Raw genomic sequence first — 134341 nt, 5'->3', positions numbered from 1 at the left:
ACCCCCTTGACTTCCTCTCTCTAATTTCCGAGATTAAGCTCACCAAACCTTCTCCCAGCCCTGAAAAGTCTCAACTGTGAAAACTTGGCTGGGAAAGGACTTGGATACAAAGGGACTCTGTGTAGCCTTCCTTGGATCTTTGAAAAACAGCGACAACACTGCTGAACCAAACACCCTGAAACTAAGGACGCTTTCTGATAAGCTATTGAGATTCACTGGTCATTTCTGCTGTGCTGGACAGGAGCCCCGATGGAACGGGCCTTTCAGAAGCCAATAAAGACCCATGGCATGGAACTCCTGGGACTTCCTCCATCCACATCTTAAGGAGGGGCCCTGTCCCCTGTCTTCCTGCCTGAATATGATGCCTCTCTGGCGTGAAAGCTGGGAATGAAGTGCAGGAGAGAACGTATGTGTGTGTGTGTGTGTGTGTGTGTGTGTGTGTGTGTGTGTGTGTGTGTGTACGTGACTGCTTCTTATAAACGCATAGAAATGAAACCTCAAGATAAATACATCTGGCTGGTACGATGGCTCGCGCCTGTAATCCCAGCACTTTGGGAGGCCGAGGCAGGCAGATCACTTGAGGTCAGGAGTCTGAGGCCAGCCTGGCCAACATGATGAAATCTTATCTCTACTAAAAATATAAAACTTAGCTGGGCGTGGTGGCAGGCCCCCTGTAATCCCAGCTACTTGGAGGCTGAGGCAGGAGAATTGCTTGAGCCAGGGAGGCAGAGGTTGCAGTGAGCCAAGATCACACCACTGCACTCCAGCCTGGGCAACAGAGCAAGACTCCGTCTCAAAAAAGAAAAAAGAAAAATAAATCTGCTGAAAAGTAGAATGCCATGTGTAGTGGGTTGTTCCCTAAACATTCGTGTTCACTCAGAACATCATATATGACCTTACTTGGCAGTAGGCTGTTTGCAGAAATAATCAGTTAATGCTTGAGATGAGAACACACTGGATTAGGGTGAATTCTACATCCAATGACTGGTGTCCTTATAAAAAAGAGGAAAGGACACAGAGAGACAAAGTCCACATGAAGACAGCGGTGGGCAGAGATTGGAGTTATCTGCCGCAAGCCAAGGTACGCCTGAGGTCTCCAGAAGCTAAAGGCTTCTAGAAGCTTCTAGAGTTCCTCTAGACACTGAGGCAAGAAAGAGGCAAGAGGTGGTTTTAGCTAAAGGTGTGGCTTCCAGCCTCAGCCTGCTCATACAGGAGGCTCTGGGCACTGCAATATTGCCTTCTTTGAGGCTGGGGCTTTTATACGCCTTTATCAGTCAGTCACAGGCTGTGAGCCTCCCTGTCACAATCCCAGATGTAAGTAGAAGTCCTGCATGGGACTTTAGAGAAGCCCCTTAAAGGAATTGACTAGGTCTATCTCCTTGTTCTTTCCCCTCTCCTCCTCCCTGCAGCATGGATGCAGATCTGAGGACTGAAGCTCTAGCAGCCACCTTGGATCATAAGGTCACCTGGAGATAGAGGCCAAAAAGATAGGAGGACCTGGACTACCTAACTCGGCTTCTTTGACATGAGAATAAACCCTTGTCCAGCCGGGCGTGGTGGCTCACGCCTGTAATCCCAGAACTTTGGGAGGCCAAGGTGGGTGGATCACCTGCCTAGTTAGAAGCTTGAGACCAGCCTAGCCAACATGGTGAAACTCTGTCTCTAATAAAAATACAAAAATTATCTGGGTGTGGTGGCAGGCACCTGTAATCCCAGCTTCTAGGGAGGCTGAGGCAGGAAAATCACTTGAACCGGGGAGGTGGAGATTGCAGTGAGCCGAGTTCGCACCATTGCACTCCAGCCTGGGTGACAAAGCAAGACTCCATCTCAAAAAAAAAAAAAAAAAAAAAAAAGGCTGGGCACAGTAGCTCACACCTGTAATCCCAGCACTTTGTGAGGCTGAGGATCATGAGGTCAGGAGATCGAGACCATCCTGGCTAACACCGTGAAACCCTGTCTCTACTAAAAATACAAAAAATTAGCCAGGCGCGGTGGCGGGCGCCTGTAGTCCCAGCTACTTGGGAGGCTGAGGCAGGAGAATGGCGTGAACCCGGGAGGTGGAGCTTGCAGTGAGCTGAGATCGTGCCACTGCACTCCAGCCTGGGCGAAAGAGCGAGACTTCGTCTCAAAAAAAAAAGAATAAACCCTTGTCTGTTTAAGTCACTTGTATTTTGTGTTTTCTGTTACGTGCAACCCAGTATAGGCTTGGTTTTTTTTTTTTTTTAAGGCCAAAAAAGGTGTGATTTGTAACTAAAATTATATACACTGTATACTCTCCAAATGATTACTTTCCTCCCTTAAAAAGGGAAGAATTATACCACTACACAGTATATCCATGTAACAAAACTGCACTTGTGCCCCCTAAATCTATAAAATTAGAAAAAGAAATATAATATGAAACACATATGTAATTTCAATTTTTTCAGAAGCCACATTTTTAAAAATACAGGTAAAAATTTTTTAAGATACCAATAATGGAAGAATTAGAACTTGGATAATAACGACATTATTTTTTGAAAATTCTACCAATGTGTCTGGTGTTTTAAATACAGAAACCACTTCATCCATGTATAAATTCACAGGAGCTGTGAGTGCACTCATCTCAATGAGGCAGTAGGATCAGAGAAGGTTGCCTTGTGGGGCGGTGGTAAAGAATGTTGGCTCTCAAGTCACCTTGTCTTCATTCTTTGCTTGTTTTTTGTGCTTTTTTTTGTCTTGGTTCTAATCGCAGCTCCACCACTCCTTAGCTTAGGCAAGTTACTTATTCTTTCTGTGCCTCAGTTTCTTACTCTGTAACTAATAAGGATGATAACCATAGTAGCTACCCTTTTAAGGTACTGTTGGGAGGATTAAGGGTAATAATTCATATAAAGTACTTCCCACAGAGCCCGGAACATAATAAGCAATTAATAAAGTGTAGTCATTATAATGGCTCAGGATTACAGTTGAGCCAGAATTTGAACTGAAATCTATCCAAGTCTGAGACTGCTGCTCCTTTTGCAGCCTCAGTAGATGCACCATAATGACCCTTTCTATATGGGATGGAGTGTGCTGCCTGCTCCGTCTCTTCTGTTCCACCTCTCATCGCTGCTTGCTTGGTTAACACCTACCCGTCTCCCAGGAGAGGGAAGACTTCTCGGAGCCCCAAGATTGGGTTAGATGCCCCTGGGCTGTGCTCCTGCAGAATCCTGAATGTACACTCCTGGTATGAATTATCACTCCACATTATAATTGCCTAATTGCTGGCTTGCGCTCCCCTCTACACTGTAAGCCCTTTGACAGCAATGTTGTGTATTTTTCTTATATCAACAGTACTGGCTAGTGGCTCACAGTAATCCCAGTACTTTGGGAGGCCAAGGCAGGGAGATTGCTTAAGCCCAGGAGTTCGAGACCAGCCTGGGCAACAAAGTGAGACGTCACTCATCTCTACCAAAAATGAAAAAAAAAAAAAATTAGCTGGGTGTGGTGATGTGTGCCTGTGGTCCCAGCTACATGGGAGGCTGAAGTGGCAAGGTCACTTGAGCCTAGGAGGTTGAGGCTGCAGTGAGCCGTGTTCATGCCACTCCAGCCTGTGAACCAGAGCAAGATCCTGTCTCAGAAAAAAAAAAATTACTGGCACATAATATTTACTATCTATGTACTGATTAAATTACTACTATAATCGGATTTTTTAAATCTGAGAATACTTGAGCTGGAAGGGACCACTTAGACATCTAGTGCTTCTACCAAGGCCACCTGGTGGGATTTGGGAAATGCGTGGAGGTGTTTTTGGCTTTCACAAGAACTGGGGGACAGTTCTGGTATTTGGAGGGCAGCTGGGTGCTGAGTGACCTGTAATGGTTAGGACAGTTCCATCTAACATCCCACATACTTTTATTGTCTGCACAAACATTTACGTAGATCAAAAAGCTGTTATAATTACTTCAGCCTAGACTCTAACTTTGATTTACACTGTACAAAAGCAAATTATTTTTGTACAGTTTTAATATATCTGAATATTTCAGGAATGCAACTACTGTGTATATGAAGGGGAAATGACACTGTGTTTTATCCAGAATGCTCACTATCATGGAAAAATCACGTAGGCAATGGCACCAGGGCCCATGGTATCTGAATTCCCAGTACAATCTGCCTGTATCGTCTGCATCTGTAGCCACTACATTCATGATCATTTTGTCTGTCAGCAATTTTTGCATCATAAGCCATTCCAAAGCAAAACAACAATCATTCTCTCCCATGCATCGGTGGGTTTGCTGGGGGTTGGCTGGTTTTGGCTGGGCTCAGCTGGGCAGTCCTGCCTCAAGTGTGGTTAGCTGGGCTTGGCCCCTTGCTTGTGATGGGTCCAGGTCTGTTCTAAGTGTCTCATTGTGGGGCCCAGGCAGATGGGGCCGCAGATTCCTGGGAGAGGCTCTTCTCATGACAGTGGCAGAGGCACAAGAAAGCGAGCTTCTCTGCACCACACATTTCAAGCTTGCTTTCAGTCTTGTCTGCTGTTAGCCCAAGCGGCCAAAGCAGGCCCCATCGCCAAGCCCGAAGTCAACAGGTGGAAAAGTAAAAGCACACGCCTGCCGTGGAGGCGGAGGGAAGAGAGTAAATATGTTTGAGCAAAAATCTAACCTACCTCGGTGATTTGACCTGATTATCTTAATTTAGCCCTGATCTCAAAATGTCGTATACAGGCCGGGCGCAGTGGCTCATGCCTGTAATCCCAGCATTTTGGGAGGCCGAGGCGGGAGGATCATGACGTCAGGAGATCGAGACCGTCCTGGCTAACACGGTGAAACCCCTTCTCTACTAAAAATATACATAAAAAAAAAAATTAGCCGGGCATTGTGGCGGGCACCTGTAGTCCCAGCTACTCGGGAGTCTGAGGAAGGAGAATGGCGTGAACCCGGGAGGCGGAGCTTGCAGTGAGCCGAGATCGCACCACTGCACTCCAGCCTGGGCGACAGAGCAAGACTCCTTCTCAAAAAAAAAAAAAAAAAAAAAAAGTCATATACGAAGAGAAAAAAAAACCATTTTGCCTTACATATCTCCAGTACTAATGCACTCTGATAAGAAAGTCCATGCCTCTGATGATTTCATTAAAACTTAACCACGTGGTCATGACTATTTACATACAAAATACATATAGTCACGTGTCACCTAATAACAGGACTACATGCGGAGAAATGCATTACTAGGCGATTTCATCACTGTGTGAACATCGTAGAATGGACTTACACAAACCTCAGTGGTATAGCCTACTACACACCTAGGCTACAGGCGATAGCCTCTTGCTCCTAGACTACAAACCTGTGCAGCGTGTTATTGCACTGAATACTAAAGGCAACTGGAACCCAGTGGGAAGTATTTGTGTATCTAGGCATATCTAAACATAAAAAAGGCAAAGTAAAAAATGCCGTAAAAAAGATAAAAAATGCTACACCAGTCTAGACACTTACCACAAATGGAGCTTGCAGGACTGGAAGTTGCTCTGGGCGAGTGAGTGAGTGAGTGACTGGTGAGCGAATGTGAAGGCCAAGGACGTTACTGTACACTACTGCAGACTTTGTAAACGCTGTACACTTAGGCTATACCAAATTTTACTTTTAAAAAAGTAATTGCATCCCAGCACTTCGGGAGGCTGAGGCGGGAGGACTGCTTTGAGCCCAGGTGTTCAAGGCCAGCCTGGGCAATATGGCGAGACTTCATCTCCACTAAGATTTTTTTTAAAAATTAGCTGGGCATGCCGGCATGCGCTTGTAGTCCCACTGTGGGGGCGGTGGGGTGGGATTGGGGGGGTAATGGGGAGGAGGGGTAGGATGAGGTGGGAAGATCGCTTTAGCTCAGGAGGTCAAGGTTGCAGTGAGCTGTGATTGCACCACTGCACCTCAGCCTAAGTGATAGAGCGAGACCTTGTCTCAAAAAAAATGGAAAATAGAAATTGCACCGCAACAGCACAATGGCTACAATGTCACTAGGGATTTTTCAGCTCCGTAATCTTATGGGGCCACCATCGTATATATGGTCAGTCACTGAGTAAAACATCATTATGCAGTTCATGACTATATTTTATTATAAATAACTGTCCTTTTATTTTTAATATATGTATTTTATTGGAAATTAGGTGTTTAGATAAATTGTATAATTTATTAATTTCATTTCAAGAAAGTCAAGAGGTTTGCCAAGTATTTTTATGAAAAGGGGGCTGTGAATCCATACGTGTGAGACTCGCAGAGGTAATCCAACAGAGTTCAGCATAGCAAGGGGCAGGAGAGCTGAGCCAGAGGGCCTCCCATGGAGTCCTGCCCTCCCGTTTACAAAGTATGTCACTTCAGGCAAGGTGTTTCACATCCCTGAGGCTTTCTCAAGTGTGCTATGTGGTAATAATACAAAACTCTTCCTGGCTGCTGTAAGAATTAAATAAGATCACATGTGTGACATTCAGGATGCTGGCAGGACACAGATGACACATTCAAGTGGGTTAATGGAGGGGCATTTCATAGAGGGACAATTTGCCAGGTTGTGGGACAAGTTAAAATAAACCACTCAAGAGAACATGCATTATCTTAAGGCTATTACAGCAGAGAGCCATTTCTACCCCCAGGTCTACAAGGTCAAAGTGACATGGAAGTTTCTGGAACTTTCATAGAACCCAAAAAGAATAAGTATATGGAAAACGCAACTCTACAACAGCTGTGGCCTTTGGCAGAGGGCTTCAGCCAACCACGACAAGCCCACCGGGCAGAAGTTGGCGAGATAAATGCTTCAATCTCACTCTCCTCCTTCAGCTTACAGATCTTTCTTCTGTGTGTCTCCTATTGGCAAAGAGCAACCAAAAGTGAGAAGTGTCCATAAAAGTGCCATCCATGAAAGTCAGCCTCCCAGAGCACAAGGCAGGAGGGAAGGGTGGAGAGTAGATCTGGAGGAGAAAACAGGAGATGTCCAGTGTAGCACGGACAACAGTTAGCACCCAGTAAAGTGAGATATACCAAGATACGGCCAGGCACGGTGGCTCACACCTGTAATCCCAGCACTTTGGGAGGCCGAGGCGGGCAGATCACAAGGTCAGGAGATCGAGACCATCCTGGCTAATGAAAGGAGCCGGGCACATTCCTCAGCCCCGGGCTTAAAACAAACAAGCCCAGTACAAACACATCCCATCCTCCCATCTCGCCACATATCGCCATATATCTCTCAAACTTCCTGAGCCCAGTACAAACACATCCCATCTTCCCATCTCACCACATATCGCCATATATCTCTCAAACTTCCTGAGCCCAGTACAAACACCACCTGGAAAGTCTCCGATAAGGGGACAGCCGTTCAAAGTTTTACTGAAAAAACGGGAACCAAAAGAATTCCTTTGTTCCCCTGTAACTCTCAGGCTATAAAAAGCAAACACTCGCATTGTTCAGGGCCCTCTTGTATGCTGTGGAATGGAGGGACCAGGTTCGAAATTGTAGTAAAGATCCTTGCCGCTTGGCTTTGACTCTGGACTCTGGTGGTCTTCTTTGGGGAACTAACGGTCTGGGCATAACACTAACACGGTGAAACCCCGTCTCTACTAAAAAATAGAAAACATTAGCCGGGCGTGGTGGTGGGCGCCTGTAGTCCCAGCTACTCGGGAGTCTGAGGCAGGAGAATGGCGTGAACCCAGGAGGAAGAGCTTGCAGTGAGCCGAGATCATGCCACTGCACTCCAGCCTGGGTGACAGAGTGAGACTCCGTCTCAAAAAAAAAAAAAAAAAAAAAAAGATATACCAAGATATGTGTGGTAGCACTGTGAAATAAATAAGCAAGCACACACACAGACATGTACACATACGATACATATGCATGCACAGGAAATTTAAATAACCTGCCCCAAATTATAAGGAGAACAGCCACTAGAATTGAGTTAATCTCTTCATTCAAAGTCAAAGACTTTTTCCACTTCATTCCTGTAAGGATTACATTAAACTTCTGCATAACCATGACAACTTGTCCCAAGCCTCAGACTTTTGAAACTTAAAGGTAATAACATTTGTCCTCAAGACGTATTAAGGGAATACTGTCCCACTGAAGGAGCAGGACTTTAGCCAGAAATTCAGGGAATGAAGCATTTCCAACTCCTCACAGACAACATGGATAGCAAGTGTAGCTAGATAATAAATTGCTTAGAAGTCATACTAGGGCAGTTACTTCCCTGGTTTAAACGAGTACTTGGGTTTAAATGCAGTTCCTGGTTACCTTTAAGTACTGCAATTTAAAACAAACACTTGAAGGCTACAGTAGCTTTCTAGATTGTTCCCAAAGCCACACTGAGATCAAAGGCAGTGTTGTTCTCCCAGATGGGCGTTCAGGCAGAAGCACCTGGTTAAACCAGTTCCATCGGCTATGGGATCAGCCCAGCCCAAGATGTTTATACAACTTTCTGACTCTTGGGGGAAGGCAAGTCTACTTGATTTTTCTGCTGCTTCTGCGAGTCTCAGAAGTTTCCGAAGCTTTACCTGTCAGGTAGGAATTGTGTAACCAGAGCTTCTGGGGCAGGCAGCGTTCTGGGAGTCAAAGGAAAAATAAACACATCTCTTCGCTTACAGAGATTAGTGGCTTCTTTTTGAAATCACATGCTTTCAATTTCCAGATCTTAAAAAACCCACAAGAGAACATGCAAGAGCACCAGCTACTGACTGCCAGGTTAGCATTTCACCAGCTAGACCCAGGCGCCAGGATTCTGAACAAATACATTTGGAAATGCCACTTGGTCTATCCTGGAGTCAGCTTTGGATAAGTCTCTAACTAGGGACCTCAGGTGCCTTTTCCTGTCAACCCCAGAGTAACCCCATATATGCCATGGAACAGAAAACTTTAATAGCTTTATGATTCCAAATTTGTCACCATGCTCCAAGAAAGATGTCATAAAATCTAGAAATTTGCATGCACACATATTCACTTTATGCAATAATCCAAACCCATAAACACGGGTGCATGCCTTATTTCATCATCTAAAACCAAAGATCCAAAAGTGCCGTGAACACACAGACTCTGCTCAGTGGAGATGAAGACCGTTCATGCCACATTTTTCACAAAACAACCCTCATTTAATCCTTGGTACAAACGTCATGAGCTATTTGCTCATGTCTTTTATACGTGGAGAAAGAGCTGATTTGGGAGATTGCAAGATCTGCCCAAAGACATGAAACTAACAAAGGGCAGAACCAAGATTTAAACTCAGGTCCCTATCCCAAAACCCAAACTCAAAACAGAATGGTACATACTTTCTATCCACTTATTGAAGATAGACAACATTTAGAACATAAAGTAAGTAAGTTTACAGTATTTTTAAGTGACAAAAGTTAAATCGATCGTCATTGCTTAGTGGTAGAATAAAAACTTTAAAGCTTAAGGATTTATTTTCTTGAAGAACTCTTTATATGGCTTCTGAAGTAGGTTAAAAATTAGTAAACAAAATGATGCTGATTAATAATGCAGTTTGCTTAGATAAATGCATTTTTGTTATATATTTTTAACGTTCAAGCAATAGGCTCACAATATTTAGGAATCTTCTTATGAGGAACACTGGGTAAAAGCAAAATAGCTCACATTAGTGAATGAGAACTCACAGATTAGAAGTCAAATACTACCTCGTTGCATGTTATGTATTTTGTTCCCCTGAGATTTTTTCCTTAATTAGTATCAATCATGACAATATTCTTTTGATATTGTGAAAAGGTTAGTACGTTTGCTTGATGAAAATCAAAAGAGCATGGTACTGGCATAAAAACAGATGCACAGACCAATGAAACCAGATAGAGAGCCCAGAGAGAAAGCCACACATTTGTGGTCAATGGATTTTTGGCAAAGATGCCAGGAACACACTGTAGGAAAAGGACAGTCTCTTCAATAAATGGCACTGGGAAAACTGGATATCCAATGAAGAAGAATGAAAGTAGACTCTCATCTCACACTATATGCCAAAAAACCAACTCCAAATGGAGAAAGACTTAAAATACAAGTTCTGAAACTATAAAACTACAGAAGGAAAACATAAGGGAAAAGTTCCATGACACTAGTCAAGGCAATAAGTTTTTGGGTGTGACCCCAAACGCACAGGCGACAAAAGCAAAAATAGATAAAAAGGCTTCCATCAAACTAAAAAGCTTTTCACAGCAAAGGAAACAATCAACAGAGCGAAGAGACAACCTGCAGAATGGGAGAATATATTTACAAGCAATACATCTGATAAGGTATGAATAGCCAAAATATATCAGGAACTCAAATAATTCAATAACAAGTAAACAATCTGATTTTAAAATGGCAAAGGATCTGAATAGACATTTCTGAAAAGAAGACATACATGACCAATAGGTGTATGAAAAAATGCTCAACATGACTAATCAACAGAGAAATGCAAATTAGAACCACAAGTGATGGAAAGATGTGGGGAAAAGGGAACCAACGTACACCATTGGTGAGAATGTAAATTAGCACAGCCACTATGGAAAACAGTATAGGAATTCCTCCAAAACTTAAAAATAGAACTACCATATGATCTAGCAATCCCACTGCTGGGTATATATCTAAAGGAAATGAAATCAGTATGTCAAAGAGATATCTGCACTCCCATGTTAATTGCAGCACTATTCATAATAGCCAAGGTATGGAATCAGCCCGAGTGTCCATCAGTGGAAGATGAATAAAGAAAATGTGGCATAATACACAGTGGAATGCCATTCAGTCTCAAGAAAGAAGAAAATCCTGTCATTTGTGATGTGAATGAACCCGGAGAACATCACGTTAACTGAAATATGTCAGGCACAAAAAGACAAATACAGCATAATCCCACTTATATGTGGAATGTAAAAAAATAATTGATCTCATAAAAACGAAGAGAAAAACAGTAGTTAGCAGTGGCTGTGGGCGGGAGGATTGGGGAGATGTTGGTCAAAGGACACAAAATTTCAGTTAGATAGAAGGAATAAGTTCAAAAGATCTACTGCACATTTTGTAACTACAGTTTATATACTATGTTGTTTGGTTTTTGTTTGTTTGTTTCTTTTGTTCTGTTTTGAAACAGGGTCTTGCTCTGTCACCCAGGCTGGAGTACAGTGGTATGATCCCAGCCCACCGCAGCCCCGACCTCCTTGACTCAAGTGATCCTCCCACCTCAGCCTCCTGAGTAGCTGGGACTGTAGGCATGTGCCACTGCACCCAACTAACTTTTGTATTTTAAAAAATGTTTTGGAGACGAGGTTTCACCATGTTCCCCAGGCTGGTCTCAAACTCCTGGGCTCAAGCTATCTGCCCATCTGGACTCTTAAAGTGCTAGAATTACAGGTGCAAGCCACTACACCCAGCAATACTGTATTGTATCCTTGAAAATTGCTCAGCCAGGCACAGTAGCTCACACCTATGATCCCAGCACTTTGGAAGGCTGGGGTGGGAGGATTACTTGAAGCCAGCAGTTCAAGACCAGTCTGAACAACATAGAAAGGTCCTGTCTTTATTTCTAAAAAATTAAAAATTAGCTGGGCATGGTGACGTGCACCTGTAGTCACAGGTACCCAGGAGGGTGAAGTAAAAGTATCCCTTGACCCCAGAAGGTCAAGTCTGTAGTGAACCAGGATCTCGCCACTGCACTCCAGCCTGGGCTACAGAGTGAGACCCTATCTTTGAAAAAAAAAAAAAAAAGAAAAGAAAAGATGAAAAAGAATATTGCTAAGGGAGTAGATATTAAGTGTTCTCACCACACACACACAAAAGTGAGCTAATGCTTATGGTAAAAGCTTAGTGGCTGGGCGCGGTGGCTCATGCCTGTAATCCCAGCACTTTGGGAGGCCAAGAAGGGTGGATTACCTGTGGTCAGGAGTTCAAGACCAGCCTGACCAATACGGTGAAACCCCGTCTCTACTAAAAATACAAAAATTAGCTGGGCATGCTGGTGCACACCTGTAATCCCAGCTACTCGGGAGACTGAGGCAGGAGAATCGTTTGAACCCGGGAGATGGAGTTCGCAGTGAGCCAAGATCACGCCACTGTACTCTAGCCTGGACTAGAGAGCAAGACTCCATCTCAAAAAATAAGTAAGTAAATAAAACACTTAGCCATTTCACAATGTGTACATATACCAAAACATCATATTGTGCACCATAAGTATATACAATTTTAACTTGTCAATTAAAAAGAGAAAATCAAAACACCATCATCATTTAAAAAGAGCTAAATAAAAACAATTCATTGGTGAAGCTGGGGCAAGAATTAAGTTTTCAAAGAAGTGGGGGAAAGATCTAACAGTACTACACAGACAAGAATATTTTGTGATTGTGAACAGAGTTCCTGCTGCCACAGCTCTCTGGATCCTTTGGGACTTCTTCTTTACCATGATGAATTACTCAATCAAAATTAAAGATCTCTTATCTAACTCCCGATGTAAAGGCAATATTAAGTTTATAGCACCATCAATGAAATACTTTGCCAGAAATATTTAACCTGTACCTATTTAAGCTTTTAGATATCACTTCCAGTTTATAGAATATAGATTACAGGATCAAGGTGAACATCAAGAGGAGATAATTATACAAATCCAGAACCAAGAATATTCCAAATGTTAATGTCAGAGGAAAGCAAAGGAACTGTTCTAGATTAAAAGATAAAACAAGGCCGGGCCCGGTGGCTCATGCCTATAATCTCAGCACTTTGGAAGGCCGAGGTGGGTGGATCATTTGAGGTCAGGAGTTCGAGAGCAGCCTGGCCAACATAGTGAAACCCTGTCTCTACTAAAAACACAAAAAAATTAGCTGGACGTGGTGGTACGTGCCTGCAATCCCAGCTATTTGGCAGCCTGAGGCACGAGAATCGCTTGAACCCGGGAGGCGGAGGATGCAGTGAGCTGAGATCGCGCCACTGCTCTCCAGCTTCAGCGACAGAGCGAGACTCCATCTCAAAAATAAGAAAAAAAAAAAATAAAAAGATAAAATAAAATGCAATGTATAAAACTTCATTGGATCCCAACACACACAAAAAAATCTAGCTGTAAAATATATATTTGGTGAATAATTGAAGAAATTTTAATATGGTCTATATAGTGGAGTGGGAATTTTTTGTTAATTTTCTTTTTTTTTTCTTTTTTTTTTAGACGGATTCTTGCTCTGTCGCCAGGCTGGAGTGCAGTGGCGTGATCTCGGCTCACTGCAACCTCCGCCTCCCAGGTTCAAGCGATTCTCCTGCCTCAACCTCCAGAGTAGCTGGGACTATAGGCTAGTGCCACCACGCCCAGCTAATTTTTGTATTTTTAGTAGAGACGGGGTTTCACCATGTTGGCCAGGATGGTCTTGATCTCTTGACCTTGTGATCCACCTGCCTTAGCCTTCTAAAGTGCTGGGATTACAGGCGTGAGCCACTGTGCCTGGCGTGTTAATTTTCTTACCAGAGATGATGTTGTAGTAAGTGGAGAATGACATTCTCTTTCTCTTCCAACATGGCCTCTCCATGAGACTAGTCTGGACTTCCTCATAGCACAGGGGGCTCTGGGTAACTAGACTTCACACATGACTGCTGACTTCCCAGGGTGACAATGGAGGCTCCGTGGTTTCTTAAAGGGTAAGGTTAAAGCAAGCTGCAAGGCCAGCCCAAGTGGAAGGGGAGTGGAGGTAGATCCCACTTCATGATGAATGGAACAACTCATGCTTACAAAAAGGGAAGGAATTGATAATGGCCATCTTTAGAGACTATCCACTTCCCAGCCCCAAGGACCGATTAAACATATCAAGGAGTGGAATGAAAGCTTTGCCCTCCACAATACATGAGAAATCCAGACACTGAAAATATGTTTCTATTATACATAAGAAAAATGTAGAGAGTTCACATTAAAGACAGTCAACAAGCATTTGGTGTATAGAACTTTTAAGTTCTTTTCCTTACATGTAAGGAAATTATCAACTAAGAAGCAAAGGTAGAAATATGCAGGTATAAAACATGTAAGAGCAAGGATTAGGATATTATTCCTTAGAAAATATCTCAATTTAGAGCTATTACCATTTTCAGCTTCCCCTCCCTCACTTTGAACAGTATTTGAAGAGTGAATCTCAGAAATGAAGCTGTATTTTATTGATTTTTGCACTCCTACCAATGTTTTGAGAATCCGGCATACAATGAGCACCCAATGTTTGTTGAATTCAATGAGTGAATTGTATCTATCATACAAACTGTTATCCATTCAGGAGTGAGAATTTTAGGAAATACACAAGAGCTGCAGCAAATTAATATATCTGTCATAATTGAGAAATGAGCTGTTCTGGTTCACAACTCTGTAGAGTAGAACCATGAGCCTGGTAATAAGAAAGAACTTGATCTCAGTAGTCAAAATAGGTACTGCAGATCCAGGTTGAAAAGTTCCTACACTTAAGTAAAAGCTTCTCACACTCACTTTAGGAAGGGTTTATAGGTGAGTTGAAGACTCAATAGTTTCAAGATCCTCGTCCTGTCTCAATCTTCCACTGGGGATATGACTAAGAAGGGGTACTGGCTAATGCATACATAGGTGCTTACAACCTTTATATAATACTTTGGGTGGTGTTATGGCTGAATCATGTCCTTCCCAAATTCAGGTACTGACTAATGCAGACATAGGTGCTTACAAGCTTTTTATAATACTTTGGGTGGTGTTAAGGCTGAATCATGTCCTCCCCAAATTCATATTTTGAAGCCCTAATCCCCAGTGTGACAGTAATTGGAGATAGGGCCTTTAAAATTAAAGGAGGTCATAAGGGTGGAGCCCTAATTCAATATGACTGGGGTCCTTATAAGAAGAGAAAGAGACAGCAGGGATGTGCATGCAGAGAAAAGACCCCGTGAGGACACGCACAGACGGCAGCTGACTCCAAGTCCAATTCTACCAACACCTTGATCTTGGACTTCCAGCCTCCAGAACCATGAGAAAATAAATTTCTGTTGTTTAAGCCACCCAGGCTGTGGCATTTTGTTATGGCAGTCCTCACAACCTAATAAAGGTGGCAAACAAAACATTCAGGTAAATGTACTCTCTCATATTATACAAGCTTTTTTAAACAGTAAAATAATTGAAACTTGGAAAATAACAGAATATAAAAACATTTACCTACCACTCAGATTTTAACAAATGTGGACATCTTGTCATATTGGCTTCAGATTTTTTTTAACTTTAAGAAATAAATTTGTTTTTGTTTTTTTGAGCTGGAGTCTCACTCTGTTGCCCAGGCTGGAGTGCGGTGGTGCAATCTTGGCTCACTGCCATCTCCACCTGCCAGTTCAAGTGATTCTCCTGTCTTAGCATCCCGAGTATCTGGGATTACAGGCATGTGCCACCACACCTGACCAATTTTTGTATTTTAAGTAGAAACAGGTTTTCACCATGTTGACCAAGCTGGACATTTGTGGGTTTTTTGTTTTGTTTTGTTTTGTTTTTGAGAAGGGGACTTGCTGTGTCACCCAGGCTGGAGTTCAGTGGCACAATTACAGCTCACTGAAACCTCTGCCTCTGCCTCCCAGGCTCAGACGATTGTCCCATATCAGCCTCCTGAGTAGCTCAGGCCACAGGTGCATGCCACCATGCCCAGCTAATTTTTTGTATTTTTGGTAGAAACGGGGTTTCATCATGTTGTCCAGGCTGGTCTTGAACTCCTGGGCTCAAGAGATCTGCCCGCCTCCCTCCCAAAGTGCTGGGATTACAGGCATGAGCCACTGCATACAGCCCAGAAATAAAATTTTATGCTTTTATACTTAAAACTTTATATTTTGGTACCCTTTGGGTCTGCTTCCATACTGTCCTAGCCCAGAGGTAACCACAATTCTGAAGAAGGAGACCATTCCTGTCCACATATTCATATACTTACATATATGCATATGTCAAAAAGCAACATATAGTACTGCTTTGTATTTACAAAAAGGATACGGTTAAATACTTGTGCAAATTTTTCCTTCAACACTGTGTTGAGGTTTATGTACACAATTTGATACATGTAGCTATAGTTCATTTATTTTCACTGTTCTATAGTCTTCCATAGTATGAGCATACCACAATTTACTTATCCATTTTCCTGCTGTCAGATCTTTAGGTTCTTCTCAATTTTTCAGTGTTATAAACACCACAGCATTGAACAACCTTGCGTATGTCTGCTTGCACGCATTAGTACCACAAGGTATTTGCACCTTCAGTTTTACCAGATAATTGCTCTCCAGAATGAGGCTGAGGTAGGTAGATCATTTGAGTTCAGTAGTATGAGAACAGCCTGGGCAACGTGATGAAACCCCGTCTCTATTAAAAATACATAAAACTTAGCCAGGTGTGCTGGTGTGTGCCTTTAGCCCTAGCTACTTTGGGGACTGAGGCAGGAAGATCACTTGAACCTGCGAGGTCGAGGCTTCAGTGAGCCGAGATTGCACCACTGCACTCCAGCTTGGGTGACAAATTGAGACTCTACCTCAAAAAAAAAAAAAAAAAAAAAAAAACCCAAAAAACAAAAAAACGAAATGACTGTACCAATTTTTCCCAAATCTGATCCATTTGAAATGGTAAATCATTTTTTATTATTGGATGAAGGATAATCCACATACAACGAGCTGTACAATTTGATGGTCTTTCACGAATGTCTTCACTTGTGAAACCAGAACCATGATCAAGATAAAAAATATCTCCAGGGGCCAAGATGGCTGACTAGAAACAGCTGTAGTCAGGGCCTGCCACTGAGAAGAACAAAAATGGCAACTGAGGTAACCAGGTTCTCTCATTGGGACTGGCTAGGAGGTTGGTGCGACCCATGGAGAGCGGGTAAAGGCAGGGTGGTGACAGCCCACCTGGGAGCCACACGGGGTAAGGGGAGCTCCCACCCGTCTAAACCCAAAGAATGGACTTAGAGGCATGAAGAACAGCAAAAGTGAGACTTTTAATAACAGTCTTGCAAGATTGGGTGTCTGGTGAGCAGGCACATCCACGGCAGTCACAACAGGTAATTTATCTCCTAGCACGCAGTTCCTCATTGGTTGAGTACTATGGGGTTTCAATCTTCCCAGTTGTCACCTAAGTTTCATTATCCCTCTTATAAGGTTATACCCCGTCCCCTTCTCCACTTCAGCTTTGATTTCCCAATAATGAAACTTTCTTCTCTCTCGTGGGTTGACTCCTCCTCTACATTCTGTTCGCTTATTGTGACCTTCTAGGCGCATGAGCCATGCAGTTTGTCACATTTGCAGACTGGCTGCCATACTTAGATTTATCATGCCTTGACAATGGACCATTTCAAATATTTTCTCACAGAGAAACCACACTTTTTCCATGGTTCTGTGCAACCCGCAGATCAGGAGGTCCCTCTTGTGAGCCCATGCCTTGGGACCTTGGGTCCCAAGCACAGAGCTGTGCAGATTCTCAGTGGCCACTCAGCTGGAGACTGCTGAAGACTACTGAGCTACTGAGTTCCGGGGTGGAGGGAGGCGGGGAGCCATCATCACTGCAGCTGCCTTTGGCCTAAGACAACTGAGCTCCCCGGGGGAGGGGCAGCAGTCATCACTGCAGCTCTAGTCTGTAGTTTGGATCCAGGAGGAATTTTCCACAGTGCAGCACAGTGGCTGTGGCCGATTGTGGCCAGACTGCCTCCTCACTAGGCGGGGCCTCCCTGCGGGAATTTCAGCAACTCCAGCCAGGGGTTTATGGACAAAACTCTAATCTCCCTGGGACGAAGCCCTGTGGGGAGGGATGGTCGCGGTCTCTGTGGATCAGCAGACTTAGTCTTTCCACTAGCTGGCTCTGAGAAGTCCAGGCAGTCCAGATGAGTGGGATTCCCCACAGCACGGTGCACCATCTCCGCTAAGGGGCAGCCAGAGTGCTTCGTTAAGCAGATCCCTGATCCTGTGCCTCCTAATTAGGTGAGACCTCCCAACAGAGGTTGCCAGACACCTTATACAAGACCGTTCCTGCTAGTATTAAGTTGGTGCCCCTCTGGGACAGAGCTCCCAGAGAAAGGAGCAGGCAGCCATCTTTGCTCTTCTGCAGCCTCCACTGGTGACACCTTCAGGTCCAGGAGGGACCCAGGAAAATAGGGTTGGGAGTGGACCCCCAGCAAATCGCAGCAGCCCTATGGAAGAAGGGCCTGACTGTTAAAAAAGAAACAAGCAAACAGAAAACAACAACAACAACAGCATCAACAAAAAAGTCCCCACAAAAACCCCATCCCAAGTTCAGCAGCCTCAAAGATTGAAGCTAGATTAACTCTCAAAGATGAGAATCAATGAAAAATTGCTGAAAACTGAAAAAGCCAGAGTGCCTCTTCTCCTTCAAATGGTTGCAACACCTTTCTACCAAGGGCACAGATTTGGGCAGAGGCTGAGATGGATGAATTTGACAGAAGCAGGCTTCAGAAGGTGGGTAATAACAAACTTCACTGAGCTAAAAGAACGTGTTCTAACTCAATGCAAAGAAGCTAAGGAACATGATAAAACAATACAGGAGTTGTTACCAGAATAACCAGTGTAGAGAGGAGCATAAATAACCTGATGGAGCTGAAAAACAACACAAGAACTTCACAATGCAACCACAAATATCAATAGCCGAATACACCAAGTGGAGGAAAGAATTTCAGAGCTTGAAGACTATCTTGCTGAAATGAGACAGGCAGACGAAATTAGAAAAAAAAAAAAAAAAAGAATGAAAAGGAACAAACGAAATCTCTGAGAACTATGGGATTATAGAAAAAGACCAAACCTACAACTGATTGGGGTACCTGAAAGAGACAGGGAGAACAGAACCAAGTTGGAAAACATACTTTAGGATCTCATCCAGGAGAACTTCCCCAACCTAGCAAGACGGGCCAACGTTCCAATTCAGGAAATCCAGAGAATTCCTGTAATATACCCCATGAGAAGATCAACCCCAAGACACATATTTATTTACCTCCAAGGTCAAAATGAAGGAAAAAATGTTAAGGGCAGCCAAAGAGAAAGGCCAGATCACCTACAAAAAGAAGGCCATCAACCTAACAGTGGACCTCTCAGCAGAAACACTACAAGCCAGAAGAGATTGGGGCTCAATATTCCACATTCTTAAAGGAAAGAATTTCCAACCCAGAATTTCATATCTGCTCAAATTAAGCTTCCTAAGTGAAAGAGAAAATCCTTTTCAGACAACCAAATCCTGAGGCAATTCATCACCTCCAGGCCTGCCTTGCAAGAGCTCTTGAAGGAAGCACTAAATATGGAAAGGAAAAACCATTAATGGCCACTACAAAAACACACTGAAGTACAAAAACCAATGACACTATGAAACAACTACATCAGCAAGTATGCAAAATAGCCAGCTAGCATCACGATGACAGGATAAACTTCACACATAACAATATTAACCTTAAATATAAATGGGCTAAATGCCCCAATTAAAAGACACAAAATGTCAAGCTGAATAAAGAGTCGAGACCCATCAGGTCCTGTATTCAAGAGACCCATCTCACGTGCAAAGACACACATAGGCTCAAAATAAAGAGATGAAGGAAAATTTACGAAGCAAATGGAAAGCAGAAAAACGCAAGAATTGCAATCCTGGTTTCTGACACAACAGACTTTAAACTAACAAAGAAAAAAAAAATTAAGAAGGGCATTACATAATGGTAAAGGGTTCAATTCAACAAGAAGAGCTAACTATCCTAAATATATATTCACCCAACACAGGAGTACCCAGATTCATAAAACAAGTTCATAGAGACCTACGAAGAGACTTAGACTCCCACACAATAATAGTGGGAGAATTTAACACCCCGCTGTCGATATTAAACAGATCATTGAGACAGAAAATTAACAAAGATACTCAGGACTTGGACTCAGCTGTAGATCAAGTGGACCTGATAGATATCTACAGAACTCTCCACCCAAAACAACAGAATATACATTCTTCTCAGTGCCACATGGCACTTACTCTAAAATCCATGACATAATTGGAAGTAAAACACTCCTCAGCAAATGCATAAGAATTGAAATCATAACAGTCTCTCAGACCATAGCACAATCAAATTAGAACTCAAGATTAAGAAATTCACCCAAAACCACACAACTACATGGAAACTAAACAACCTGCTCCTGAATGTCTACTGGGTAAATAATGAAATTAAGGCAGAAATCAAGAAGTTCTTTGAAACCAAGGAGAACAAAAAGACAACGTACTAGAATCTCTGGGATGCAGCTAAAGCAGTGTTAAGAGGGAAAGGTATAGCACTAAATGTCCACAACAAAAAGCTAGAAAGATCTCAAATTGACACTGTAACATCACAACTAAAAGAACTAAAGAACCAAGAGCAAAAAAACCCTAAAGCTAGAAGACAAGAAATAACCAAGATCAGACTGGAACTGAAGGAGATGGAGACATGAAAAATCTTTTTAAAAAATCAACTAATCCAGGAGCTGGTTTTTTGAAAAAATTTATAAAATAGACTACTAGCTAGACTAATAAACAAGAAAAGAGAGGAGAATCAAATAGACACAATAAAAAATGATAAAGGAGATATCATAACTGATCCCACAGAAATGCAAGCAACCATTAGAGAATACTATAAACACCTCTATGCAAATAAACTAGAAAATTTAGAAGAAATGGATAAATTCCTGTATATATACACCCTCCCATGACTGAATCAGAAAGAAGTTGAATTCCTGAATAGAACAGTAACAAGTTCTGAAATTGAGGCAGTAAAAAATAGCCAACCAACCAAAAAAAGTCCAGGACCAGATGGATTTACAGCTGAATCCTACCAGAAGTATAAAGAGAAGCTGGTACCATTTCTTCTGAAATTATTCCAAACTATAAAAGGAGAATATCCTCCCTAACTCATTTTATGAGGCCAGCATCATTCTGATACCAAAACCTGGCAGAGATAAAACAAAAAAAGAAAACTTCAGGCCAATATTCCTGATGAACACTGATGCAAAAATCCTCAATAAAATACTGGCAAACTAAATCCAGCAGCAAATCAAAAAGCTTATCCACCACAATCAAGTCAGCTTCATCCCCAGGATGCAAGGCTGGTTCAATGTATGCAAATCAATAAGCATAATTCATCACATAAACAGAACTAAAAACAAAAACCACAAGATTATCTCAACAGATGCAGAAAAGGCCTTCAGTAAAATTCAGCATCCTTTCATGTTAAAAACTCTCAATAAACTAGGTATTGATGGAACACACCTCAAGATAATAAGAGCCATTTATGACAAACCCACAGCAATATCATACTGAATGGGCAAAAGCTGGAAGCATTCCCCTTGAAAACTGGCATAAGACAAGGATGCTCTCTCTCACCACTCCTATTCAACACAGTATTGGAATTTCTGGTCAGGGTGATCAGGCAAGAGGAAAAAACAGAGGTTTCAAATAGGAAGAGAGAAAGTTAAACTGTCTCTGTTTGCAGATGACATGATCCTATACCTAGAAAACCCCATTGTCTTGGCCCAAAAGCTTCTTAAGCTGATAAATAACTTCAGCAAAGTCTCAGCATACAAAATCAATATGCAAAAGTCACAAGCATTCCTGTCCAAAAACCATAGACAAGCAGAGAGCCAAATCATGAATGAACTCCCATTCACAATTGCTACAAAGAGGATAAAATACCTAGGAATACAGCTAACCAGGGAAGTGAAGGACTTCTTCAAGGAGAACAACAAACCACTGCTCAAGGAAGTCAGAGAGGACACAAACAAATGGAAAATATTCCAAGTTAACGGAGAAGAAGAATCAATATTGTGAAAATGGCCATACTGCCCAAATTAATTCATAGATTCAATGCTATTCCCATTCAACTACCTCAGACCTTCTTCACAGAATTAGAAAAAACTACTTTGAAATTCATATAGAACAACAACAAAAAAAGCCCGTGTAGCAAAAACAATCTTAAGCAAAAAGAACAATACATATTACCCAACTTCAAACTCTACTACAAGGCTACAGTAACCAAAACAGCATGGTACTGGTACAAAAACAGACACATAGGGCAATGAAACAGAATAGAGATCTCAGAAATAAGACTGCACATCTACAACCATCTGATCTTCAACAAACCTGGCAAAAACAAGCAATAAGGAAAGAATTCCCTATTTAATCAATGGTTCTGGGAGAACTGGCTAGCCATATGCAGAAAATTGAAACTGGACCCCTTTCTTACACCTTCTATAAAAATTAACTCAAGATGGATTAAAAACTTAAAGGTAAAACCCCAAACTGTAAAAACCCTAGAAGAAAATCTAGGCAATACCCATTCAGGACATAGGCATGGGCAAAGATTTCATTACAAAAAGGTCAAAAGCAATTGCAACAAAAGCAAAAATTGACAAATGGGATCTAATTAAACTTAACAGCTTCTGCACAGCAAAAGAAACTATTATCGGTGAGAAAGACAACCTACAGAATGGGAGAAAATTTTTGCAACTAGACAAAGGTCTAATATCCAGAGTCTAAAAGAACTTAAACAAATATACAAGAAAAAAACAAACAACCCTGTTAAAAAGTGGACAAAGGACATGAACAGACACTTCTCAAAAGAAGACTTTTATGCAGCCAACAAACATGAAAAAAAGCTCAACATCACTGACCATTAGATAAATGCAAATCAAAACTACAGTGAGGCTGGGCACAGTGGCTCATGCTTGTAATCCCAGCACTTTCGGAGGCCAAGGCAGGTGGATCACTTGAGGTCAGGAGTTCAAGACCAGCCTGGCCAACGTGCTGAAACCTGTCTCTACTAAAAATACAAAAATTAGCCAGGCATGGTGGTGTGTACCTATAGTCCCAGCTACTTGGGAAGCTAAGGCAGCAGAATCGCTTGAACCCAGGAGGCAGAGATTGCAGTGAGGGGAGATCACACCACTGCATTCCAGCTTGGGCAAAAGAGTGAGACTCCTTCACTCACACACACAAAAAACTACAATGAGATAACATCTCATGCCAGTCAGAATGGTGATTATTAAAAAGTCAAGAAACAACAGATACTGGTGAGGGTGTGGAGAAATAGGAACACTTTTACACTGTTGGTGGGAATGTAAATTAGTTCAACCATTGTGGAAAACAGCGTGGGGATTCCTCAAAGATCTAGAACCAGAAATACCATTTGACCCAGAAATCCCATTGCCAGGTATATACCCAAGGAATACAAATCATTCTTTTTTTTTCTTTTTTTTTTTTTTTTTTTTTGAGATGGAGTCTCGCTCTGTCGCCCAGGCTGGAGTGCAGTGGCGCGATCTCGGCTCACTGCAACCTCCACCTCACGGGTTCAAGCAGTTCTTCTGCCTCAGCCTCCCGAGTAGCTGGGACTACAGGCGCCCACCACCAAGCCCGCCTAATTTTTTGTATTTTTTTTTGGTAGAGAAGGGGTTTCACCTTGTTAGCCAGGATGGTCTCCATCTCCTGACCTCGCGATCCCCCCGCCTCGGCCTCCCAAAGTGCTGGGATTACAGGCGTGAGCTACCGCGCCCGGCCGGAATCCAAATCATTCTATTATGAAGACACATGCATGTGTATGTTCATTGCAGCACTATTCACGATAACAAAGACATGGAATTATTATTATTATTGTCAACCCGAATGTCCATCAATGATAGACTGGATAAAGAAAATGTGGTACATGTATACCGTGGAATTCTATGCAACCTTAAAAAGGAATGAAATCATGTCCTTTGCAGGGACATGGATGGAGCTTGAAGCCATTATCCTCAACAAACTATGCAGGAACAGAAAAACAAATACCACATGTTCTTACTTACAAGTAGAAGCTGAACAGTGAGAACACAGGGACACAGGGAGGGGAACTACACATACTGGGGCCTGTTGCACGGATGGTATGGGGGAAGGGACTGCATCCGGATAAATAGCTAATGCATATGAGGCTTAATACCTAGGTGATGGGTTGATAGATGGAGCACACCATCATGTCACACGTTTACCTATGTAATAAACCTGCATGTCTTGTACATAGATCCTGGATCATAAAATAAAAATATTTCCATCACCTCACAAAGTTTCCTTATGCCTGCATGCAATCTAACCCTCCTTCAATGTCCATACCCACTTTTTTCTTTAACAATAGATTAGTTTTCATTTTAGAGAATTTTATATAAGTGGAATTCATACAGTATGTTCTGTGTCTGGCTTCTCCAGTTACCGTAATGATTTTGAAATTCATCCATGTCACTGTGTATTAGTAGTTCATATCTTTTTATTGTATGGATATGCTGCATTTTGCTTATCCATTCACCTGTTGGTGGACACCTGGGTTATTTTTAGTTCGGAGTATTACAAAACAGCCTGCTATGAACATTTTCATGTGGACATTTGCTTTTATTTATCTTGGGCAAGTACAAAGAAGTGGAATGACCGGATGGTGTAAGTGTATGTTTAACTTTACTCATGGTTTTTATTTGCATTTTCCTAATGACTAATAATGTTGAGTATCTTTTCATGTGCTTATTGGACATTCATTTCTACATCTTTTTTTTGTGAAGTGTCTTTTTAAATCTTTTGTTTCTTAATTGGGAATATTCTTTTATTATTGTTAATTAATTTTTTTGAGACAAAGTCTTGCTCGGTCATCCAGGCTGGAGTACAGTGATATGATCTTAGCTCACTGCAAACTCTGCCTCCCAGATATAAGGGATTCTCATGCCTCAGCCCCCCAAGTAGCTGGGATTACATGCATGTGCCACCAGCCCGGCTAATTCTATTTTTAGTAGAGTTTTGTCATGTTGGCCAGGCTGGTCTTGAGCTCCTGGCCTCAAGTGATTCATTCGCCTTGGCCTCCCAAAGTGCTGGGATTACAGGCATGAGCCACTGCGCCCGGCCTGGGAATATTCTTGAGTTGTAAGATCACTTCATACATTCTGGAATTCTGGATACAGGTACTTTACTAGATATGTTTGGCAAACATTTTCTCTCAGTTTGTAGCTAGAAATGTCAGTTTCTTAAAAGTGTCTTTTGAAAAGAAGTTTTTAATTTTCATGAAGCCCAACTTCTTCTTTTTTTTTTTTAATGGTTTATGCCATTTGTAGTCTAAGAAATCTTTGCAAACCCAGAGCCATTAGATTTTCTGCTGTTTTCTTCTGGAAGTTTAGCTTTTATTAACTCTTTTAAGTCTATGAGGTAAAGGTGATGATTCATCTTTGATTTCTTTGCCTATCTCCCTCTACGGCACCATTTGTTGAAATGACTATCCTTTCCCATTGAATTGCCTTGGCACCTTTGTTAAAAAATCAGTTTACCACATGTGTTGGGTTTATTTCTGGATTTTCTATTCTGTTTCATTGATCTATGTGTTTATCTATACACCAATGCTACAATGTCTGTAGCTTTATAAGTTTTGAGATCAGGTAGTATAAGTTCTCCAACTTCGTTCTTCTTGTCCAGTTGTTTTGGGAAGAACATTTCCATATACGTTATAGAATTAGCTGTCAATTTTTACAAAAAAAATCAGATAGGATTTTGAGTTGAATCTATAAGTTTGGGAGAATCAATGTCTTAATATTATCAATACCTAAGCATCGTACAGCCTTCCACTTATCAGAATCTTTCATTTTTTCCACTGCTCTTTTATGGTTTAGTGTAGAGGTCTTGCTCATCTTCATGGGACTTATTTCTAGGAATCCAATGTGTTTTGATGCTGCTATAAATGATCTCTTTTAAAATTTTCAGACTAACGTTGCTCACATGTAAACCTTGCAAAATTCACTTATTAAGGCTAATAGGTTTCTGTAGATATTTTTGAATTTCCAATATGCATAATTATGCCATCTGTAAATAATCACAATTTTATTTCTTCCTTTGACTTCTCTTTCTTGCCTTACTGCACTGGTTAGGCTCTAGAGTATAACACTTGAATAAAAATAGCAAAAGCAGGTGTCCTCGTCACATCACTGATTTCAGGGGGAAAGTGCAAAGCCAGAATAATGGTTCCCAAAGATGTCTCTATCTGGGGAATTTAAAAGTTGCAAATGGAATTAAGGTTGTATATCGACCGACCTTAAAAATGGGGCGATTATTCTAGATTATCTGGGAGGGCCCAATGTAATCACAAAGGCCCTTAAAAGTGGAAGAAGAAGGCAGACGAGTCCGTTTAAGAGCAATGCAATAAGAAAAGGATTCAACGCACTACCTCTGACTTTGAAGATGGAGGAGGAGAAACAGAGCCGAGGACTGTGAGTGGCCTTAAAAAGCTGGAAAGGGCGAGAAAATGGATTCTCCCTGAAGGCCTCCAGAAAGGAATGCAGCCCTACTGGCACCTTGATTTTAGCCCAATGAAACCTGCATCAAGACATCTACCTACGGGCTGTAAGATAATAAATCTGTTGTTTTGAGCCAGTAAGTTTATTATAACTTATTAGAGCAGCAATAGAGAACGAACACCCAAAACTTTAGATTTTTCAACACTGAGTACGACGTTTGCTGTTGGGTGGTTGCAGATATGTTGTCTATTTGCACTTGTGTTCCTTCTAGTTTACTTATTTTGTAGAGATGGGGGTCTTCCTATGTTGCCTAGGCTGGTCTTGAACTCCTGGGCTCAAGGGATCCTCCTGTCTTGGTCTCCCAAAGTGCTGGGATTACAGGTGTGAGCCACCACACCTGGCCTTATTTTTATTTTTTGAGACAGGCCTATGTCGCCTGAGCTGGAGTGCAGTGGTGTGACCATAGCAGCCTTGAACTCCTGAGCTCAAGTGATCCTCCTGCCTCAGCCTCCTTAGTAGCTGGGACTATGGGAATGCACAACCACACCTAAGTAATTTTTACATTTTTTTTGTAGAGATGGGGGGCTTGCCATGTTGCCCAGGCTGCTCTCCAACTCCTGGCCTCAAGGGATCCTCCCACCTCGGCCTCCCAAAGTGCTGAGATTACAGGCATGAACTACCATGCCCGATCAGAGTTTTTTCAATTTTTGTTGTTCTTTCTTAGCTTCCATGGCTTCTTAAATTCCTTCAGCATGTTTTAAAACATTAGATTACTGTTTTCCTTTGCTTTAGAGAGATGTTTCTGGGATATCTTCACTTCTGTGGGTATGTTATGCAGATTGTAAACCTTTTTTTCTTCAAGCATATTGTAAGATGTAGTCTTACATCTTGCAAGATGTTTAAATCAGATGGATTTTTCTATATGTTTCCTCCTGTATTTTTAGAAGATTCCTGTGTAGGAGGTGAGGGTGGGCTAGGACAGTTTCTGAGCTTCGTGGCTCTAGGGCTCTCACTTCTGTCATTAGAGTATTAGATAAGACAGTTTTGTGTGTTCCTACCTCTTCAGTACTTTCTGAGTTCGGTCTCATTCATTTGGTCCCCTCTTCTCTCATTATCTGAACCACTCTCCTTTACCCCTGGGGTCCTTCCCTCGTCTGTGCATGTTCTATTCCCAGTACTTTTTCTCGGTATAGCCCTATGTCCTCTCACTGGTTATTTTTGAAAACTACGAAGACCAGATTGCCTTAGTACCCTCACACCTTTCTGCAGGCCTTTTTGCTAGCTACCAGGTGAATGCTGGGCAGGCTTCTCCTAATTTTGATTGTGGTTTTTGGTTCTACCAATTGAAATTCCCACCGCTATTGGGGATTCTTCTTGTGGGGGCTTGGTACATGGTGGCAAATTCTGGGTTCTTTGGCTCTTAGGACCATCACAAATCCCCCTTCCCTTCTCTCTGCTTGATCCTCCGAAGCTGCTATTGCCACATGATCTTGTTGGTATTGATTTTATTTATTTTAAGAGATGAGGTCTCACTATGTTGCCCAGGCTAGTCTCAAACTACCCGAGCTCAAGGGATCCTCCCGCCTTGGCCTCCAAAAGTGCTGGAATTACAGGCATGAGCCACCATGCCTGGCCATGTACTGATGGTTTAACCCAAACTATTCATATTCTGGAATTCAAAAAGATAAACTTTCACCTAGCTTTAGTGAAGAAATGTTACGGTATGCCTCCTATTTAAAAGTGATTGGTATTTTTCTTTTTACATCATAATGTCTGGGATAGGAGAGACGAAGCTAGAGTAAGAATTACATTCAAAACTGCAGTGACTCAACACAGAACTTCTTTCTTGCTCATGTCACCATCAAGTGCAGTCAGGAGGCTCTCCTGGTAGCTTTCCCCAACAGTGCCTCCTGTGCCCTGGCTGCTTCCATTTTGCAAATTCTTCGTTCATAGCTGAATGGAAAGACAAGAGAGTGGTCAATCGTGACAGTTTTACTGCCAGGCCTGGAAGTTGCATATATCACTTGTCTCCACATCTCACTGGCCAGAACTCAGTCACAAGGCCCCAAAGTAATTGCATGAGAGACTTGGAAACATAGCACAGCACTAAGAATCTCTGCTACAACTCTGTACAGTTGCCCAAGCAAGTTGGTGAAAGAAGGCAGACTACAAAACCTAGGATGCTGCCTGTCTATTCAAACAGCTGTACAAGGATTTAAGATGTAATTTGATCAAAGAACGTGGCACCATCATTTTTAAAAAAGGTTTTGATTCCATATAGTACAGTACTTCAATTTGTTTGTTTGTTTGTTTGAGACAGAATCTACTCTGTCACCCAGCCTGGAAGGCAGTGGTGTGATCTCGGCTCACTGCAACCTCTGCCCTCCCTCCTGGGTTCAATAATTCTCGTGCCTCAGCCTCTCGAGTAGCTGGGATTACAGGTGTGTGTCACCACGCCTGGGCAATTTTTGTATTTTTAGTAGAGATGGGGTTTCGCCATGTTGGCCAGGCTGGCCTCGAACTCCTGACCTCAGGTGATCCGCCCGCCTCGGCTGCCCAAAGTATTTCAAATTTGTTGAAAAGTTTTGTGAATCAAATTATCTTCAAGTATGCAAAAACCGTGTCTCCACAAACAGTCTTCAATTGCTGACAAATTTTGGAGTGATAAGGTGGTGGCATATTTAATTAAGTACAACTAAGATGTCTTTAATTATAAAGGTTTCAGTTAAATATCTTTTGGAATTATAAAGAATTAGGCTAGGCGCGGTGGCTCACGCCTGTAATCCCACCACTTTGGGAGACCGAGGCAGGCAAATCATTTGAGGTCAGGAGTTCAAGACCAGCCTGGCTAACATAGTGAAACCCCATCTCTACTAAAAATACAAAAATTAGCCGGGCATGGTGGCACACGCCTGTAGTCCCAGCTACTTGGGAGGCTGAGGCAGGAGAATCGCTTGAACCTGGGAGATGAAGGTTGTGGTGAGCTGAGATCATGCCACTGCACTCCAGCTTGGGCAACACAGTGAGACTCCGTCTCAAAAAAAAAAAAAAAGAATTAAACTATACCTTTAATATATGAAGAAAATGGTAGTTTGGCATCATTTATAGTAAACGTGTTCATAAACATTCTAAATATTCCAAACACATACATACAGAAGAACATAATCTTAAGACAATGATTTTTATTACCTTTAGTCTACGACATTTGACACTATAAATATACTTATTGAAAAAAAAACCATACTATTTAAATAAGAATTCAGTTCATGAAAGTTTACAAAATACAACCAATGTACTCTGACTTGTGGTTATATCTTAACTATCTCAACTGTACTTTTCTGGTATGGCCAGACCTTTTGCAAATATTACCATGGTATTTTAATTTTATGATATAAAACAGTAGCAATTTATTAAGTTTTCCATTATAAAAATTAATATGGCAATTCTCAAAATACTGAAAAAACTGTTTTATGAAAGCAGTACCCACATCACTGCAACGTATTTCCTTTCTCTTAGAAAACATCTTCAAAAGGCACATTTTAATTACTAGTGTTTATATCTAAAGATAGTAGTTTGAGTTTTGAATTTCCAGTCAATTTTCCATTATCTCAAAATTGAGCTAATGGAGGGTTGGAAGAGGTAGGAGAACGCAGGTTTCCAATGAACTCCCTCAGGGCAGCAGAATCCTCATTCATCTCGTCCATGAAGACCAAAAGGAAGATATAAGGGAAAAAGGAATGGCAGATCTGTTTTGCATCCTAATTTAACCTTCTACACAAAATACTTCATTAAAAGCAAATAAACAAACACAAGATAGTAAGCTTAGAAAACAAAAGGCCTAGACCACAAATTACCCAGTTAAGCCCGAGTGGTGATAATTGGTTTTAAGCCTCAAGAAAATGAAACTTCTGCTTCTGTAAAATCACATCTTCATCAATTCAATTTAAATCACTTAGTGCATTAACAATGTTACAAATTCCAATAATGTCAGACATACGGATGATATTCAAAATAAAGTACAAAAATACATTTCAAAATCAAATATAAATGACTTTATGGTTATCTGCCATGCTCCCCTTTAATTTGGCCTGATAGTCTACATTTGACTGTAATTATAATAACATCTGTAATTTCAAGTACAATAGTACAATCATAATAATTTTGAAGAACGTATGACCTAGGACCCCAAAATGCAATCCAATATACAATTTGGAGTATGGTTTACTTTTTAGTGAAGTTTAATACTAATTGAAGTACTAAATTGAACAAGGCCAGTACTCTGAAGTACTAATCTCAAGTATTTGATCCCATGTAAGAAACAGAAGGGAATTTTTAAGGCAATTTTGGTATTCCAAAATATTGGGGATCTACCTTAACTTTCTATTATTCCCCTCAAGCCTCAATTGAGTATTTCCATTTTTTTAAAAAAGGGGAAATTTCTTTAGATTTTTTCCTCACTACAAAAAAGTAATTCATCAAAAATATTCTCAAGTACAAAAACCAAAATGGTCCTCTATTACTTAGCCAAGATATAATTTTCTGGTCCCTAATAATGGTCACTTTAGGAGTACTTATTCAAATTCTAAAATAGCAGCTTTTGAAATTAAGGCAACATTGCTTTATTCTTACCTGTTTTTCTATTAGCTAACTATTTTATTAAAGTTCATAAGAGCAATTTCAGACGTAGGCATCCTCAAAGGCCTTTTGTAATGTAAGAAGAATTAGCATGAACATTCTTCTCAATATTAAAAGTTATTGTATTCTACTTGGAATTCTAGAGTAATTACAGTCATTCCAGCATGTGTAAAATTACCTTTTAAACTAACAACAACATAAAATACAAATTTTCTACAAAAATACAATATAGGAGATATAGCACTTCTTCCCTGAAATAGAAATTTAATATTTGGACAAAAAAACTGTAAACTTTTGGTTACATTCAAAATACAACCTTTTAAAGACTTAAATTGAGGTTTTAGCAACTGGAGCTCCTAACAGCAGATTTATATTACTATGATGTTTTAAAAACATGATAATTCTAAACAGTTTGTTTCTCTTACTCTGACATTTACTACCAGGAGGAAAAAAATGGCTTCCTGCAATTGACAGTCTGGGTAAAGGAATTGCTCAGGTGGACAATCCGACCCTGACTTCCACCTTGACTGCGTTCCACAATCACACAAGGTATCTGTACTAGCTGGAAAGGACTCTTCCCGTCTCTCAATGCCTGAGTAAGGTTTAAGATCTGTGGGAAGAAGAGAGATTTTTACCAATTTAAAAAGATAAAAAGCTTCACTTCACTGACATTTTTTAAACCATTTATTCATTATAATTTTTATTTCATCCATTTATGAGCAACAGAGACTGTGAAGATAAGTACCTGTTATAAATATGTATTATATGAATGTATGTTTACACACACACACACGCACACACACACACACACACACACACACAATTAGCATTAAATAACTTTTGCCAGATGGTAAGTTTAAAATATTCTAGAATATCCTGCCTATGTCCAGGAGCAATGGAATCAAAGAACGGTAAGTGAAGAGGTCTACATACATATTCAATTTAACATAAAAACTCAACAAATACTGGTTTAAACAGTCTGGTTTTAACTAAATACTTGCCTTATCCATTCATTCAACAAATTTATTGTATGCCTACTATGTGCGAGGTTCTGCTGTAAGTGCTAGGGATACAATAGTTAAAAAAAAACAAGCAAAATTGCTGCCTTCATAGAGCTTACACTTTAGCAGGGAGAAGAGTCAATAAATATGAATATGTAAATTATGCCATGTATTAGAAGGTGAAATTGCTATGGGAAAGCATGAAGCAGGGCAAATAGGTTAGAGAATTTGGGAAGGCAGTCATTTCAAATAAAGGTACATTTAAGAGTTTACTCTTAATAAGAAAAATAAAATTAGGGAAAGTAAAATATACTACATATCATGTTCAAAGATACTCTGGGAATTTCTACTTGGGCATGCAAATAAGGTTATGAAACACAATACATAGATTATTCTGGTGTCTGTTCAGGTCAAATAAAATTATAGCAGTTCGTCTTCTTTTTCCCCTGCATATTAGGAAAAATGTCCTTTCTTGTATATTTTAGAAATACAGATTTCTCCTTCAGGTATTTGAAAATATCTAATATATACATCCTATGCATTTCACTGGTTCTTGTAAAGACTAGTCAATAGTGATAAGCATAAATGTTTCCACATAAAGCCATACTAATAAATACACTTCATAATACTTTAAATAGTATAAACTAGATGGTTGGTTGATTGGTTGATTGATTGACTGATTGACTGTAGAGATGGGGTCTTGCTATGTTGCCAGGGCTGATCTTGAACTCCTGGCTCATGCAATCCTCTTGCCTTGGCCTCTTAAAGTGCTGAGATTACAGGTGTGAGCCACCACAGCTGGCCAAACTAGATGATTTTAGTTTGTAGAATATTTGGAGTATTTAACACATCAGGAAAATAGATCTTTACTAGTAACAGTGTTATAGATTATGTTTATGTTTTAGGATCACTTTTAAGTTCTTCCCTTAACATTTTCTTTGTTTTGTTTTGTTTTTGAGACAGGGTCTTGCTCTGTCACCCAGGCTGGAGCGCAGAGTGCAATCACAGTTCACTGCAGCCTCTGCTTCCTGGGCTCAAGCGATCCTCCCACTGCAGACTCCAGAGTAGCTGGGACTACAGGCACATGCCACCTCAGCTAGTTTTTGTACTTTGTGGAGAGACAGGGTTTCGCTTTGTTGCCCAGACTGGTCTTGAACTCCTAGGCTCGAGAGATCCACCCGTCTCAGCCTCCCAAAGTGCTGGGATTATAGGCATGAGCCACCACACCCAGCCTTCCCTTAAAATTTCCTAAATTGACTACATTTGGATAACAAGAAAAAAAGAATTTATGAAATTTGAGTTTATTATAAGCATTGTTCCTACCACGAATATAAAAGTGTGCACTAGCACAGCTAAGGAAGGAAATGTTTTGGTTAGTTTCCTCTTTGGGTTTTAAAAATTCTATTCTAAAAATGTTAGTCTAAATATACCAATTTAAGTAACAGTTAATATTTTCCTGACTCTAAGAACAGTATGTGACTCTTGCAGAGAATATGGAAAACAGAAACGGTGACCAGGTGTGGTGGCTCATGCCTGTAATCCCAGCACTTCGGGAGGCCAAGGCGGGTGGATCACTTGAGGCCGGGAGTTTGAGACCAGCCTGACCAACATGATGAAACCCCATCTCTACACAAAAATACAAAAAATAAAAATTAGCCAGGTGTGGTGGCACATGCCTGTAATCCCAGCTATCAGGGAGGCTGGGGCACAAGGATCGCTTGAACCTGGGTGGCAGAGGTTGCAGTGAGCTGAGATCGCGCCACTGCATTCCAGCATGGGTGACAGAGGGAGACTCTGTCTCCAAAAAGAAAAAGTATAGGAAAACGAAAGTTGCTCTACAAATTATTAACTTTCAAATAGTTATAGAAATTGCATAAATTATTAAATCCTGAAATTAACCTATTAATATTTCTCCGGGAATTCAGAAGACACTTGATAATCCTGCATTTATTTACTAAGGAAACACTTACTGAGCACTCACGGTGTTGGGGAGAAGAGGGGACCAAATGAGGGAAAAGCCATGTAAGCCCTTAAAGAACTCAAATTCTAGAAGCAGCCACATGAACAAGTAATTGCAATACTTGTGTGTGATGGAAAGAACCTCTGCCCTGACTTTAAAATCGGATCCCTTCCCCCACATACCACCTAGTTTTTCATTTCTCAAAGAATAACAAATCTATTACTAGCTGTTTAAATCAGAGTGGATTATTTAAAAAAATAGAATGGAGCAAATTCTGCAGGCCAGGGGAGACACTAGCTAGACTTCCCCACCCATGCCATAATGACAGCTTGATGGGGATGTGACAGCTGTGGTCCAGGCAGGTGGTATAAACTTGTGGGCTTCTACATATTGACTTTGCTTTCCTTTAGATTAGTTCTCTGGTCTTTAAATTTCCGTGGGCCTGAGAATTACTGCACTATATACATCAAACCACATATATTCTACTTTGTCGTAGATTTTAAGCTATCTCTCTATAGCAATGTACCCCATATGTTGATTTAAAAACCAAATTTCTGAGTAAAATGTGACACCAGCATATTCCCAGGGAGTGCTGCAAAAATCAGAACAGGAGGAGTTTAGAAAGACTGACATGGAGGTTGAAAGAAAAACTGTTTCCTAGATAAAGAGGGCAAGGCATCGAGGGAAGAGAATCACATGCACAAGGGCACCACTGGGAAAGGGGAAGGAAGAGCAGTTCAGATTTGCCAAGCCCAGGGAGAGGGGCAAAACGGCAAGAGATAAAGGTAGATGCACTGTTTGGAGCCCGACTGTGTTGTCAACTGTGCTGAAAGCCTGGACTTGAGCCTGTACACATGGACAAATTATAGGAATTTTAAATAACAGAAGACATACTCAGATTTGTTTTTAGAGATTGTTCTTGTTTCAATGTGGAAGACGAATGGGAGAAGAGGTAAGGTCAACTTAGAATGTCAGTAAATCCAGAGGAGAGATGATAAGGGCCCTGGGCAGAGGCAATGCCTAAATGTTGCTGACTGGATAGGCTGGCAGGCCCCCTTATTTCACAGATACATGTAATTAAAGCCCTTTGAGCCAAAGTCATTCCACCTAAAATGTAGACTACTCTGTGGAGGTGTTGTGAGGATAAACAATAATAAGCATCATTAAAGTGTCCAGTAAGGGGTCAAGTACCAGGAGGCACTAAAGGGTTAGTTTCACTTTCTTTAATGTCAATTATTATTGAATCTGTAAATGAGTTTCTGGTATATAAATCTCTGAAGGTAAGTTCATTATGTTTTCAGAAAAAGTTTTAGTTATTATTTCTGCATTTTTTCAGGTCACATGGAAAATATATTTCACATTGCTTGCAAGTAAATACATTCTCAGTTTCAGTGTTCCAAATTAGAATATAAGATGAATTTTACCTACCCTGATTATGACCTATTGCTATTTAATATAAAATTCAAAACATTGTTTATCTTTAACGTTCATAAACATTATTACCAGCTCTGAATTAAAAAAAAAACTTTCATATTGTTTCAGTCCCCATCTTTATGTGAAGAATTAGAGCACGCCATTGATTATATGTGTAAAACTAATGGCTTACTACAAACTAGGGCAAAAGACTTGGCTGTAGAAAGCACAAACCATTAAGTTAATAAGCAAAACTGGAAGGGAGAGGGATTTAAATGATATTTATAACTGACAGAAATAACACAAGTATTTTGACTTGAGGAATTCGCTGAAGTAATTATTCTGTTGTTTGGAATATACGTTATTTTTTTTTTTTTTTTTTTTTTTAGAGACAAGGTCTTTCTCTGTTGCCCAGGCTGGAGTGTAGTGGTGTGATCACAGCTCATTACAAACTTCAACTCCTGGGCTCAAGCAATCCACCCACCTTGGCCTCCCAAACTGGGATTACAGGTGTGAGCCAACACGCCTGGCCCAATACCTGATTTTTTAGATCTTTTTTTTCCTTCTTCTTAAGAGATGAGGTCTTGGTCTGTTGCCAAGGCTGCAGTGCAGTGGCTATGCACAGCTGTCATCACAGTGTACTACAGCCTCGAACTCTTGGGCTTAAACAATCCTCCTGCCTCAGCCTCCCAAGTAGCTGGGACAACAGCCGTGAGCCACCACACCTGGCCTTAGACCAAATTTTTTTAAAAAAGTAAAAACAGCCAAAACCAGAGAGCTACACAGTCATGTACATGGTCAGGACATATTATCCTTTTTGGCTATTGGAAAGCTCAAAATCAAATTAAAATTAAAAAACAAAACAAAAATCAAGTGACAACGTATAATAACCAAAGTATCATCATTTTATTTCTTTCTCTCCTAAGTTATTGACCCTGTCATCTTCATATTTTATTACATTCATTTTTATAATGCCTTTTTCTTTTGTACATGAGATAAGATATGAGTAAATAAACCTAAAATAGGAGACAGCCACAAACACATCTTTGTAACAGGCCTCAGAACTGGAACACTCCCACACCTTCTTAGACAGGCTTTTTTTTTTTAAGACAAGGTCTTGCTCTGCTGCCCAGGCTGGAGTGCACTGGTGCAATCTCAGCTCACTGCAGTCTCCCCCGCCTCTGGGGCTCAAGTGATCCTCCTGCCTCAGGCTCCTGGCAGCTGGAACTACAAACACATGCCACCATGCCTGGCTAATTTTTGTATTTTTTTGTAGAGATGGGGTTTCGCCATTTGCCCAGGCTGATCTTGAACTCCTGAGCTCAAGCAATCTGCCCTCCTCTGCCTCTCAAAATGCTGGGATTACAAGCATGAGCCACTGCACCCAGACAGCTATTTTTTAAAAATTTAAATTCCTCAGGTGTTAACTTTAAACCACAATTAAAGCTGACAAAATTATTTAACAGCTTTTATTTACTTCTTTATTTTAAATCAGATTCCTAAAATAAAAATAAACCTTTAGGGATAAGAAAGTTCCAGAAGATGAAGCATATTGATATGTCAAGTCAATTTATTTCAAACAGAAAGGTCAAATCAAGGCATATTTATCTATGCCTAAAAATTTAGCTCAAATAAGTTTTGAGATGGCAAAACTCTGCAACATGATTATAATCATTGATCACCTAATCCTTCCACTGATGCCTCAATTACCAGAAAAAGCCTCTTAGTGAGGCTCCTTGGCTGTCATCTCCTCATCTACTAAGCAAATCTGTACCCTACTGTCCAGCCCAGCCTTCTGCAGTAGTCCTTAACTTTTTTGAGGGATATAAATATTTTTGCTGAGATATAAGTTCTATCTTCTCTCACACCCAAAATGCACATATTAACATTTTATACACAATTTCAAGGAGTTCATAGAAGAAACCCAGAATAAGATCTCCTTTTCGAAAACTTCTGTCTCATCACAGCCCTTCTTTAATGCTTAATTTCTAACTGCTCCAATCCTTTCCTTGTGGAATCTACAGTCTGGTGTTTAAGGCCCTCTATACTCTGGCTCCATTCTATTTCTCGAGCCTTCACTTAACTACTTAAAACTCATGACTGCATTAAGCACTGCATAAATGTGATGGAGCAGAGAGATGCGTGAGCTAATAATCACCTGTCCCTTTTCACCGAGCCCTGGCCTTCTCTGCAGAGCAAAACTCCATGACAGCAGAAGCTTGGTTTTGCTTACTGCTTTATCTCCAGTGACTAGTTGCCAGCACTAGTTCTGTCAATAAACATTTGGTGAATGAATGAATGATTCTCTGTGTAATTATATGTACTTGTACTTCTTTGCTACAGGTATTGTGGCAAACAGCTACCTTAAATGTATATTTTAGGAAGAGAATGTTAATTTATAAGACACTAAAAGACAATGTTTACAGTATAATTTATTTATGTTTCAAGCTTTGCTTTTGGAATAGAAATACCATTCAGAGAGTCCAATAAGCAGAAGTCATCTAACAGTGAGCCCAGCCTGTAGTGAGCCCAGCCTGCAGATCCACATCAGCAGACTTAATGCCTTGGACTTCTAACCTTTAACTAAAGGTGAGGAGGGGCTGGGCACGGTGGCACACGCCTGTAATCCTAGCACTTTGGGAGGCCAAGGCGGCTGGATCATAAGGTCAGGAGTTCAAGACCAGCCTGGCCGACATGGTGAAATCCCATCTCTACTAAAGATACAAAAAAATTAGCTGGGTGTGGTGATGCACACCTGTAATCCCAACTACTTGGGAGGCTGAGGCAGGAGAATCGCTTGAACCTGGGAGACAGAGGTTGAAGTGAGTCGAGGTCGCACCATTGCACTCCAGCCTGGGCGACAGGGCAAGAGTCTGTCTCAAAAAAAGAAAAAAAAAAAAGAAAGAAAAGAAAAAAAAAACAAGAGGAAAGGGGGGTCAGGGAGAGGACTGAGTTACAATTAGTTTTTTCATGTCACAATTGATACTCAATCTTGGTGACATGGTTATTTAGTGACTGCTCTAGCGAAAGCCACATTCCGCAAAAAAAAAAAAAAAAAAAAGTAATCTATTGGCAACAGAACTTGGTACTGAAATGTCTAAGTGAGTGGATCTGAGGGGGAAAAAGGTAGTGATGCCCAAGAAAATAGCTATCAAAATGGGGACAAACAATTCATAGCAGGGGAAACACTGAGCTAAATTAACAGTATACAACAAGGTCAAAAATACCTAAGTTAGGCCGGGCGCGGTGGCTCACGCCTGTGATGCCAGCACTTTGGGAGGTTGAGGTGGGCAGATCACGAGGTCAGGAGATCGAGACCATCCTGGCTAACACAGTGAAACCCCGTCTCTACTAAAAATATAGAAAAAAAATCAGCCAGGTGTGGTGGCGGGTGCCTGTAGTCCCAGCTACTCGGGAGGCTGAGGCAGGAGAATGGCATGAACCTGGGAGGCGGAGCTTGCAGTGAGCCGAGATCGTTCCACTGCACTCCAGCCTGGGCTACAGAGCGAGACTCTGTCTCAAAAACAAAAAAAAACAAAAAAAAAACCCACCTAATTTATAAGATAATAGAGGGAAGAAACTATTTGAATCAACTTCATTTCTTTTTTTTTTTTTGAGATGGAGTTTCGCTCTTTTTGCTCAGGCTGGAATGCAGTGGCGTGATCTCAGCTCACTGCAACCTCTGCCTCCCGAGTTCAAGCGATTCTCCTGCCGCAGCCTCCCAAGTAGCTGTGATTACAGGTGCCCGCCACCACACCCAGCTAATTTTTTTGTATTTTTAGTAGAGATGGGGTTTCACCATGTTGGCCAGGCTGGTCTCGAACTCCTGACCTCAGGTGATCCACCCGCCTTGGCCTCCCAAAGCGCTGGGATTACAGGCGTGAGCCACTGCAGTCGGCTGAATCAACTTCATTTCTAATAATCTGAGCTATTTTGGTTCAGCATAAGAGGTAGTATTAAAAATTCCATCTCCAGATCACAGTGGGGAAAACAGTTGACTACTGTTTCAAAGAGATTTTTTTCCTTATGAACAAATAAAAAGGTAACTTACCTGACCCCTCATCACAGACATCTGACTTTCAAAAGTGGCTTTGTCAAATCCTTTGTCAGTCTATTATAGAAAGGAAAAAAACAATTCCCAAAATAAAGACTTTGATATAAATATTTGAAAACAGATGAACTCTTCAACTCAGCAAATAAGGCCATTAAAAAGCTTTCCTAATTGATAAAATAAAACAAAAATAATATTTTTACCTGAGGTATTTTTGTATACTCCCAGAATGACATGAATAGACTTATTTATTTGGACCCCAACTTGTTCCAGAAAGGATTTAAGATGACTTTCCAGCCAATGAATTTAGGCTTTTTAAGAGAACTAAAACATAGCAGGTCACCAAATATGTATTATAATTTACAGAGTCTTCTTGTAAAAATTCAACTTTTGAAGAAAACAGCAAATTAAGTTTTAATGTAGTCTCACTTCAAAGAATGCTCATAGTAAGTATAGCTTTATGAATCTATGCTCCTGTAAATAAAACTGCTAATTCCTCTCTGTCCTGTCAGGTTTTATGGCAAGCAGCAATACAAGAAATAGAAAATTGCAAATCAGCTCTATTAAGCAGTCTCTTCTATTTTAAGATTTCATTTTCTGCAATAATCAAACTAAGCATTAACTTACCTTAAAAAGTTCATAGAGATCTTCACATAAATCTTGCACAAAGTTCATGTCAGAAATATATGGTAGAATCAAGTTTCTTATTTCTTCAGAAAAGGGAACTTTTGCTTGAGGAAGCCAAGCCCAGTGAAATGGATCTAATAGAAAAAAGCATTCTCCTAATCAGTGGTAGGAAATGGTTTATTTAGACTCACATTTTTCCTGGTTCTTTCCTACAACTCCTAGGTTCTCCCCAAAAAAGGACAGGATAAGAACTTAATCAGAGTAAAACTACCCACTGCAATCCAAATTACTCAGATTTGGACAGTCAATTCAGATAGTAAACTAGTAATGTCTCTAGTTTTAGACAGTAAAGAGTAAGAGTTTAGATAATGAATCTATCTCAAATAGCTCTAAATGTACCTCAGTCTATCTGGTTCCTCAGTTCAGAAACTGATGAATACCTATACTTTGTACACAGCCCCAGATTGTTTTTATTATTATATATTTTGTAAGATAATGGGTCTCACTGTGTCACCCAAGCTGGAGTGCAGTGGCAAGATTATATAGCTCACTGCAGCCTTGAACTTCTGGACTCAAGGGATTCTCCCACTTCAGCTTCAAAAGTAGCTGGAACTACAGGTGCATATCACCGCACCCTGGCACAGATTGAATACCACAGCTGAGGTCTGCCTAGCCTCCACAGCTACAAATCATCAGAAATTGACCACTTACTTGTACACAGAAGATGTTCTAAACTTTGAAATCATTAGGAGGTAAATGGGTGAGTCATTTTAAGAGACAAAAGATCCATGACTCTAAGCTATCTCTAATTCTCCCTCAAGAAGACCGTTAAATCTAAACTACGCCAGGAGTAGAGAGATTTGTACAGGTATAATCTTCTAAAGAGGGTGCATATTCAGATTCCTGCAAGAGTGTAAGGTTTTTGACATGATCATCCACAGAGCTACTGTGGGCATATTCAATGAGAATCCCCAGCTTTGGTGGATCCTACCACTTTGAAAGCCCTGAAGAAGAAATCTGCCTTTGGAGTCATTCCTCCTCAGTCACCCAGGCTGGGGTGCAGTGGCACAATCATAGTTCGCTATAGCCTCAATCTCCTGGGCTCAAGCAATTCTCTCGCCTCAGCCTCCCAAGTAGCTAGGACTACAAGAGTGCGCCTCAGCGCCTGGCTCTGACTTCTTGATCTATCTCATTGCACACAGTAGGAAGGTCACTTTTCATTCTAAAGAAAGCATTTCCCCTGGCTCACATCTCCTTGTAGATATGTCCAATTTTCTTTTTAGTTTTCCCTGAATAATTTCATAGAAGAAAGGCCCCTATTTTTCATCTGCCTCTACATTTAATCCCAACACTCAACTTCTAGTACTACCACCTAAACACTCTCTCCTAAGGCCACCAGTCACCAGACCCAAGGGTCTGTCCAAAAGCTCACTTGGAGTTGTCATGCTACCTAATCTCTCTGTAGCATGTAGCACTGTTTTCTATCATCTCCTTTATGAAATTCCTCTGTGGTGTTGGAGATACCACTGTAAGTTTACCTTCTGTCTTGTAAGCTACTCCTTCTGTCTTTTGCTAGTTTTTCCTCCCCTCTTTCAATGTCACTGTTACCCCTGATTCCACACTTAGTCCTTTCTCTTCTCTATTTATTTAAGCATTCATAAAACATTCACTGAATACTTATGTACCTGGCATTGTGCTAGGCAATAGTGTTTGTTCTCTGTGATTTTCCTCAGTAATAGCAAACACTACCATGGCTTCCATCAACAAGATGACAGTTTAAAAGCTATTTCCTCTCTCTCATATCCCAGAAAACCAAAAAAAAGAAAGAAAAAGAAAAAGAAATAAAAACTATATCCCCACTACCAATTCCTTTTCAAGCTCCAACCTTTAATCCCCAACTGCAAGTTTGGTAAAATTTCCTAGATGTACCCTTTAAACCCTTTACAAATGCAATTTGCATAAAGGTTCCAAACCATTAGGAGAAAATAATAAAATGGAACCAAGACATTTCAAATCAGTTCAATAAAAGACATGACAAGCAAAAAAGAACAAATTACAATTCATGTTTAATAGGAAAAAAATAAGATGGCAGGAAAAGCTTAAGCGTATCAGTAGTTTATTGAGACTTAAACTACAAAGTGCACCTATTAAAAGACTCAGACTGGGTTAAAAAAACAGCTAAGTATTCTTCATAAGTCATATATCTAAAACAAAATGATAAAAGTTAAAAATACAAGTAGATTAGCTGAGTGTGATGGCGTGTGCCTGTAGTCTCAGCTACTTGAGAGGCTGAGGCAGGAGGATTGCTTGAGCCAGGAGTTTGAGGCTGCAGTAAGCTATGAGCATGCTACTGCAATCCAGCCTAGATGACAGAGGGGGACCTTGTCATTCATTCACACATGCATAAATGTAGAGAATAATACCAGGTATATGCTAACAAAATGAACGGAGGTATAACAATGTTACAGAAAACCAAATAAGAAAAGCAAAAGCCACTGAGGTATACACAAAGTGGGATATATTTCACACTGATTAAAAAAAAAAAAAAGAAGCCACCAGGAAGATAAACCACTGGACCTCTACACACGTGAAATACAAAGCAAAAAATGCATAGAAATTGAAGAAAAAACTGACAAAATCACAATCACAGTGATCATTAATTTCCTCTGAAAATTAACAGATTAAATAGTCAGAAAACAAGTAAAGGATATGATATGACTAACAACCTTCAGGTTAGCAGACAGAATTTGTCCTCATTCTTTTCAAATACTATCCTCTAAATAGGCCATATATAGGATCATACAGAAATTACTAACAAATTGCAAAACAGAATTTACACAGGCCATATTCACAGATCACAATGCAATAATGCTGGAAAATAACAATGAACAGTTTCTTAGAAATAGTAATAATGGACAATTAAAATAAGCTGACGTAGAAATTTTAAGATCAAACAAAATACTTCTAAATTATTCCTATCAAAAAGAAAGTCAGAAAATATGAGTATGTAAAGCAGAGCCATAGAGTACCACCTGTGCAACCCGTGATTTAGCCAAAATGATACCCAGAGGAAAGTATGAGGCCTAATATGCACTTATAGGAAAGCAATATAGCATGAACATAATAGGAGAAAAGAATAATGATGGAAAACATAAATCTATAAAAGAAAAAGCAAACAAACTAAAAGCCTGATCTATAAAATAAAAAGGCAATTATCTGGGGAAAAAGAGCATAAATAATTAAATAAATAGAAGGACCAATGCTTAACAATAGACAAATCTTTGGCAAGCCTAATGAGTAAAAGGCTCACTAATAAATTGAAGGAATTTAAAAGAGACATATCATGGATACAAATTTTTTTTTTTTTTTTGGTGAGACAGAGATTTACTCTTGTTGCCCAGGCTGGAGTGCAATGGCGCGATGTCAGCTCACAGCATCCTCCGCCTCCCAGGTTCAAGCGATTCTCCTGCCTCGGCCTCCCGAGTAGCTGGGATTACAGGCATGTGTCACCACACCCGGCTAATTTTGTATTTTTAGTAGAGATGGAGTTTCACCATGTTGCCCAGGCTGATCTCAAACTCCTGACCTCAGGTAATCCACCCACCTCAGCCTCCCAAAGTGCTGGGATTACAGGCGTGAGCCACTGCACCCAGCCAGATTTTTTAAACATACTATATATTTTTTATTTTATTTTTGAGACAGGGCCTTATACTCTTGTCACCCAGGCTGGAGTACAGTGGTGCCATCTTGGCTCACTGCAACCTCCACCTCCCAAGCTCAAGTAATCCTCTCACCTCAGTCTCCCAAGTAGCTAGGACTACAGGCATCGGCCACCACACCTGGCTCATTTTTGTATTTTTTGTAGAGATGGGGTTTCGCCATGTTGCCCAGGCTGGTCTTGGACTCCTGAGCTCAAGCGATCTGCTAGCCTCAGCCCCCAAAGTGCTGGGATTACAGGTGTGAGCCACCATGCCTGGCCCATATATTTTAAACACATACAAATATCAGAAAACAACTATAATAAACTCCCATGTTAACTCAATTATTACCAATTTTTTTGCAAAACTGGCTTTATTTATCCCTCCTGGTCCACACCACCAGGCAAATTACAGAAATCATTTCATTTAACTCCCTAAATACACAATACGCACAGAGGGAATTTTTTTAATTATAAGATAATTCTAATAAAATGCTATACTCATAAATTTAAAACTCAAGAAATCATGGAAAATTTTAAGCAAAATAAAAGTGCCTAAAACTGGTTCAAGAAGATGTAGAAAACGTAATCATTTACCACAAAAGAGACTGGGAAAGCAATTAAAGCACTACTCCCTAAAAATGAGGTCAGGTGGAGGGCGGGCCTAAATTGTTTTAGAAGTGAATACAACCAAAAACGTAAAAGATAGTTCTACCAAAATATTAAAATAATTTCAATGTTATATATTTTTTAAAAACTGGAACACTACTAAACTCATTTTCCAAGGATAACACAAAACCTAAAAATCAAAACCAGTCATCCCAGAATAAGCAAAAAATTCATAGCAAGACCCTGTAGTATACATTTGCATCCCCAATGCCTAAAACTGAGCCTTAATGAATAATCATATTTCATCTACTTTTTCCTCCGCTATGGTATCTGTAAATTTTTTTCCCTTCTCTTTCTGGAAAAAAGGTAATTATAGACTCTACAGAAGGTTCTAGATACTCACATGCTCTCCATTCATCAGGATGTTTAAAAGGAAATGCTAGACCATTATCAATTGCAGCTATTTTAATAAGGAATTCTTCATCATCAATCCATTTTGATTCCTATAGAGTAGAAAAATGATATGTTGATAAAAGAACCTATATAAATATTCCCAAAGGATAAATTATTTATAATAATTACTGAGGCTTAAGAACATATTCTCTCGGATGAGCCTATAAAAATTAACAATGTTACCAGAAAAAGTACAAATTCACACAGGAATGGAAGAGACTGTCTGAAAAAACAGTGTATTTCCTAACCACTATTTTTTAAAATTTGATATTATACCATTACTCAGTAATGGTTTCAAGTTTTTTCTCTTTAAAAGGCTTGAAAATATTGTGACTTTAAAAAGTGATGTTCTAGATAATTTACTGCTAGATTCATTGCTTAAATGTATGATGTAAAATATTACTAATTTTTTTAAACACCTTAATAAAATCACCTTATTAAGACCTAGTCTTTCTTAGGGTCCCAAAGAAATAAATCAAATGCAAAATGTTTCTAAATGAAACTCCTTCAAAGACCATAATTAAATATAATAAGATCTAGTAGAAGGAACCTCAAGATATTCTTGAATGTAGGTGTTATTTTTTGGCTGTGTCCCCACCCAAAATCTCATCTTGAATTGTAATCCCTGTAATCCTTATGTGTCAAGGGCAGGACCAGGTGGAGGTAATCGGATCATGGGGGCAGTTTCTGCCATGCTGTTCTCGTGACAGTGAGTGAGTTCTCATGAGATTTGATGGTTTTGCAAGTGTCTGGCATTTCTCCTACACTCATTCTCCTGACACCCTGTGAAGAGGTGCCTTCTGCCATTATTTTAAGTTTCCTGAGGCCTCCCCAGCCATGAAGAATTGTGAGTCTCTTTTCTTTATAAATGACACAGCCTTGGGTATTTCTTCATAGCAGTGTGAGAATGTACTAATACGGTAGGCCGTTCCTAACTTCTGTATTCTTCCATAACAGAAATAAAGATCTCAGGAGAAAGAGGGTTTTCATGTTAAAGAGTATTTCTGCGGAAGGTAATTTATCAAGCTGAACTATCTTTAGAGGTAATTATTGTGAATATCTGTTTTATTTTACCACGGTGGTTCACACGGCTCTGATGTTAACTTCGTATTTTTGGAATTGCTTTACTTAGAAATTAAAACAGAATAAAGTTAAAAGTGTGTGTTTTTTAAAGAAAAAAAAGAGTATTCTGATTAAAGATAGATGGCCATTACTAAGTGGCCTAGATACAATAACAAAAAGTAAAACAGAAAATTTTTAATTTAAAAGCACTACAGTGAAGGCTGATGTGAGGTACGCCAACTTTATTTCTTTTAGTTTATATCAAATGTCTTACACCTCATTGAAAGTGCACAAAATACTTAGAGTAAAAGAATTTTCAGCAAAATCTAACAGCTCAAGATATACAAATAAAATAATTTGGGGAGCTTATGTTATTTAATTATCTTTAATTTTTTTATTTTTTTGAGACAGGGTCTTGCTCTGTCACCCAAGCTAGAGTGCAGAGGCACAACCACAACTCACTGCAGCATTGACTTCCTGTGCCCAAGCAATCCTCCCACCTCAGCCTCCCAAATAGCTGGAACCACAGATGCTTGCCACCATGTCCGGCTAATTTATTTCATTTTACTTTTTCTGCTATCTTTAAGTCTTTTATCCTTAAGTGGCGCTTTAAAAAGATTTTTTTTTAATTCTTTGTAGACACAGGGTCTCAGACTCCTGGACTCAATCAATCCTCCCACCTTGGCGTCCCAAAGTGCTGTGATTACAGGCATGAGCCACTGTGCCCGGCCCAGGAGCTTATATTTATGAGCATTTATGTTTGTATTTTAAGCCCATTTCTGCTACAACTGCCATTTATTATTATTTCTACTATTCTTTCCTATTTACAACTTTATTAAGGTATAATTTATACACAACTAACTTCCTATATTAACAAGTACAATGTGATGATCCTTGACATATGTGAAACTTCCACGCCAAAGTTTCCTTGTGTCCCTCTGCAGTCCAGCCTTCCCTCTACCCCAAGACCAGGCAACTACTGGTCTGTTTTCTGTCACTAGAAACTAGTTTGCATTTTCTAATTTTTAAATATAAATATAATCATACAATATGTTCCCTTTATGTGTAGCTTCTTTCACTCAGCATAATTTTAAGTTTCATCCACGCTATTGTATCGTTTGTTCCTTTTTATTGCTAAGTGCTATGAATATGTATTTTTAAATATCCTTGATAAACATTTAAAAGCACAAACTTTTAAAAATGATGCAACAGCTTTAAGTCATTACTTGAGAACATAAATTATAAAAATGGAAGAAATATTTTTAATCACTTAAAACTTTCCCAAAAGTACAAACTGTTTTAAACCTGTAAAAGTATTTTATAAAAAAATCTTATGTAAATATCTAAAACTTCAACTTGGTACTCAAAGTCGATAGCAATTACTCTAAAATCTATAACTCTGATATCAGTGTTGAGGCTCTATGCAGTCTATTATATATGTTAAAACCAGCTTCTTATAAATAGCAAAAGTATTTAATACTTTTTTTAAGTTCAGTGGACATGATTCACAGGTTAAGCACACATGTTCCATTTATTAGGTAATATTGTATTATCTAATACTGAATGAAAGGACTCAGAAGAAAGTGATTTAGTAAAATACAAACATGGTGAACAAAAATCCCAGAAGCCTTTATTACATGAAAGCAAAATATGGGGATTCTATATATTTCTCAAACTCTAAAAAAGTACTAGGCAGGTATTATTCTTCTATTCTAATATGAAATAAAAAATAAAGCTGCCCAACAATTAATAAAAGAAAAAACAGAACTGGCTGGGTGTGGTGGCACATGACTGTAATCCCAGCACTTTGGGAGGCCAAGGCGGATGGAATGCTTGAGGCCAGAAGTTCGAGACCAGCCTGGCCAACACGGCAAAATCCCACCTCTATTTAAAAAAAAAAAAAAAAAAAATCAAGAATCAAGAAATGCAATGTAAACAAGTGACAAAAATAAAAAGTGTGAGAAAAACAGAGAAAGTAGATTTAAAAACCAAGGATTAAGTGCAAGAAGGAGGAAATGGTGAAGAATAACTTAAAGGAATCTTTTACAGAAATTGAATATATATATATAATATTCACAAGTTATACACAATTATATACACGTGTGTGTGTGTGTGTGTGTGTGTGTATATATAAACATATAAAATTGTAAATTTCCTTACCTTATGGTCAATTTCCTTTTCACATTTCTGCTTTTCGTATCTGACTAACCAATTATCATTGCCCCTGTCTTTCAAAACAAACAAGAAAATCTGTTACTTCATTTCTATGGACATCATGGCTTAATATCAGTGAGAAAACTCTAGTGATCTCCTGATTTTTGAGACTTTCACTGGTTATCTGTAGCATACTAAAGGTCACAATTTAACACAAACAAACTAAAAAAAAAAAACAAACATAAATGTGAGCTAACATTTATTGAATATTTTCTCCGGGCTGACGTTGTTTTAAGTGCTTAGTATGTAATAATTCATGTAATCCTCAAAACTACCCTGTGAGGTGATACAATTATTAAATCAAGGTTATTAAAATCAAAGAGCTTTTCTTCACTTTAGGAAGAAAAAGCATTAACCCCCTATTTCTAGGCAAATTTCTAAGCAGGCTCACCTCATGTCAGCATAGAAGTAGTCTAGACTATAAATATATATATAAAAATTAAGAAAGTGAATCTGGAAAATTATTTGATTCTTTTCCAAAAACTAAATAAGAAAACATTTTGAACCAGTGGTTCTCAAACTTCAGAATGCATCAGAATTACCTGGAGGGTACCTTAAAACCCAGCCTGCCAGCACCCACTTGCAATTTCTGTTCCAAAAGGTCCAGCGTAGTGTCTGAGAAGATGCATGTTTAACAAATTCTCACGTAATGCTGACCCTGACAGTCCAGGGACCCACAATGGGGAGCCCCTGCTTTGGATAATCTATATCAAGCTTATCCAACCCGTGGCCTGCAGGCCGCATGCTGCCCAGGATGGCTTTGAATGTGGCCCAACAAAAATTTGTAAACTTTCTTAAAACATTATGAGATTTTTTTTTTATACTTTTTTTTTTTAAGCTCATCAGCTGTCATTAGTGTTACTGTTTTTATGTGTGGCCCAAGACAATTCTTCTTCCAGTGTGGCCCAGGGAAGCCAAAAGACTGGACATCCCTGGTCTACGTCATTGCTCCTTTATAGCACAGGAAAAATTAAGAGTTTAGTGTATTTATAGACTACACTAAGAGTTACATAATGTCAAAATAAGCACCTAACATAATTTATACAATGAAGCCTTAATTACTCACATTATGCAGATAACATTTCCAATATCTGACTTTGCCCTGCCCCTAGGAAATTCCTCCCTAGGGGACAGGAACTGATCTAGGAGCCTGCTATGAGTCAGAATCTATCCCACACAGGATGAATTCTGCCCAGGAGAGTCAATACTACATCTGTTTGCCAAGCCAGACAGAGAAAGTGGCTTCAAGACTTCTGCAACAAAAGTTTACCGCTTTGATTTGGATAACAAGAATATAGTTTGAAAATGAACAAGATTTACGTGAACAAATGAGAGAACTTCAATACCTGTATTTCTGATGATGTAATCCAAAATAACTAATCTTTCAAATTGTGACTGAAATTGTTTTCTAATATTCTCAGGCAAAGGGTCAGCTTCAAATTTCCTAAGCCAATATTCAGCCTCCTTGTAACCTTCAACAAATAACTGAAAGGAACCAATCTATAATTTTAAGAACTACAGTTAGAAAAGAAAGTACAAGAACAAGGGGATTAATATTTATATTTCTCAGCAGTACTGTCAAAAAATATGTCATGTAAACACAATAAGAAGACTTATCACTAATTTAGATAAGCCACATTTATCAAGAAAACCATTTTTATACACTAATTTTAAATAATCACATAAAGAATACATAGCAAATAAAAAATGCTTACCCCTAGACTTTCAAGGAGGATAGCAGCTATTTTGGGAAAATTTAAAAAAAGAATAAACACGTGTCTTCAAGGTGACACTCTGAAAAAGAATGCCGTTTTTCTAAAAATATTCATTAAGGTGAATTTAATTATGGAGGCCAAATTTTAAACCTATCCTGCTTATTCAGTAACAGTGCAATTTTATCTAAACTTTTCCAGATTCTTTTTATGACATAAAATACAATAAATAATTTTTTTCATTTTTTTTTTTTTAGTTGTTAAGACCCTTTCTTTGAATTCTAAATAAATTATTTTATTTTAAAAATAGGATGAGGCCAGGTGTGGTGGCTCACACCTGTAATCCCAGCACTTTGAGAGGCTGAGGCAGGTGGATCACTTGAGGCCAGGAGTTTGAGACCAGCCTGGCCAACATGGTAAAAACCCTGTCTCTATTTAAAATACAAAAAATTAGCCATGTGTGGTGGCACATGCCTGTAGTCCCAGCTACTCAGAAGGCTGAGGCAGGAGAATCGCTTGAACTCGGGAGGCGGAGGTCACAGTGAGCCAAGATTGCACCACTGCACTCCAACCTAGGCGACACAGCGAGACTGTCCCAAAAAAAAAAAGAAAAAAAAAAAAAAAGGACAGATTACTTAACCACACAGATTAAATACCCAGTCTTAAATTTTAAAGAACAAATCTATTAATCATAATATTGATAGTGGTTTTAAAAAAGTCCTTTCCTTGAAGTATGACCATTTAAGAAGGCATTTTTGTTACTAAGATTACTAGTTAATAGTAAACAATTTGTTGGAGAAGGAAATAAAAATTTAAGTAGCACGTGACAAACAGGTAATAAGTAACCCTAGTTTGCTTCAAAAATACAAACAAATCACCACAAAGAAAATCTGCTTTTTATTCTAACACTTAATGTTTTTGTTGTTGGCATGAAATTTTCATGATTTCCTAAAAGTGTTCTTTAAAATACTTATAACTAAGACCTAGTAGTCATAAATATGGAAATAACATCCTCCTTTAGTCACACTTATTTCAGCATGTCTAAGGAAGAACAAGCCTTTTAAAAACTTTCAAACTTCCTGCCCACTTTGAGTAAAATTTATCTTAAAAGTTAGGTTAACGATGAATTCCTACTGAAATTCTTTTTATCTAGATAAATGTACGGAAGCAAGAAAATCATAAGCCAAATACATTTCTAAAAAATAAGTCTGAAAGCTTTTTCTAGAATGCCTTTCCCATTAACCCTCTCTATCCTTGTTTAGCTGGCTGCTCATCATCCCTCAGGTTTACTTAAAGGTGATAAGAAAAAAGAAAATCTAATGTGTAGTAAGTAAACATAGCTGCTGCCATTTACTTAACCTTTACTATGTACCAAGTCCTTGACATGAATTTCTTAGTTTTCTCCTCACAACAACCTAAGAGGTAGTTTCTGTCATTCTCATTTTATAGAAACTGGGGCTTAGAGTAAGGAACTTGGCCAGGCACAGCGGCTAACACCTGTAATCCCAGCACTTTGGGAGGCCAAGGCGAGAGGATTGCTTCAGCCCGGGAATTCAAGACCAGCCTAGGCAACATGGTGAGACTCTATCTCTACAAAAAAAAATTTTTTTAATTAGCCAGGTGTGGTGGTGTGCACCTGTGGTCCCAGCTACTCAGAAGGCTGAGGCAGGAAGATTATTTGAGCCCACGAGGTCGAGGCTGCAGTAAGCCCTGTTCACAACACTGTACTCCAGCTGGGGCAACAGAGTGAGACCCTCTATCAAAAAAAAAGAGAGAGAAAGAGCAAGTAAAGAACTTACGCGAGGTAAGTTCTGGAATCAGACCTAATCCCAGCAAACTAGCAGAGAGGCTGGGATTAGGTCTGATTCCAGACCTGTGGTTTTACCCATTACTTTATAAGCCTTTCATGCAACCTCTTCCTGGAAACACCTCCCATCCCTCTAAACTGGGTTAGGCATCCATCTATCCTCTTAGAGCTCCCTGAACTTACCGTCATCTCAACAGCTTTATATTACACTGAAATTACCTGTTTACTATAAGCTCCTGGAAGATGAAAAATCTGTGCTATAATATCCACAGCTAACAGCACAATGCCTGGCTCCTAGAGCTCAGGATGTATGTGCCCAAATGCCCTCTAAATAAAGCTTATCAGAGAAACTTACCTTAGGAGGGAGTCCTATCCTATGAAACTTTCTACCCACTTTTGGCACTTTTTCTAAAGCATACTTTTTGCCTCTTGATTTTGCACGGTCAATCGCATTATAGTTAAATGTCTCACTGACAAGCCAAACCACCTAGAAACATACAATTCAGAAAAATGGTTAGAATTTGCATTATAGTATCTCTTTTCATATACACCATGAAACTCACTCTAATGATGAAAATTAGCAAAGTTTAACCCTGTAATAAAGGCCCCGGAGAATCTAAAACAGAAAAGCCAGGGAATTTTGCAAAGCCTTGCTAAATGAAGGGCACATATTTCTTTCTGAGAGTGGTATAAAAGCCTTTTAGAGGCCTAAATTTGCCAGTGGTCAAAGTAACAGTAGTGAACTGTAGACTGAGGAATAAACATTTTAAGGAAGAAGGCTTCAAGTAAAAATTTAGAAAGGATGCCAGGTTAGCTGGGTGCAGTGGCTCATGCCTGTAATCCCAACACTCTGGGGGGCTGTGGCAGGTAGACTGCTTGAGCTCAGGAGTTTGAGACCAGCCTGGGCAACATGGAGAAATTCCATCTCTACTAAAAATACAAAAGCTGGCTGGGTGTGGTGGTGATGCCTGTATTACAAGCTACTCAGGAGGCTGAGGTGGGAGGATCACCTGAGCCCAGCAGGACAAGGCTGCAGTGAGCCATGATTGCATCACTATACTCCAGCCTGGGCATGAGACCCTGTCTCAAAAAAAAGACAAGAACAGAAAGGATGTGGGTGCCAGGCGCATGATGGTATGTGCCTATAGTCCCAGCTACTCAGGAGGCTGAGGTGGGAGGATCACCTGAGCCCAGCAGGATGAGGCTGCACCTGAGCACAGCAGGATGAGGCTGCAGTGAGCCATGATAAAGAGAAAAGATGTGGGTGCCAGGCACATGATGGTATGTGCCTATAGTCCCAGCTACTCAGGAGGCTGAGGCAGGAGGACTGCATGAGCACAGAAATTTAAGGCCAGTCTGGGCAACACAGCAACACCCTGTCTCTTAAAAAAACAAAACAAGAGAAAAGAAAAAAATTTTGTATAAAGGCTGAAAGGACAATACGAGTCTTTAAGCACATTGGTTATCTCTGCCTTCAATAGGATCTCTGGATCCCCTGATATTTTCCTGCCTTCTGAATGCTAGTTCTTTATCCTCTTTTTGTTAGCATCGTCAGATCTCACAGAGACAAGACACATTCCTTTAAATACTTTGTGGATCTACACTACAATCAATTTACTAGTTACCAGTCACTCATGACTCTTGAACTACTACCAAAAAAGGGGCTCCACTTTAGGTTCTATCATTAGGAATAATTACTGAAATATTCAGATATAAGCAGGTTGTAAATTAAAAATAAAGTCTGGCTTACCTTTGTTTTAGGTACAATGCTCAGATGAAGCTTGTTGTCCACAAGATAGGCACCTGCTTCAGAAAGGTACCCCTGATTAGGAATCAGGCAGCCTCGGCCAAAGCAGCAAGGGCAGCAGACCTTATGGACATATTTGGTCCATTTTGGATTGAGTTGACCATAAGGCTCTTCTGATTTGGGTTTAAACACACCAATAATTTTCTAGAGCAAAAAAGTAAAAATCTTATTAGACTTTTTACATATATAGATAATCATCCATAAAATGCATTCTAATAAATTGTTCTCTACTGCTGCCTACCACAGATTAGGCATAAATCCTCAAACTATTAAGAGGATTTATAAACCTCAACTATTAAGAGATTTAGTTCCAATCACATTTTCATATTCATTCTTATTCAACAATCTAAAATCAAGACCAGTTTTCAAACTGTGCTCTGACAAACCCTGGGAAGGTGGGGGCAAGGCTCCAAGACCCCATGCCACTTAACCAGATTAACTCTAATTTCACCTGTTTTATATTGCTGGACTTCCAAGTTAAGAAACAGTTTCACTGGGCCGGGCGCGGTGGCTCACACCTGTAATCCAGCACCTTGGGAGGCCGAGGCGGGCGGATCATGAGGTCAGGAGATCGAGACCATCCTGGCTAACATGGTGAAACTCCATCTCTACTAAAAATACAAAAAATTAGCCAGGCGTGGTGGAGGGCGCCTGTAGTCCCAGCTACTCAGGAGGCTGAGGCTGGAGAATGGCATGAACCCAGGAGGCGGAGCTTGCAGTGAGCGGAGATCGCACCACTGCACTCCAGCCTGGGTGACAGAGCGAGACTCTGTCTCAAAAAAAAAAAAAAAGGAAAGACTTTCACTGATTTTTAAATGTTTCAAAACCACCATTCTAGGTCATACAGTGTTATTATTCACTATCTATTAAATATCCACATTACATGTTTGCTGTTTACTTTCCCCACATTAATGTACATTCTAATAAGGCAAGGACTTGGTTTGTTAGGGCTGCATTTCCAGTAGTCAGAACAGTACCTGATGAACAGTAGACATCCAAGTATTTGTTAAATTAACTAATCCAATGACAAAAACCACCTCTAAAATACAAAGATAATGATAAGATACAGTGTACATCCATGCTGTCAGATTCTGCTACCCTAATTCTTTTCCAGCTATTTTTTCAGGAACCAATTTAAACTAAACTCTTGGCCAGGCGCTGTGGTTCACACCTGTAATCCCAGCACTTTGGGAGGTGAGCACATCACTTGAGGTCAGGAGACCAGCCTGGTCAACATGGGTAAATCCCATCTCTACTCAAAATACAACAATTAGCTCAGCGTGGTGGCGAGCGCCTGTAATCCCGGCTACTTAGGAGGCTGTGGCAGGATAATCGCTTGAACCTGGGAGGTGGAGGTTGCAGTGAGCCGCGACTGTGCTACTGCACTCCAGCCTGGGCGACAGAGTGAGAATCCATCTTAATAAATAAATTGATTAAATTCTCTCCTATTAAAAAAATCTTTTTTTGCTCATGAATGTCTAAAAGTCTCTGTACTCTTATTGTTTAATATATTCATATTCAATTTAGAAGCTGAATTATCCTTAGACAATAACAAATCTTATAATTTTAAGTATATAATTGCTTTATAACACAATAAATATAATGCAATAAGGTCTGAGTCACTAGTAAAAAAGTCAACAAGATCAAATTAAGAAATCAAGCTTAGAATAAAGATTGAGATATTGACAGTACCTTCAAATACATTTTAATCTTTAAAAAGGGACTATGCTTTAAAATCATTTTAAAAATAGAACTTCTATCTTTGCAAAAAAAATTGGGTGAAATTATAAACATTATTCCCCTGGAGAAAAGAACTGCTCATTATGCATCATTCAGAAAGCTTTTAGAAAAAATAACATATTTTTGAAAAATTCTAGACTAAGTGGAGCAAAGTGCCACATCAACTTCTCTTTTCCACTTTAGAATCATCCTGTGGTTCATTTCACTTTCACATTCCAATATTTTCAAACTTCAGATTGCTGAGCCTCCTTCCCCTGGTAAAATGCCAGAAAAGGTATTCACATACCTTTGAAAAAAAATCAAGTACTTTGGAAATGACATTAAACAAGTTTTGAAGGTTTAACCTTCCACCGTGTTTGGCTATTAAGGTTATAGACTTCCATAAGATAAGGACTTGTGAATATATATTCTCAAAAAGGCTACAGCTGAATGTGGGTATTCAATAAATGCTTGAAACCAAGTATAAAATAACAAAATAGCAAACTGTGACTTGAACTGATTAGCTCTGTTTCTAAGCACTAGAGTGCTTTAGTAAAAGCAAAACATTGAGGCTGGGCACAGTGGCTCACACCTGTAATCTCAACACTTTGGGAGCCAAAGCTGAGGTTTGCTTGAGCCCAGGAGTTCAAGACCAGCCAGGGCAATACAGGGAGACCACCGTCTCTACAAATAATTACAAAAATTAGCCCAGTGTGGTGGCACGCAACTATGGTCTCACCTACTCGGGAGGCTGAGACGGGAGGATTGCCTGAGCCCAGGTGGTCAAGGTTACAGTGAGCTATGATTGCACCACTGCACTCCAGCCTGGGTAAGAGAGGGCGACCCCGTCTCAAAAAACAAACAAAAACTGACCTTTATTTTGGAAAAGAGGTTACAATCAGACTTAATAGGAAAATATCTTTAGAAACTCACAATGATTTCATATTTAAATTAGTATTTACCAAAGTTTCCATTACATATAATAGGTCTGTGAAATTCTCACCCTTTTAGGATCCTTCACAAAGTAACTTCCACTTGAACCTTGAGAGATTCTTTCTGGAAAAATTCCAACTTCTATTGCTTGCTCTGCTCTCAGCATAATATCAGCAAATTCTGGGTCATCCAAGAATGCATTCATCTCTGAAGTACCAGTAGTTACTGCATTAAGAAGAAATACCAGCTATGAGAATGCTCATGATATGGACCTGTAATATCAATTAGCTTGCTGGTATTAGGATATAAGGTACAGAAAAATGTAATCAAGATTTGTATAGACTGCTCTAATCCTCCTTCCCCCCACTGCCTAAGAACCCCCACTTCTCTTAAATTTCCAAATAATAACATGGGGGTGGGGGCGGGCACAGTGGCTCACGCCTGTAATCCCAGCACTTTGGGAGGCTGAGGCGAGTGGATCACTTGAGGTCAGGAGTTCAAGACCAGCCTGGCCAACATGACAAAACCCCGTGTCTACTGAAAATACAAAAAATTAGCCAGATGTGGTGGTGGGCACCTGTAATTCCAGCTACTCGGAAGGCTGAGGCAGGAGAATCACTTGAATCTGGGAGGTGGAGTTTGCAGTGAGCAGAGACTGCGCCACTGCACTCCAGCCTGGGCAATAAGAGCGAGACACCGTCTAAATAATAATAATAATAATAATAACAACAACAACAACAACATGGGAGGAAGTTCACTGTTCATTAAAATAATACTAATACCTCTCATTTCTTTGAACTTTGGTCCTGCAATGATTCTATCATCCATCCTACTTCATCCTCTAGTTCCCCAATCATATCTCGGATTTTGTCAATATCAGTAACTGCAACCTCACCACACTTTCAATTTCAAGCACCTCCTGTCTTCCCAGTTCAGTCCCTCTGGCACTCTGAGTCCAAATATTCTTCTGCCCTACTAGAACCTACAAAGGACTGCTCCCCCACGTCACTGGAATTCTCTCCCTTCATGTCCTTGCTTCCCTCCTCCTTGGCCAGCTTAAATTACGCTAGGTCTTCACAAAATCAACTCTTTCTTTCTCCCTTCATCATGGTCACCTGCAAAACTCCTAGTCCTGGTTAAACCCAACTGTCCACCAACTCCATGCCTGCACCAGGGCAGCGGAATTAAAGAAATGCACACGAGCCAATTTCTCTCCTCAAATTCCCAACACCTCCTCTTCCATCCTGTCTCTCAGGAGAGGATCTAGCTTCCTATTTCATTAAGAAATAAGCAGCAATCACAAAATACTATGACCAGCCCCCAGCACTGCATTTATTACCCACTACTTAACTTTGGAATGGCCCAGGTTCCATTCACAGTCCTCTTCTCTCCGTTACCAACACTGGTGACTCCCAAATTTCTAATTCAAGCCTGGACTTCTGCCCTAAACTCGACTACTGTATTCAACATCTCCACTTGGATGCGTAATAGACATCTCAAACTTTACTACCCAAAACTTCATTCTTCACCTTTACCACGCCTCCCAAAGGCTTCATCCCTACGTTTCCCATATTGCAGTTGCTGGCACCTCCAAATCTTCCAGTTGCTTAGGCCAAAAACCTTATAATCATCCATGATCTCACACGCTTACCCTCTACATCCAATCAGCAGGTTGTATTGGCTCTACCTTAAATAAATACCCAGAATCCGACCACCTCTTGCCATCTCCATTCCTTCCACATGATTCAGGTTACCATCGGCTCTCACCTCGATTATTCTAAGAGCCTCCTAACTGGTCTCCCTCTCTCACCCAGTCCCTCTCTCTACCTAACAGAGAAGCTAGTAATACTTTTTCTTTGTAACTTTTAAGTTCAAGGGTACAAGTGCAGGTTACATAGGTAAACTTCTATCTTGGGTGTTTGTTGTACAGATTATTTCATCACCCAGGTATTAAACTGGTAAGAACAGATACTACACTTGATCTTAGCCAAAAGACCAAGAAGCAATCACCCAGGTATTAAGCAATCACCCAGGTAATCACTAGGTATTAAGCCTAGTACCCATTAGTTACTGTTCCTGACTCTCCCTCCTCCTACCCTCCACCTTCTGAAAGGCCCTGGTATATGTTGTTCCCCTCTATGTGTCTGTGTGTTCTCATCATTTAGCTCCCACTTATTAGTGAGAACACGTGGTTGCTTGGTTTTCTGTTCCTGTGTTAGTTCACTGAGGATAATGGCCTCCTGCTGCATTCATGTCCTTGCAAAGGACATGATCTCATTCTTTTTTATGGCTCTTAAAACATTCTCCCTCTCCCCTCTCCCCTCTCCCTCTTCTTTGCACCGTCTCCCTCTGATGCCGAGCCGAGGTTGGACTGTACTGCCGCCATCTCGGCTCACTGCAACCTCCCTGCCTGATTCTCCTGCCTCAGCCTGCCAAGTGCCTGGGATTGCAGGCGCGCACCGCCATGCCTGACTGGTTTTCGTATTTTTTGGTGGAGACGGGGTTTCGCCGTGTTGGCCGGGCTGGTCTCCAGTTCCTGACCACGAGTGATCTGCCAGCCTCGGCCTCCCGAGGTGCCGGGATTGCAGACGGAGTCTCGCTCACTCAGTGCTCAGTGTTGCCCAGGCTGGAGTGCAGTGGCGTGATCTCAGCTCGCTACAACCTCCACCTCCCAGCCACCTGCCTTGGCCTCCCAAAGTGCTGAGATTGCAGTCTCTGCCTGGCCGCCACCCTGTCTATGAAGTGAGCAGTGTCTCTGCCTGGCCGCCCATCGTCTGGGATGTGGGGAGCGCCTCTGCCCCGCCGCCCCTTCTGAGATGTAAAGAGTGCCTCTGCCCGGCCGCGACCTCGTCTGGGAACTGAGGAGTGTCTCTGCCCCGCCGCCACCCCGTCTGGGAGGTGAGGAGCGTCTCTGACCAGCTGCCCCATCTGAGAAGTGAGGAGCCCCTCCGCCCAGCAGCCGCCCCATCTGGGAAGTGAGGAGTCCCTCTGCCCGGCAGCCGCCCCGTCTGGGAGGCGAGGAGCGTCTCCGCCTGGCAGCCGCCCCGTCCAGGAGGCGGGGGGCAGCCCCCACCCGGCCAGCCGCCCCGTCTGGGAGGTGGGGGGGCGCCTCTGCCCGGCCGCCCCATCTGGGAAGTGAGGAGCCCCTCTGCCTGGCCGCCACCCTGTCTGGGAGGTGTACCCAACAGCTCATTGAGAACGGGCCATGATGACGATGGTGGTTTTGTTGAATAGAAAAGGGGGAAATGTGGGGAAAAGAAAGAGAGATCAGATTGTTACTGTGTCTGTGTAGAAAGAGGTAGACATAGGGGACTCCATTTTGTTCTGTACTAAGAAAAATTCTTCTGCCTTGGGATGCTGTTAATCTATAACCTTACCCCCAACCCTGTGCTCTCTGAAACATGTGCTGTGTCCACTCAGGGTTAAATGGATTAAGGGCGGTGCAAGATGTGCTTTGTTAAACAGATGCTTGAAGGCAGCATACTCATTAAGAGTCATCACCACTCCCTAATCTCAAGTACCCAGAGACACAAACACTGCGGAAGGCGGCAGGGCACTCTGCCTAGGAAAACCAGAGACCTTTGTTCACATGTTTATCTGCTGACCTTCCCTCCATTATTGTCCTATGACCCTGCCAAATCCCCCTCTCCGAGAAACACCCAAGAATGATCAATAAATACTAAAAAAATTAAAAAAATAAAAATAAAACATTTTCCTAATTTCTTATTAGCTCTGACTCATTTGAGGCTGAATTCTTACTATGCTATCTAAATCAAAATTTTAATGTACATGTTAACAATGCATAATAACAAAAAAAAACCAAAACAGAATACAGCTTTTATATTATTGAACTTTATGTCCAAAATCATTTGATTTCAAATAAACATTTAATGTAAAAAAAAAAACAAAACATACATCATGTCACTTTTTGGACCAAGCAGCCCATTTATTTCCCATCTCACAATAAGTCCACGTCATTATGACCCCCAAGACCCTTACCCAATCTCTAACCTCCACTTTACTTTTCTATTTAGCACTTACCACCTAATCTACTGTGTATTTATTTTGGGTGCTCCAAGAAACCAGGAAACTCCAAGACAAGAGAAACTCCAAAACGAGGACTTATTTCACTGCTGTATCCCTGGAACTTACAGAACTTATTATGTTCCTGGAACATAATAAGCACTTAATAAACACTTGCTGAATGACCTTGCCTTGACCACACCTAAGGGTTATTACTGGTCTTTTAAAATGCAGAAACTAAAAATGGAGAACTAAAAATAAGAGCACTCATTATATAACCTTTTTTATTTAGCACAATTGATGTATGAAATATGTATGTATGAAGTATGTAACTTATCAAGTTTTCATTTCAAATAAATAAATCAAAATGAACTCTTTCTCTCTTGAGGATTAGAACTGTAAACCTAAACCTACCCATCTTTACCATATCTTACTCACTAACCAGAATATTTTCCAGAAAAAAATAGATGTTCACTGGCTGGGGTGCAGTGACTCACGCCTGTAATCCCAGCATATTGGGAGACTGAGGCAGGAGGGTCACTTGTGTCCAGGAGTTCAAGACCAGCCTGGGCAACATAGTGAGACCCTATCTCCACAAAAAATAAAAAATTAGCTGGGTATAGTGGCATGTACCTGTAGTCCCAGCTACTCAGGAGGCTAAGGTGGGAGGATCACTTGTGCCCAGGAGTTCAAGGCAGCAGTGAGCCGTGATCATGCCACTGCACTCAGCCTGAGTGTCAGAATAAGACCCTGTCTCAAAAAAAAAAAAAAAAAGAAACTTGAGGTGTTCACAAATTTGGTGCACTGAACCCAGCCTCAGGGCTTTTGGCGCTATTCACCCTTCAGGTCTTGAACTGGATGCCACTTTCTCTAAGTCTTCCCTGGCCCCTACATCTAGGGCATGGCTCCATGCCTCAATGCACAACTTTCCCCATCCAAGCACATATATACAGTCTGTTAGGACCGTTTGTTTTGACTGTTTCCTCCATTAGGCTATAAAGCTGTAAGAGGATAGGGCAGGTGAACAGGCATCCATCTAATACAGGTCACTATTGTTTCCCCAAAGACTTCATTTCCACTGCACCCAGTAGGCACTCAAAATATTTGATGAACGATGCATGTCTGCAATGGATGGAAAACAACGTATTATATGCACTGGTTGAGAAATACTCTCCAACACACCGCCACTCACGGACTTTCAAAAGCTCACTTATGGAAAATGGTCAAAACACATGGAACATCTACTCTGCTAAAACCTTCCTCTAAACTAAACCAGATTATCAGTATGTTGAACCTAGATAAGGCAATACAGATAGTGAGAGGTGACAGCATGCTGGCAGCCCTTGCTCACTCACCACACCTCCTTGGCCTAGGTGCCCACTCTGGCTGTGCCTGAGGAGCTCTTCAGCCTGCCACTGCACTGGGGGAGCCCCTTTCTGGGCTGGCGAAGGCTGAGGCCAGCTCCCTCAGCTTGCGGGGAGGTGTGGAGGGAGAGGTGCGGGTGGGAACTGGGGCTGCATGTGGCGCTTGCAGGACAACGCGAGTTCCAGGTGGGCATGGGCTGGGCAGGCCCCACACTGGGAGCGGCCGGCCTGCCCCGCCGGGCCCCAGGCAGTGAGGGGCTTAGCACCTGGGCCAGCAGCTGCAGAGGGTGCTGCTGGGTACCCCTGGGCCAGCGCTGCACTCAATTTCTCGCAGGGCCTTAGCTGCCTCCCCACAGGGCATGGCTCGGGACCTGCAGCCGGCCATGCCTGAGCCTCCCCCCGCCGCCGTGGGCTCCTGTGCAGCCCGAACCTCCCCAACGAGCGCCACCCCCTGCTCCATGGTGCCCGGTCCCATCAACTGCCCAAGGGCTGAGGAGTGCGGGCACAAGGTACGGGACTGGCAGGCAGCTCCACCTGTGGCCCCAGTGCTGGATCCACTGGGTGAAGCCAGCTGGGCTCCTGAGTCTAGTGGGGACTTAGAGAACCTTTATGTCTAGCTAAGGGATTGTAAATACACCAATCAGCACTCTGTATCTAGCCCAAGGTTTGTAAATGCACCAATCAGTGCTCTGTATCTAGCTAATCTAGTGGGGACTTGGAGAACTTTTGTGTCCAGCTCAGGGATTGTAAACGCACCAATCAGCACCCTGTCAAAAATGGACCAATCAGCTCTCTGTAAAACAGACCAATCAGCGCTCTGTAAAATGGACCAATCAGCAGGATGTGGATGGGGCCAGATAAGGGAATAAAAGCAGGCTGCCCAAACCAGCAGTGGCAACCCGCTCAGGTCCCCTTCCACACTGTGGAAGCTTTGTTCTTTCACTCTTTGCAATAAATCTTGCTGCTGCTCACTCTTTGGGTCCACATTGCCTTTATGAGCTGTAACACTCACCGTGAAGGTCTGCAGCTTCACTCCTGAAGCCAGCGAGACCACGAACCCACCAGGAGGAATGAACAACTGCAGACACACCGCCTTAAGAGCTGTAACACTCACCGCGAAGGTCTGCAGCTTCACTCCTGAGCCAGCGAGACCACGAACCCACCAAAAGGAAGCAACTCCGAACGCATCCGAACATCAGAAGGAACAAACTCCGGACACGCTGCCTTTAAGAACTGTAACACTCACTGGGAGGGTCCGCCACTTCATTCTTGAAGCCAGTGAGACCAAGAACCCACCAATTCCAGACACATTTTGATGACCCAGATGGGACTATCGCCTATTGCCAAGCAGTGAGACTCGCCAAGCAGTGAGACCACTGCCCATTGCTGAACAAAGGAACTATTGCCTATCACCAAGTGGTGAGACTATCACCGAGCAGTGAGACCATCGCCTATTGCTGAGTGGTGAGACTGTCACCTATCACCAAGCAGTGAGTACCATCGGACCCCTTTCGCTTGCTATTCTGTCCTATTTTTCCTTAGAACAGGGGCTAAATACCGGGAACCTGTCGGCCAGTTAAAAGCGACTAGCATGGCTGTTGGACTAAAGACACGGGTCTCAGGCTTTCTGGGAAAGTGTTCTCTAACAACCCCAGACTCTTCAGAGTTGGGAGCGTTGGTTTGCCTAGAACCAGCTTCCACTTTTCCTGTACTTCTGGGCTGAGCCGAGGGTCGACAGAGAGGAAAGCCATGCAGCTCCGGGGGTCCCAACAACAAGTTGGTTGACCCTCTGGCCATGAGCAGAACTCTCCAAGGCATGTCACCCAAGCGAGATTTGCCCATCTATCCTATCTATCCTGACCCTTATCCCCTGGGTCCTAGTGCCTGCCAGAAAAACTTCCTCTTGCCTCTCTTCTCCGAGGTTAGTCCTGCTTCTAAAAATTGCTACCTGTCTCTGGTGCTCTTCTAGTTTCTCCTATAAAATGACTTCTAGTATAAACTGTTACCTTCTTTAGGCACCCAGGCTCACCAATCAGAAAGACATAATTTTTGCCCAAAGCCCCATTGTAGTGGGGACTACCTGGAACTTTATAAAGGATCCCTCCGCAGACTAATAGGCCTAACAAAAGCTACTCCTGAAGCTAGGATATGGGGAGCCTCAGAAATTGTATCTTTCCTATTCATATAAGTGAGGACAAAAGGTGTCACTCTTCCAGCCCTGGAGATACCTTCCCTCCCTCAGGGTATGGCTCTCCACTTCATTTTTGGGGCATAACATCTTTATAGGACAGGGGTAAAGTCCCAATACTAACAGGAGAATGCTTAGGACTCTTAACAGGTTTTTGAGAATGCGTCGGTAAGGGTCACTAAATCTGATTTTTCTCGGTCGGTCCTCCTTGTGGTCTAGGAGGACAGGCAAGGGTGCAGGTTTTTGAGACTGTGTCGGTAAGGGCCACTAAATCCAACCTTCCTCGGTCCTCCGTGTGGTCTGGGAGGAAAACTAGTGTTTCTGCTGCTGCGTCGGTGAGCGCAACTATTCCGATCAGCAGGGTCCAGGGACCGTTGCAGGTTCTTGGGCAGGGGTTGTTTCTGCTGCTGCGTCAGTGAGCGCAACTATTCCCATCAGCAGGGTCCAGGGACCGTTGCGGGTTCTTGGGCAGGGGGAGAAACAAAACAAACCAAAACTGCGGGCGGTTTTGTTTTTCAGATGGGAAACACTCAGGCATCAACAGACTCACCCTTGAAATGCATCCTAAGCCATTGGGACCAATTTGACCCATAAACCCTGAAAAAGAGGCGGCTCATTTTTTTCTGCACTACAGCTTGGCCTCAATATTCTCTCTCTGATGGGGAAAAATGGCCACCTGAGGGAAGTATAAATTACAATACTATCTAGCAGCTTGACCTTTTCTGTAAGAGGGAAAGCAAATGAAGTGAAATACCTTATGTCCAAGTTTTCTTTCCATTGAGGGAGAATACACAACTATGCAAAGCTTACAATTTACATCCCACAGGAGGACTTCTCAGCTTACCCCCATATCCTAGCCTCCCTATAGCTCCCCTTCCTATTAATGATAATCCTCCTCTAATCTCCCCTGCCCAGAAGGAAATAAGCAAAAAAATCTCCAAAGGACCACAAACCCCCGGGCTATTGGTTATGTCCCCTTCAAGCTGTAGGGGGAGGGGAATTTGGCCCAACCTGGGTACATTTCCCCTTCTCCCTCTCTGATTTAAAGCAGATCAAGGCAGACCTGGGGAAGTTTTCAGATGATCCTGATAGGTACATAGATACATAGATGTCCTACAGGGTCTAGGACAAACCTTCGACCTTGCTTGGAGAGATGTCATGCTACTCTTAGATCAAACCCTGGCCTTTAATGAAAAGAATGTGGCTTTAGATGCAGCCCAAGAGTTTGAAGATACCTGGTGTCTTAGTCAAGTAAATGACAGAATGACAGCCGAAGAAAGGGACAAATTCCCTACCGGTCAGCAAGCCATCCCCAGTATGGATCGCCATTGGGACCTTGACCAGATCATGGGGACTGGAGTTGTAAACATCTGTTAACCTGTGTTCTAGAGAGACTAAGGAGAATTAGAAAAAAGCCCATGAATTATTCAATGATGTCCACCATAACTCAGGGAAAGGAAGAAAATCCTTCTTCCTTCCTCGAGCGGCTACAAGAGGCCTTAAGAAAATATACCCCCCTGTCACCCGAATCACTCGAGGGTCAATTGATTCTAAAAGATAATTATTACCCAATCAGCCACAGATATCAGGAGAAAGCTCCAAAAGCAAGGCCTGGGCCCTGAACAAAATCTAGAGGCATTATTAAACCTGGCAACCTTGGTATTCTATAATAGGGACCAAGAGGAACGGGCCCAAAAGGAAAAGCAAGATCAGAGAAAGGCCGCAGCCTTAGCCAAGGCCCTCAGACAAACACACCTTGGTAGTTCAGAGAGGACAGAAAATGGAGCAGGCCAATCACCCGGTAGGGCTTGTTATCAGTGTGGTTTACTAGGATGCTTTAAAAAAGATTGTCCAATGAGAAACAAGCTGTCCCCTCATCCATGTCCACTATGCCGAAGCAATCACTGAAAGGTGCACTGCCCCAGAGGATGAAGGTGCACTGCCCCAGAGGACGAAGGTTCCCTGGGTCAGAAGCCCCCAACCAGATGATCCAACAACAGGACTGAGGGTGCCTGGGGCAAGTGCCAGCTCATGTCATCACCCTCACTGAGCCCTGGATATGTTTAACTATTGAGGGCCAGGAAATTGACTTCCTCCTGGACACTGGTGCGGCCTTCTCAGTTTTAATCTCCTGTCCTGGACGACTGTCCTCAAGGTCCATTACCATCCGAGGAATCCTGGGACAGCCTGTAACCAGGTATTTCTCCCACCTCCTCAGTTGTAATTGGGAGACTTTGCTCTTTTCACATGCCTTTCTTGTTATGCCTGAAAGTCCCACACCCTTATTAGGGAGGGATATATTAGCCAAGGCTGGAGCTGTTATCTACATGAATATGCGGAACAAGTTACCCATTTGTTGTCCCCTACTTGAGGAGGCAATCAACCCTGAAGTCTGGGCATTGGAAGGACACTTTGGAAGGGCAAAAAATGCCCAGCCAGTCCAAATCAGGTTAAAAGATCCCACCACTTTTCCTTATCAAAGGCAATATCTGGTAAGGCCTAAAACTCATAAAGAATTACAGAATATTGTTAAACATTTGAAAGCTCAAGGCTTAGTAAGGAAATGCAGCAGTCCCTGCAACACCCCAATTCTGGAAGTATAAAAACTGAATGGTCAGTGGAGACTAGAGCAAGATCTTAGACTTATCAATGAGGCAGTAATTCCTCTATATCCAGTGGTACCCAACCCCAATACCCTGCTCTCTCAAATACCGGAGGAAGCAGAATGGTTCACAGTTCTGGACCTCAAGTATGCCTTCTTCTGTATTCCCCTGCACTCTGACTCCCAGTTCCTCTTTGCCTTTGAGGACCCCACAGACCACAAGTCCCAACTTATGTGGACGGTCTTGCCCCAGGGGTTTAGGGATAGCCCTCATCTGTTTAGTCAGGCACTGGCCCAAGGTCTAGGCCACTTCTCATGTCCAGGCACTCTGGTCCTTCAATATGTGGATGATTTACTTTTGGCTACCAGTTTGGAAGCCTCATGCCAGCAGGCTACTCTAGATCTCTTGAACTTTCTAGCTAATCAAGGGTACAAGGTGTCTAGGTCGAAGGCCCAGCTTTGCCTACAGCAGGTCAAATATCTAGGCCTAATCTTAGCCAGAGGGACCAGGGCCCTCAGCAAGGAACAAATACAGCCTATACTGGCTTATCCTCACCCTAAGACATTAAAACAGTTGAGTGGGTTCCTTGGAATTACCGGCTTTTGCTGACTATGGATCCCCGGATACAGCGAGATAGCCAGGCCCCTCTATACTCTAAACAAGGAAACCCAGAGGGCAAATACTCATCTAGTAGAATGGGAACCAGAGGCAGAAACAGCCTTCAAAACCTTAAAGCAGGCCCTAGTACAAGCTCCAGCTTTAAGCCTTCCCACAGGACAAAACTTCTCTTTATACGTCACAGAGACAGCCGAGATAGCTCTTGGAGTCCTTACTCAGACTCCTGAGACAACCCCACAACCAGTGGCATACCTAAGTAAGGAAACTGATGTAGTAGCAAAAGGCTGGCCTCACTGTTTAAGTGTAGTTGCAGCAGTGGCCGTCTTAGTGTCAGAAACTATCAAAATAATACAAGGAAAGGATCTCACTGTCTGGACTACTCATGATGTAAATGGCATACTAGGTGCCAAAGGAAGTTTATGGCTATCAGTCAACTGCCTACTTAGATACCAGGTGCTACTCCTTGAGGGACTGGTGCTTCAAATATGCACATGCATGGCCCTCAACCCTGCCACTTTTCTCCCAGAGGATGGGGAACCAATCGAGCATGACTGCCAACAAATTATAGTCCAGACTTATGCCGCCCAAGATGATCTCTTAGAAGTCCCCTTAACTAATCCTGACCTTAACCTATATACCGATGGAAGTTCATTTGTGGAGAATGGGATACGAAGGGCAGGTTACACCATAGTTAGTGATGTAACCATACTTGAAAGTAAGCCTCTTCCCCCAAGGACCAGTGTCCAGTTAGCAGAACTAGTGGCACTTACCCGAGCCTTAGAACTGGGAAAGGGAAAAAGAAGAAATGTGTATACAGATAGCATGTATGCTTATCTAATCCTACATGCCCATGCTGCAATGTGGAAAGAAAGGGAGTTCCTAACCTCTGGGGGAACCCCCACTAAATACCACAAGGAAATTATAGAGTTATTGCATGCAGTGCAAAAAACCCAAGGGGGTGGCAGTCTTACACTGTCAAAGCCATCAAAAAGGGGAAGAAGAGGGGAGAACAGCAGCATAAGTGGCTGGCAGAGGCAGGGAAAGACCAGTAGGAAGGGAAGAGACACGAAGTCAAAGAAAGAGACAGAGAGGAAGAGACAGAGAGACAGAAACAGAGAGACAAAGAGAAGGAGACAGAGAGAGGAAGAACCAGAGAGTCAAAGAGAAAGCGACAAAGAGAAGGAGTCAGAGAGAAAGAGGGACAGACACAAAGTCAGAGAGTCAGAAAGAGAGGAAGAGACAAAGAAGTCAAAGAGAAAGAAAGAGAGATGGAAGTAGTAAAGAAAAACAGCATACCCTATTCCTTTAAAAGCCAGGGTAAATTTCTATCTACCCAGCCAAGGCATATTCTTGTTATGTGGAACATCGACCAATATCTGCTTCCCCACTAACTGGACTGGCACCTGCACCTTAGTCTTTCTAAGTCCCAACATTAACATTGCCCCAGGAAATCAGACCCTATCAGTACCCCTCAAAGCTCAACTCCATTAGCACAGAGCCATACACTTAATACCCCTACTTATAGGGTTAGGAATGGCTACTGCTACAGGAACCAGAATAGCTAGTTTATCTACTTCATTATTCTACTACCACACACTCTCAAAGGATTTTTCAGACAGTTTGCAAGAAATATCAAAATCTATCCTTACTCTACAATCCCAAATAGACTCTTTGGCAGCAGTGAATCTCTAAAACTGCCAAGGCCTAGACCGCTTCACTGCTGAGAAAGGAGGTCTCTGCACCTTCTTAGGGGAAGAGTGTTATTTTTACACTAACCAGTACGAGATGCCACCTGGTGTTTACAGGAAAAGGCTTCTGAAATCAGACAATGCCTTTCAAACTCTTATACCAACCTCTGAAGTTGGGCAACATGGCTTCTCCCCTTTCTAGGTCCCGTGGCAGCCATCTTGCTGTTACTTGCCTTTGGACCCTGTATTTTTAACCTTCTTGTCAAATTTGTTTCCTCTAGAATCTAGGCCATCAAGCTACAAATGGTCTTACAAATGGAACCTCAAATGAGTTCAACTAACAACTTCTACTGAGGACCCCTGGACCAACCTGCTGGCACTTTTACTGGCCTAGAGAGCTCCCCTCTGGAGGACACTACAACTGCAGGGCCACTTCATTGCCCCTATCCAGCAGGAAGTAGCTAGAGCGGTCATTGGCCAAATTCCCAACAGCAGTTGGGATGTCCTGTTTAGAGGGGGGATTGAGAGGTGACAGTGTGCTGGTAGCCCTTGCAGCCCTCACTCACTGTCGGCGCCTCCTCGGCCTCGGCGCCCACTCTGGCCTCACTTGAGGAGCCCTTCAGCCCGCCACTGCACTGTGGGAGCCCCTTTCTGGACTAGCTGAGGCCGGAGCCAGCTCCCTCAGCTTGTGGGGAGGTGTGGAGGGAGAGGTGCGGGTGGGAACTGGGGCTGCGTGCGGCACTTGCGGGCCAGCACGAGTTCCGGGTGGGCATGGGCTTGGCAGGCCCCACAGTTGGAGCGGCCGGCCGGCCCCACCGGCCCCAGGCAGTGAGGGGCTTAGCACCTAGGCTAGCAGCTGCAGAGGGTGCTGCTGGGTACCCCTGGGCCGGCACCACACTCGATTTCTCACTGGGCCTTAACTGCCTCCCTGTAGGGCAGGGCTCGGGACCTGCAGCCGGCCATGCCTGTGCCTCCCCCTGCTGCCGTGCGCTCCTGCACAGCCCGAGCCTCCCCAACAAGCGCCACCCCCTGCTCCATGGTGCCCTGTCCCATCGACCACCCAAGGGCTGAGGAGTGTGGGCACAAGGTACGGGACTGGCAGGCAGCTCCACCTGTGGCCCCAGTGCTGGATCCACTGGGTGAAGCCAGCTGGGCTCCTGAGTCTAGTGGGGACTTAGAGAACCTTTATGTCTAGCTAAGGGATTGTAAATACACAGATCAGCACTCTGTATCTAGCTCAAGGTTTGTAAATGCACCAATCAGTGCTCTGTATCTAGCTAATCTAGTGGGGACTTGGAGAACTTTTGTGTCCAGCTCAGGGATTGTAAATGCACCAGTCAGCACCCTGTCAAAACGGACCAATCAGCTCTCTGTAAAACAGACCAATCGGCGCGCTGTAAAATGGACCAGTCAGCAGGATGTGGGTGGGGCCAGATAAGGGAATAAAAGCAGGCTGCCCGAACCAGCAGTGGCAACCCGCTCAGGTCCCCTTCCATGCTGTGGAAGCTTTGTTCTTTCGCTCTTTGCAATAAATCTTGCTGCTGCTCGCTCTTTGGGTCCACACTGCCTTTATGAGCTGTAACACTCACCATGAAGGTCTGCAGCTTCACTCCTGAAGCCAGCGAGACCATGAACCCACCAGGAGGAATGAACAACTCCAGATGCGCCACCTTAAGAGCCGTAACGCTCACCGCAAAGGTCGCAGCTTCACTCCTGAGCCAGCGAGACCACGAACCCACCAGAAGGAAGAAACTCTGAACACATCCGAACACCAGAAGGAACAAACTCTGGACACACCGCCTTTAAGAACTGTTAACACTAACTGCGAGGGTCCATGGCTTCATTCTTGAAGTCAGTGAGACCAAGAACCCACCAATTCCAGACACAATAGCACCAGTAGTTAAAACCATTTCTACTGAAATGGACTTTAGGGAAGTTATAAGAACTACCTTTATGAAATTAATCACTTTTATCACAGATATTGTTCAGCATACATCATTCACCAAGAGACTGTGACAGGCTACCCTTTGTTCTGTTTTCGTTCAAATAACCAGTTTATTTTAACTGTATAGACCGCATGATTGTGTTTCTCTCAAGTTAGCTGCTCAGTAATCTTAAAAATCAAATTTGTGGGTTGCCTGCATCAAGCATCTGAGGTACATCTTGTGTAATCTTACTCCAGGCTCCATCTTCTCATCTTTCTTCCTTTTAAATGATTTTCTTATTCTGTTCACATATTTATAAACCACCGTGAATCATTAAATGACTTACAAATTCACATTTTCTTTTACTTTGGCAGCTCTTTGTGAATTCTAACACTGTTTTCTAACTGTTAGGCTCTCTAACAGGAGCTAAGCGCTCCTGATTTGTATTAACTGGGACCTTGGAGAAGTCACTTCACTTCTTTGTGCTTTTTTTTTTTTTCTTTTGAGACAGGGTCTTTTTCTGTAACCCAGGCTGGAGTATGGTGGTGCAATTATAGCTCACTGGACTCAGTGTAACCTGAAACTCATGGACTCAAGCAATCCTCCTGCCTCGGTCTCCTGAGTAGCTTGGACTACAGGTGTGCACCAAAGAGGCCTCCCAAAGTGTTGGGATTACAGGCGTAAGCCACCATGCCCAGCCTCTCTGTACTTTCTTAAAATGAGAACAAGGCCAGGCATGGTGGCCTTGTAATCTTGGTGCTCTGGGAAGCCGAGGCGGGCGGATCATCTGAGGTCAGGAGTTCGAGACCAGCCTGACCAACATGGTGAAACCCCGTTTCTACTAAAAATACAAAATTAGCCAGGCATGTGCCTGTAATCCCAGCTACTTGGGAGGGTGAGGCAGGAGAATCGCTTGAACCTGGGGAGTGGAGGTTGCAGTTAGCCGAGATTACGCCATTACAATCCAGCCTGGGTGACAGGAATGAAACTCTGTTCCCCCACCGCCACCCCTACAGCCACCCACTGCCAAAAAAAAAAAAAAAAAAAGTACTCACATCACAGGGTTGGTTATGAATTAATATATATGAAGCATACAGAACTATGCCTAGCACATATTAACTGCTGTGTAGGCATTAGCTATCATTACTACCGAATTCACTGATTAAAATAACTAGAACAAGGAATGCACTAATCCTTCCACTTTGACACTGATCCAACAACACTATGGTTTATGCTGTTTGTAGGCTTTGTTAAATGCCTTGTTGAAGATAACAGACATGACATTCTTCCACTGGCTAAAGTACATAAACCTCTTGCTTATATAAGTAAGAGTTAAGCATCATAAATGATGTTCATATTAATCTAAAGGCAAGAATTTCTTGGAACTAGTGAGGTAGTTTCATGGAAATCGGACGGTAAAGGACAAATGAAGTTAATGGAGTCATTTAAAAAATAACTAAACTTAAAAATTATTAAATTACTCAATCATGAACATTTTAGTCTTTAAAAATTTTTTAAACAGTTTTCACAGAAACTATTTTAAAGTCCCATTAAAGGTAAAAACCTCCAAAATAACCACAGACACAATTATTTTATAACACTTGTGGACCCACGGCAAAACGGAAAAGGGGCAGAAGATGAAGAAAGAACCAGGCTTCCTCCTGATTTATCACTTCCTGGATATTTGACTTCGGGCAAACCATTTACCTCTGAAGACCTGAGCTACCAGTCATTACCAGTTTATTAATTCTGAATCCTCATAACGAGAATAATGGCGAATAACAACTAACTTGCTGTGCTGTTGTGAAAATAATTTTTTTTTTTTTTTTTTTTTTTGAGACAAAGTCTCACTCTGTCACCCAGGCTGGAGCGCAGTGGAGCCATCTCTGCTCACTGCAACCTCCACCTGTCGGGTTCAGAAGCGATTCTCCTGCCTCAGCCTCCCGAGTAGCTGGAATTACAAGCGCCCGCCACCATGCCTGGCTAATTTTTATATTTTTAGTAGAGGCGGGGTTTCACCATGTTGGCCAGGCTGGTCTGAAAATTCCTGACCTCAAATGATCCACCCACCTAGGTCTTCCAAAGTGCTGGGATTACAGGCATGAGCCATGGCACCCAAGAGAGAATAAAATTTATTTATTTATTTATTTATTTATTTTTGAGACAGAGTCTTGCTCTGTCTCAAGACAGAACCAGGCTGGAATGCAGTGGAGAATAAAATATTTTTTAAAAAAGATCTTAGCAAATTGTAAACTGTGATACAGGTAAGATATTACCTTTAAAAAAGGTAGGAATTCTAAGAATCCATTTGTATTCTAACACTATACTCTATCTTAACTTTGAATTTTTGTTGTTGTTGTTGTTGTTGTTTATTTTTTATAGAGATGGGGATCTCGCTCGAACTTCCAGCCTCAAGCTATTCTCCTGCCTAGACCTCCCAAAATGCTGGGATGGGATTACAGGCCTGCCATCTCATTGGCCTCTCGCTTTGATTTTTTCTAGCCTTAATACTGTTTGTTTATAAAACACCTCACTTTCACAGAACAAGTGCATTTTGAAGGCTTTAGGCTCTTTTAAAAATCCAGGTACACAAGGTAGCTTACACAAGGTAAGGGACAGAAAAAGGCAAGCTAGCTATTTTACAGATTAAATTCTAAGTAACATATACCCAAATTGCCAATGTAGCTAGGCAAATGCAGACCCGTTTGTGATCTGGTTTCAGCTTCACGTTGTTTGGTTAAACGTCAATGCATCCATCAGCTAACATTATAACGGGAGCAGACGTTGGTTAAAGCTTAAACAATCAGACAAACGGCTGCCCTTGGGATTCTCTGATTTATTTACTCTAGAATATGCCTGAATGTAACCTCTAGCTAGAACTTGAGTTACCAAATTCTTTAAACTGTAGAGGACACGTTAGTGTACCACTAAGAGTACATTTAAAATCTAACAATTCCAAAAAAACTAAGCAGTGTTAAAGAAACTTCCATTTTCTGTGGCTTTTAAGTTGTCATGTGTGAAGCGATAAACCAACCGGGTGCACAACATCTCATTTAATCCATCCTCACAACCAGCAGGGAGGTGTACCATCGCCTTTTTACAAACAAGTCTGTCTCACCTCTAGCTGAGAGTCTTACAAGTCTCTTGCTATTTCCATCACATTTGTCTAACTCCACTCAACACGCCAGAAAAACTCACTTTATTAATAAATATCCAGGCCTGCACAGCATACCTAAATTTAACTTTCAACATCATTTCAACTGCCCTGTTTCGCCTGAGGTTATCAGTCCGCTTAATAGCGAAAAGAGGTTTTTCGTTTTGGTTTTCTTATGTATTAGAAGTAAATCAAGAAAGAGAAACTAAACTGTTAAGAGGGCAGGAACAGACTTTCAACTGCTTTTGCCCCCTGTGGCTAACGTCATAATAACAACATTTAATAGAAAAAGGTTTCGAAACGTGCCCCAGGGGCAACTGGATATTCTGGCTGTCCATCTCTCTCCTGTCATCCACTTTGCAAATTCACCACTCCGGGAACTTTCCTGAGAGTTCAAGATTCTTAATTCAAAAGTCAAGTCCAAACTTGAGCAAGGACTTACGTCATTTTACAGCGTTAACCTCTCCCCAGTGTCGGTTTCTAGAAGTTTAGACTCACTTTGCGGGGAGGTCTAAAGAATCGGTTTAATGACAACCACTGGCCTTAGGAGAGGGAGCTCCCGGAGAAAGAGCGAGCAGGCTAGGTGCCCGCGGTGCGGCTGCGGCTGGCGCCGGTCCGAGCTCGGGAGCTGCTGCCCAGCGAGCGGGGAAAGCCCGTCCACCTCGGCCAGCGCGCGCGGGAGACAGGACCGAGCCGGGCGACAGAAGCAGCCGCCCGGAGGGGCGCGGGGAGTAGGGCAGGGCCGGGTCGCACCTGAAACCGCGGGGCGGCTCCAGTCCAGCTCGGCGGGCGAACTCCGGGAGACCCCCACGTCCCCGGGCGGGAGGGGCAGCTCCTCGTCGCCGGCCTCGCCCTCCTCCCCGGCAGCGTCCAGCAGCCTCACGGCGCTGCCTGGGGCGCCTCTCCGCGGGTGGGCCCAGGCGATCCGCGGTAGCAGCGGCTCCCGCTCCCCATCCTCCTCCTCCTCCGGGCTCCCGCCGTCCGCGGACGCCAACCGGTCGGGCTCGGAGGGATCCTCCATGGACTCCCTCTGCTCCCTCCGCGCTGAGACCAGATCAGAGCAGCCAGGTGCCAGAGACTGGGCTCTGCATGGCACGGAACAGGAGCGACCGGGTAGAACGGACGTCACCTCACCAGCGCACGGGCACGCTTGGCGCCCGCCCAGCGGTTGTCCCGCCTCGCCGCCGGCCGCGCCCCACCTCGCGCCTCCGCCAGGCACCACCCCCGCGCCTGCGCAGAAGGGTCGTGGCGGCGGCGGCGGCAGCAGCGGGGCACGTGGGAGTGAACGGGGGCGGGGCTTTTGAGGGGGCAGGTGGGGTGGGGCCGCCACCTGCTTCCGTGAGCGCGGGGAGAAGCTGGGCACAGCTGGCTTTACTCCCAGTGGAGGGCGGGAAGCTGAGTAATTTTCAAAGAGGTGCCCTCCTGCAACCAAAATCGGCTTCTCCGCGACAGAATTCTCTCTCAGAGTTTACCATAATCTATAACTATAGATTTAATTGTATGACATTTCTTTCCTCCAGTAGACGTCCAGGAGGGCAGGGACCTTGTCTTTGTTCAGATATTCTTGATAGTGGCAGTTTGTATGTTTTTTTTTTTCCGACTAATCTAGCTAGAAGTTTATCAATTTTTAAATCTTTTCAAAATGTCATGTTTTGGTTCCATTGATTTTCTGTTTTCTGGTCCATTGCCTTATTTTGCTCTTTATTGCTCACTTGAGTTTTGATTTCTTCTTCTTTTTCTAGTTGCTTAGAGTAGAAGATGATTGATTCTGGATCTTTCTGCTTTTCCAATGCTAGTATTTTAAGGCTATAAATTGCCCTCTAAGCACTGCTTTAGCTGAATTCTCCTTTTTTTTTTTGGTGGTGGTTGTTTTTGAGACAGGGTCTCACTGTGTTATCCAGGCTGGAGTGCAGTGACACAATCATAGCTCACTGCAGTCTCAACCTCCTAAGCTCAAGGGATCTTCCCACCTTTAAACTGTAGAAGACACAGTAGCTGGAACTGCAGGTGTGCATGACCACACCCTGTTAATTTTTAAATTTAAATTTTTTGTAGAGATGGGATCTCACTGTTGCCCAGATTGGTCTTGAGCTCCTGGTCTCAAGCAGTCGTCCTGCTTCAGCATCCCACAATTCTGGGATTACAAGCATAAGCCACCTTGCCTGGCCTGCTACTGTGCTTTTGTTTTCCTTCAGCTGAAAATAGTTTTTAATTTCCTTTATGATTTCCTCTTTGACCCTGTAAAGGAAAATAAAAATCTCAGAACCACCCCCCACCCCCAACTTGTTATGTCAAAGGGAGAGTTAAGCCTGGAGACTGAAGTCACCCAACACTACAATGCTTTTCCCAAATGGATAGCTGTTACTTCCCATAGTTGTATTAAAACTTTATACGTTAGCCAGACCCTCCTCAAAATGCAAAAAAAGCCTTATGCATCTCAGTCGCAGGATGACTGTCCTCAACAAATTAATCATAGTAAGTTCTTTACTGGCCCTTAAACCTTTCAAGATGTATATCCTTCCATAAAACAAGGACATGTCAATTGTATAACTTTAAGTCTGCAACCTAAATCAAACTGGTACAACTAAAGTCTGTTAAATTTCACATGGATAAATTCAGTTACAAGCTTATCTTCCCAGATGCAGAACAAGGATAAGATCAATCATTCCTTCACCTGAGATATCTGTATAATTAACTTCCTTTACTCCATTTTCTTTGAATATTCACCTTATCTTATGCATAGCATAGAGTTACTGGGCACTACCTAAAGTCTAGCAAAAATGTAACCATTTGCTTCACCACCTACAACCCTCTTCCTTGATGCCTTCTCCGCTTTAAAGAAAGAATAGCTGTAATTACAGGTGCCTGCCACCATGCCCGGCTAATTTTTGTATTTTTTAGTAGAGATAGGGTTTCACCACATTGGCCAGGCTGGTCTCGAACTCCTGACCTCAGATGATCCACCCGCCTCAGCCTCCCAAAGTGCTGGGATTACAGGTGTGAGGTACTGCACCTGGCCTGTAACTGCCTTTTAATTGGAGTTTGGGGTCCATTTACACTTAATGTAATAATGATGTGGTTGGATTTAGATCTATTATTTTGCAATTTGGGTTTTATTTGCTTTAACCTTTTCGGTTCCTCTGTTCCTCCTTTCCTGCCTTCGTTTGGATTAATTCAATAATTCTGATTATTTCATTTTCATTCCACCATTGACTTTCTGTTATACTTCTTTTTTTCTTTTTTTGAGATGGAGTTTCACTCTTGCTTCCCAGGTAGGAGTGCAGTGGTGCAATCTTGGCTCACTGCAACCTCTGTCTCCTGGGTTCAAGCTATTCTCCTGCCCCAGCCTTCTGAGTAACTGGGACTACAGGCACATGCCACCATGCCCAGCTAATTTTTGTATATTTAGTAGAGATGGGGTTTCACCATGTTGGCCAAGATGTTCTTGATCTCCTGACCTTGTGATCCACCCGCCTCAGCCTCCCAAAGTGCTAGGATTACAGGCATGAGCCACCACGCCTGGCCTCTGTTATACTTCTTTACATTAATTTTTAGTGCTTACACTAGGGTTTTCAATACTCATCCTTAAATTATCTCAATGTACTAAGAGCCAATATTGTACTATTTGACATAAGAGGTAAGAACTTAGTGTCATTCCATTTATGCCCCATCATTTATGTTATTGCGGTCATGTATACTAGACCTAAATATTTAAATACAGTGAATAATTTTTGCCTTAATTGCTTTTTTAGAGAAATTACCCACATAGTTACAACTTCCAGCGTTCTTCCTTCCTTTTTGTAGATCAGAGTTTCTATCTAGTATCATTTCCCTTTCCTCTGAAGAATTAAAAACAAATTTTATAATGTAGATTTGCTGGTTAATATGGCTTGGCTGTGTCTCCACCAAATCTCATCTTCAATTCCCACATGTTGTGGGAGGTGGGAGGTGATTGAGTCATGGGGGCAGATCTTTCCAGTACTGTTTTCATGATGGTAAGTGAGTCTCATGAGATCTGATGGTTTGAAAAACAGGAGTTTCCCTGCACAAGCTCTCCTTGCCCGCTCCCATCCACGTTAGATGTGACTTTCTCCTCTTTGCCTTCCCCCATAATTGCGAGGCCTCCCCAGCCATGTGAAATTGTAAGTCCAATAAACCTCTTTCTTTTGTAAATTGCCCAGTCTCAGGTATGTCCTCATCTGCAGCATGAAAACAGACTAATACACTGGTGATAAATTTAAGTTTTAATTTATTACAAATTGTCTTTATTTTACCATCATTTTCAAATGCTATGTCCTCTGGATACAGACTTCTGGGTTGATATTGCTATCCTTACCCATCTAAGTTCAACTGTAAATATGTCATTCTATTGTCCTCTTGCCTTCATTGTTTTTGAATCATAACCCTTCACTTACACACCCGACTTGTGCTATGTCATTTTCTCTAGCTGCCTTTAAGATTTTCTCTGGTTCTTTGGTTCTTTGATTTTCAATAGTTTGACCATGATGTTTTTGGTATGATTTTCTTTACAAATATCTTGCTTAGGTTTTGCTTTACTTCTTGAATCTGTAGATTTATGTTTTCCACAAAATTTGGAGAAATGTCATTCTTTTTTTTTTTAGAAGCAGTTTATTACCTTAAAGCATTTAGCAAACCTAATGTCTGACCTGTCTAATTTCAACCAAATGTCTTTATTTTACCAATAATCTTCAAAACTCTTGATTTTCCAAAGCTTACTAAAGTCATGCTGTTACAGGCCGTTAGACGGCATGAGCAGGGCAGGAAAGGGCTCTTCTCCCACCCACCAGGAATGTTGGGTGATGGCTCAGCAGTTATCACATTGCCTCTCTAAAAGTCATACATTGGCACCTAGGGTCAGGGAGATGCCATTTCCTGATGGTCCACACCTATTGCACTAAAATGTTAATTGAATGCAGATGCCAGGGAGATGCAACTTCCCAGGCAAATGCATTAAGAGACAAAACGGCAGAGTATGACCTTTCCGTGGCACTCCATGGGAAAAGGGAAGAAAGCCTTGGGTGGGCATGTGTACAACTTCCTAAACACACTGCACGTGCTCACCTCCCAAGGGTAGGGAGGGCACTGTGCATGCGGGCAGCCCACCCTAAGGAAAGAATCATGGGAAAAGAGCCAGCCTATAAAGTCCTAGGATCAAGGTTCAACACTGCACTTGACCTTTACGTGCCCATGTGCCTGCTTGAGTCTCTTCCAAGCATACTTTCATTTCTTTCCTGTTCTAAAGCCTTTTTAAATAAGCTTCCACTCCTGCTCTGAAACTTGCCTTGGTCTCTTTTTCTGCCTTATGCCCCTCAGTGGAATTGTTTCTCCTGAGGAGGCAAGGATTGAGGTTGGTGCTGACTAGTGCAGATTCGCTGCTGATAACTTGGATACCTTCCACCAGTAACAACATCAACTGAAAGGCATTACAGTTTTTATTTTTCTGACAAAATATTTGATTTAAGCACTTGTTATTTTTAAAACATTAATTAGAGCTCTTTCATAAACATTATACACATAACACACAAATAACTACACAGACAGACAGAAGATCCAGTAGTTGTAGGATTTTTCATTTGCCAGTTTTTGTTTCTTAATTGGATTACTGGCTTCAAGGTGGAGCCCTTGGAGGAACAGGGCTAGGAAAACATGCAGTTTCTAGGGCCTAATAAGCATACACAGCTGGAAGGCAAAACAGATCCCCAAAACTTCAGGGTCCCTTTTTCATACTAGATCCTGAATCCCCAAAAAAGAAATGCTACGGAACAAGACAGAGCGTGATTTTACCATGCATTTCATTGCAAAGCAACCCAAAGACAGTTAGCCTGTTCTGTGATCTCAGTCATTATTTCTTCAAATATTTCTTTTCTGCTCTATTCTCTTTTCCTTCTGAGATTTCTATTACATGGATGTTAGACTCTTTGATATTGTTCCAAAGGGCAGTAGAACTCTACCTATGTTTTCATTTTTCTCAATAATTGTTCTCTCTGTTCTTCAGGTTTGATAATTTGTCTTTATCTGTTTTAAATTCATCAATCTTTTGACTATTTCCAAAAAGTTGTTAAGCCCACTCAGTTTGTTTTTAATTTCAGACCTGTACTTTTCAGTTCTACAATTTCTATTTAGTTCCTTTTTAGAGCTTCTATTTCTCTGCTGAAATTTTCCATCTGTAACTCATTATGACATATATTTTTAAAGTCCTTGAAAAAAATGTATATATATAACTTCTAAATGTCTTTGCTAATTCTTACATCTGGGTCCTCTTATAGTCAGTTTCTATTTACTGCTTTTTCTCTTGGTTATGGGTCAAACTTTCCTGTTTCTTTACATATCTGTTAATTTTTTATTGTATACTGAATATTGTGGATAATATATTATAGAGCCTCTAAATTCTGTTATAGTCCTCTCACGAATGCTGATTGTTCTAGAAGGTAAATAACTTGGCTGGAGTCAAACTCCACCAGAAATTTCTGGTCATTTCTTTCAGCAATCCAACTGTTGCTTTTTGCTGAGCTGCTTGAAGCCTCGCCATGTATACACAGTTCAGGAGTCAACCAAGGATTTGGGCAGAGTATATATGCATGTTTTGGAGTTCTCTTCCTCTCTGACTTCTTTATTTTCAAGATATCTGTCCTCCATTTTTAGCTGTTCTGAGAGCCCCAGAGTCCATTCCCTAACTTCTGAAGCCCTTAAGAAACTGTAGCTTTCTAATTGAGTTCCAGCTGCCTTGCACAGTGAATATTCAGAAGTGCTCTTAGGTGAAAAGGTGTATGAACATAAATCTCACTCATTATATTTCCATGTTTTGAAGAATAGCCATGACTTCCATTCCTATCTGCTTGCTTTTGGTTGCTTTTCAATGTCTTCAAATAATTGTTTTTTGTATTTTGTCCAAAGTTTATCATTTTTGTTATAAGATTAGTTCAATATAGTTTTCTATGGTGTGTTTGATTGGAAATGCATTTTTAGTGAAATGAATAATGCTATATTTTCTCAGTACGTCATCTGTTAGTACAGAAATATTACTTATAGGTAGATGAGACAAGATTCATCATCAGCTCTATTTGTAGTTTTAGTTTTTACAAATGGAAACACTGAGAAAACCTATTCAAATTAATAGATGGATATGGGAAACATTTTGTAATAGCAATGTCACTCAAGTCTTAGACCTTTTTCCAAGATATATGCTAAAAAAAAATCAATCACATAATACTCTAGCATCAAACACCTTATGATTTATTATCAGACTCCTTATTTAGGTCCTCCAACATTTGAATTATTCAGTTTCTCAATTTCTGGAGAGTACACCAAAAAGCATTTTAAAAGACTTACCAAATTGTTAATAATCATATTGTAACTCTTTCATTTCAAGCCACCTTTTAACTTGGAGTTGAGAACATAGAAATATTAACATTTCTGTAGATCTTTTGCCAATAAAATATTTTTTGTTAAAATGGTTTTATCTTGAAATTTAAGCTAATTTTTGTCAAAGCCCTGGAACTGCTGATTTGGCTCATTCAATGTATGTAAAACATCTAACTTAAAAGTTAATCAGGGCTGGGCATGGTGACTCATGACTATAATCCCAGCTCTTTGGGAGGCCAAGGCCAGAGGATTGCTGGAAGCCGGAGTTTTAAAGACCAGCCTGAGCAACATAGTGAGACCCCAGCTCTACAAAAAAAACCCCAATATTTAAAAGTTAGCTGGGTATGGTGTTGTACACCTGTAGTCCTAGCTTATGGAGGGACTGGGGTGGGAGGCTTGAGCCCAGGAGTTAGAGGTTAGAGTTAACTGTGATCATGCCAGTGCACTCCAGCCTGGGCAAGAGTGAGACCCTGTCTCTAGAAAAAAACAAAAAGTTAATTGGAAAAGCCAGGTTTCATTATCAAATCCGTCAGCCAAAGAAGACTTTTTTCAATTCACATAAACATGCTAAAATATATTATTGTATCGACGTCTCGGTTTTAAATTCTAAGGCTCTACCACCTTCAGTATACCTTACTGATACTTTCTTCACTTGGTTCTTATGGGATACTCCCAAAGTACTGGGATTACAGGCAAAGGAATATTTCTTCAACCAGAAAACAAAGAAAACACTGCTGCTACTTTAGGGAACCTTTGTTAAGGAGGCTTTGCCAACACCTATATTTCAAATACAGCCTTTGTTGGGAGCCTTGGCTTTGTTTACACCTTGGGGCAAAAAGCCATTGGAAGATTCAGAACAGGTGTTCTGACACCAATTCATGCACTGCTATTCAATTCTGGCACTAACCACCCAGAGTTAGTACAGAACCCACAAGTTAAGCATTTAGTCCTCCACAAGTTTATCCTCATTTCAGATGCCAGCCATGCTTCTGGGGTCCCCTGGCCACCTCCCCTTATGAACAACTAGATACAAATTCAGGCGTCAAACCTGACCCCCTCAGATTTGACAATTTGGTAGAATGATTCATAGAACGCAGCAAAGATCTCAAGGTTCCTGCCTTCATGAAGATTTCGATGAGATGGGATTTACAGACCAATGAACAGGTGATTCCAATACAGTAAGATAAATGCTATGTAGAGGAAGTATGGGCTGCTAAGAGGGCATAGAAGAGGGACCAAGATTTGGGAGGATCGGGAAAGAGAGTTAATACGACAAAACAAGGGTAGGGGAAGGACTTGACTGAAGTCAAACTCCACCTGAAATGTTGGATCATTTCTTTCAGAAATTCAGTTGTTGCTTTTTGCTGGTCAAATAAATGGTCAGGATAGGCTTCAAGGGGCAGATGACATGTAAGTGGAGACTTAAAGGATGAGAAAGAGCAGTTTATACAAAAAAAAAAAAAAAAAAAAAAAGAAGGAAGAGTGCTCCTGGCAGACGGGACCAAAGGCTCTGAAGAGTGCTCCCTGAAGCTCTCTGGTGACCACAGATGGAGGAGTGCCTGTGACCAGAGGGGGGAAGCATAAGCTTCAAGAGGTGGTCCAGGGCCTCACTGTGTTTTATTTCTCAACCTGAAATAATCCAGAGGATTAAAATCCAGTTTTGTTTTTGTTTTTGTTTTTTGAGACGAAGTCTCACTCTTGCCCAGGCTGGAGTGCGGTGGCACAATCTGGGCTCACTGCAACCTCCGCCTCCCAGGTTCAAGTGATTCTCTTGCCTCAGCCTCCCAAGCAGCTGGGATTACAGGCACAAGCCACCATGCCAGGCTAATTTTTGTATATTTAGTAGAGATGGGGTTTCATCATGTTGGCCAGGCTTGTCTTGAACTCCCGGCCTCAAGTGATCTGCCTGCCTTGGCCTCCTAAACTGCTGGGATTACAGGCATGAGCCACTGCACTCAGCCTAGAATCCAGTTTTGAAGAGGTTATTCAAATGCAAAGCTGAGAATAGTCATTCGAGTAACACACACTCCAAGAGATTGGGTCAGTGCTTTCAAGTTAAAAGTTAAGGTCTTGCTTACATAGGCAGGAAACAAAGACATTTAGTAGGATTATAATACTTTCTATAAAAGGCATGTTTATGACCTACAACAATTTCATTAGTTACAGTTTGTTTTCTTTTTCCTATGTCTTGTTTTCATTTCCTTTCCAATTTAAAAGAGAATATTTAACATTCTATCTGAAGACAACCTAATAGTCATGAAGTTTTTATGTGAGAGAAAAAATGGGAAGTTAATTTATAATGAAGATTAACAGTTGATATGATTTGGCTGTGTCCCCACCCAAATCCCATCTTGAATTGTAGCTCCCACAATTCCCATATGTCCTGGGAGGGACCCAGTGGGAGGTAATTGAATCATGGGGGCAAGTCTTTCCCATGCTGTTCTGTGATAATGAGTAAGTCTCATGAGATCTGATGGTTTTATAAAGAGGAGTTCTCCTGCACAAGTTCTCCCTCTCTTTGCCTGCCACCATCCATGTAAGACATGACTTTGCTTCTCCTCGCCTTCTGCCATGATTGTGAGGCCTCCTCAGCCATATGAAACTGTGAGTCAATTAAACCTCTTTCCTTTCTAAATTATCCAGGCTCAGGTATGTCTTTATCAGCAGTGTGAAAATGGACTAATACATCAGTAAATAGGGAATGGGTCTTCCCTGGCACCCTTTAGTAATTTACATTTTACAACACAATGTAGGTGAGGAATAAGGCTAATCCACAATCAGAGAAACAAAAGTTATAGCTGCCTAGGTTATAACTGCCTGTAATGTGACTCAGACCCCATAATCACATTCCTTTAAGGCTCAAAATAATTTAAGGCTCCAACAGTTTAAATTTTCTAATACTTGTTTTCACATCTTTAATACTGTTCTTGTGTCAAGATTTTCAGCCTTTTGGCTACAGATCCTGACCACCCCTCTACCCACTAGCTAGAACCTATAGGGTGAAGAATGGCACAAAATGATGATGTTAGAGATCTTGGGGATTTACAGAGCTGGAATGTATGGGTCAACAGAGTTTGGATTTAACTGGAAATTCAGTGGGACTTTTTTTTTTTTTTTTTTTTGAAACAAGGTCTCACTTTGTTGCTCAATCTGGAGTGCAGTGGCACAATCAGAGTTTCTTGCCAACTTAAATTCTTGGGCTCAAGGGATCCTCCCACCTCAGCCTCCTTTGTAGTGAGGCAGGAAATTAAATAAACATAAAATTAAGAAGAGAAAAACAAGCTTTCTATATTAGGCTGACTCATCCCAAAGGCAGTAACAGGCAAAGACTGAACCCAGGCGAACTCTTGATAACATTCTCAAAGAAGCCAGGGCTCAAAGGGATGTGCTCTGGAGACTCTCCCAGCACTCCCTCAACATAAGGATAAGAAAAAGTGAATTTCTCCCTCAAATCCCACCCCCTTCCGCGTGATTGTACCTTGCTTTGCAAGTGTTATGGGTTTATAGATTTCTGTTTTCTGTAGCTAGTAACTTCAAGTATTCTGTTTTATCTAAGCAGCACAGTGAAGGTTATAAGACACACCTGAGCAGGCCTGGGCTGTGGCTGTCTGGGTGCCATAGCAAAGTTATGAGATAAGCCAGTGCAAGGCTCTTTTGAGCAAGTCTGGATAACAGCCGTCTGGGCTGCATAGCAACAGTCACCTGTCACAATTTGATTAACTGCCTTTGTTCTGCCTCTGTATCCTTGCTTTTGTGCCACTATGCTTTATACCACTGTAAGCTTGTTTCAAGCTAGCCCACCGCCTTTTAGAAGTGTGTAAAAAAGTCAAGTGCTGTCTTTGTTCTGGGCCCAGTTTTCGGATGTTAATCTGCTGGTTCTGAGTGCACTCAATAAATCCTCCGATCTCACCCCCACGGTCTCTCTAGTCCTCCTTCATTCCTGCAACAGTAGCTGGGACTCCTGGCATGTGCCACCATGCCGTGCTTTTTTTTTTCTTTTTTCTTTTTTTTTTGGTAGAGACTATGTCTCCGTATGTTGCTTAGGCTGGTCTTGAACTCCTGAGCTCAAACAATCTTTCTGTCTCAGCCTCCCAAAGTGGTGGGATTATAGGCATGAACCACTGTGTCTGGCCAATTTTAACTTAATTTTAGATCCATATATGTTCATGTAAAATCCCTGGAGCCTACGAATGTTATCTTATCTGGAAAAAGGATCTCTGCAGATGTTATTAGGTTTAGAATCTTGATATGAGATCATCTTGGATTAACATGGTATGCCCTAGATCCAATGACAAGTGTCCCTATAAAAGAGAGGTAGAGGGGGATTTGAGACACATAGAAGAGGAGAAGACACACACAGAGATGGATGTGAAGATGCAGTGCAGATTAGAGCGATATGGCCACAAGCCAAGGAAGCCAAAGAGAGCCAGCAGCCACAGGAAACTCATTACCATAGTCAAACACTTGAAGAGAGTCTTGACATAAGTACAGAAGTGGGGTATTAGGCTACACGAGGGAAGAACATTCCAAACACATGGTTGCCTTTAAATCCCTTGTATATTGGAATGGTGGAGGTTCTACTTCTGCATATATTTTTGCACTGCTTAATTATTTTTAACCAAAAAAAAAAATCACATCAAAATTATTTATTTATTTTTGAGATAGGGTCTCACTCTGTCACCTAGGTTGGAGTCCACTATCAATCACAGCTCACTGCAATCTCAATTTCCCAGGCTCAAGTGAGCTTCTCACCTCAGCCTCCCTAGTAGCTGGGACTACAGAAATGCACCATCATTCCTGGATTATTTTTTATTTTTTAGAGATGGGATCGCACTATGTTGTCTAGGCTGGTCTCAAACTCTTGGGCTTAAGCAATCCTCCTGCCTTGGCCTCCCAAAGTGCAGGGATTACAGGTGTGAGCTACCATGTCCAGCCTAAAAATAATATTAGTAAAAGGTTTTTATAGCATTGGGGGAAAAAAAGAAATAATAACTACTTAACTATGCTGGAAGTCTTAATTAGATGTGGTTGATATTTTTCCTGGGCTCAAGCTATCCTCCCACCTCAGCCTCCTGAGTAGCTGGGACTATTAATGTGCATCATCATATCTGACTAATTTTTAAAAAAAATTTTAAAAATTGTTTTAAAGAGATGGGGGTATTGCTATGTTGCCTAGGCCAGTCTCAAACTCCTGATCTCTAGCAATCTTCCTGCCTCAGCCTCCCACAGTGCTGGGATTACAAACATGCACCACTGTATCTGGACAGATGTGGTTGATTTTTTAAGGCTGTGATTCAACTTGTATACAATCAGTAAGCAGGGAGAGCAGAGAGAACACTAGCCTTTGAGTAAATCTGATAATACCCCCTTGGATGATGTCTTTATTTGCTTTGTTCAGCTAGCTGCAGTGGACTTTTGATCTTAGGAATCTACTGTTGCCTTGCACTTGAAGAAACTGTAGAGGTCCTCTGGATGAGCCTGCCAATCTTTATATCTGCCCTATTTTTAACATTTACATGTATGTGTTGTGATTTAAATACAGATACATTTAGAAAAATCTTAATACCTGGTTTTCTGTCATTTCCAGAATTTATTTTACACTAATACTGGATCTTGCTTTAAGCAGTATCCTTAGGTACAAATAAAATGCTTGTGAAACAAATGCTGCTTGAATGTAGCAATAATGAAGGCTACAGTTTCTGAGAGCTAGACTCTGTTCTGTGTGCTTTAAGTTTACTAGCATGTACACCCTCACAACAACCCATTTAGACAGGGGTTCCTATTTTCCCCTTGATATGATTTAGCTGTGTCCCCACCCAAATCTAATCTTGAATTGTAGTTCCCATAATCCCCATGTGTTATGGGAGGGATCTGGTGGGAGGTAATTTAATCAAGGGGGCAGTTACCCTCATGCTGTTCTTGTGATAGTGAGTGAGTTCTCATGAGATCTGATGGTTTTATAAGGGGCTTTTCCCCCTTTGCTCAGCACTTCTCCTTGCTGCCACCCTGTGAAGAAGGACATGTTTGCTTCCCCTTCCACCATGATTGTAAGTTTCCTGAGGCCTCCCCAGCCATGCTGAACTGTGAGTCAATTAAACCTCTTTCCTTTATAAATTTCCCAGTCTTGGGTATGTCTTTATTAGCAGTGGGAGAATGGACTAATACACCCCTCTTTACAAAGAGAGAAACTAAAGCACATAAAAGTTAAGTAATTTGTCCCCGATCAATCTGATATAAGAGGCAAAGGTAATGTTGCAACACAGATGGTCTGGCTCCATTCTCTTAGCCATTCTAATAGGCAGCTACCCTTCACTTAGGAAACTAGTGGAAGGTTGTTTTTCAATCACAACTCTGATCACTGTCAGTAACTTCTAATGTTATTCCATTGCTCACCAAAAAAAACCCAAAAATCTAAAAATTTACAGTCTAGACTCTAATCTCTAATTTAACCCTATGTTACACTTATTTCCAACTAAGGCCACCCTAAATGCCCTATTTCCAGAACAAGTTATTTCAGGCCCCTGTGTCTTTGTTCTTGCTCTCAGGATACTTTACCTTCTTCTCCACTTGACTAACATCTGCCTAGCCTTTAAATCCTAGTTTAATGTCAATTTCTTTGGAATGCAGTCCCCAGTTTCCTAAGCAGATCTTGTCTCTCTCCTGTGTGCTCTGCAAACTCTTGTTCTGACCTTTAATTGAACACTCTCCCACTGAAGTTTAATTATCTCCCTATCAGAAGATGTCTTGAAACTGTGATCCCCTTGTAAAGAGGAATCTGATGTTCTCCTCTCTGTATTTCTCTCTCATTTCCTTCAGTCCCTAAGGGAGTAACCAGAACATATTGTGTGTTTGACAAAAGTTTTATAACTAAATGAATGAGCAAATGAATAATGAGTAAAATTGTACTTAAAGGAGTTCTGTAAATAAATTTTATTGTGAAAGCCATCCACCTCCAACTTTTCTTTGGTAATGTTGATATTTGCTGCCCAAATATCACCAAGACAAGTTGTGTTGGAAGTGCCCAAGACAACCACAAGGTTGTTCACTAGAAGGACTCACAGGGCTCAGATATAGTCATATTCACATCTATGACTTACTATGGTGAAAGAATACAAAGAAAAGCAGCAAAGGGAAAAGGCACATGAAGCTAAGTCCAGGGAAACCAGAAGTCTTCTCCCATTTGAGTCACACAGGACACTCTTAGTTCCCCAAACTACAATTTGTAACAACACATGTGAAATGTTGTCTACCAAGGACGTTCATCACGGACTCAGTACCCAGGGTTTTTATTGCGGATGGTAATGTAGACACACTTTACCTAGCAGGTACCAAAATTCCAGGCCTCCAGAAGCAAGGCAAGTGTTTAGCATAAACCATAAGGTCTGCACAGTTTAGGCACAGTTCGCCATTTTTATCAGGAATGGTGGGAACCCTCCTAAAATCCAAGTTCACAACTCCAGCCAAGGACAACCCTTCCAAGCTGGCCTTTCTAAGGATAGCAGTCTCAGGTCTGCTGTGTTAACTTTTCTTTGCAACACAACATATCAATAAGACCAAGCTGAGTTATTGCTTACCACGGTAAGGAGGACCACCGTCTTGTTAAGACTTGGAAGCATCCCAGAGAAGAAAGGGCAAAGTCAGAATTCATTGATATTGGGAGTTTTATTCAGGTAGGTCTTTCAATGTGAGGCCTAGATTAGGATTGAATCAGGATTGGTGGAAACAGCAAGGCAAGGATTTTTGAGACAAGGGATTCAAAGAATTTTAGCACTCAAACTATCTTCATTTTTTTCTTTTCTTTTCTTTTGTTTTAGAGACAGGGTCTCACTATGTTGCCCAGACTGATCTTGAACTCCTGGGCTCAATAAATCCTCCTGCTGTGGCCTCCCAAAGTGCTGAGTTTACAGGCATGAGCCACTGTGCCTGGCCTTCTGATGCTTTTTATTGAAGAGTTGGTAGGTCTTTCAGAAAGTTTCTGTAATGAACATTAAGTGATTTGACTAGAAAAGAGTCTACTAGAATAGTAAAGTTATACCAGTGAAGACAATGAAACAGTAAAGTTAAGTTCATGCAATTAGACGTGGGAAACTAGGTAGTTCTTTTTTCAGCAAAAATACATTTTTTAAAAAATCAAACATCTTAATCAGAAAGTACAGTTGACCTTTGAAGAACATGGGTTTGAAATGCGTGAGTTCACTTACATGTGGATTTTTTTCTACCTCTGCCACACCGAGACAGCAAGATCAACCCCTCCTGTTTCTCCTCCTTCTCAGCCAACTCAGTGTGAAGACAAGGAGGATGAAGGTTTTTATGATGATCCACTTACACTTAACAGAGTAGTAAATATATTTTATCTTCCTTATGATTCTTCTAAATAACACTTTCTTTTCTCTAGCTTACTGCATTGTAAGAATACAGTAATATATATAGTATTGAATATACTAAATACAGTAATACATATAAAATACATATACATATAGTATATGATACATAACATACCAAATATTTTCTAATTGACTGTTATCAGTAAGGCTTCTGGTCAACAGTAGGCTGTTAGTTATTTGAGTTTTTGGAAAGTCAAAAATTATACTCAGATTTGTGGCTGTGAGGAAGGCTGGCACCCTTAAACCCCACTTTGTTCAAGGGTCAACTATACATACTTTGCTAGTGAAAGCTGAAGTTAATTTATACCTGAAGTTTCTTCTCTTTTCTTTTCTTTTCTTTTTTTTTTTTTTGGAGATGGAGTTTCGGTCTTGTTGTCCAGGCTGGAGTGCAATGGCGCAATTTTGGCTCACTGCAACTTCCACCTTCCAGGTTCAAGCGATTCTCCTGCCTCAGCCTCCCGAGTAGCTGGGATTACAGGCACCTGCCACTACGCCTAGTTAATTTATACCTGAAGTTTCTAAGAAAAAGGAATACCAGTCAACTCAATGTACTCCCTGGTCATGGGGAAATAAGATTGTTTTCTTCCAGATATTTGATCTCCAATCTACCATCATTATAATCTGGGAATGACCTTCAAGAACAAGGTGAATGTGTTCTTCTGATATGAAAAATGATTTGCAGGAAGAAGCGAAATTACGAACAACAGCACCAAGCATTTACAGAGACCCTACAACACAACAAACACACACTTTACTTATATTGCCTCCATCTTTACCCTCATCTTTCTCAGATGAGGAAGCTGAGATTCAGAAGAGCTAAATAACTCATTCATCTTCCCATAGCTAGTAAACAGAAGAATTGGGATTTGAACCCAGGTGTCTTTAACTCCAGAGCCCATGATTAATTTTCTTTTACATAGTTATATCCCATCAACTCAGAGCACTTTGATTTTCATACATACCCACAGGTGCTGCATTGCTTGGACAATATTCAAAGTGATATGACTTTTCTCCACCTTCCATTTGCCCTCTGCACAAAAAATTCACCTGTCCTCTGTTTGATTGGCTTATTAATCTATCACACTGTGAGAAAGGTTACCAAAATGCTAAAGTGGAGGATTTTCTTTCCACTGGACTAAACATGTATCTACCACCTATTGTGTATCAGGGACTTTGCCAGGCAAAATCCTGGTCTGTGATGAGAACAGGTTCATGGGATGCGAGGCTATGGTGGTGATTAAAAATGTATGTACTTAATTATAATGCATTGGTATTATACAGCTTGTGCTGTTTTATATTATTTTTAAGAAAGTTTTTAAATTTTATAACTATATAATTATATAATTCAATTTTTGTTTGTTTTTCATTTTAACAGAAAACTAAAATATCCAAGGCTAATTTAATTTCATATGCTGGACAAATTCAGGAACTAGAGTGCAGGAACTGAGGTTTAACAAGTTATATAGGCTGGACACAGTGGCTCACGCCTGTAATTCCAGCACTTTGAGAGGCTGAGGTGGGAGATCACTTGAGCTGAGGAGTTTGAGACCAGCCTGGGCAACAGGGTGAAACCCTGTATCTACAAAGAAAAAAAAAATTATCTGGATGCACTGGTGCATACCTGCAGTCCCAGCTACTCGAGGGGCTGAGATGGGAGGATGGCTTGAGTCCAGGGAGGTTGAGGCTGCAGTGAGCTGTGATTGTACCACCGCACTCCAGCCTAGGCAACAGAGTGAGATCCTGTCTCAGAAACAATGTGTACCATTCTGCGGCTGGGCTTGTATGAGAGGAGAGAGTGGGTGATGGCAGTTGCTGAAAAAAAAGGAAAATAAGCCAAATCCCTAAACCTGTGGCAGAGAGAAAGAATGGAGTGAACACATCTGGGCCTGCAGAGAGGCCTGTGGCTCAACCCTTGAAACCTATATTAGTTTCCTAGGGCTGCCATAAAAATTACCACAAACTGAGTGGCTTAAAGCATCAGAAATTTATGCCCTCAGAGTTGGAAATCAAGGTGTTGGCAGGACCATGCTCCCTCTGAAGGCTCTGGGGGAAAATCCTTCCTTGCTTGATGTGGTTTGCTCTGTGTCCCCACCCAAATCTCATCTTGAATTGTAATCCCCACAAGTAGAGGGAGGGATCTGGTGGGAGGTGAAAGGATCATGGGGGTATTTTCTTCCATGCTGTTCTCATGACAGTGAGTGAGATCTGATGGTTTAAAGTGTTTTACTGTTCCCCCACTCTCTCTCTCCTGCTGCCTGTGAAAAAGGTGCTTGCTTCCCCTTTACCTTCCACCATGATTGTAAGTTTCCTGAGGCCTCCCCAGCCATGCAGAATTGTGAATCAATTAAACCTCTTTTCTTGGCCAGGCATGGTGACTCACACCTATAATCCCAGCACTTTGGGAGGCTGAGGCGGGCAGATCACTTGAGGTCAGGAGTTCAAGATCAGTCAGGCCAACATGGTGAAACTGTCTCTACTAAAAATACAAAAAAAAAATTAGCTGGGCATGGTGATGGGTGCCTGTAACTCCAGCTACTTGGGAGGCTGAGGCGAGAGAATCACTTGAACCTAGAAGACGGAGGTTGCAGTGAGCAAAGATTGCGCCACTGCACTCCAGCCTGGGCAACAGAGCAAGACTCCATCTCCAAAAAAAAAAAAACCTCCTTTCTTTATAAATTACACAGTCTCAGGGTGTATCTTTACAGGAGTGTGAGAACAAACTAACACAGAAAATTGGCACCAGGATAGTGGGGTACTGCTATAATCTAAAAATGTGGAAGCGACTTTGGAACTGGGTAACCAGCAGAGATTAGAACAGTTTGGAGGACTCAGAAGAAGACAGGAAGATAAGGGATGAGGGAATATTTGGAACTTTCTAGAGATTTGTTGAATGGTTTTGACCAAAATGCTGACAGTGATATGGACAGTGAAGTCCAGGCTGAGGTGGTCTCAGATGGAGATAAGAAACTTGTTGGGAGCTGAAGTAAAGGTCACTCTTGCTATGCTTTAGCAAAGAGACTGGTGGCATTTTGCCCTTGCACTAGAGATCTGTGGAAATTTGAACTTGAGAGAGATTATTTAGGGTATCTGGTGGAAGAAATTTCTAAAAAGCAAAAGAGTTCAAGAAGTAACCTGGCTTTTTCTAAAAGCATGCAGTCATATGCGTTCACAAAGAGATGGTTTGAAATAGGAACTTATGTTTGAAAGGGAAGCAGAACATTAAGGTTTGGAAAATTTGCAGCCTGACCTTGTGGTAGGAAAGAAAAACCTATTTTTGGCTGGGTATGGATGGTTCACCTGAGGTCAGGAGTTCGAGACCAGCCTGACCAACATGGAGAAACCCCATCTCTATTAAAAACACAAAACTAGCTGGGCGTGATGGCACATGCCTGTAATCCCAGCTACTTGGGAGGCTGAGGCAGGAGAATCACTTGAATCTGGGAGGTGGAGGTTGTGTGAGCCAAGATCACACCATTGCACTCCAGCCTGGGCAACAAGAGTGAAACTCTCTATCTCCAAAAAAAAAAAAAAAAAAAAAAAAAGAAAAAGAAAAACCCATTTTCTGGGGAAGAATTCAAGCTGGCTGAAGAAATTTGCATAAGTAATGAGGAACCAAATGTTAATCTCCAAGACAATGGGGAAAATGTCTCCAGGGCATTTCAGACCTCTTAGCAGCAGCCCCTCCCATCACAGACCCAGAGGCCTAGGAAAGAAAAAATAGTTTCACAGGCCAGGCCCAGGGCCCTGCTGCTCTGTGCAGCCTCGGGACTTGGTGCCCTGTGTTCCAGCCACTTCAGCTCCAGCCGTGGCTAAAAGGGGCCAAAGTGCAGCTTGAGCCATGGCTTCAGAGGGTCCAAGCCCCAAGCTTTGGCAGTTTCCCCATGGTGTTGGGCCTGCAGGTGCACAGAAGACCAGATTTGAGGTTTGAGAACCTCTGCCTAGATTACAGAGGATGTATGGAAATGCCTGAATGTCCAGGCAAAAGTCTGCTGCAGGAATGGAGCTCTCATGGAGAGCCTCTCCTAGGGCAATGCAGAGGGGAAATGTGAGGTTGGAGCCCCCACAGAGTCCCCATTAGGGCACTGTCAAGTGGAGCTGTGAGAAGAGGCCACCATCCTTCAGACCCCAGAATGGTAGATCCACTGACAGCTTGTATCATGCACCTGGAAAAGCTTCAGGCACTCAATGCCAGCCTGGGGGCTGTACCCTGCAGAGCCACGGGGCAGAGCTGCCCAAGACCTTGGGAGCCCAGCTCTTGTATCAGCATGCTCTGGGTGTGAGACATGGAGTCAAAAAAGATTATTTTGGAGCTTTAAGATTTAATGAGTGCCCAGCCAGGTTTTGGACTCGTATGGAGCCTGTGGCCCCTTTGTTTTGGCCAATTTCTCCCATTTGGAATGGGAACATTTACCCAATGCCTGTACCTGCATCGTATCTTGGAAGTAGCCAACTTGCTTTTGATTTTACTGGCTGCTAGGGGGAAGGGACTTGCTTTGTGTCAAATTAGACTTTGGACTTGGACTTTTGGGTTAATGCTGGAATGAGTTAAGACTTTGGGGGACTGTTAGGAAGGCATGATTATGTTTTGAAATGTGAGAAGGACATGAGATTTGGGAGAAGCCAGAGACAGAGTGATATGCTTTGGCTCTGTGTCCCCACCCAAATCTCATCTCGAATTGTTATCCCCACATGTTGAGGGAGAGACCCGGTAAGAGGTGATTGGATTATGGGGACTGTTTCCCCAATGCTGTTCTCATGATACTGAATGAGTTCTCATGAGATATGATGGTTTGAAAGTGTTTGGCAGATCCCTTCTACCTCCTCCTGCCCTGTGAAGAAGGTGCCTGATTCCCCTTCACCTTCCATCATGATTCTAAGTTTCCTGAGGCCTCCCAGCCATGCAGAACTGAGTCAATTAAACCTCCTTTCTTTATAAGTTACCCACTCTCAGGTAGTGTCTTTACAGCAGCATGAGAATGGTCTAATACATTGCCTCTTCCCAGCTTCTGGTGGCTCCCAGTAATCCTTGGTGTTCCCTGGCTTGTAGATAATCCATCCAATCTCTGCTCTGTTGTTACATGGTCTTCTCTCTGTGTATCTGTGTGTGTCTTCTCCTCTTCTTATAAGGAAATCAGTCATTGGATTTAGCTCCCACCTTAGTACAGTATGACCTCATCTTGAGTAATTACATCTGCACAGACCCTATTTCCAAATAAAGTCAAGTTCTTGGATTTCCAGGGGACATGAATTTGAGGGGGAAGCTATTCAACCCATTATAAAAACTTAGTACAGTAACTTACACCTGTTATTATCAGATAGACAGTCTCATCAAAAGCCTCAGTGTGTCATTAGTACAACTTTCCTAGAATCTGTGACTATCACAGAAAGAGAACCACTAAGCAAACCTAAGAAGTGGTCACAACAAAGAGTGAGCACAAGAAAAACCACTTCCTGAATGTGACCAGATTTATTCTGTTTCATGGATGAAAAGACCATGATTCCAAATTCTGACAACAAAAGCTCTTTGTTGAATGGAAATCTTCCATAAAATCTGCCTATGAAGTACTGGATACTGAATGTAGTTCCATGAACTCTGCAGAACATCTTGGATGTGCTCAGAGCTTCATCAGCAGGGTCCGTCCCTTCCCTACTGGGTGTGTGACAGGCCTACCCTGAGACAGGATAGGGAGAGAACAAGGTGTACATGTTTCTAAACATCCCAGACCTAAGAAGATGCCCCAGCTACACTAACAACATGACAATTTTCTTCTGCTAAGCTTTCTTATCAAGCTGGCTTCAGGATAAAAGAAAACTTAATGTGTCCAAGGAAGCTCTGGCAGTGGAAACTGTCACTCTTGGCTTTGAGGAAACACTCCATAGTGGCTGCAGAGTAGTTTCTACTCCTTGAATTAGACTTCTGGACTCTGACAGAGGTTAAAAACCAACCTTACATGATGATACTATTTTTAACTTCTAATCTCAGAGTTGGTATTATTGGGCAATGGATTAGATTAGTTGCAAAACAACATCAGAAGTACAGTCATAATCATTCCTGTTTGATAAGAAATTTTCAAATGACATATTAATCTATTAATTGTCAACATGTACAGAACTTTCCTAATGACTTCATCTATATGGATCCATACATTCCTCCACTCTTAACCCTACTGATTCTACTTCTGAAATATCTCTTGAATCATCTGCTTTTCTTTCTCCCTTCCACTACCACCATAGTCCAAGCCATCATCATATCTGTCCTGACCACCACAACTGTCTCTGAACTAAATCTCACTTCCACTCTAGTCCTGCAAATAGTTAGGATACCATGGGCAGCAAATGCAGAAATCTTGATTCCAGTTGGTTTAAAGGAAATTTATTATCTCACATAGGAGGAAGGCTAGCAATAGGGCAAGTTTGGGAGCTGGCTGACTCAGTAGTTCATCATTGTCACCAGAGTCCCAGGTTCTTTCTATCTTTTAGCTCATCTATGCTTAGTTTGTCATCTTTAGTCTCAGGCTGCTACCCTCATGGGTGAAAGATGGCTGCAGCTGTTTTCAGCAGCTTCACACCCAGACATGGCCACATTCAGATGCAGGAAGAGACTGTCTCCTAGTGAGTTCCTATGAATAAGGATACTTTTCCCAGAAGTCTCCTACAATAGATATTCCTCTCAAAGCTCACTGGCCAAAACTGGTTCACATGCCCACTACTAAACCAATCAATTACTAACAAAGAGAATGAGACCATCTGTACTGACTTGGACCAATCAGGATTTATCCCCAATGTTGGGAATACGATCCTATTTCTATGAGTTATCTAGAGAAAAGATGGATACCTTAACAAAACTATAATTTTGCCTGTGAGAGCTAAGGGAGGAAAAGATATTGGACAAGCAACTAAAGGTGTCATCAAGACCCTCTGCCACAAATCTCTTTTCTGTTGAGCAAGCTTGTCCAACCTGCAGCCACACACATCCCAGAATGCCTTTGAATGCAACCCAACACAAATTCATAAACTTTCTTAAAACATTATGAGGTGTTTTTTGTGGCTTTTATTTTTTTTAGCTCATCAGCTATCATTAGTGTATTTTATATGTGGCCCAAGACAATTCTTCCAATGTGGCCCAGGGAAGCCAAAATATTGGACACCCCTGCTACAGAGCAACCAGAATACTTTTCTCAACTTGCATTTCCAATTATGTTCTTCCTCAGCTAAAAACTTCAATGGCTTCCTATGGTACATAGAATGTAATCCTGAAATCCTATTTGGGTTTACAAGGCCTTGTGGGCTCTGCACACTGCTCTCCTCATTAATTATAAGCCAGTCCTTCTGGCTTCCTCTCCATCTTAGGGCTTGTGTGTATGCCTGAACTTGGACTGTACAGAAACAGAACCAATAGGATATATTAGGTTGGTGCAAAAGTGATTGCAAAAGCCTCAGTTACTTTTACACCAACCTATAAAAGATTTATTTCAAGGAACTGGCTTATGTGATTGTGGGGGCGGGCAAGTTCAAAATTTGTAGGGCAGGCTGGAAACTCAGGCAGGAGTTGATGCTGCAGTCTTGAGGCAGAATGCCTTCCCTGAGAAACCTGTTTTTGCTCTTTTGGCCTTTCAATAGACTGGATGAGGCCCACCCACATTGTGGAAAGTAATACCCTTTATTTAAAATTAACTGATTGTAGACGCTAACCACATCTACAAAATATCTTCACAGCAACACTTGGATTAGTGTTTGATTAGACTGGACACTATAGACTAACCAAGGTGTGATGCTATTATATATATATATGTTTTCATCCACGGTTCCTGGCTTACAACTCCCATAGCCATTGTAACAGCCTTGTTATAATGTTGGTTGTGTTAGTGTGTTAGGCCTTAGATCAGGCCTCAGAAAACAAAATTTGTCTCTCTGATCTTCTCCTGCCCTCCTTTCACATGCCCCAAGGCAGGATTCTAATCATTCCCCTCCTTCCCCTGTCCTATACTCCCAACTTCATCCAGCCCTATAACCTGGAGGAAGGAATCCTGCCATCATGTAGCTTCCATAATGACCCAAGAGGACAGGTTTTCGAGAGCTTCTAGATAGCTAAACACATGAGGGTTCCTAGGGGGTGGGGGTTGCAAGGCATGGAAGCTCCATGCACCTTGACCATACCTCACCCTATTTGTCTCTTCATCTGTATCCTTTGAAAAATCCTTTATGATAAGCTGATAAATGTGTTTCCCTGAATTCTGTGAGCTTTTCCAGCAAACTAATTGAACCCAAAAGGAGGGTTGTGGTAATCCCAAATTGAAGCCAGTCATCAGACATTCCACAGGCCCAGACTTGTTACTGGTGGGGGAGGGGCAGTTTTGGGGACTGAGCCCCCAACCTTGGGATCTGATGCTATCTCTTGGTAGATAGTGCTGGAATTGAATTAGAGGACCCCCAGCTGCTGTCTGCTGCTTGGTGTGTGGTAAAACTCCCCATATTTGGTCACAGAAATCTTCTGTGTTGATTGTTGTTGTGTTAGTGTGAGAGTAGAGGATGAGCATGGTTTGCAAGATATCCCCCTCAAAAAATATCCCCCTCAAAGCTCACTGGCCAAAACGGGTTCACATGCCCACCACTAAACCCTCAATTACTAATAAAGAGAATGAGACCATCTGTATTGATTTGGACCAATCAGGATTTATCCCCAGAGTTGGGAATATGATCCCATTTCTCTGAGTTACCTGGAGGAGACATGGACACCTTAAAACTATAATTTTGCCTGTAAGAGCTAAGGGAGGAAAAGATATTGGACAAGCAACTAAAGGTGTCACTAATTCTTTGCCACAAATTTGTTTTCTGTAGAGCAAGCTTGTCCAATTGTAAACACAAATTGACACATAAAGCTAATGAAGGAAATAAAAATAGTTCACCAGAAAACATGGCTCCCTGGTATAATGAGTATTTTAAAGTAAAAACCCTTAAAGATCAACAAGCTCTGGAAGAAACTTTCCCCTATCTACGTAAAGATAGGACTGACCCACCAAGGAGAACAATTGCTCCTGTTCCCTTCCTTGTTATCTTAAGATCCATTACAGGAAAGAAGATCAAGAATGTAACCACACCTGAACAGACCTTATTCAAGGTATTGACGGTCTCAAAGTATCATATACATTCCAAAGAGAACTATTTACAAGTTAATTTCTGTTCTCCTATCCAGTCATTCTCCCTACTAACCATTTATTGCCCCTCAGTGAAATTCCACTTCTCCCCATCCCATAATCCATTTCACCAGGATCCAGGCCCCTATTCTTTCTGTAAACTCAAGATGGTACATAAGCTTCTGTACCTCACTGGGAGGTTGAGTCTTCATTCTGAAGTCTCCTGTGTTAAATAAATTTGTATGCCTTTTCTCCTATTAATCAATCTGCCTCATGTCAGTTGATTTTTCAGCTAACCTTTAGGCAGCCAAGGGCTTTGGTCCTGTAAACCAAAAATAAAATTCTAAGTACCCCCAGCAGGCTGAATGGACCCCTCCTCCTAGTCAAGGGAATTCCAAAGAAACCTGAAAAACTAGTTCAGCCCATGATGGGAAGAGGGGTTGAATATGCCTCATTATACTGTCCTCCCTTTGGAATTCAGGCTCATCTGACCAGCATTAATATTAAAACAGAGATCTTAAGACTGAAAAAACAGACTCTTTTTAGCAATAAGACACCAAATTCCAACCTGACTCTAGTATAGCATCACATCACTGATGGCAGGTCTTGAAAGAAATTAAAGTATTTTATCTCAAAATATATATATATATTTTTTTCCTTTCTTTTTTTTTTTTGTGCGTCACCCAGGCTGGAGTGCAATGGCGTGATCTTGGCTCACTGCAACCCCCACCTCCCAGGCTCAAGCGATTGTCCTGCCTCAGCCTCCCAAGTAGCTGGGATTACAGGCGCCTGCCACCATGCCTGGCTAATTTTTGTATTTTTAGTTGAGACAGGGTTTCACCATGTTGCCCAGGCTGGTCGTGAACTCCTGACCTCAGGCAATCTGCCTGCCTCGGCCTCCCAAAGTGCTGGGATTATAGGTATGAGCAACCGTGCCTGGCCTCTTTTTCTTTTCTTTTCTTTTTTTGAGGAAAGGTCTCACTCTGTCACTCAGGCTGGAGTGCAGTGGCAAAGATCATGGCTCACAGAAGCCTCAACCTCTGGGCTCATATGATCCTCCCACCTCAGCTTCCCAAGTAGCTGGGACTATAGGTGTACGCACTACCATGCCTGGTTAATTTTTGTGTATTGTTTTGTAGAGACAGGGTCTCACCATGTTGCCCAGGCTGGTCTCCAACTCCTGGGCTCAAGCAATCTGCCCAACTCAGCCTCCCAAAGTGCTGGGATTACAGGTGTGAGTCACTGCAACAAGCTCCCAAATATATTTCTTTGACATATTTTGAAATGGCCCTGCAAAGCTGTCTCTTGTGGGGGAAATTTACATTCTGTAGAGAATCCTCTTCCTTTTCCAGGTCTTTTTCTGATCCTGAAGAGATTAGCTGGGAGTCTAGCACCTTTCAAAGGTCTAAGTAGGAAACATTTGCCATCTATTGCCTCTAAGGGCAGCCACTTATGAGACTTCATCTACATAATAATCTTGGTCTCCACAACCCCTTGTCTTAACCCAGACACTCATTTCTGTTTATTACAGGTCTTTAGATAATAACTTAACTCTTTCAACTAATTGTCAGTCAGAAAACTTTTGAATCCACATGTGACCTGTAAGCCCCCACTGGAGTTGACCCACCTTTCTGAACTGAACCAATGTATACCTTACATGTAGTGATTGAGGTCTTATGTCTCCTTGAAACGTATAAAACCAAGCTGTACCACAACCACCCGAGGCATAGGTTCTCAGGACCTCCTGAGGCTGTGTCATTGGTCATGGTCTCCACATCTGGCTCAGAACAAATCTCTTCAAATATTTTATAGAGTTTGGCTTTTTCATCAACAGCCCCACACTATCACATGGATTCTTCTTCTTTTTTTCTGTCCAGCCAGAAGATGCCCAGACACTCAATGTGGTAGACCAACATTTCCTCATCCAGGTCTTAATGTTCCCTAGGAAGACCTCTGGGCGGGTCTACTGCCCCATCCAGATTAGGTACCCTCTTTTGGCTCCAAAGAAAACTCTCTACCTCCAACATATGCTAACATTACACAATTTTGTAATAACCTGTTTATCTATCTGTACTGCCAACTACAACATAAGCCAGAAGAACCAAAAAACCATGCTTAGTGCACTGTTATGCTCCCATTAGCCAGCACAGAACTAGTCACATAGTAGACACTCAGTAAATATTTACCAAATGAATGTATCTCATCCGGCTCCATTTTCTAGTTGAAGTAATGGTTTAGAGATGATAAGCCCCTTATCCATGACTACATCAAAAATTGTAGTTAAGCTGGGTTAGAGCTCGCAACTCCTGCCTGTAAATGTGGGCTCTTCTCCACTTTGCTACTCCTCTTTGTGCTGGAAGGTTAAGAATATCCAGATGTGGTGAGGTTTATTTTTTAGAGGTGTGTGTGTGTGTGTGTGTGTGTGTGTGTGTGTGTGTGTGTGTTTATGCTCAGCTCTTTTGTATTAAAAAAGAGAGGCACACTCAGGTTCCTGCAAGTAATAGGACTTTTGGGGGGAGTTTCCTTGTTTTCTTTTTAGACACACACGTGTTAAGGATGATAGAAAGCTCATGTGACAAGAAATGCCATCTAGCCAGGTCCGAAGGAAACCTGACCAGGAACTAGGTTTTCTCCTTGTTCCTGAGCAGCAAAATGTCACCAGTTCCCTGCCATCCTGAGGACTCAGCTCTGCCCTATTGCTTCTGTTCTTGTTGCTGCTATCTACCAGTGACCCGCCTTCTGTGCATGCCTTCCTGATGGCTGCTGCTTAACAGGAAGATGAGCTCGCACATGCCTTCTCTTTGCAAATTTTTATCATCTCTTATTGCTACCCAACTGATTTTCTCTTCTATATTTTCTAATCCTAATTTCAGACCACGCTACTCTGGTTGGCTCCTTTGGCTACATTCTTTTCTGTTTGGGTATTTTTTTTTCTTTTTTATGTCTGGCCACTCCATAGGTTAGCCCAAGGGCTGGCTGCTTTTGCAGACAATCAGCTATGATGTGGGAGGACAAAGGCAGGTCATGTGGACTATAACATGTTTTTTCCATGGAGATTGTAGGGGAGCCATTTTTTTCTTTCCCTGTGATTGAGAGTGAGGCAGATAACATCATTGACCTGTCCAGTACAGCAAAAAACAAAAAACAAAAAAACACCTCAAACCGCAGTTTTTGGATAACAGTCCAATGCATTCTCTCATGGCAAGGTACAGTAGTATCTTTAAAAGGCTCAAATGCTTTCATTCCGAGCATGTGTGGGTCCTAATTTTCTTTTTCAGGTTAAGGGGCTGGGGAAAAACCATGCTAGGGGTGGTGTAAAGAAAATGGAAAGTAAAATAACTCAGATTGTAACATTATTTGACTTAGACAATAACAAGAGAATTTAAATGGAGCTAGATCTCAAAGTGATTTCTATGAAAACAGACAACTAAGTTTTATTTTTCTTTCTTTCTTTTTTTAAAAAGATTTTAATCTAATCTGATAGAGTAGGAGAAAATAACTCAATGTTCTGAAAATAAATTTCCCAGAGGAGGCCATTAAGGCAGCCCTTTTGTTTCCTGTCATACTCTGAATCAGCTACAAGGACAAACTCTATTTGTTTGGGTACATTAATTTTGCTCAATGGCCTTTCTATAAAATGAGCATCAAATTGATGGGACTGGACCTCAGTAAAGAAGAAGTTCCAATTTTCTCTGGATGGATTGTTCTGGACGTGCAGTGGAAAATTATTATTAACAGCAATTCATGTTTACTATCCAGTGAGCACAAGAGAAAGATGGAGTTTAGAAACACAGCTGTATCTGACTAAGCACTGAGCACCATAGGACAAATTACTAGGGAATGATGAGCTGATCTTTGTCTTCTCTGTGGCTAGTCTACTTGGGCCATATTTGGTATGCTGGACCACAGATTTTCTCTGACTGTGTCTTGGTTCAGTAATTTCAGGGAAGCAAGATAGGTTTTTAATATGATCTAGTCATTTGGGTTGTCTTGTTGCAGGTACCATATGGTGCTGATGTGTTGGATGCCTCCATGTGTTGATTTCAATCATTTAACTGGACACATGGTGAGAGGCTGAACAGACATGCTTCCTTCCCTCATGGAGTTTATATTGCAATTGAATCTGGTTCCGAGACCTTCTGATTCTGATTCAGCCTTCTAAGTTCAAACCAAAGCAGAGGTATTCAATGGCTCTTAATTTTCCTTCTCAGGTTAAGGGGTTGGGAGTAAAGCATGCTGAAATAATGTATGAAGAAGGAAATTAAAAGAAGCAAAATAGGCCAGGCACAGGGGCTCATGCTTGTAATCCCAGCACTTCGGGAGGCTGAGTTGGGAGATCACTTAAGGTCAGGAGTTCAAGACCAACCTGGTCAACATGGTGAAACCCCACCTCTACTAAAAATAAAAATATTAGCTGGATGTAGTGGCACACACCTGTGGTCCCAGCTACTCAGGAGGCTGAGGCAGGAGAATCACTTGAACCCTGGAGGCGGAGGTTGCTGTGAGCCAAGATCACGCCACTGCATTGCAGCCTGGGGACAGAGTGAAACTCTGTCTCAAAAAGAAAAAAAGGAAGCAAAATAACTTCATCTTCCTGGGGCTCAGTCAGAACCCAGCAAGTTCCTGCAGACAGTGGGGTATGGAGAGCTGCTATAATTCACATTTCTCGTAAATGTATAAGACTTTGCCATTTGCATTCTATGTGCTAAGCTCATTCCTGATTCTATTTATCTTCTCTTCCATGGAAATAAACAAAGACCCACTCAAACGAGAGCAGGCAAAAGCTCCTTATTTACAGCTTGTTATAGCAAGGGAGTCAGCCACCATCACTTGTGTTTGGTAGAGACTCAAAGGCAGGTAGAGGGGTGGGAAAGTTTCATAGTAACAAAAAGGGAAGGCTTCAGGTACACCCTAATGGGAGGCTGTTGGCATGGAGAAGTTGGAGGCAGCTAACCAGAAAGAGGGCATCCTATGTGATTGATTCGGGTATAATATTTGGCTTTCTCTGCTTGGCCTTGAGTTGGAAGCAGGGATTAAAATTAGGGAAGCTGGCAGTTATTAATCAAGTCTTGGCCATTTTGGGCCAACGGCTAGAGGTGTTATTGTTTAGCTTCCTGGGCTGTTGGCTAGAGATAATGGGTTGGTTACTACAGATTGTGGGTCAGGAAGTTCTACTTAAAAAAAAATATATATATATATATGTGTGTGTGTGTATATATATATGTGTGTGTGTATATATGTGTGTGTGTGTGTACATGTATATATATAAAGAGAAAGACAGAGAGTGTCTCACTCTGTCACCCAGGCTGGAATGCAGTAGCTCAATCACAGCTCACTGCAGCCTAGACCTCCTGGGCTCAAGTAGTCCTCCCACCTCAGCATCCCGAGTAGCTGGAACTATAGGCATGCACCACCATGCACAGCCAATTGTTTTGTATTTTTTATAGAGATGGTGTCTCACTATGTTGCCCAGGCTGGTCTCAAACTCTTGGCTCAAGCGATTTGCCCACCTCAGCCTCCCATAGTGCTGTGATTACGGGCAGGAGCCACTGTGTCTGGCCTCAGAGTTCTACTTTGGTAGACGGTCTGGCATCTCACTTATCATTTTACCTAGATTGCTTCATGTATTTTAACTTTCAAATCCTTTATCTTACACATATCTATTCATAGCCATCAATTCTGCAACCTCCATAGTACATTTTCTAAAAATTTTTAATTATAAAAAGAATACATGTTCATCAAATTAAAAGTTTTAAAGATAGAGCTAAACAAAAGGAAAAATAATTTCATAAACTCCCACCAACCACATTTCTGCTGACAATTTGCTCTATGTTCTTTCTATGCATATATGTCAATATAATCCCATAGCACTTTGTACATTCGTAACTCTTTTATAAATAGTTGTCGGTGTGTGCTTCCTCCCCTCCCCCAATTGGAGATTTGCAGAGATAGAGAGTGTTTTTCATTTAACCCTTACTCTCCAAACCTTACATGGTGTGTTAAACCTGGTAGCATGTTTAATAAGCATTAAGTACAACTGGGAAATAGGGAAATTTCATGTGGTTAAACCCAGTGGATGGATGGATAAATGGATGAATGGATGGATGGATAAATTGCAATACCTTTAACCATTGTCAATTCTATTCCATGTAAGTAATGATTTAAACATCAAACTTTTGAATGAACATGTTGTGGCCTCTTGACAGCAATGGAGAAAATTCTGACTTCTGCTCTTAGCTTAGTTATTTCTCACATTTGTCTATGACTGATAGTTAGCCAATTACTAAATGACAGTGTCAATCCCTTTCATCCATATGTGCATTCAACATTTTTATAAAACTGCAATCTCCCTGTCACGAGTAGATAGATCATTTTCATTTTTCAATTATTTGAGCTTCAGTTTAGGACTTTGGTTAATGGTTTTGCAAGACATTGATTGGAGAGGTCCTTTTCTTTCCTGATTAAAAGCACGTATGATGTCGTCTCTCTAGCTATCTTTTATTTGTATCTAGTAATTGTGAATCTAAATATATGACTATGGTGATCTGTCACATACTATATTATGTGAATTTTTCAGGAAGCAAAATAATTCTAAAAAAATCATTTCAGAAGATTGTCATTAGTCAGACTAAGGATATTGGAAGTAAATCTTATGTAAAATAAATTGTTTTCAATAAAACATTATAATAGAAAATCACTGTTGCCAACTCCTATTCAATATTCCTCCTATTATAGTATCTGTGTATCATATCTAGAGAGGAGTTTCTACATAAATTGTTTCTATGGCCATTGTCCTTGGGGCTTAGTCTTTAAAAAACTACAGTTGGTAGTAGCATGGAGGAGAAGAGTACAAAGTCAGCTGTCCTGAGCTCCCCCTCATTCTAGCTCTGTCTCTTACAGGTTTTGTGATCTCGGATATGTTATCTTCTCTGCTGGAGTCTTACTTACCTGTTCTGTAAAATGGGGATCAAATGTTATCTTGTAGAAGATAGTCATTCATTGTTTCATTCAACGTACACTTACTTATGTGTCCAAGCCCTGTGGTAGGCAGAGCTATTGGGTGATAGCACAACTCCATGCACAATATGTTTCTATTGTTTTTTATGCTCTGGGGATGAGTAGGGTGGAGGCAGGCAAGGGGCTTCTTCAAATCTTCTGTTGTAGTGAAATTGGCAACTTCAAGATATAAGCCAGTTCCTGGTAACAACATGCTGTAGTTGCAGGTATGAGTATTGGGGCTCAAATCTTCGGTAATTTGATTTTGGGAAACTCTGAACTGTTCCCTTTCAATTCTCTCCTGGGCAAAATGTAAATAATGGTTTCTGCTTCACTTACTGTCCAGAATTCTCTAGGCGGTTATATCTGTTAGCAGTTTACATTCGTTACCATAATCAAATGAGATCATCAAAAGGCATTATCTCTGCCCATGACCTTTGTAAACTGTAAATATAAAATTGGTGATTAAAATTCTTACTTTTTTATTTTTTAACTCAGGTTGGTTTGAGGAAAGCAATGTTTTTCAGTTTTTTGGTTAAACTTTCCCAGAGGAGTTTGAAACTCTTCCCTGCACCTACCTACCCTAGAGTTTATCCACAGCATCGCATGTTTATTGACATCAACTAGGAAGAATTTCAAAAATCCCAAGGTGTCTTGCCCTAAGCAATTGAATTGTACGTAATCTCTGGGGGTGCAGCTGTTAAAAAACTCCCCAGGTGATCCGAATGTGCAGCCAGGGCAGAGAAACACAGCCTCAAGAAATGATTTACCAGTTTAACACCTGAAATTCAGCCAGAAAAACTCCTAAGCATTACAACTGTTCCAGGTGGGCAGGTAGTGGTTTATCCAACCTCCCTCTCACTTTCAGGAAGGTGGAGGCTGCAGCCATTCTGGGTGCTTGGACAGGTGGATAGAGGATCTGCCTCTGCCATTACAAAATGCCACTGCCAGCATTTAATATTTTCAATAATAGTAATAAAATCACTTTTTATAATTGAAGTGCTTCACAGATTCCAGAGCGCTTTCAAATGCATCAACTCATTGAAATAAATTTACTTCGCCCCCACCAATAAAAAGAAACAAGTGCTTTTTTATAGGAATTTTAGAAAGTATAGAAAAGCTGAAAGAAGACATCAGAAAATCTTCCAAATCCCATTACTTAAAGACAATCATATTTTGTAAATTTTCTTCTGGTTTTTTTAACAAATTAGTTAAAATTTTTATCATAAAATTATGCATGTTTATTGTAAAAAAAAAGTTAAATACCGAATTTGTAAAGCAAAAAATGAAAGTCCCTATCCTTTCTCCAACCCCTCACCTATCCTAACTCCTACCCCCACCTTATTAAAGTACACTCTTCAGAGTCAGACGTTGTTAACGGTCTTTGTTTTTCCAATTTAGATGATTTTTTATTTTTTATTTTTCATTTTTTTTTTTAAAGTTTCCATAGGTTATTGAGGAACAGATGGTGTTTGGCTATGTGAGTGAGTTCTTTAGTGGTGATTTGTGAGATTTTGGTGCACCCATCACCCGAGCAGTATACGCTGCACCCTATTTGTAGTCTTTTATCCCTCACCCCCTTTCTACCCTTTCCCCCTGAGTCTTCAAAGTCCATTGTGTCATTCTTATGACTTTGCATCCTCATAGCTTAGCTCCCACTTATAAGTGAGAACATACAATGTTGGTTTTCTATCCCTGAGTTACTTGACTTAGAATAATAGTCTCCAGTCTTATCCAGGTCACCGTGAATGCTGTTAATTCATTCCTTTTTGTGGCTAAGTAGTAGTCCATCATATATACATACCACAGTTTCTTTATCTGCTCATTGATTGATAGGCATTTGGGTTGGTGCTATGGTTTTGCAATTGCGAATTGTGCTGCTATAAACATGCGTGTGCAAATATCTTTTTCGTATAATGACTTCTTTTCCTCCGAGTAGATACCCAGTAGTGGGATTGCTGGATCAAATGGTAGTTCTACTTTTAGTTCTTTAAGGAATCTCCACAGTGTTTTCCATAGTGGCTATACTAGTTTACATTCCCACCAGCCATGTAGAAGTGTTCCCTGATCACCACATCCATGCCAACATCTACTATTTTTTGATTTTTAGATTATGGCCATTCTTGCAGGAGTAAAGTGGTATCACATTGTGGTTTTGATTTGCATTTCCCTGATCATTAGTGATGTTGGGCATTTTTTTATATGTTTGTTGGCCATTTGTATATCTTCTTTTGGGAATTGTCTATTCATGTCCTTAGCCCACTTTTTGATGGGATCATTTTTTTTTCTTGCTAATTTGTTTGAGCTCCTTGTAGATTCTGGATATTAGGCCTTTGTCAGACATATAGATTGTGAAGGTTTTTTCCCACTCTGTGGGTTGTCTCTTTACTCTGCTGACTGTTCTTTTTGCCATGAGAAAGCTCTTTAGTTTAATTAAGTCCCAGCAATTTATCTTTGGTTTTATTGCATTTGCTTTTAGGTTCTTGGTTATGAAATCCTTGCCTAAGCCAATGTCTAGAAGGGTTTTGCCAATGATATCTTCTAGAATTTTTGTAGTTTCAGGTCTTAGATTAAGTCCTTAATCCATCTTGAGTTGATTTTTGTATAAGGTGAGAGATGAGGATCCAGTTTCATTCTCCTGTATGTGGCTAGCCAATTAACCCAGCACCATTTGTTGAAAAGGATGTCCTTTCCCCACTGTATGTTTTTGTTTGCTTTGTCAAAGGTCAATTGGCTGTAAGTATTTGGGTTTATTTCTGAGTTCTCTTTTCTGTTCCATTGGTCTATGTGCCTGTTTTTATACCAGTACCATGCTGTTTTGGTGACTATGGCCTTATAATATAGTTTGAAATCAGGTAATGTGATGCCTCCAGATTTGTTCTTTTTGCTTAGTATTGCTTTGGATATGTGGGCTCTTTTTTGGTTCCATATGAATTTTAGAATTGTTTTCTCTAATTCTGTGAAGAATGATGGTGGTATTTTTATGGGAATTGTGTTGAATTTGTAGATTGCTTTTAGCAGTAAGGTCATTTTCACAATATTGATTCTACCTATCCATGAGCTCCTCCTCAACATAGTACTGGAAGTCCTAGCCTGAGCAATCAGACAAGAGAATGAAATAAATGGCATCCAAATTGGTAAAGAAGAAGTCAAACTGTCGCTGTTTGCTGATGATATGATTGTTTACCTAGAAAACCCTAAAGACTCCTCCAGAAAGCTCCTATAACTGATAAAAGAATTCGGGAAAGTTTTCTGGATACAAAATTAATATACACAAATCAGTAGCTCTTCTATACACCAACAGCGACCAAACTGAGAATCAAATCAATAATGCAACTCCTTTTATGATAGCTGCAAAAAAAAAAAGATACTTAGGAATATACCTAACCAAGGAGGTGAAAGACCTCTACAAGGAAAAGCTACAAAACACAGCTGAAAAAAATCACAGACAACACATACTAATGGTCTTTACATACAAACACTTTCTGGCCTTTCCTTTCTCTGTGCATAAGTTTAAAAAGCTTTGTTTTTCGTGGTTGTATTCTTAAAGTACATGCAACTTTTATTCAGTTTTACCTCAGTGAAAATTATATCATAAGCTTTGTTAAGTATGACTTTTAATAGCTGCTTAATATCCTATTGAATATATGTATTATAATTTGCTTAATTATGTACTGTTGAATAATTAGTTTTTTTCTAGCTTTTTACTATTATAAAACCTGCCGTAACTGTCTCACACATACAGCCTTTTCTGTTCTATTTAGGCAAATTCTTTCTTTCTTTTTTTTTGAATAGAGAAAGAGTTCTCACTATGTTGTCCAAGTTGGTCTTGAACTCTTGGCCTCAGATGATTCTCCCACCTTGGCCTCCCAAAGTGCTGGAATTACAGGAGTGAGCCACCGTGCCTGGCCTCTTTCCACAATTTCTCTAGATATAGCCACACTCCGGGAGAGCATTCCTGGGTTGTGTTAATGATTCTTTCCATGACCCTGGGAAGTTGGCTATGCAGGAAGTTGGCTAACACAGAGGAAGGAGCATGGGTTTTGAGGGTCAGACAAACTTATATTCAAATCCTAGCTTTGGCCGAGTGTGATGGCTCACACCTGTAATCCCAGCACTTGGGAAGGCTGAGACAGGTGGATCACTTGAGGTCAAGGGTTCAAGACCAGCTTGGCCAACATGTGAAACCCTATCTCTACCAAAAATACAAAAATTATCTGGGTGTGGTCGTTGCACACCTGAAATCCCAGCTACCTGGGAGGCTGAGGCATGAGAATCGCTTGAAGCTAGGAGGCGAAGGTTGCAGTGAGCTGAAATCACACCACTGCACTCCAGCCTGGGTGACACAGCAAGACTCTGTCTCAAAAAAGAAAAAAAAAATCCTAGCTTTGCCATTGATTAGCTGTGTGACTTTGGAAAATAACTTAACCTCTCTGACTCTCATATTGTGCATTTGTGATACAGAGATAATAATGCCTACTTAATGGTGCTACTATATTATGAAGATTATTTTGTAAAGCACTTATGGAGATAACTTCCCTGAATAAACACAGAGTAAAAGATATTTCCTGTACTTCCTTGAAAACAACAATGTTGTGGGGACCTTTAAAAAAATTGAAGTGCGGCTTATATACTGCAAGGTGCACATATTTTAAACACATAACTTGACGATTTTTAAGCATATGTCTAAACCCAAGTAACTACAATTCAGATCAAGAAACAGAACATTTTCATCACCCAGAAGATTCCCTTATGCCTCCCACTTCCCCATCAGTAACCATTTTCCTTCTCAGAGGTAAGTGCTGATGTCTACCAAAATGGATTAGTTTTTTGTCTTAAGCTTTATTATTTTTTCTTTTATTTCTTTAAATAAAGTCTCTTATAAATTTATTTCCCCAACAATTTGTCATTAGGATAGCATTGGCTTTCACCTAGATAACAAGATTTTTCAGCACAAATATAAAGTTTTCTGTAAGTAGCATCCAGTAGTTACTCCTACGCTGAATCCAAAACCTCTTATTTTGCATGTCATTCTTTCCTAGTCTTCAGTTGCACAGTGGAAGAGGAAAAGGGTGGAAGAGCAGAGGAAGAGAGGGTGCTATTTTATCAGGGACAATGAGAATTCAACATGGCTGGGGAGGCCTCAGGAAACTTACAATCATGGCAGAAGGCGAAGGGGAAGAAAGGCACCTTCTTCACAAGCCTGCAGGAGGGAGAATCATCTTAACCTTTATTTAAAGGAATCAAACAGTATACACTTTTGTGTTTCTGGTATCTTTTGCTCAATAATTATGTCTGTAAGATTTATCCATGCTGTTGTGAGTTTTAATAGTTTGTCCTTTTATATTGTGTCATATTTCAAGCTCTGAACATCCCAACATTTGTGTATCTTTCTGCTATTGATGGACATTTGAGCTGTTTCCAGTTTGGATCTATTATGAACACTTTGGCACATATCTCTAGGGGACACAGAACACTCATTTTTTTGGTATATATACCTAGGAGTAAAATTGCTGGGTCATGGGGTAGGTGAATATTTAGCTTTGGTAGATATTTCCATTATCGTCTACGAAGACAGATTTTGAAAAGCTAAAGTTGGTCAGGCACGGTGGCTCATGCCTGTAATCCCAGCATTTTGGGAGGCCAAGGCGGGTGGATTACCTGAGGTCAGGAGTTCAAGAGCAGCCTGGCCTAGTTGGTGAAACCCTGTCTCTACTAAAAATATTTTTAAAAATTATCCAGGCATGATGGTGGGCACCTGTAATCCCAGATATTCGGAAGGCTGAGGTAGGAGAATCGTTTGAACCCGGGAGATGGAGGTTGCAGTTGTGAGCCGAGATCATGCCACTTGCACTCCAGCCTGGGCGACACAGCGAGACTGTCTCAAAAAAAAAAAGTCACTTAATTATTTATTCGATAAATGGTAAATGCTACTATGCATCACGTACAGTCCTAAGTCCTGAGTTGGAGAAGTTCCAGGGTTAGTCAATTGAGAGAATCAAAGACATTAGGGACCACTTTTTCTTTTTACCCTCTTTAGAGTGTTTTAGGGCACTGAACTTCATCTCTTCATTCCTACCCTCATGGTCTTAAGATGGTCTCTGCAGTTTCTCATATTATATTAATATCATTACAAGATCTCATCCACATACAAAAAGCAGGTGAGGAGAAGGGGAACGGTTCTCCTTGTGTGTGCATTTTATTTTATTTTTTAATAAAAAAAAAAAAACTTTCTCGTAACTCTCCAGCAAGCTTTCCCTCTGGCCCCATTGGCCGGGTTAGGTGATATGCTCATGCCATAGCAGCAAAGTCTGGATGAAGAGTTTCCAATGACTGGGTGTGGTGGCTCATGCCTGTGATAGCAGCACTTTGGGAGGCTGAGGGAGGAGGATTGCTTGAGCCTAGGAGGTCAAGGTTGCAGTGAGCCGAGATAGTGCCACTGCACTCCAGCCTGGGGCAACAAAGCAAGACCCTGTTTCAAAAATTTAAAAAAGTTTCCAGCATTTTCCTTCTTTTTGAGTTTCCAGCATTTTCAACTTCTTTAATGAGATGCATGTTCAGCCAGCAAAGAAGAAGAAGAAAAATGGTTATAGACAAGCAACCAACAGTATCTGCCATAGCTATTTTATAGCTGTTTAAACTTGGGTAAGTAACTTACTCACTTTCTGGCTTTTTCATCAGAAAAATGGGAACAATAACAATTGCTTTAAAGATCAGGATCAGTATTAAGTGAAAAAAAAAAACATGTGATGTGATAGGTATCAAATAAATACTAATACCCTCCCTTTATACTATTCTTACTCCTCTGGTGCTCAACATTTGTGATTTCATCAATTGTCCAAATAAAACACCAGTTGAGAAAACTGAAGAGAAGAAACTAAGAGAATGTATTTAATGTTGTGATATGTGTATGTAATTTATAAATTATATGGCTGGAGAAATTGCAGTTTATTATTTTAGGATGCAAAATAGACTGTGGAAATCTGAATCAGTTACAGGGAGATGTATTGCAGTTAAACGAATTGTTTTGCTTCACAAATACATGAAAAAATATAGTCATGTGAAGGATATTGGATACCAAATGGACTTTAACTGTTTGTTTTAACAGCTCATGAAAATATGGCGGTGCTTTTATGGCTGCAATGAATTTTAGGAATAGGAGACTTCACTGAAGCTTTCTAGCACTAAATCTTTTTAGTGGAGACCTAAGAGACTTAGTATGCTGGTGTCTCTCCATGCATCCTGGTGGCCAGTTCCTCCTCTGCTCTTATTCATGCTTTTCTAAAAACTGGAGGTTGTGAGGATGGGTGGAAGGGGTGATAATTTCAAGAGCTGGTGCCTAGGAAAGTCGTGTCATCCCTCATGAGCTTCATTTGCTTTTCTTAAGTTGATTCTCATTTTTTTTTTTTTTTTGAGACAGAGTCTGTCTCTTGTCACCCAGGCTGGAGTGCAGTGGTGCAATTGTGGCTTACTCAGCCTCGACCTCTTGGGCTCAAGAGATCCTCCTGCTTCAGCCTCCTATGTAGCTGGGACTACAAGCCTATGCCATGTTACCTGACTATTTTATTTCTTTTTTGTAGAGACAGCGTCTTGCTATGTTGCTCATGCTAGTCTCAAACTTCTGGCCTCAAGAGATCCTCCTGCCTCAGCCTCCCAAAGGGGTTACAGGTGTGAGCCACCGCACCTGGCCAATTCTCATTTCTTAAATACAAGCCTTTTCCTCTTCCTGTGTAGGGTATATGATGGCTTCTTTGGAATTGACTTTAAAAGCGGGAAGATCTGGGAGGCCAAGGCAGGAGGATCACTTGAGCCCAGGAGTTAGAAGTCGTAGTAAGATATGATTGTACCACTGCACTTCAGCCTGGGTGACAGGGTGATACCCTGTAAAAAAAAAAAAAAAAAAAAAAGATAAAAGAAAAAAGACAGGAAGACTTTGTGGGTATATAAAATTCTTTTATTTCAATATTAGAAATTCAGCTTAACTTCTTATCCATAAAAAGGGAATTGATGGCCAGGCATGGTGGCTCACGCCTGTAATCCCGGCACTTTCAGAGCCTGAGGTGGGTGGATCATGAGATCAGGAGTTCAAGACCAGCCTGGCCAAGATGGTGAAACCCCATCTCTACTAAAAATACAAAAATTAGCTGGGCGTGGTGGCGGGTGCCTATAATCCCAGCTACTCAAGAGGCTAAGGCAGAGAATTGCGTGAACCTGGGAGGCGGAGTTTGCAGTGAGCCGAGATGGCACCACTGCACTCCAGCCTGGGCGACAGAGCAAGACTCCGTCTCAAAAAAAAAAAAAAAAAGGAATTGGTTAGCTCACACAACTGAAAATCTAGGTCATATTTGACTTCAGACGTGGCTAGATCCAGGAGCTCAAAAGTGTCAAAGAATTGGTTTGCCTGTTTCCTGTCTTGCCTGCTTTCCTCTATAGTGGCTTCGTTCTCAGACAAGCCAGTCTCTAGAGGTAACAAAATACCTGCCAGTAGTTTGTCTTCTCGGCAAACTCAGAAAAAAAATACCTTCTTTCTCCAGTAGTTCCACAAAAAGGTATCTACTCTGGAGGCCAAGGCTAAGGACAGGGCTGATTCTGAGCCAGAGGGCACCAGTATAGGTAGAGCAGCAGTTTCTAGTTGGCATCAAATTGGGCAGTGCTTATGCTTCATCTCTTGTTAACAATTTTGAAGTAAGAAGTGGCAAATGACTTATCCTTTTGGGCTTTTGGTAACTTTCATTTCATTTCATTCACCTTCATCTTCATTTTTCCCTTACCTCTTTCTTTTGCCCTTCTAAAATCTCAGTAAGTGGGTGGGTGAGATTTGATCCTAATTGGGGTAAAATGAGGGTGATACAGTCATAGTGGTGGTTATTGTGCCTTTGGAAAGTGGGGCCTGGTTATACCAGTCCTAGTTTTCCACCACAAATTCCCTTGTCCCCTTTAGTTGTCTTAAAGAGCATGGACAATAGAGCTAGAGCTCCTGGTCTTAAGATCAGGCATTTCGGCTCTGCCCTTATGAGCTGTGTGACTTTGAGCTATTGCTTAACCTCTCCGTGTCTCTGTTTTTTTACCCGTAAAATGAAGATAGCAACAGGGAATTGTTGAGAGGATTAAACAAATTAATATATATAAAATACTTATGTGATAGACTGGATTTTTAATTACCTATATATAATCAGCTGTGGGAAGAATGTACCTCCCCATCCCATTTGAAGTTAGACTTAGTCTTTCTTTGTAAGGCAGTATCTCACTCTGTCACCCAGGCTGGGGTGCAGTGGCACAATCATAGCTCACTGCAGCCTCAACCATCTGGGATCAAGAGATCCTCCCATCTCAGTCCCCTTGAGTAGCTGAGACTACAGGTGCATTGCCACCACACCAGGCTAATTTTTCAATTTTTTGTAGTGATGGGGTCCCACTGTATTGCCCAGGCTGGTCTTCAACTCCTGGCCTCAAGCAATCCACCTACTTCAGCCTCCCAAATTGCTGGGATTACAGGTGTGAGTCACTGTGCCTGGCCTTAGAAATTTCTTAAAGGAAGATTTACAAATGGCCAATAAGCACATGAAGATACTCAACCTCAGTAGCCATCAGAGAAATGCAAACCAAAATCACAGTGAGATACCACATCATACTTACTAGTATAGTTATAATAAAAAAGCCAGCCAGATAGGCCGGGCGCTGTGGCTCATACCTGTAATCCCAGCACTTTGGGAGGCTGAGGCAGGCGGATCATTTGAGGTCAGGAGTTTGAGACCAGCCTGACTAACATGGTGAAACCCCATCTCTACTAAAATACAAAAATTAGCCAGGCGTGGTGGCAGGCATCTGTAATTCCAGCTACTCGGGAGGCTGAGTCAAGAGAATCGCTTGAACCCAGGAGGCAGAGGTTGCAGTGAGCTGAGATCATGCCACTGCACTACAGCCTGAGTGACAGAGTAAGATTCTGTCTCAAAAAAAAAAAAGAGCCAGATAATAACAAGTATTATCAGTATGTGAAAAAATTAGAACCCTTGGTGCAATGGCTCACACCTATAATCCCTGCACTTTGGGAGACTGAGGTAGGAGGACTGCTTGAACTCAGGAGTTTGAGACCAGCCTAGGCAACATAGTAAGACTCCCATCTTTATATTTTTAAAAAATGAATGAATAATTAAAAAAAAAACAGAACCCTTATACACTGTTGAGAGGATATAAAATGGTGCAGCTGCTCTGAAAAACTGTTCAACAGTTACTATAAAAACTCTCTGGAAAACTGTGTGGCAGTTACTCTGAAAGTTAAATATAGGTTTACCAAATGACCCATCAATTTCACTCCTAGATATAGACCCAAGACAATTGAAATGATATAAATTGGTATAATATTTCTGGGATGTAATCCTATTTGACCCATAAATTCTACCTCTGGTAATATATTTTAAGGAAGTATATATTTTCTTTTTTTTTTCCCCAGGCTATTCTCAAACTCCTGGGCTCAAGTGATCCTCCCACCTCATCCTCCCAAGTAGTTGGAAGTAAAAGCAGGCACCACTGCACACAGCTCTAATAAAATATATTCAGACAAGAATGCAAAATATATGTATAAGATGTTCATTGACATATTGTGTAATAAATTTGGAAATAACCTCAAAGATCTATCGATAAGAGATAAGTTATGACACAGTTTCTATTAGGCAGTGGAATACCTAGCACTTATTTAAAAGGATTTCGTTGACAGCTGGGTGTAGTGGCTCACACCTGAAATACCAGCACTTTGGGAGGCCATGGCAGATGAATCTCCTGAGCTCAGAAGTTTGAGACCAGCCTGAGCAACATGGCAAAACCCAGTGTCTATCTAAAATACAAAAAATGAGCCAGGCGTGATGGCACACACCTGTGGTTCCAGCTACTTGGGAAGCTGAAGTGGGAGGATCTCTTGAGCCTGGAAAGTGGAGGTTGCAAGGAGCTGAGATCACTTCACTGCACTCCAACCTGGGTTACAGAGTGAGACCCTGTCTCAAAAAAAAAAAAAAAAAAAAAAAAAAGAAGAAGAAGAAGAAGATAAGGCCAGGAGCAGTGGCTCACACCTGTAATCCCAGCACTTCGGGAGGCTGAGATGGGCAGATCACTTGAGGGTAGGAGTTCGAGACCAGCCTGGCCAATATGGTGAAACCCCATCTCTACTAAAAATACAAAAATTAGCTGGGCATGGTGACTGGTGCCTGTAATCCCAGATACTTAGGAGGCTGAGGTAGGAGGATCACTTGAACCCGGGAGGCAGAGGTTGCAGTGAGCCAAGATCATGCTACTGCACTCCAGCCTGGGCAACAGAGTGAGACTATGTCTCCAAAAAAAAAAAAAAAAAAAAGAGGATTTTGTGTTACTGGGCTGATGATCCTTTTACCCTGTAATTTTTATCTTGTTTGGAGATGGAATGAACAGACTAGGACAAACATCTGCTTTTCTTATTCACTCACCTCTGGGCCCAGTTCCTAGAAGATACCACATATTTGAAGCAACAAAGGAGAATGTGCAATGTTTGCAAATTCCTTTTCTACAGTTCCTGGTTGTTGAAGGCTATGTTGAGTTGCTTTCTATGTTTCTATTTGACAGTTGGGGGTGAAAGATGCCCTTCAGTGTCCCAAATGAGAGAAGAGAATTTTAACTGGGAGTGGCCAAGGTTCACAATTTCAGCCTGGAGGAAAGTAAATTAAAGAGGTAAGGGCAGCTCCCACCTTGGAAAGACAATCTCCGCAGGCCTGCAGAAACAGACCTGCAGAATACCAGAGGCCCCTTGTCTACTCCCAGATCACTGAGAGAGTTTCCCTAACTTGAGGCTCAGCAACATTTGGTATCCTACATTTAGGCAGAGGGTTGCAAACAGTAGGGGCAAATACTTGAACTCTGCTTAGCACTGAGTGGTCTTTGCTGCTTTTGGTCCTGAAATTTCTACCATGTTCCAATGAATCTAAGTACAATCTAGTCTTGGGGTCAGGTGGGGTAGCCAGCCTAAATTTTGGGATTTTTGTTGTTGTTGTTGTTTGTTTGTTTTGAGACAGTTTAGCTCTTGTTGCCCAGGCTGGAGTGCAGTGGCGCGATCTTGGCTCACTGCAACCTCCGCCTCCCAGGTTCAAACGATTCTCCTGCCTTGGCCTTCCAAAGTGCTGGGATTACAGGTGTGAGCCACCATGCCCGGCCTTTAATAGTTCTTAAAGTATCTATTTATTGAAAGGAAAGATGTCCATGATGTTAAGTAGAAAAGCAAAGCTGACTACATTAGGGCATAGATATGTTCATATGCTGGACCATGTTCACATGTGTATCAAAACATCACATTGTACATCTGAAATATATGCAATTTTAAAAGCTGAAAAAGAGTATATATTGTGATTTCTATTTTTTTATATTAAAAGCATACAAGTTGTTTGTATAGAGAAAACATTCTGATGGACATATATCCAGCATGGTAACAGTGGCTATCACTGGGTGTGTTTTGGAGGCGATCCTTTTTTTCTTTTGTATTATTCACTAACATTTTATTTCTATTTTGCAATGAGCATGTATTTTATAAACAGTAGAAATAAAACTATTTTTTAAAAGATGCCAATGTGAGAGGGTCAGGTAGATATTATTGGCCTCAATAGGTAGACTTTGGAGCCTGACAGATCAACAGTGACATGCAGCAAAGCACATAACACAGGGTGGTTCCTGATTGCAGGGCAGAGGGCGCTACTTTCTGCCTGACTTTTATCTCTCACCAGACGTTTGTGGTCATGTCTCCTCCTGCATTATATGGAAGTTAAAGGAATGTCAGAACCTGGTCTGCTAAATGGAGGATTGCTATGGGCTGAATTGTATCCTGCCCTTTCAAATTCATATGGTGAAGTCCTAACCTACAGTACTTCAGAATGTGGCCCTATTTGGAGATAGGGGCTTTATAGAGGTGCTTAAGTTAAGATGAGGTTATGAGGGTAGCCCCTAATCCAATCTGACTGGTGTCCTCTAAGGGAAATTTGGATACACAAAGAGATGCCAGGGATTAACCTACCCAGAGGAAAGGCCACGTGAGGACACAGCAAGAAGGTGGCCGTCTGCAAGCCAAGGAGAGAGGCCTCAGAAGAAGCCAAACCTGCTGATACCTTGGACTTCCCAGCCTCCAGATTTGTGAGAAATAAACTACTGTTGTTTTAAGTCACCTAGTCTATGATATTTTGTTATAACAGCCCTAGCAGACTAATACAAGGATATTCATCATTCTGTTTTTGTGCACTGAAATGCATAAATATTTCAGCCTCAATATTTTCACAGATGCTGTCTTTTTTGTCTTCATTCAGAGTAGCTTTCTTCAACAAATATTTCATAAGAACAACTTCATAATATAAATTGTCTCTATTTATGATTCCACATAATTATGGGCTTCCACAATTTCATTTTATTCCAGTACAGAACATAAATTTATCTAATTAAAAATAGGTGCTTCAGGAAATGACTTATCCTGCAAGTTGAAATATTCTAAAATGCAATTACAGAATTTCAACATTAATATTGTATATTATTTGAGGGCTTATTGTTTAATTTGTTCAGTACTCACTGTGCTTATGAAAGGATAAATTTCAAGTTTCTCTGTTTGCAAATGATTTTTCCAATAACCGCATTTTGGTATTTCATTTGACAAATACTTTGATTAAAACTTTTTATAAGCATATGAAAACGTGCTCAACTTTATTATTTATCAGAAAAATACCAATTAAAACTCCAATGAGATACCACTACACACTAGAATGGGGAATCATAAAGATTGACACTACCAAGTGTTGGCAAAGATAAGTTGCAACTGGAATTCTCAGACGTCGCTGGTAGGAAAGCAAAATGGTATAGTACCTGGCGGCATGGCATTACGTTATAAAGTTAGATTCATTACCATATGATCCAGAAATTCTACTTCCAGATATTTACCCAAGAGAAATAAAAACATATGTCCAAACAAAAACATGAGCATGATAGTGGGGCGTGGTGGTGGACACCTGTAATCCCAGCTACTCAGGAGGCTGATGCAGGAGAATCGCTTGGACCTAGGAGGTGGAGGTTGCAGTGAGCTGAGATCACGCCACTACACTCCACTCTGGGTGACAGAGTGGGACTCCGTCTCAGAAAAAAACCCAAAAAACAAAAACCCACAAAACAACGTGTACATGAATGTTTATAGCAGCATTATTCATAACAGTCCCAACTGGAAACAACACAAATGTCCATCACTATTAGATGGAAAAACAAAGTGCGACATATTCATACCACAGAAAACTATTCAGCAATACAAAGAAAGGACATAATACAGACAATAACATGGATACATCCTAAAAATATGTTAAGAGAAAGAGGTCAATCACAAAAGATTCCATACTATGTGAATCTACTCATGTGAAATTCTCTATTATGTAAAACCATAGGGACAGAGAGAGAATCAATGGTTGCCTGGCGCCAGGGTTAGGGGAGATAAGTGAATATATACAGGTATGAGAAAACTTTCTGGGGTGAAGAATTGCTCCATTTTTTGATTTGGTTAAATGATTAGACACAATAACCAAAATTTACCAACCTGGATGCTTAAAATTAGTATAAATAGGCCGGGCACAGTGGCTCACGCCTGTAATCCCAGCACTTTGGGAGGCTGAGGCGGGTGGATCATGAAGTCAGGAGTTCAAGACTAGCCTGGCCAACATGGTGAAACCCCATCTCTACTAAGAATACAAAAATTAGCTGGGCACAGTGGCAGACACTTGTAATCCCACCTACTTGGGAGGCTAAGGCCAGAGAAGGGCTTGAACAGAGGAGGCAGAGGTTGCAGTGAGCCGAGGTCACGCCATTGCACTCTAGCCTGGGCCATACAGTGAGACTCTGTCTCAAAAAAAAAATTAGTATAAATATTACCTTGATAAACAAAAAGAAGAAAGCAGTTTCCAACCAATTTTGAACAAATACAACCAAAATTAAGAGAACTTGTTTGTACAAAGTTCAGTACAATGGTTGAATATCTATACTGATTTATAAAATAGATATTCAAAGGCTTAAACATTTTTAAACATCAGATTGATGACAGGTAGCAGAGAGAAAACACATAATGCCATATTGAAATATGTTTTTATATTCAGTGTCAGCATTGTCACAAGATTTTGTAATCTAGTTATTCTGTGCATATGTAAAAATATTTGGCAATTACATTTTTTTTTTTTTTTTTGAGACATAGTCTTGCTCTGTCCCCCAGGCTGGAGTGCAATGGCGTGATCTCAGCTCACTGCAACCTCTGCCTCCTGGATTCAAGCGATTCTCCTGCCTCAGCCTCCTGAGTAGTTGGGATTACAGGCAGCTGCCACCACGCCCAGCTAATTTTTCTATTTTTAGTAGAGGCGGGGTTTCACCATGTTGCTCAGGCTGGTCTTGAACTCCTGACCTCAGGTGATCCACCCGCCTTAGCCTCCCAAAGTGCTGAGATTACAGGTGTTAGCCACCGTGCCCAGCCTGGCAATTACAGTTTCTTTTTGATAATTAAAAGAATTACTTTTTGAGAGTTTGAATGCAGTTATAAATTATGTGCAGTTATAAATTATCCAAATGCAAGTAAATCTCTTTAGTAAGAACACTACTTTTTTCAAAATTTGTATGTATGTTGTCACCACAAAAATTCATCAGTTTTCTTTAGCATTGAAATTTTTATTTTTTTAAGCTGGAGTCTTACTCTATCACCCAGGCTGGAGTGCAGTGGCATGATCTCGACTCACTGCAGCCTCCACATCCCAGGTTCAAGCGATTCTCCTGCCTCAGCCTCCTGAGTAGCTGAGATTACAGACACACATCACTACTCTCGGCTATTTTTTTTTTTTTTTTTTGTATTTTTAGTAAAGACAGGCAGGCTGGTCTTGAGCTCCTGACCTCAGGGGATCCACCCACCTCGGCCTCCCAAAGTGCAGGGATTACATGCGTGAGCTGCCAGGCCTGGCTTGAAAATTTTAATTTATTACAGAATAACAGTCATAATAATTTCATACATTAAACCTTCAAGAGAATAAACTTCAAAAGCTTTACTTTGATTCTATGCACTGGGTGGAAAAAATTAAATAATTATTGGACTGAACTGGTTTTCTATTTGAAGCTGATGGCAATGATATACAATTAGCACCATTTAACTGTAAAGTTTTCCTTCATCATGCATACTGCTATCACTTTTTCTATACACACAAGAAAAAATGAGGGAAAACGAGCAAAAATATGAATGTTGTTTGATCTAAAAGTCATGCGTCATAAAGTGATAGATAAATCCACCTTTTGCAGCTACACATGTTCATGGTCAACTTTAGGCACAGACTTAAAATAACTTCTAGTTTTAAAAACAGATACTGATGTTTCTTCAAAAATTTGTATTTATCACCAGGCATGATGGCTCACACCTGTAATCCCTGCACTTTGGGAGGCCAAGGCGGAGTGATCACTTAACTCAGGAGTTGAGACCAGCCTGAACAAAAAAGAAAAAAAAATAGCCAGGCATAGTGGCACACACCTGTGGTCCCAGCTACATGGGAGACTAAGGCAGGAGGATCACTTGGGCCTGGGAGGTCAAGGCTGCAGTGAGCTGTGTTCATACCACTGCACTCCAGACTGGGTGACAAGAGTGACACCTTGCCTCAAAACAAAAACAAAAACAAAACCCAAAATACTTTTGTATTTATTCATATTATCAGTGATATAATTACAGCCCTCATCATGATGTAAATGTTGACACGTTATGTGCAAGTATCCTATCATCATTAACTTCCTTAGTTAACAGATACTCATTACTTAATTTTTCATTAAATACACACTTTGTAATTCTCAAAGGGGTCAGGAAAAGGAATGGATTATTGGTCATTCTTCAGAATTAAGGGGAGAGTCGTCTTTGCTAGCTATGCGTCTCATGACTACTAGATGAAACCATGAAATAAGCCAGAAGTACAATGTGGAGGTCTTCCAAACCCATCCCAGTTTATCCTTTTAGTGAGGTAAAGTTTTAGTGAGGTGAAATGCAAAGATTTTAAGTGTATTCCTCATAGAGTTTTAACAAAGGTATATGCCCATGTAACCCATACTCATATAAAGTGTAGAATGTTCTTGTTAGTCCAGAAAGCTCCTTCCCCTTCCAGTTAATTTCTACCCGTACAGGTGACCTGTGTTTTTGCTTTTGTTTTTTCGAGATAGGGTTTCACTCTGTTGCCCAGGCTGGAGTACAGTGGCATGATCTCGGCTCACTGCAATCTCAACCTCCCAAAGCTCAGGTAATCCTCCTGCCTTAGCCCCCCAAGTAGCTGGGATTACAGGTGCATGTCACCATGCTCGGCTAGTTTTTGTATTTTTAGTAGAGACAGGGTTTACCCATGTTGCCCAGGCTGGTCTTGAACTCCTGGGCTCAAATGATCCACCTGCCTCGGCTTTCCAAAGTACTGGGATTATAGACATGAGTCACTGTGCCCGGCCTATAGGTGACTCGTGTTCTGATTTCTATTGCCACGCATTTGTTTTGCTTGTTTAAAAACTGTATAAAAATGGAATTATACAGTATAAATTCTTGTGAGTTGGGCTTCTTTATCTCAACAATATGAAGTAAGATTCAACTACAATATTGCATGTATCAATACAGTAGTTTGTCCTATTTTCTTTTTCTTTTTTTGAGACAGAGTCTCGCTCTGTCACCCAGGCTGGAGTGCAGTGGCATGATCTCGGCTCACTGCAACCTCCACCTCCCAGGTTCAAGTGATTCTCCTGCCTCAGCCTCCTGAGTAGCTGGGATTACAGGCCCATGCCACCATGGCCAGCTAATTTTTGTATTTTTAGTAGAGACGGGGTTTCACCGTGTTGGTCAGGCTGCTCTCGAACTCCTGACCTCATGATCTGCCTGCCTTGGCCTCCCAAAGTGCTAGGATTATAGGCGTAAGTCACTGCACCCAGCCTTTCTTTTTCTTTTTTGACATGGAGTCTCACTCTGTTGCCCAGGCTGGAGTGCAGTGGCATGATCTCGGCTCACTGCAGCCTCTGCCTCCTGGGTTCAAGCAATTCTCCTGCCTCAGCCCCCTAAGTAGCTGGAATTACAGGCATGCACCACTACACCTGGCTAATTTTTGTATTTTTTTTTCAGTAGAGATGGGGTTTCACTGTGTTGGCCAGGCTGGTCTTGAACTCCTGTCCTCAAGTGATCTGCCCACCTTGGCCTCCCAAAGTGCTGGGATTACAGGCATGAGCCACTGCGCCTGGGCCTCTTTTTCTAATTTTTAAACTGCCAAGTGGTATTCTGTTCCATGCATCTATCACAATTTATTTATCCATTTTCCTACTGATGGATGTTTTTCTTCAGTGGTTAATGCTTTCTGTGTCCTGTCTAAAAAGAGTCATTTTCTTAAAAGTGTTGTTGGATGAGCATAAGTTTTAAATTTTGATGGAGTCTATGGTATCCTTTTTTTTTTTTTTTTTACAGTTAGTGCTTTTGTGTTCTTTCTAAGAAATCTTTGCTTATCCCAGGGTTGCAAAGACATTGTTCTATGTTATTTTCTACAAGCATTATTGTTCTAGCTTTTATACTTAGAAGAATGATCTATCTCAAATCACTGTTTATTAGTAATGTGAGGTAAGAATTGGAATGGTTAATTTTTATCTACATTAGGCAACTTTTTTGAGCCTAATTTACCCCCTCTACAAAGTGATTAAAGGCTAACTCAGAGTAGAATTGAATAAAATACATAAGTTATTAATATTAGCATTTAGCACAGAGTAGGTATAGAGTAATGTAGTTCAGTAAAGATCATCTTATATTTTTGTGGATCTCTTGAATGTCCTACAAATAGTCCTGCCCATTTTGTTGTGGTCCTTTTAATGTGTAACACCCTCAATTAACATGAACACAAGTAATCAAAACTGGCACTTTATGTAAATTCCAATAACTCTTTGAGCAAGTATGATCTTCATTTTGAAGATGATTAAACCGGCTGAGAAAACATAAATAACTTGCCCAAGGAAACAGCTGGTAAGTGGTAAGTGGTATTCCAAATTAGTTCCAAGTTCAAAGCTCACATCATATTCACCACACTCCTTTGATTTTTTTTTGTTTGTTTGTTTGAGACAGCATCTTACTCTGTCATCCAGGCTAGAGTGCGGTGTGTCATCATAGCTCACTGCAGCCTCAACTGCCTGGGCTCAAGCGATCCTCCCACCTCCGCCTCTGGAGTATCTGGGACTACAGGCATGCACCACGACACCTGGCTAATGCCTTTGACTTCTTCATTGGGCCTGACATTCGTGTTAACACGGTCCTTTGGAGTCATCTGGACGTGTTGTGACTAGCACTTAGAGATAACCCTCATTTTCAGCCTGTTTGAAACATTGTTTTCCTGGTGCATCTTCTACCACTATCATGATGCTCTGTCAGCAGTCTGCAAATAAGCCTCGTGTATTTTCCCCGCACCTTAGTCTTCTCCCTTTGGTCACACTCCCCTCTGCTATCCATCCATGATTCACACCCAGGGAAGTACAGCCCTCCAGGGAGGGGGTATTTTGGACCTGCTGCACTTAGTGGACAGGGTTCAGGGATTCTGAACATCATACCGTGCAAGCAGCAGACCCACAAAAGGAGTCCTTCAGCCCAGTAGGCCAATAGTATACCTCCCCACCATCCCCTCATGTTTGGCTAAATCCTAACTGTCTTTAGGGACCCACTTTCCTCTGTGAGGCTTTCTCTGCCCAGCGAGGCTCCAAGTCATGTCTGCCTCTTGAATGACTATCTGCTAACACCATCTCTGCTGCTCCTATAGAGATTTCAGTCCTGTGTTCTCTGGTTTCCTTCTCTTCTGGGTGCCTTCCTGTTGAAACACATTGAATGCACTCTGGCTTCAGAAAGCAAGTCTGCTACTCCCCTATCTAGCACTTCATGAGCACAATGCTTCATTTGCTCAGTCATTCAGTCAAAAAATGATTTAAAAAGGCCTCAACCAGTAGAGCTGTAGGAATTTATTCAGGGGTTGTAGGCAGAGAGACGTGAACAGTGGCCTTTCTACAGAATGAGTATAAATATGTACGCTATTGATGCCTGTGAGAGACCTGGGGGCAGGGACGGATGCAGGGGAAGGCTTCAGCCGTGGCTGACCCTTGCCTAGAACTCAAGGCAGCAACAGAGATATGAGAGAGCCAAAACCACCTGTCAGCACTCAATTCTGCACTGGCAGTCCCTGTGATTCATGCACCAGGCCATTAATTCAGTAAGAAGCCGCTCAATGGGCAGATGAACAAAAACAGGAGGCCCTTCTGAGAGTCATAAATTCACTCTCCTAACAGCTTTATATACTTGAAAGTGAAGGGTATTCCAGGAGCACTGTGGAAACGACTCAGAGACTCAGTTTCTAACAGAAAACCAGGAAATTCTATTCTACTGCTAACAAATTGAGGACTTACTTTGTCAAGGTGGTTAGGTTGGTACAGAGATGAATAAAAAGCCAGGGCTTAATCTTTCAGGAGTTCAAAAACTGGTAAGAGTCATTCTCCCATTCTACTTTTTCCTCCTTCACCTCCATATCTAATCCTAAGAACTATTCCCTTAATACCCTTGTATTAGTCCGTTTTCACACTGCTATAAAGAACTTTCCGAGACTGGGTAATTTATAAAGGAAAGAGCTTTAATTGACTCACAGTTTCCTATGGCTGGGGAGGCCTCAGGAAACTTACAATCATGGCAGAAGGGGAAGTAGGCACATCTTACATGGCAACTGGCGAGACAGGGTGTGTCAGTGCAGGAGAAACTACCATTTATAAAACCATCAGACCTCATGAGAATCCACTCACTATCACAAGAACAGCACGGGGGAACCCCCCCCAATAATCCAATCACTACCCACCAGGTCTCCCCCTAAACACCCGGGGATTACAATTCAAGATGGGATTTGGGTGAGGACACAAAACCTAACCATATCAACCCTCTCTAGACTCTCTCCTCTTCTTCACCCCTCTGCAGCTGCCAGGCTTTCCTAATGTCTGCATGGATGGTCTCAACACTCCTTACCTGGTTTCTATCACTACCCCTGCCGCATATTCTGTTTCACCATCACACACTGGCAGATTCATGTTTCCAAAAAAGCAATCTGATCCTATCACTCAGTAACTGATATAAAGCCCTTTACTGATGCTCTGTTGTTTTAAGGAGAAAATTCAAACCCCTTACCAAAGCCCTTCCCCATCATGGCTCTGTTTGCCTCTCCGGCCTTTCCTCAATTTAAGTCTCCAGTCCAGACAAAGTGACTCTCTGGCTGGTTCCCAGACATCTCTGCTCCTGCCTGCTGCTTCCTCCCACCATGTGTCCCAGTCCCTACTTCTGCTAACTGTGCTTTCAAGATGCAGCCTGGGCGCTATCTCCTCCTCTTCCCACTCTTGGTAGGAGTGAAGGTTGCCTCCTACGTGTGCTTCCACCACCCCTACCCATTCTCACTTGTCACATGCACCATATTTGACTCCTTGCTCTTCTCTCCTAGCTGACTTTGATTTTCTCAACTGAACTTCAAGAACTAGATCTGATTCATTGTTGACTGCTCAGCACCTAGTAGAGCACCTGGCACCTGCTAGGTACATTATAAGTGTTTGCTGAATGTATTTGAATGAGTGCCTATGCAAGGTCATAATAAATAAGACAAGAATGGCTTATTTAGAGATGACTGTAATGCACATTTATCTCTCCATGGTCCCTGGGTTGCTTCTAATACTGCGCTTGGAAAAGCTGTGATGGATAATTGAATGCCTCATTGTTCTTGAATGATGTATGGGAGTGGTATGATCTTAGAAAAGAGACAAGGTTTGTTATCTTTGGGGAAATCAAAATACACGTCTCCAATATAATTCTGTCTCACAAATGATACAAACATTCATGTTCAAAGTAATATACACATCAAAGATCTATAATGTTGTAGGTTGAATACTTTGGTTAAGTACTTGAGTTTAAAACATCATGTTTATTTCATTATTTTTTTAAAATGTTTTTACTTTTCTTTTTTTTAAATAGAGATGGGGTTTCACCATGTTGGCCAGGCTGGTCTTGAACTCCTGGCCTGGGATCTGCCTGCCTTGGCTTCCCAAAGTGCTGGGATTACAGGTGTGAGTCAGTATGCCTGACTGGAACATCATGATTTTATTAAGTGATCTGCCTTGATTTTGAAACAGTTTTACTTATTTGGTGGCTGCAGACATCCTTTGGTATGTGGCTGCCACTCTCTATCTCTCTCTTCACATGACCTTCTCCTCTTCTGCTCTCATAAGGGTACGCCATTGGATTTAGGTAATGACCTAGGTAATCCAGAATGATCTCATCTTGTGATACTTAATTACATCCACAAAGACTCTTTTTTCAAATAGAGTCACATTCATAGGCTCTAGAGATTAGGGGTGACCATATTTTTGTGGGGGAGGGGTAGCACAATTCACTCCGTTATCAAAAATACATTTATAAAAGCCATTGGGATGCAATTCCAGGAGTTTTCAATGATCATTTTATCTTAGTTATAAATTACTATTTTGAAGTGCTCCAGAGGGGTCTTATTTCCTCAATTTGGAAGGGGCTGCTACTGGATGAGCATTGAGTATTAATACCGCATGGGGACGCCACCTATTGGTTGCTAAGATTCACAACTGGTAGACCTTGGAGGTCACACTGAGAGTAGAATAACATGCATCAGCACACTTAATAAACTTGATTACATGAAACCACATTTATTATTAGCACATTGAAAATATAGAATGGCTATTCAAATACAGCTCCCTTCCCTCTCTGAGCCTCAGTTGCTTTACCTGCAAAGGTGAAGATTTCCTCACTCATTCCTTCATTTATTAAAACACAATTATTTGGGCATCCATCAGGTGATAGTGGCTGGGGCTGCAATAAGCCTCTTACAGATTATTCCTTTTCATAGGTTTGTTGTATGGATTAAATGTAATAATTCAAATAAAGGGTCTGGTGCAGTAATTATTGTTAACCTTAAATTATATTTGATCCAAATATCTAATTAGAGTGGCCTGCCTTGACACTGGTTCTTACTTGTTGAAGATCTCTAGCTCTATTTTTTTTTTCTTTTTTAAAAAACTAAAAAAAAATTTTTTTTAGAGACGAAGGCTCACTATAATGCCTAGGCTGTACTTGAACTCCTGGGCACAAGGGATCTTCCTGTCTCAGACTCCTGAGCAGCTGAGACTATAGGTTTCAGCTTTTTCTTTTTTTTTTTTTGAATACTTGTTAGCTCTTACTCTCTTCTCTTCCCTCTGGCCTGCAGAAGTTACACAGCACCTCATCTAGTTCAGTTAACTCTTTGGATGTGAACCAATTATCGAGTACCATGAATTTCAAAGCAAAAAGAGAGAATGGGTCTGGTAATAACCTTTCCTTTTCCTCCTTCCACCCCATTCTAAATTCCCCTTAGTCAGTGCCATCTACAAGAGGCCTTTCAATCTGTCAACACTATTTAATATCTTTTACACATTGGATAATATACTAAATGTTGAATATACAAAAACAATGAACTCTAGTCCTTGAGGTGAAGGTCTTCTAAATGCAAGTCCTAAAAATGGACCAGGCAGAACTCAGTGTCTCTAAGAGTGCAAGAAGGATGTTTTTCACTGAATGGTTGAAGCAGTGTTTGGAGAAACACAGATCTCATGATTTTTATAAATTCAAATGCAACACAGAGTCACATGGGCATAGAATTTTCCTGGATGTCTGAATAATCTGCCAACCAGCTTTTTGCCTCCTTCTGTGTTTTTACTTCACCTGGACATCTCCTAACATCCTGAGAAGGAAATGTTTCTAAGCTATAAAGAATGTCTTGGAATGTCTTTTTCAAAAGTACATTTTTCAACATTCAAGGAATTTCAAGAAATGTACTATTTGCCTAAGGGTAGATGATTTAAAAGGTCTCTCTTGTGATGCCTTCAAATAAGTTGGTGATTGGAAAGCTGATACATGAGTAGAAGGCATTATTATTCTACATTGATGTTTCAGAGGAGGAAGCCAGTTAGGGGAATATTTTCCTCCCTAACATTTTACCCCTGCTGAAATAAGTCAAAATGCCCAATGTTCTTTGTATTCAAAGGTGACACTGGTACCAGCATGACTGTCAGCTGCTGTCAATCCTCGGCTTTTGGAAGCAATGTCACGGCACTTTAACTTGCTTTTCAGTTTGCTCAGCGTGTCTTTGAAGCATCACCTTTACTCATCTCTTCCAAGGCTCACTGTTAACCACATTGCACTATTTCAGCAGGAAATCAGCTAAATACTTAAAAGCTAGTGGGCCAGCCTCCTTCTTGTTGTGATATAAGCCTGTTTTTCAAAGAGCAGTCCTCAGTGAGACAGCGTCAACATGCCCTGGGTGCATGTGACACTGCAGATTCCTGGACCTTGTTCCCAGACCAACAGATTCAGAAACTCTGGGAAAAGATCAGGAAATGTGCATTTTAAACAAATGCCCCTGGTGATTCCTCTGCAATGATGGTTAAGACCTTTGAGTTGAGGGCTTTTGCAGTCACCAACTATAGTTTTGTTGAGCCTGTGTATTCATTTACACATGGGGACATCAACAGTCTGCGGAAGCCAGTTCCCAGAAATACACCTGAGTATCTGCACAAAAGGGAGGTCTGTTCACATGATTCAAATCTTCCCAGAAGACTCTCTGATCCTTACATATATTATGGCTTATATTTGGAAAATGTCCCGCTTGCAATCAAGTATACCTTTCTAAATGGCTACGTAGATCCCGAATAAAGAGAACACATCAAATTCAAAACGCTAACATACGTTGAAAGAAGAGGAGCTTGAGTAGTGAGAATAGAATTCTAACCTTCAACAGAAAGGGGGAGAATATTCTTAGGTTGGCTGATACACAGGCAAGAACTATTTCTGGTATATGTTGAGAAAATAAAAATAAGTGCAACATGTTGGGCATCCTTTTTAAACAGGCAGACGCCCAGCCATGCCCAGGGCAGGTTACACTTCCTTTTCTGGCTGCCTAGATACAGCGCCACTGGCTCAGGGCTCCATTTCCATCTGCATTGATTCTACAACCACAGATAGCACTTCTGCCCGGTAATTAAAATTTTTTTTTTTTTTTTTTCTGAGACAGGGTCTTGCTCTGTCACCCAGGCTGGGGTGCAGTAGCGCGATGTCGGCCCACTGCAACCTCCATCTCCTAGGTTCAAGTGATTCTGCCGCCTCAGCCTTCCTAACAGGTGCCCACCACCACACCCAGCTAATTTTTTGAATTTTTATTAGAGATGGGGTTTCGCCATATTGGCCAGGCTGGTCTCAAACTCCTGACCTCAGGCGATCCGCCCATCTTGTCCTCCCAAAGTGCTGGGATTACAGGTGTGAGCCACTGCACCTGGCCAATTTTTTTTTAACTTTTGATTTTTGAGAAATTTATAGTTTTGCAGGAAATTGCTATATATATGTATTCCATATACCCTGCACCTAGCTGCCCCAATAGTAACATCTGGCACAACTACAGTACAGGAACAAAGCCAGGAAATTGACACTGCTTATTGGTACAATCTACAGAGTGTATTCAGATTTCATCATTTTTATATACACTGTGTGTGTGTGTGTGTGTGCAGCTCTGTGCAATTGTATCACATGTATAGATTAATATAGCCACTACCACAACTGAGCTACAGAATTGTTCCATTACCACAAGGCTCCCTTCACAGCCATACCTCGCCCCTTCCACCCATCCCTAACCCCAGCAATGGCTAATCTGTTCTTCATCTCTGTGATATTCCACAATTATTTTGAATAGCATTTTAAAGCCTTGAGGCAACTTCCAAACGTGTTGAGCTTCCTGCCTGGACTGTCCAAGTTGTCTCTCTCAAGGTACCAATACTGTTTTGTTAGTGTTCTAGTTACAAAGCTGCATAAATTTTTAGTGGTCTGACTATAATCCTGATATTCCTGAAAGCAGTCTTTTTAATGTTCGCTTTTGCTGAGTGTGTGTTTTTCAGCAACATCTATTTTGCATCACTGCAGAAATATTTGTACAGTGGCTGAAACATAACAGGGGTTCATTTGTTTCACTCACAGAAGAGTCAAAGGAAGATGTTCTGTCTGGCAAGCATTTTTCTTGCAGTATTCTTGTCATAAACTTTCAAACCAGCTGGGTGCAGTGGCTCACACCTGTAATCCCAGCACTTTAGGAGGCTGAGGCGGATGGATTGCTTGAGCTCAGGAGTTCAAGACCAGCCTGGGCAACATGACAAAACCCTGTCTCTACTAAAAATACAAAAAATTAGCCGGGCATGGTGGCTTGCACCTATAGTCCCAGCTACTTGTGGGGCTGAGGCAGGAGGATGGCTTGAACCCAGGTGGTCGAGGCTGCAGTGAGCCAAGATGATGCCACTGCACTCCAGCCTGGTGACAAAGTGAGACCCTGTCTCAAAAACAAACAAAAAAACCCACAAAAAAACAAAAATAAGACATAAACTTTCAAACATGTTCTTTGATATCATCAACTTTAAACCTAAACCTAATATCATTTTTAAAAATTACACAGTACAATCTGTATTATTTCATTTTAACAGATTACCATCAGTCATCATTAAAGAGCATTTCCAAACCATTTAGATTTTAAGACATTTCTAGATGTGACGATGACTGCATTTTATGGAACGTGTCTGTCTCATTACCACCACCACACATGGCTTTCTCCATTCTTAGAGATTCCTTTTATGCAGAGGCTACTCTCCTGGCTCTCTCCAGCCCATCTCTTACTCCCGTCCTTTCTCCCAACCAGTCCTTTTTTCTTCCTTCTTTTTGGGGAAGGCAGGGTGAGACTGCCCTGGACCACAACTGATAATGGATAAATCTGGCTAATTCTGAATGCTATAGAGGAAGCTCATTTGGCAATGTCTCTAACTTAGACTTTAACAGTGATAAAGATGATATCTTGGCCTCTATCTGCGTTATCGTTTGTCTTATTTCTTAATTGGTTCAAAATCTGGATGGGGAAAGCAATTTTTATTTACTGGGGTCCACTCAAAGTTCCCAAGAAAACACACATACACACACACACAGTTTTGTGATGATACAATTCAAAGGGTAAAGGTGGCTTTTGTTTGTTTGTTTTACTAATGCAATGGTAGGGAGCAGGTGGAAACGAAGGGATGTTGAAGCAGCTAAAGAAGTTTTTTAAAAAAATCTAAGCAGAGTACAAAGAATGACGTGAGTGCTCAATGTGGATTCTGTTTTTAGGATAGGACAGTGCCTCTCAAACTGTGATCACGCCAAAGAAATACCTGGGGATGTTGAAATTCCTATTATGATCACTAGATCTAGAGTGGGGCCCAACTTCCATGTTTCCAATAAGCTCCAGGTGATGCTGATGCCTCCGGTCCACAGACAGCACCTAGAGCTACAAGGCTGTAAGACATCATGAATCACTACCTTTTGCAGGCAGTAATCACTCGTCAACCTATTTATTTATTATTATTTTCTGTGAGGAGGAGGAAGAGAGGAAGGAAGAAGGGAAAAGTAGAGAAAAGGAGAGAAAAAAAGGAAGGGGAGCTCGACCTATTTATCTTGAAGCAAATGTATGCAAATAGTTATTTTGCTCAATCAAATATTTAGAATGCTCCAGTTTCCTAAATGCACATCCATCTGGATAGCATTTCATACCTGCCTATGTCACTCATCTGCCCCCACTTCTCATGCTCACCCCCCCATTTTCAGCAAGCTTTTACTTCTTTCACAACCCATCCCAAAATGTAATGGCTTAAAATGACTACCATTTATTTTGGTCACAGTTCTATGGGTTACAGTTTGAACAGGGCTCAACTGGGCCATTCTACTGGTCTTGACTGGGCTTGCGTGTGAATCTATAGGCAGCTGCAGAGAGCTGGATTGCCGTGTCTCTGGCAGTGCTGGCTGTTGACTGGGATGTTGGAGAGGACTGGGCCACGTGTTTCTCAGCATCCACCTGGCTAGAGCAGGCTTGTTCACATGGTGACAGAAATGTTCCAAGTACAGTCAGCCCTCCGTATCCATAAGCTCCGCATCTCTGGTTTTAACCAACTGCAGATAGAAAATACTCAGGAAAAAATTGAGACTGTACTGGACCCGTATAGATTTTTCTCTTGTCATTATTTCTTGTCATAATTTAGTATAACAACTATCTACACCGCATTTACATTGTATTAGGTAACATAAGTAATCTAGAAATGATTTGAAGGATACAAAAGGATGCGCATAGGTTACATGGAAACACTGCAGCATTTCATATAAGAGACTAGAGTGTCCATTGATTTTGGGAGGTCCTGGAACCAATCCCCCATGAATACAGAGGGATGACTGCACATCCTTGGGGTCAGCCCAGATGTGCAAGCCCTTTGAATGCCTCTACCTGAATCACATTTGCTACCACCCATCCCGCTGGTCACAGCCAGTTGCATGACCAAGTCCAGAGTGAGACAGGATTGCCTAAGGGCGTGGATGCTGGGAGCAGGAAGCATTCGTGGCTGCTTTTGTAATCAGACTATTTGAGTTGAAAATGGCCTTTAAGACCTGTCACAGAAAGGCCTATCAGGCTTCTTTTTATCACCACACTATTCCTCCTACACTTTCCTCCTCCTGGAACCCTTTTTCTATCTGTCTTTGGACAGAGCCCTAGTCCACTTTTTTTTTGAGACAGGGGAGTGCTCTTTTGCCCAGGTTCTGGAGTGCAGTGGCGCGATCATGGCTCACTGCAGCCTTGAACTCCTGGGCTACAGTGATCCTCCCAGCTCAGCCTCCGGAGTAGCTGGGACTACAGGGATGTGTCACCACGCCTGGCTAATCTTTTATTTTTTGTAGAGATGGAGTTTCACTATGTTGCCCAGGCTGGTCTTGAACTCCTGGGCTTAAGTGATTCTCCTGCCTCAGCCTTGCAAAGTGGTGGGTTTACAGGTGTGGGCCACCATGCCTGGCCACTATTATTTATTTATGCTAGTTACTTTATATATTTT

At 41.5% G+C, this 134341-nt stretch overlaps 1 protein-coding gene, 1 long non-coding RNA gene and 1 pseudogene across 2 annotated transcripts; all 3 read right to left on the bottom strand.

Moving 5' to 3' along the window:
- Positions 1–29344: 29344 nt before the first annotated feature.
- PI4K2B (phosphatidylinositol 4-kinase type 2 beta) lies at positions 29345–74675 on the bottom strand. The gene is made up of 10 exons (XM_004038501.5): positions 74194–74675; positions 55948–56102; positions 53169–53369; positions 51774–51905; positions 49246–49399; positions 47846–47913; positions 44574–44673; positions 39865–39998; positions 39238–39297; positions 29345–31422 (listed from the first exon to the last, which is right to left on the bottom strand). The coding sequence occupies exons 1-10, from the start codon at positions 74459–74461 to the stop codon at positions 31249–31251; spliced, it is 1446 nt and encodes a 481-aa protein (XP_004038549.2). The 5' UTR covers positions 74462–74675; the 3' UTR covers positions 29345–31248.
- On the bottom strand, positions 57788–57884 carry LOC115934514 (uncharacterized; annotated as a pseudogene).
- Positions 74676–110178: 35503 nt separating the features above from the next.
- Positions 110179–117072, bottom strand: LOC129533245 (uncharacterized). The gene is made up of 3 exons (XR_010133350.1): positions 116791–117072; positions 111096–111215; positions 110179–110540 (listed from the first exon to the last, which is right to left on the bottom strand). It is a non-coding gene; the product is annotated as an uncharacterized lncRNA (long non-coding RNA).
- Positions 117073–134341: the final 17269 nt, after the last annotated feature.

This window comes from Gorilla gorilla, chromosome 3 (assembly GCF_029281585.2).
Source record: "Gorilla gorilla gorilla isolate KB3781 chromosome 3, NHGRI_mGorGor1-v2.1_pri, whole genome shotgun sequence".
In the NCBI taxonomy this organism is placed as follows: Eukaryota; Metazoa; Chordata; class Mammalia; order Primates; family Hominidae; genus Gorilla; species Gorilla gorilla.
The sequence above is the reverse complement of the archived record's forward strand: the minus strand, read 5'-3'. Positions and strand labels throughout refer to the sequence as shown.

Bases quoted from the DNA above. Each gene is read 5' to 3' on its own strand.
- PI4K2B (XM_004038501.5), bottom strand. From the start codon at position 74,461: ATGGAGGATCCCTCCGAGCCCGACCGGTTGGCGTCCGCGGACGGCGGG. The intron at 56,103-74,193 runs GTGCGACCCGGC...TTCTTAATGCAG, and splicing joins GAGCCGCCCCGCGGTTTCAG to TAACTACTGGTACTTCAGAG. The intron at 51,906-53,168 runs GTAAGCCAGACT...GTATGTTTCTAG, and splicing joins GCATTGTACCTAAAACAAAG to GTGGTTTGGCTTGTCAGTGA.